The following is a 144,179-nucleotide window of genomic DNA, read 5'->3' on the forward strand; positions in this document are numbered from 1 at the left end:
TTATGGGGGTTTGGGGTGTCTGCATGACATCTGGATCCTGAGGTCTTTCCTCAATGCTGTCACAAACCACCCATGGGAAGTGGCATCAAACTGCACTGTGAGTTGCAACTTCCTATCTTACCCCTATAAAAAGTCAAGGGATGTTTTCAGCTTGCTACCATTTTTAAGGGCTAAGAACTTGAGCTTTTGCACAGAGTAGCACCTTTCCGTGTCAGTCAAACCTCTCTGCCAGCAGAGGCAATTACCTGGATTCTTGTGCTTGTGTCTAAATCAACACTTAACCCTGCCAAGATGGCATCAATTAGCAATATATATGGCCACTTCCAGGCAGCAACTGAGAAGTTGTTAGCTTTTCTTTTATGGTTTCAAGGGCCTCCTGACAATTGTCAGTCCATTGCTCTCTCCATTCTCTCCCTGTTTCCTGTTTCCTGACTATTAGGAATGATGTTAAACGTCTAGCAATAGCTGAATTTTTATCCTCACCAGAACCTTGGGAGGTAGGTTAGGCTGAGACACTATGACTTGCCCAAGGTCACCCAGTGAGCTTCATGGCTTTGTGGGGATTTGAACCCTAGTCTCTCTGATCCTAGTCTGACACTCTAACCATTACACAACACTGGCTCATGCTGCGCTAGTGTGTTCCATAAGCTCATTTTCTGTTGTGCAAAAAAAGTGCTTCTGCTTGTCAGCCTTAAGCCACATAGCCAGGTGGTTGTAGCATCTTTCCCTGTGGACAATAGAATTTATCCAGGGAAGGAGGGGCATGGAGAAAAGACTAGGGGCTACTACAGACACCAGGCTCCCCAGGTGGTTGCTTGCCAACTACAGTTAATTTACTCCTTAGTAAATGGTAAATGTCTGCATTTTACTCTACGTTGTGCACTTTCCTAGCTACAAAAAGGCTTCCAAACAGTGGCAAAGGCCCTCTGGGCATTTCTGCATTGCACGCTGTTCTGCGGCTATAATGATCTGATTGCACGTGCAGGCTGTTCGGTGAACGAGGACGTTGTTCATTATTTATTTTTAGCCTCCGTGTTCTGTCATTCAGTGCTCTGCCTCGTTCGTTGCAACCCATCCAACTTGCGTAATGGATTTCTATATTGAATATTATCAGGCAGCGGCCATATGTGATTTCCCTTTTCTTAATGCTAATGAATCTAATAGCGTGCTATTATCAGGATTCCTTTATAATGTACATTTTTATGGATGGACTGCTAGGCAAATCTTTGTTAACGAAAACGAGGAGATAGGTGTGATAGGTATGCCAAGCAATGATCTAGCTTAATGTAGCCTTTAATTGTTGGTCAGTAATTAATGGATTTGGATGGTTAGGTGGAATTGAACTAGATTGATAAAATGGGGTGGGGGAGAACCTCCTGTTTTGAACAGGGCCTGTAAAACATGGTGATTTTTGTGGATTCTTTTCGATGCATAACCTTTTGCAACTCTGTGCTAGATTTCAGGGGACATTTTGATCTTCAGCTCAACAGTGTTGCAGATATTCTCACTGCTACACATGCAGCTGGGGCAAAAGACCCTGTAAGGAAAGGCTGAAGCATTTGAGGTGAGTAAGAGAGGACTTGAAGGAAGTGTATAAAAGAATGGCATGGAGAAAGTGGGCAGAGAAATGTTTGTCTCCCTTTCTCATACTGCTAGAACTTGTAGACATCCCCTGAAGCTGAATGTTGGAAGAGTCAGGACAGGCAAAAGAAACTATGTCTTCACAAAGTACATTAACTATGGAACTCGCTCCCATAGCAGACAATGGTGGCCACCAACTTAGCGGACTGAAGAAGAGGAAAAGACAGTGGCTATGTTCTGTTTCTACTGTTGGAGGCAGTAATGCTTCTGAACAGGGGCATAGGAAAGGGGGGCGGGGGCAGGGGGCCCCAGGTTCCATCATGGAGGGGGTGACAAATTATCAAGGAACAATTACTGCCCTACTAGGGCGGTTCATCAAAAAACTTATTTTTGAAAATGCCTGCTCCAAAGGTTTTATTTTACTACACTAGGGATTATAAAGCTATACATGAAATTTCATGCATATCAGTTAATATATTGACCCTCCTCCACAAAAATAGCTGTTTACTTGGCCGTTTTCCTATGTCGTGAAGACTGAAATTTCAATTCAGTGAAGCACTTACTGTTCCCAACCCTAACCCTGCGGAAAGCCATCTAATTAGACTTCAATTTGATTTTGACATGTTTTTAGGAGGTAATTTAATTATTGTTTGATTTTACACCAATGTTATGTATCTGATGTTAGCTGCCCTGAGCCCGACTTTGGCCGGGGAGGGCGGGATATAAATAAAAGATGATGATGATGATGATGATGATTACTTATTATTCCTTTGTAAGAAAATATGAAATAACGCAAAACCATTTTTGCAGGCAAAAAAAAAATATATCAAAAATCAATGGGGGTGTGAAATATACTCAGAGTCGCACAGTGATTTCATGCTCTTTATTCAGCTCATAGTGGTGAGGAGGAATGAATGAATGTCCCCTCAAGGTATCTGCTTTATATACATTATTTACACAATGGGCTGCACATGATTGGCTAATTCCGGAATTCTACTGTAAGCCAATCAGGTTGTGGATTCACTTCTATCTGGAGCATGATTGGGTGGTTCCTGCCAACCAATCATACTGCTGCATTGTTCTAGGACCAATCAGACTGCTGCATTCTGAATCCTATTGTTCTAGGACCAATCAGACTGCTGCAGTTTGGATCCTATTCAACTCAGTACATAACACCCCTCCCCTCTAAGTTCCAGTCCTGCCCGGGAGGTCACATTCATAGTCCTCAAGGTACGCCGGCGGCCTACGTGTGCGTTGCAGCCTGGGGTGTTCCCTGGTCCGGGGTTCAGGTTCTGGCTCGTGTTCCAAGGATGCTGGCTGTGATGGGGCTGTATGGTCTGGCGCAACCGGCTCGCTCAGTCGTGGTTCTGGTTCCGGTGTCCTTTCGGCCTCACGGGTCCTCGCTGTATTTACTGATTCAGCCTCTCCTGCTTGCCCCTGCTGCTCTATGGGCCTCACTGCCCCACTGTTCCCTTGGGACTCCTCTGACCTGTCCTCCTCCTCCTGGTTTTCTCCCGGGAATCGTCGCCGTATCTGGTCGCAGTGGCGGCGCCAGCATTGCCCCCCATCTGTTAGCACCTCGTACGACACGGGGCCAGTGACCCTGGTGACTGTGGCGGGTACCCATGCAGGGCCTGCCCCAAAATTCTTTGCGTACACTGGGTCCTGGGCCTCGAAGGTCCGGGGGTTCCTGCCTTCCCCCACCACTACCTCATCCTGAGCTCTATCGGGGTGAAGGCGGTCCAATCTGATTGCAAGGCGCCGACCCATTAGTAGTTCAGCGGGGCTCCGGCCAGTCGTTGAGCTGGGGGTGCTGTGCTGTGCTAGAAGGAATGTGGCAAGGCGGTACTCCCAATCCCCTTGCGTCATGCGGCGAAGGGTGTCCTTGGTGGTCCGCACCATGCGTTCTGCTTGGCCATTGGTGGCAGGGTGGAATGGCGCTGAACGGATGTGGCGGATGGCATTCTGCGCTGTGAAGGTTTGGAATTCTCCTGACGTAAATGCAGTCCCGTTGTCTGAGACGAGAGTGTCAGGGAGCCCGTGGGTTGCAAACAGCCTGCGTAGTACCCGGATGGCTGCGGACGTAGAAGTGGACGGTACCAGTGCGACTTCCAGCCATTTGGTGTAAGAGTCCACCACTATGAAGAATGTTTTCCCCTGAAAGGGGCCAGCGAAGTCCACATGCAGGCGTGACCATGGTGCTCGGGCGGACTCCCAGGACTGGACTGGGGCCCTTGGGGGATCTGGGCGGGATTCTTGGCAGGCCTGGCAGTGTTTGACCCAGGCCTCTATCTCTCCGTCGATCCCCGGCCACCACACATAACTCCTGGCAAGGGCCTTCATTCTTACTACCCCTGGGTGTGTCTCGTGTAGGGCTGTGAGGACCCTTTTGCAGAGGGGCTGGGGAACAACGACCCTGCTTCCCCATAACAGGCACCCCTTGTGGGCCGACAGTTCATGTTTGCGGGTTGTGTAGCCGGCGAATTCTGGCCCGGGGCTGCTGCTGGGCCATCCCCTCCACACCCAGTCCAGGACCCGGGAGATGACCCTATCTTTCTTGGAATGGTGTGCAACTTCTTGTGCCTGAATGGGGCGCTCGGGAAGCAGCTCCAGGCTCATAACCTCTTGTGCAGGTGCTGGGTCGGGGCCTGTTTCCGGTAGTGGTAGCCTGCTGAGGGCGTCCGCATGGCCCATCGCCTTCCCAGGGCGGTGAATCAGTGCATACTGGTAGCTGGCAAGGAAAATTGACCACCTGAGGACGCGAGGAGACAGCACTTGGGGGGTCTGCTTTTTGGGGGCAAACAAGCCAAGCAACGGCTTGTGGTCAGTCACCACGGTGAAGGGCCGCCCGTACAAGAAATCATGGAATTTTTTTACTCCCTTCACGATTGCCAGACCCTCCTTGTCGATTTGCGAGTAGTTCCGCTCGGTTGCGTTGAGTGTCTGGGAAAAGTATGCCACCGGTACCTCTCTTCCATCCGGGAGTTGGTGTCCCAGGACAGCGCCAATGCCATAGGGTGAGGCGTCGCATGCTAGCACCACCAGCAGCCTCTCGTCGAAGTGTGCCAAGACCGAGTTTGAGACAAGCAAGTCCTTGACTGCCTGGAATGCGGCCTCCTGGCGCTGGCCCCACACCCAAGGGGCCCGCTTGTCCAGGAGTCTGTGTAGGGGCTCCGCTACCGCCGCCTTGTGGGGAAGGAAGGAATGGTAAAAGTTCAATAGTCCCAAGAAGGCCTGAAGTTCAGTCTTGTTCTTGGGCGCTGGGGCATCACAAATGGCCCGTACCTTGTCCCCAGTCGGGTGGACCCCCTCTGCATCCACCATAAATCCCAGAAAGTCCACCTGAGGCACTCCTAGTAGACATTTTTCCCGCTTCACCTTGAGACCCGCCGTCTGGAAACGGTGCAGAACAGTGCGGAGGCGGTCCTCAAACTCCTCGGGTGTGGGCCCGGCAATCAACACATCATCGAAGAAGGGGGTGACACCAGGAATCCCTTTAAGGAGAGAGTCCATTAGATTCTGGAATATGCCTGGTGCCACGCTGACACCGAATTGCAGCCGCTTTACCCTGAACGCTCCTCTGTGTGTCACAATCGTCTGTGCCTCTGCTGTGGCCTCATCTACTGGCAGCTGTTGATATGCTTGAGCCAGGTCCAGCTTGCCAAAAATTTTCGACCCAGCCAGGGTAGCAAGGACATGGCTGACCACTGGCACTGGGTATGCATGGGCCGTGAGGGCCTTGTTTATGGTACATTTGTAGTCTGCGCAGATGCGGACCGAACCATTAGGTTTGACGGGTGTGACGATTGGGGTTTCCCAGGGGGCATTAGGCACCGGCTCCAGCACTCCTTGCTCCACGAGTCGGTCCAATTCCTCGTCTATACGGGGTTTCAGGGCGAACGGGACCCGGCGGGCCTTGAGCCTGACCGGTCGTACTGCGGGGTCAAGCTGTAGAGCAATGGGGGGGCCCGTATACTGTCCCAATTTCCCATCGAAAACCCCTGGAAATTCCTTGCATATGGCATCCACGTCCCCTTGTAAGGTAGTGTGGTTCACCCCGGTGACGGCTAGCCCCAGTGGTCCAAACCATGCCAATCCCAGTAAGCTAATGTAGGGGCCCTTGACCACAAGCAAGTCCAGTTGCCGCGTCCGCCCTCGGTACTGCACCCTGAAGGTCCCCACCCCCATTGTGGGGACCTTACGTTTCTGGAAGTCCCGGAGGGTGAATGGGGCCGGCCTGAGTTTGGGACCCCCAGTAGGACACAGTTTCCTTAAGGTCCTTGCCGAGATTATGGATAGAGTTGAACCCGTGTCAAGCTCCATGCGGCATGGGGCCCCCTCTATCTGTACCTCTACATAAATTTTCTCTACGTTGGGGTGGGGCAACTGGTATACCTGGAAGTCCGTGAGCTCCGTCGAGTTGCCTTGGTGCGTTGGGCCCCGGGACCTGGGGCTCTTGGATTGGTCATCTGATGCCTGGCGTCGGGTGGGCCGAGCCCGACACACCCGGGCGATGTGTCCCAATTTTCTGCACTGCCTGCACTCTGCGTTGCGGAAACGGCAGGTCCTCCTCTCGTGACTTTCTCCACAGCTTGCGCAGTTCCCTCCTTCTCGTCGAGGCTGCTGTGGTATGTGGGCTGCTTGAGTGCGCTGCTGTACTCGGTGCACCTCCTCCCGGTTGGATCCTGAGTCGTCGGTGAGGTCTTCGTGGTGGACCCTCGGTTGGGACGGCTGGCTCGGCCGTGCCTCTTGCGTCGACCTCTCGGCAGCTTCCGTTGCCAGGGCCTCCTCCAGAGCGACCTGGAACGTTAGGTTCTTCTTAGCGTAGAGGCGTCGTTGCAGCTTCTCATCCTTCAGGCCACCGACGAGGCGGTCACGAAGCATGTTCTCCAGCTCTGAGAAGTTGCAGAACCGGGCAGCTTGGCGGAGAGAGGTCACAAACCCAGTTATGGTTTCCCCAGGGGCTTGCCGCTTTGCGTAGAAGGCATTTCGACGAGCCACCACTGAGGGCTGTGGCGAAAAGTGCCCCTTCAGCTGTTCCATTATTGTTTTGTATGGAACAGTAGCAACGTCTTCAGGCGCAAGGAGAGCCCGGGCGATTTCAAACGTCTCCTCTCCGCAGACGCTGAAGAATATTGCCCTCTTCTTGGCGTCTTCTTCCTCAGTGACCCCTTTGGCTTCTAGGAGGAAGGTGAAACGGGAGGCGTACGCTTCCCAGTCTCCAGATGCTGGGTTGAACGGCGAGAAGCTGCTGTCGGTTGCCATTCTGAGTTCCTTGTGTCCCGGAGCTGAAGCCTGGATACACGGTGCGAGGCAGCGGTGCGGCAGGTGGCGGTGCTGCGGTGCTGTGTGTGGCAGTCAGCTCAGCGGGATCCCACCTTCGTCGCCAGTGAAATATACTCAGAGTCGCACAGTGATTTCATGCTCTTTATTCAGCTCATAGTGGTGAGGAGGAATGAATGAATGTCCCCTCAAGGTATCTGCTTTATATACATTATTTACACAATGGGCTGCACATGATTGGCTAATTCCGGAATTCTACTGTAAGCCAATCAGGTTGTGGATTCACTTCTATCTGGAGCATGATTGGGTGGTTCCTGCCAACCAATCATACTGCTGCATTGTTCTAGGACCAATCAGACTGCTGCATTCTGAATCCTATTGTTCTAGGACCAATCAGACTGCTGCAGTTTGGATCCTATTCAACTCAGTACATAACAGGGTGACAAGAAATTTTTCGCACCGGGTACCACCTGACCTTCCTACACCTCTGCTTCTGAATGCCAGTTGCTGGAGACTGCAGGAGATGAAAGATGCTCTTGTGGTCAGGTTCTGTTTGAGGACCTGTAAGCATCTGGTTGACCGCTGTGAGAACAAGATGCTGGACTAGATGGGTCCTTAGCCTAATCCAGCAAACTGTTCTTATGTTCTTATGTCTTGGATCTTTCCAGTGCTGTGTATGCATCATTTTGTTACTAAAAGATGCAGGACATCTTTAAAAAGCTATCAGTGACTACTTAAAGCAAAACTGCATCATGAGGAGGCTGCAAGACATTCAAAGGTGCAGGAAAATGGCGCGGATGTATATTGTAGCATTCTGACCAGACAGTGCCTTAAAATCTTGATCTTGTTTGTCCTCACAACAACAGTCCTTTGTGGCACATCAATATAATTCCTGTTTTACAGCTGGAGAAACTGAGAGGGAGGGACTTGTGGCAGCCACCCAATGCATCACTTGAGACACAATTCTTCCAGTTCACATTCCAATACTCTGTTCCCTGAAAGCCCCCAAGTATTGCTTTTTCTGGAGACCTGCTGTGTGAAACATCTAGAGCTTTGCTGAATGTTCTACTGAGCATTATTATCCCACATACAGAGCTTGTGGGGAGTTCAGACTCTGAATGAAAGCATCCCCTAATAGCAGTTAGGAGGCCTTGTTCATCTGTAGCATTCTATTTGCCATCCTCTGGATTCCAGCCCCTGTTTCTGATAACCTTATCAAAGCTTTTTGGGTGTTTTGCACCTGCTTCAGGTTGCAATCTAATGCACGCTGACCTGGGAATAGAGTTCCAAATAAACATGCATAGGATTGCAATGGACACATTTCTTTGCATTTGTGTTCTCTTTCCATTCATTGCTGGCTTTGCTCATTATTCAGGGAAATGTAGTGGATCCAGCTGATATTAATCAGCATGAGGATAGAAGTCTGCTCTGGAATCCAAAACCTCTCACTGGTTTGTGAGGCCCTGAGCTGCCAACCAGTTTCCTCTGTCTCAGCAGCAGAGGAGCTGCACTGTTCAGTCCTGCCTCCCTTTGTTCCACAGCATCCACAATAAACAGTGCATTTTGCTTCCACGCCAAGTGCGTATGTGTTCAAAGGTTGAAATTGCTGGAACGAGACACTCTGTTGCCCCCTATAAATGAGCAGTCACTGCCCTCCTCCCTCCCTCTCTCTCTCTCGCTTGCTGTTTTCAGAAACTCAACAGCAGTCTTGGATTTGAGAGGTAAAAAAAAAAAAAACTAAGTGTAAAAAAGAACCCTTTCCCCAAATTTAATCAGTAAGGGTCACTTAAGTGACATGCCAAAGATAACAATGACAGCCATCCAGACCGTAGCAGCTTCTAATGGAGCAATGCTGCCATCTACGGACAAACAGAAATAAAGACAGTTTCCTCACTCCCATCAAGGCCAAAGACCTACCACAGATACTATGCAGAGCTTGAAACATAATTCCTAAATGAATTTTAGCATTTTAATACCTATTACTGGGTCCTAATGCTTACGTTTCTACTGCCTTGATTCCACTTAATTTAAGCAGTTATAATATTATTCCCTATTGACCTATAACTGTTCAAGTCGCACCATTGCTCTATTGAGATAAGTATGGTCTACTCTACACTGACTGGATTCATCTCTCCAATTGGGTATGTTTAGCCTGGTAAAGAGGAGACAGAGAGGAGATACGATAGCCATCTTCAAATATCTGAAGGGCTGCCTATCTCATGGAAGATGGAGCAAGCTTGGTTTCTCCTTCTCCAGAGGGTAGGACCCAAACCAACGGATTCAAATTATAAGAAAGGAGATTCTGACTGAACATCAGGAAGAACTTTATGACAGTAAGAGCTGTTCAACAGTGAACAAACTATCTCAGAAGGTGGTGGACTCTCCTTCCTTGGAGGCTTTTAAGCAGAGGTTGGATGGCCATCTGTCATGGATGCTTTGGCTGAGATTCCTGCATTGCAGGGGGTTGGACAAGATGACCCTCAAGGTCCCTTCCAACTTTTCAGTTCTATGATTCTATGTACAAATGCAAATTTAGACATAATTACTGTGATTTAAATAGAAGTATAATACATCTCACCATAGCGGGGAAGACCCTGACCAGGTGCTAACTCCTTATGGGCAACTTCAAGGTCCCTGCTGCTCTCCCTACTTAAGGTCGTTTATCTTAAGAACGTAAAATGAAGCTGCTGTATCAGGCCAGTGGCCCATCCTGGCAAGCATCCTGTTTTCACAGTGCCTGTGGAGAACCCTCAAGCAGGACCCAGGCACAAGAGCACTCTCGCCAGTGTGGTGTAGTGGTTAAGAGCGGTAGTCTCGTAATCTGGGGAACCGGGTTCGTGTCTCCGCTCTTCCACACACAGCTGCTGGATGACCTTGGGCTAGTCACACTTCTTTGAAGTCTCTCAGCCCCACCCACCTCACAGAGTGTTTGTTGTGGGGGAGGAAGGGAAAGGAGAATGTTAGCCGCTTTGAGACTCCTTCGGGTAGTGATAAAGTGGGATATCAAATCCAAACTCCCCTTCTTCTTCTTCTTCTTCTTCTTCTTCTTCTTCTTCTTCTTCTTCTTCTTCCTGTGGCTTCCAGCAACTGGTATTCAGAAGCATTTCTGCCACAGATTCTGTTGGCAGAGCACAGTCACCAGCTTCACTGGGTGTCCATGATATCTAGTGTTATGGGGGGGGGGGACCTTTTCTTTATATGCTTCCTCTATGCCATGCATAATTTTATAAATTTCTATCATGTTACCTCTTAACTCACCTTTTCTTCTAAACTAAAAAGTCCCGAATGCTCAATTTTTTCCTGGTAGGGCAATTGCTCCATCCCTTTGACCATTTTGGTTGCCCTTTCCTGAACCAATTGGCTTTTCATATTTTGATGGAGAGTCCTCTCTTAAGCATAGCACATGGTGATCCTAATGTTCAGGTGAGTTAGACTGAAAATACTGACTTATCAAACATTACTACTCACTGAGTCGCACATGTGTTTGGGGGACAGCATGATCCCACAAGAACAGGGTTCCAGACCCTCATCCCGCTCCGCCCCCTTCTTTCTCCCTTTAGCTACTAACTAGTTCTGAAATTGATTAAAATTCAGATTTTAGAATATGCCTTTGCAATCAAATTAAAGCTGGGGGTTTGGCAGTAAAAAGGTCATTTTCATTATGAAGCTTAATCCAAAATCTGCGTTCGGATGTGGGTGGGATAGCTTGAACCCTTAGGCCTTTGCATTTAAACTTCAGCTCCTGCAGCAGTTTTCAATATTTTGACACCCAGGCATTTTCATTTCAGAAGCATCCAAGTGTGCCCTCTGCATACTAATTAAACGAATCTGAAGCAGCAAAGTACTTGATTCTTCCCTCCAGCTGACTGCATACTTGCCCTTGGCTCCGGACAGTTTCCTAAAATGGGAATTGAAACTGGTTAAGCTGGCCAAGGATAGTTGGGTGCACTTCAAACTGAGAGTCCCTCCCCCCTCCCCCCCCCCCCGTCCAGGCTCCAGCATCTTTCCTCCTGCACCACCAGAGTACATTTCTTTCACAATCTACATAGATGGAACCAGGGACAAAATCCAGGAAGGGGCAGGATGCCAACATACCGGAGTATTCTAGAAGGTGGATCCAGTCTACCTTGCTGTTTGTGGTGTTATTACTTTAGTTTATTAACTGCCCTACACACTGAGGTCCCAGGGCAGGTTACAACAATTAAAACACAATACTGAAAATAGATGAAAACAATGTGCAATCATAAAAATCGGTTGTGTCCCTAAAATATACATTTCGGATGCTAAAAGCCAGGGCTGAGAGGTGTCTCTCCAGCATTTCCTGAATGCTGCATAATGAAGATGCCAGGCACAGCTCTGTGGGGAAGGTGTTCCACAACTTAGGGGCTGCCACAGAGCATGCCTTCCCCATTAGCCACAACCCCCTCAGCTTCTGAGGGCAGTGGAACAACCAAGAGGGGTGCCAGGCTTTGGGGAATTGACTTCTTCCCCCGTGGCAGTAAATAAGATCAAACAAAAGGCACGTCTTACCAGTTTGATTATTTAATAATCAGTGAGAGGGAAAAGAATACGTCTCCCTAGAAATGGCAGTGCTCCCAATTAAGGTTTACTTCCCCCCGTCCCTATTAATCTACATCACTCCTACCTCTTATAATCTGAGCTTGTACCCTCTGCGCTTACTGTTCTGAGACTTTATGAGCTCTTCGAGACTTTGGGGAGATCAGAGGAATGCTGTCCAACAATTGTGAATCTGTTAACCCTCTCTCTTCCAGTGCTTCTTCTCCTAGCTGTACCCCATCCAGTATTTCCCAGCTTCTGTCTTCTGAACTATGCCCCTCTGCAAACCATTATTCCAAATCTATACTGTCCTCCTGATTCAGGATCAGGATCACAATCAAGGGGAGGGGTGGTTCCCACCATTCTTCCTTAGTGCAGCCCTCCTCATGGCAGTCCCTGGCAAGGGGCACTCTCTTAACCATACCACACAACTGTCCTGTTTTAAGCAGGACATCCCAGAAATCTGCTCCACTTCCCAGTGGGGAGGAGTTACGGTAGACCACGTGGCCACCCAATCCCCTCCGGGGGTGGGGGACAAAGTCCTGCATCCCCCAGAGGTTCCCAGCCATGTCATTCTCCTGCCAGCCAATCCGATGGCTGGGGGGCGTGGCCGGCCCCATTTAAACTGAGGCGCAAGCCGGAGAGCTTCCTCTTGGCTCATTTCCTCAATCTGCTTGGTTCTGCGCTGCGCACCCAGCTGTCTCTTTGCTCCAGCTGCCTGCCTTTTCAGGAGAGCACTAGGCTTTGGGGGGCGTTGCCGCTCCAACCCCCATGCTAATGGCTTGCCTCACGCTTCGGGAGAGCAGCTATCTACCGCTCTACAGCTGGCCCATGGCTCCCAGAAGGCAGCACACAGAGGGTATTCCCCCTATAATACGCAGGTTTTCTTTTAGTGTGAAAGTGCTTGTGTGGGTGGTCTGTTGGGTGAGCTAGGAGGTGGCGCCATAGAGTGTAGTCTCAACAATACTCAGGTTTCTTTGCTGTGAGTGTTGGTGTTCTGCGAAGTGGTGTGTGTATGTGCTGGGAGTTGAATGGACCGTGTTCCCTTTCTCAGGCTTTCCCGGATGTAGCATTTTGGGGGGCTATTACTGAGGCTTTACAAAAAAGTTAAATGCAGCCAGTGGCAGGTGGCAGACAGGTGGGTGGCGGCAGCAGGTGAAGGTGTGTGAGGGCCCATCAGCAGGGTGGTGCAGGCGAGGAGTGGTAAGAGCCCGGAGAGGGAGCAGGAGCAGGAGCAGGAGCAGGAAGGAGCCAAGAGAGATGGGCTGTGTCCCAATTTGCCTCACCCCTAGTATTTACAATGGTCCAAGCTACTATGCAAATTTGATTTTCAATAGGTTACCACGCTGCCTTTCTCTTTGCAATGACAGAATGCATAAATGATTAACCAGTCCAGTGCTGATTCCAGTAATGTCAGCCTTCCTTTTCTGTCATTTTCACCCACAACTGTACCAATAATTTGAGCACCAGAAAGTCCCAGTGCTCAACCCAAAGCAAACTGACAGTGGCTGATAAATTGGCTGTGTAACTAAATCCAGCCCAAACTGGTATGTGCTGCCCAAATTCTTCTCTGACTGTGGCAAATTAGTGTTTATTTTCTAGTTTATTTATGGTCCCCTACATTTCGATCATCCATCTCAAAAGCTTCTCCTTGTGGTGAAATTTGCACTGTTAAATTATTAAAATGTTATCAAGGCCAAGCAGACATGCTCAGTATTTTTCTTCCTACTGCTGAATAAACTGTTGTATAATTCAATTTTTGTTCCACTTTCTTCCCTTACTCTAAGAAATGCCCAACAAGTCCTTCTTTGCTTATATGGGAATGCTTTTTTTTTTTTTTTGCTACATCTTCTTCAGTATTTAGCATAACAAATTAGGTTTCTAAAATAAGAAATCATAATAAATAAAAGGACTCTTCTTTTATGAACATTTCCTCTTAGCTAATTGTAATATCAATGAAATAACATGGAATTCAAATTACTGGTTCTCTGTGTCTTAGGTCCTGCACCACAGATAGATACTTGATATTGTTGCTCTAAAACACTTGGGCTCGCTTCAGACATAACAGAAAATTATGATTTCCTATCACAAGAAGGTGTTGTAATAAGCCTCAGGTCCATGCATCCTCCTCCTCCATTCTACCTTTTTATTGTGTCGGGGGGGGGGGAGTTTAAAGTTCCTGCTTGTGATTTGTTCCAAACCATGGTTTCCCGTTACATTGAATTGTGGGAAACTATGGTTTGCTCACATAGATGTGGTTTCAGGTCTACAGCATCTCATATTTGGGTGTAAAAGGAAATGGTAGTTTGTTCTGACCCAAAAATAGAAGCTTTTTACTTCTTCCCTTGTGTGAAGGGGAGAGAAAGCACACAGTTCCATGGACTGCTACAGCAGATTCTCCTAAAAGGAAGTTGTGTTCTTTGGTTATATCTGAACAAGGCCTTTGAGTCTGCACCTAGGAATAAGGTCATTATATTCTGGTACAGGTGCTTGTGAAACTTGGTGGGGGGGAGTGAATTCGATGCAACAGCAATAACCAATATGTATTGCAGGATGTGTAAAAACATAAAACAGTTGCATACATAAAAACAGAACTATTGGATGGATGGATGGATGGATGGATGGGATAGATAGATGACAGACAGACAGACAGACAGACAGTGATAGATGATAGATAGATGATATAGATAGATAGATAGATAGATAGATAGATAGATAGATAGATAGATGATAGATAGATGATAGATAGATAGATGATAGATAGATAGATAGATAGATGATAGATAGATAGATATAGATAGATAGATATAGATGATAGAGAGAGAGAGAGAGAGAGAGAGAGAGAGAGAGAGAAACAAAAGCACATACATAAAAGCAATGCAAATCCAAGACCGATGCCAACTGGTATAAAGTTGTCCATTTAGAAGGGTTGTTGAAAGAGGAACATCTTTTACAGGCAATTGAATAGAGCTGGGTATCATTGGTGCACTTATTACATCTCAGCCTGTCTGTCTTTCTTTGACACACACAAACACACACACTAGGAAGCAGATAGATTGGGGAAATATTTATTGATTTCTTTATTCTGTCCAAAATATTTATAGCCCTATTGTTCATGGCAGCTTATGAAAACAATAAAACACTAAATATATCAGAGCATACCCAATTCCCCGGGGTCTGTGTGGCCTACCGCAACCCTGTAGTCAATGACACTGTGGTTTTGCAGATTGCCTCTCTCCACCTAGGGGACATATGTACATAAAAGGAAGCTTTTCTGTGTGTATCCTGTTTTGATGAAAAACCCCGAGTGCAAACCAATGATGTTAACAGTGGCTCTTTCTTGGATCCAGCTGTTGCAAAATTGCTTTAAAACTACTTGAACTTCACAGTACTGGCATGAAGTGCTCTTCCACCAAGTGCCGCTGCTGAAAAATGCAGTAAGATGCAACACTTTTGTATAATCATATTTCCAGCTCAGCCCAATAGGTGACATACATGCCCAGAGCAGACTGTTGCTTGCCTATCCCTACCAGGATGAGAACCCACACACTCTACATACAAAAAATCAGACCCAAACTGGTACTGCAGGTGCCATTTCTTCCCAGATCCAGCTGGTATGTCTGCATATGTGTGTAGTTCTGTTAGAAAAACAAGCAAAGTATCCAATACATTTGTGAAGAGGGGTGTTGCTGTCCCTACAGCTGCGCAGTCAGTTGCAACATAGGACGATGGCTTATTACCAAGTCAGTCTGTTGGTGCATCCAGTTCAGTATTGTCAACACTGGCCAGCAGTGGCTCTCCAGGGTCTCAGGCAAGGAAGAGGTCTTTCCTAGGCCTATTTGCAGACGCCAGGGACTTTGCATGCAAAGCAGATGCTCTCCTGCTGAGCTATGGCCTATTCCTAGTGCAGCACATTGAGCAATTTTCTGACATAGCCACGTGTGAGTGATCTCAGCCATGTGTAGACTGCCGGAATGGAACTTTTAAGTGCAAATTAAAGAACTAATATTGGGAATATACCAAATTCTAGCATGATCCAATTTTGAGCAGGACCCAGAGGAGGAGGCAGCTGTCCCAAGTCAAAGGGTCCAACCCAGATCCCAGTGCCACAGCTGAGCAAAAGCAAATTCAGACTGGGATAAATTTTCGAAAGTTCCACTTATTTCAGAATTTTATAAAATGAAGTTTGGAAGTCTCTGTAAAGAGCAGGCTACATAGACCTTTTTTCTAACCCAACAATGTAGATCATTCACCCAGAGGTAGGATCAGAAAGAGACACCTAGTACTGCTTCAATGGCCACAGGAGCTTTTCTCTGTTTCTCTGAACTGCCCCTCTGTTCGGAACAAAGTTGTTACATTGAGACCTGCCATTCTGTTTGCTGACCATCTGTCATGTATGATTTGGCAGAGATTCCTGCATTGCAGGGGGTTGGACTAGATGACCCTCAGGGTCCCTTCCAACTCTACAATTCTATGATTTTTATGATTCTATGGCCAGACAAATTCTGAATAATTGCACTGGACTCCCTTGCCTGTATGTTGTCTTTTAATTTACTCTGATAGCTGCTTTCCAGATAAATGGACAAATTGGATAAATGGGGGTTCTTCTGTGTGCTAAGATGTTGTTAGTAAACAGACATTAATGCTGTGATTAACTTTAGAAATCATATGCATTTTTCATGGTTCTTTACTCCTACAGATCCCACAATTCTCTCCTCAAAGCTCATCTTTTAAAACTGCACTTGTGAGGTTTTATGATCAATAGTGTTTGGCTGCTGTTGACTGTTGAGGGCATTGCATCCATGAAGCCTTGTATTGTAATGCAAGGATGCTTTAAAAAAAATTGAGAAGACTCAAAAACAGCACTTCCTGTTGTGGCTTTTCTGGTCTCCCAAGTTCCCTCTGTCTTTGTCTTAACCCGTTGCCCAAAATGCATCACTATTCATTCATCAACTGCATATTGTGAGAATAGTATTGTGCTTTGAGCCAGGACTGGGAAGAAAGGGGGAAACTTGTTGATGCTAAAATCCAAACAGAAAGGATCACAAGAAACTCTGAAAGAGATAGGCTTCCTTTCCCACCAGAGATGTTCAATATAGCAAGCACAGTAGGAAGAAAGAATTTACAAAATGAAGCTCCATTTCAAAGATATCTCAAATCATCAGCCATTGCTCTTGGGAATTCTATTTTATTTTCAGTTTCAGGTGTTCCTGTGGTCTTGTCTGTCCATTAGGAGGGGATCTCTGAATTCTGTGTGGAGATTAGTTGTTTGAATTTCACCTGAACTGATGCTAGAGAAATTGGATTGTATTTGTGCTTTGAAGTCTCTTTTTTCTGGGGATGTTGTCATCATGACAGCAGCTTGTGGTACAGTATCTGATCCATTTCCCTTCTGGCTGAAAACATATAAGCCCATTTTGCCTTTGCCTCTGAACAAGGCATAGTTGGGAGAAAACTTTAATTTAAGGGGCCCCCCCACACCCTCTTTTTTACAAGCTAAGCTTCTGACGTCCAGACCCTGCAAAGATGATGCAGGGATCAAGCTATATAAGACACATTCTCTCTTTCTCTCTCTCTCTGGCTAGGAAATGCTTCAGACTGCTTATTGTAATTTAAATTTGATCACTGAGCTGCATTCCTTGTGCTGGAGGGTGAGGGTTATTGCTGCAATTCACAACTTCTGATGCATATGGATGGGGGGGGGGGAGTCTGTTTGAACTTGCAAAAGAGGCAAGAATTAATCTAATGTGACTGGATTTGTGATGAATACTCCCTTTGCCACCCTTATACTGGGATTCATAACAATGTGGTGTTTAAACAAATGTAACTAAATGCCCATGTAGATAACACTTTTTGGCAAATAAAATCTACATTTTGCAAGACAAGAATTTACTTGGAATTATACAAACTTTGAAAAAAAAGAAAAGCAAGCATGGGAGTCAAGAAGATCTTACATGTGAGTTAGAGACACCACATAATGTTGGCTAATAATCTGCTTATTTTTTGCCCTTTTTAGACCATGATTGCAAATATCAATCTTTTCTCCATGTGTTTATTCATTAGTTATTATTTTATTTCAGGTGACTTCATGCATGTGCTACTTTTAATTTAATCATATATTCTCTTACCCAACTATCCCTTCGTTCTTTTCATATTAAGCCGTTTTTGAGAGTTGCACATGTATATTCCTTCCTGAGAACAACCTTGCTTTGAAATAAGCTTCCCTTTTTGTCTTACTAGCTTTCTTTGTGCAATGACATTTAAAGGGCTGCTTGCACTTTGTAAATCTGCCTGGACCTTATGATCAGCATCAAAGCCCTGCTGATGGGCCTGTCAGCAAGATCAATTAGATTAGCTGGCCCTAGAGACAAGGCCTTTTCACTGGTGGCTCCGTATATGTGGAGCGCTGCCCCTGGAGATACACATCCTGCCATGACTTTTTAAAGGACCTTTAACAGCCCAGGTGTCAGTCAGCTGACCAATTTTTTTCAGACTACAATTCACCTAGGTCCTCTTCGCCAGCTCGTTTTACTCTCACTACTTAGTTTGAAAGGTTCACACATTTGAGCTGGTTATTATTTGTAGTCAGCCAAAATCCTGCCACTCTTGCAGATGCAGACTCCTCAAGGGACTGAGAAGTTAGCTTCTCTCACTCCAAAGTCAGGTTTTGAGGACACTTGGAAGCAGCAAGAATCCCCCTTGAAATTTTGAGTGTTTTCAAAGCATGTTGTGAATAGAGAGAGTGATGAGGCCCTCTTCCTCCCCCAAGTCCTCTGTATTCCGAAGGAGAGGAGGGAGAGAGAGAGAGAGAGAGACTGATTCTTTTGAACAGCATGGTCTGATTATGAATATATAAAATTAATGTGAACAAAACCTGTTGTCTTCCAGCAGGTTTCTAGTCATTGTGGCTAGGGATTGGGGAAAGAAAGTAGGTTTTGTACCTAATAGTAAATGGGGGTGGGATTATTCCATTCACATTTAAAGATGGATCTATCAAATTCACAATTTCCAAAAATAATATGTGAACTGAAAAACAGCTAGCCTTTAAAATTCACACTTGTCCATATTTTGTGATGCAGCCCTCCAACCACCCAGTGTTTACAAAAATGTATATATTAGGGGAAAGTATGCACAAAAATAGGGGTGTGGGTGGCGCTGTGGGTTAAACCACAGAGCCAAGGACTTGCCGATCAGAAGGTTGGTGGTTCGAATCCCTGGGATGGGGTGAGCTCCCGTTGCTCGGTCCCTGCTCCTGCCAACCTAACAGTTCGAAAGCACATCAAAGTGCAAGTAGATAAATAGGTACCGCTCCGGCGGGAAGGTAAATGGCGTTTCTGTGCGCTGCTATGGTTCGCCAGAAGCAGCTTTGTCATGCTAGCCACATGACCCGGAAGCTGTACGCCTATCCTCTAGTTTTATAAAAATACAGAGATCGAATCACTGTGCACAGGTAGCCCCTTTCGAACAGAGACTATGCTTTGCTAGAACAATACAAATAAATTTTGTATTTTTTGTCACCTGCTGATCCTTGACAACTTGGTCCACAGAGACCAGATACATCAGAGAACCAGGCAGGTAGGACAGGTTGACCATCTAAGGACAATTTGAAGGTGTTTATGTGTTTTCCCAAGAGTTCCACATACAGTATCTTTCTGGGAAGTATGAATGCATCTTCTCGCTGTACAGAACCCTTTGCACTTGCTTTGCTCGTTCAATTTGCATCCCCCTCCTTGGCTTTGATCACAACAAAGGCTCTCCCCTGTGGCCTCAGCACTGTACTTGCTATAATTGCAACTGAATCCATAGAGATTGGATAATGGGCTATTGATGTTCATTATGTTCTAATTCTCTCCCTGCACCACCTTTACATTTCCTGTCACCCATTGGCAGGTAATCCTCAAGTGACCTTTTGGAGAAGTGCATCCATAGAAACTACTTGGTATTCAGAAGCTCCAGAAGTGCATCTAGAATTAGCAACTACTCCAGGTTGCTCTCTGATCATTTTGCAATGTGCCACTTCACATCCCTTAAAGAGTCTGATTCGGGAAGTAAACGGGGTTTGGAGCAGGTGAAACATTAAGTAATTACAAATTATTGGGACACTTCATGGTGTAAGGACTCTTCAAATAATTTTAAATTGCTCTGCACTAATTGTGATCAGTGCTGCGTACACTTTCAGCACCTCTTCAGATTGACAGCAGTGTTGTATTTTAGTGCCTGACGTACAGAGCCAAGGCTTTTTAAAAAAAGATCAGATCTTGTTTTCGTGTTTTTTTTAAAAAAGTTAAATACTTCTCTGCAAAAGAATTGAAGATCATTTCAAAGTCCTAGCAAACTGACTTTTATTTTTCTAGCGGAATGGTATGCTAACTGAAAGGTCAGAGTGGGTGAATTCATAATGCTGCTTACCATGACTTCGCAACTTATAAAGTAGCACTATATGCGTTGGCAGCTAAGAAGATCAGGAGAAAAGAACTAGATAAAATAGTGGTCAATTGCAAAGGTGATTTGGACATTTAAGCTGGCACATTCTATCTGAGACCCCCCCCCCCCCTGCTATTCTATCGTATGCAACAAATAATTTCTAGGAGACGTGACCATGGTTTATTGTATTTGCAGTGTCTGATGTTTTTATGGTTTTTATGGTTATTGTTGTTTTTCTTTTTGTTTCCTTTGTGAATGATGCCATGGCCTTTGGCTAGTGCAGTAAAGTTTATGATGATGACAGAATGCTGCTTACCAAGTGATAATGCATGCAAGTATACAGAGGAGTTGATCATTGGCAGTATCTTTCCATGTGGGGATGAGTCGATGAGACTTTTGTCATGGCTCCATCACAGTTTGGAACTGCAAGGAGAAAGGGGCATGGTTACACTCCCTTTGTTTCTCTCTGTCAGCAGAACCCACAGAAATCTGGTTCCACACATGGCTTCAGGCACAAGGCAGGAATTTCCCAGTTTGTTAACTATACATTGCCACTCACCTATTCGCCTGCTGGTCAATGTGCAATTATTTAAAATTGTGTTGGAAAATGGCCCTTAAGACTGCAGTTCAGAATACACTGGCTGGGAACACAGTGGGACTTAAGTTCTTGCCTTCGTGTTGATTAATGTGTCTGGAGGGATACATTGGGGAATGTCCCTGATGAATGCTCATTTCTTTGGGGGACCCTGTGTGTGATCTGGAGCCCAACAAAGTTTGACTTTTCTTACTTGTTTGGTTACTTGTCCATCTAGTAATTATTTGAGTCTGTCGTGATGATATCCAAACATAGCTACTGTATCTGTTAAATAAAGATCCCTTTATTTGTTTGTTTATTTATTTAATGACTTTGAAGGGTGGTAGATCACTGCGAGTTTTGGATACTTGCTGGTAGATCACAGCCAACTTGAGGTTGGACGTGCCTGGACTAGATGAACATTTGGCTCCCTCCCAACTCTACAATTCTATGATTCTGTGAAATACTGTCCCTTTTTAGCAATGAACCTTTCAGAATGCCCCTGGAAACCTTTTGCTAATCTAAAACTTGTGGGTCATCTTGAATTTTTATTATTATTATTATTATTATTATTATTATTATTATTATTATTATTTAAAGGGGTTTTTAAAAGAGTAAAATAACTGTAAAATGTGAACACATTGAATATAAACTATTATGGGGTTTTCCCAATAATATGAAGTATAGATTTTCCCAGCCTGTGTTCATAGGCTCAGCCACCATATCTACATGATTGTAATATTTCATCATGGATTAGTATAATTTCCATTGATTATACTTCAAAAGAAAGTAAAGGGGATAGCATGAAGTGCAGTTTTCTAGCTTCATTCACAGCAGGACTCAATTCAGCACCAGTGTTTCCTTCTCTCTCACTCTAGATTAATATTGCTCATCTTCATTTCTCCATCACTGTCATTCATGAAAATATAAAATTGCATGTGTGATCCCTGTTGAGTCCATATGTTTGACTTCGAGATACTGACAGCCCATAAGGTCAATAGACAGATGGCCAACATGCTGAAAAATTGACAGAGCAGAAATTCAGCCGCGATATCCATCATTCAAAGTGACAGGCAAGATAATTATTAACCTTAAACATCTAAGCAATACCATGCTGCTTTTTATGCAGGCTGCGCTATTCTCTCCAAAGTTGGGAGCACACTTAGAAACAAAAAGACAAATGACGCCGACAATTGTAGTGATTTTTAAATGCTGATTGTAAGAAGCCACATACGTCTAGAGTTTCTCAGAACCCTAGTAAAGAATACTTGCTCTTTATACCAGAGGAAGCCCACCACAGAGAAGCATGATTTGACTTGAAATGTTTAATAGTAATAATTAACCTTCTGCCAGGAGCTATGCCTTTTGCCTGCCTAGCTGGTCCTTTCCTCGGCCTTTAACCATTTCCATGACCCCATTTACTCCCAGCTCTTTTGCTGTTAGCTTTATGTTCAAAAACACACTCAGAGTGCCTGGCAAGAGATTGCTTCCTACTTGAGGGACGTGTATGCACAAGTGTCTATTTTTCTGGTTGCCTTGCCACCAGATGCCTAAAGTAAGCTGTGAGCTTGCCATTTGTTCTTCAAGGTGGTGTGTGCCTTGTGTTTCCGTAATTTCATTTACTGACATTCAAATATACACTGAAGAGAGTATTCAGCTCATCAAGAAAGTTTATCCACCGGGGCCTTGCAGTTGTCTTGACATGTAAGGGATTGCTGAAGCCTTGAGTCACAGCCTTAGAAAGGGGCACCAAGAGGTAGAGAGAAGAGATGACCTCTGAAGGTGATAGGATAGTTGTTAGGAAGGGCAGTAGCTCAGCAGCAGAGCACATGTTTGCATGCAGAAATTCACTGACATCTCCAAGTAAAATCCTGTCTGAAAACCTGTCTGTAATCCTGGAGACTCACAGCCAGTCAATGTAGATTATACTGAGCTAGATGGAGCAGTGGTCTCTGTCTCAGTATAAGCAGCCTCCTCTGTTCCTATTGGCTTGGGCTAGGCAGAGTGGGAGGAGGTTAGAGGGGAGTCTTAAAAGAGTAGCATAGGTAAGGGAAGTGGAAATGGGTTAGTGCCTGAAAAACATGAATAAACCTCATGCTGTTCTCTGTACAGTGGTACCCCGGGTTACCGACGCTTCATGTTACAGATGCTTCAGGTTACAGACTCTGCTAACTCAGAAATAGTACCTCGGGTTAAGAACTTTGTTTCAGGATCAGAACAGAAATCGTGTGGCGGCGGCACAGTGGCAGCGGGAGGCCCCATTAGCTAAAGTGGTGCTTCATGTTAAGAACAGTTTCAGGTTAAGAACGGACCTCCAGAATGAATTAAGTTCTTAACCCAAGGTACTACTGTATTTGCTTGGGTCCTCCCCCCCCCCAAAAAAAATCATAGAATATCAGGGCATACCACATAATGGGTGCAATTGTTTTAATAAGAACCACATATGTTGTATACAAGGGGTTCCCTGTATTCTTATTACTGGGCAGATCCAGCTCTGCTTAGCTTCAGAAATGAAACTCCTGAGGCATCATTCTCTGAGCTTTTGTGACCCTCTACTTGCCTGCTCTCCCCTAACTTAGAGCCACTTGCCATGATGATTGACTTCCAAAGGGCACTCTAATAACAAATCATTAATGGAGCTCCATGACTGAGTGAAGATTTGACTCCAGATCTCCCAGTCCTAGTCAGTCTGACCACTATGCTTGTCTGATTCTTCTCATGAAGTGAGAAAGCTATTGTCAAGGCTGCTTCCCAGCCAAAGGAATGCACGTGGCAGATAGTTAAGTCTTTATTGTGAAAGGTAACACTTACAGTCACTTCTACAGCTCTGGATAGCTACACACACCAATCTAGCATCTAGGCAATGATGTTCAGGTCTGCGTTCTATGGAGTAGTTGTAGCAACAGGGTGCCATTCCCCTCCACAAGTTAATGTACCTTCCCCTGATGGGCTGCGCACATGCACCCAGAGACTAAGCCTGGCTGAAAGCTTCCTCTGCTTATCCCATTTCAATCCCCTCCTTGTTCTGGGACACAGTCGGGCAGGACAGAATGGAGAAGCACCAGGCCCTTCTCTTGCCTGACCTGCCTCTTCCTCCTCTTCTTCTGTCCCACCCTGTGCTCCACCCTCCAGCTCCGAAGCTTCGCTAAACCCGACTCTTGACTCCTGGCTGGAACAGTTCCCCACAAATCACTGCCCCCCTCTCCCAAGTCAGACGCCAGCCCCTCTTCCCCCAATGCACACTCTCTAGCATCCTGCCATACCCTGCCAGCTATACACACCTGTAGTTCTCTAAAGGTTGTTGGACTCCAACTCCCATCAGCCCCAGCCAGCATAGTCAATTGTCAGGGATTATGGGAGTTGTAGTCCAGCAACAGTAGTTCTGAATCCCTGATTTGTGCCTTTTGTCTTCTTATAGGAAGTGTTGAATTCCTCAGCCAATCTACATCTTACTTTCAAGTAGATCCAGGCATCAATCCTTGCGATGTTATGAATTTTGTCACTCGGGCAACTTAAGGGAGCCCTCTCCCAGTGAACATTTTACTGTAGGAAATGCCCCTCAACCGTCTGGAATGTAAGAGTAGTCCCATTGACTTAAATGAACAAGTCCCATGGTTAACATTAAATATAAAGTGCTTTGCTGGATTGAGATTAGGAGGAGCATGTGCACCACATCAGATTCACATTGAGTTTATAATTAAAGCCTCCTGCCACCCGTTATTCTTTCAAGAGCAATTTAATAAGGTACCCATACAACGCAATGCCCTTGTGGTTTGCAAAGCAATATGAAAATCATGCATGCGCATATTCAATGTACACTCGAAGCTGATAAATATGTTCATTCATATGCATGCAGAGTGGTCCTACAAATCAGTCATTTTATATCCTTTACTTACTAGGAAAATTGGAGATGCAAGGGGCTTCTCAAGCTACAACAACAATTATTATCCACAATATAAAAACATCCAAAATTATGTAAGTATCAAAATTAAGAATAAATTGTGAATCCAGCAATTCTGGTATCAGTATTGGCATTGTAGGGTTGTTTATTCTGAAAACATTTATTTTAAAAGCTTATTATAAATTTTCCTCCTTCAACTGTGCACGTTGGCCTGGTCAGCCACCCAGCCATTGACATTCAGGTCTATAAAAAGAAAAGAAGCAGAGTCTCAGCGCTCTCAAAGCTAGAGAACCAGTTCCCTTACTGGCTAATCCGTTTTCTTTTCTCCCCACCCCCTATTTTTCCCAGCATCCCTACAGCACCCTCTTCTAGTAGTAGCCCACACCTCCTTCTGCTAAATTTGGATTTTCCTGATCCACACATAATCTGATATTTTAATTTTGTCTCATAATGAAGGGAAGGTTTTTGTTATTTTTGTTGTTTTGTCATTAACTGGGATGTTGCCTCAGGTTTATAGTTCTGTTTTGTAATCTTGAGAATTTGTGTATAATTTACAGCACACTTAAGCACAAGAACAATTTATGCAAGAAAATATATATATATCATCCAGTTAATAACAGAACCCAACACCGGCATAATGAAACATCAATAATTGTACCAAAGAAAGTTTATTTTATTGCAGTCCTATGGTCTAGCCTGTTGGGATGCATGACTTTCAGCATGCTTATTATAAGACTGTGATGAAGAACTGAAAATTGTGGCTTATATTCCATTTAAAGCATTGACATATACGCTTTTGGTTTGGAGTTGCCACCAGTTTTGCCCATCGGATCACTCGCTTCTTGCTACACCCAGAAACTTGGTGGGCAAAACTGGATTAAATTGAATGCCTCTCCTCCCTTAGTTATCCATCCGCCAAACCAAGTTGACATATTTATCCAGGATCAAGTCTTGGATTGCAAACTCCCACTTACTGGCCTGGCATTAAGAACATGAGAAAACCCCAAGGGATCAGCTCACTGGCCAATCTTATGTCTTATGTAGATCTTTCACTTTCATTGCTCTGTATGGGACAATGACAATAAAGATATCGTATCGTATCATATCGTATCATAAAATCTGGTCCATCATTTTGTTTCCATAGTCCCCAACCTGATGCCTACACAATCAGGCTGTGAGCATAAAAGCAACTGGTTATTCTGGAGCATACGGTTTCTGGTACTGGGAGTGATTAGTCATCATGGCCAGTAGCCATTGCTAGACTTATCCTCCATGAATCGATGAACTGTGGACTAGTTCATTTTGTCAGTCCAGAATCCACCTTCAGCTTGGAGGATTCTGGGTTCTAGTATTATGACAGAGGGAGAAAAACCTTCCCTAACTGCTTTCTTCATGCCTCTTATGATATCCCCATGTAATCACCTTTTCCCCCCAAACCTAAAAGCCCCAAGACGTGACAAACAGAATTGTATACATTATTCCAAGTGGAATAGCACCACAGATTTTTAAAATAAAGGTATTGTGTTAGTGGCAATTTCTTTTTTAAAACATCTCTTTCCTGATGATCACCAAGATGGAATCTGTCTTTTTCATATTACCTGCAGGATCTACATTTTCATCAGTCTATGCACCACAACCCCAAGATCCATTACCTGATCAGTCACTGACAGCTCAGACCCCATCAATGTATATGTGAAATCTGGCCGTTGATAACCCATATTTCACTTGATTTTATTGAACTGCATTGGCCATTTAAATGTCCATTCCCCCTCTCAGGACAAATCCTTTGGAGTTCTTTGCTATCCTTATTTGTTTTGTTTTGTTGAACTACATTCACTATTTTATTGCCCCTTCAACCAGTTTGAAGAGATCTTTTGTGAAGCTCCACACAATCCTTTTCTGTTTTTGCCACCCTAAATAATTTGGTGCCGTCAGCAAACTTGGCTACCTCTCAGGTCTCTCTGAGCTCCAGATCATTTATGAACAAGTTAGAAGGCATTGATCCAAGACAGTACAGATCCTTTGTACACCCTGCTCATTACATCCCTCTAGTGTGAGCATTGTCTATTCATTCCTTCTCTCTGCTTCCTGTTACCATTTTGCAAGAGGACCTCTCCTCATCCCACAACTACCAAATTTGCTCAGGGGTCTTTTAGTGTGGGGCTTTGTGAAAGGCATTTGTTCCATAATTCATTATTTTTGTGACCCCTCTGGGCTGCTTTGTTTTTCATTACACAGAGTACCACCAATTAGAATGTTATTTATTTAGATTCTGGCATTTTTCCTCTGACCCCAAAGGGTCAAGGTTGGTCCACATTATTTACAGTTAGGGCAAAATAGGGTGGGATATTCTTTTGCTGCAAGCACACAGAGAAAAGCCACTGGCTCATTTTGTGGTTGGTTTTGGTAACAGTTTGTATTAGCAGCAGTGTTGAAAAGAAATCTGGCATGACTCAGTTTACCAGCATAGGGGATGGCACTTAACCTTTCATTACTCTTCCTAGAGCTAGTTGTTGACACATGCTCAGTACATAGCATTTCATGGTGCCATGATCATAGAATCCTAGAGTTGGAAGGGATCCAAGGGTCATCTAGTCCAACTCCCTCCAATGCAGAATGACTGCTCTCAGTTGATTCTGGCAGTTCAGCCTGACCTAAGTAGAGAAAACCTGCTCCAGTATGGTTGAGAAGACCATGGGTGGCAGTCCCTCTGTCAACATAGACTCATCCTACCCATTCCTCTTGCAGATCAGAGATTTATAGGCTAAACAAACAAGGGCAGCTTGAACAGTGCAAACATTTAATGGGGGAAAGTCTGGATTCAGTTTCTTCTGCCTCCAATAAGACGGCTGGAGCTGACAACATTAGTCATTGTGCTCAAGCCCTGCTTGCATCTTTCCCATAGGCAGCAGATTGGCCACTATAAGAACAGGATGATAGACCTCTACCCTGATCTAGCAGGGCTCAACTTGCCAAGAAGGGGATGGGTGGAAGTGCTGCTTAGCAACTAGTCAGAGTGGCATGGTCTTCAATGAGCTAGCATATGCTCTGTCTTGCGGTGTAGTTATGAGGGAGTTTTTCCTCTCTACATTTGGTTGCATATTTCCATGCTGTGTACAAGGCCTGAACTGAGAAAGACAAAAAAACCCTTCATTTCTCCTCAAATTATATCCTGTTTTCATTCAGTTTGCTCAGTAAAGGGCTTATCCACACTTAAGTTTCCTCTGCATTTTCCAGGTATGGTCCACACTTTAAAGCTGAATCAGACTGAATGTCAATCTGTGGAAAACCTCAATAGCCATTTGATCCAATTCAGCTTTAAAGAGCAGGCTTTTGTAGGGAAAGTTCCGGGGGGGGGGGGAGAGACGCTCAGACACAGAACTTTAAAGTGTTGTTGACCTGTACCTAGAAAGAGTAGGGCAAAAGGTAGCTGTGGATAAGCTGGAAGTGTTATCAAGACTTTTCTCTCTGGATCCCCCCTGTGTTATTTAAGTGATTTTGCTAACATTCTCATGTTTTTATCTATTTGGTGCCACATCAGGTGGAAATGGGGGTCTGTTCTTCCCTCCTCCAGCACCTTATTGTTTAAAGAAGGGCTATCCATGCACACTTACCACTTTCTGTCCTTTCTCCTGAATCAGGGTGATGTTAACAGCACCGATAGGAGAATCATGGCAGCTGTTTGGCTGCAGTGTTTTCCTCAAAAGGTTGGCAGTGTGATCTACGTTGTATTCATCTCCATCTTTCCCATTTTTAAGGTTAATGAAATTTCAAAGAATGTGCTGAGGACCGAGTCCTGACTAACAATAGGAACCCACAGTATATAATGAACATTCTACCGCCGTATGGCAAACAGAGCTCATTAGTATTGAAATTGTCTCATACATAGTTCACTTGCAATTTAGGGTCCAATAAGCTTTCTATTTAGAGCCAGCAATGCTATGAATTTATGTCTTGACTGAAAGCCGGTGTAAGACTATTGCATAGACATGCAATTTCATACAGAGATAAGATACTGATCTGCTGTACTCTGATGATTCAGAACATAATTTGATATGCTTTTACCATCTCTCCAGGATAAAGGAAACACCCTTTAATTCAAAGAAGAAAAACACATTTTCGCTCCTCTGCTCTGTAATGGCACAAATAGGAAAATGGACAGATTATACCCAAAGAATGGGAGGAAAGAACTATAGGAAGGATGCTCAAGGCTGAATTCATTTCTGGAGATCTTTCATATGACTTGGGTATAGTGGTTCACCCTAAAGTTATTTTGTCTTCCAAAATGTCAGGCTAATAGTTTTAATGTGATATTGATTCACACGGCCCAACTGGCTCAGTACTGTCTACACAGAGGCGGCTAGCCTGTTGCCCTCCTGATGTTGTGGAACTACAGCTCCATCCATCACCACCAGCATGGCCAGTAGAAAGGGATGATGGGTACTGTAGTTCAATAACATTTCCCAGCCTATCTGAAGATGCCAGGGACTGAACCAGAGACGTTTTCCATTCAAAGCAAAACATGCTCTACCCATTGAGTTACAGTTCTTCTTCAACACATATAGGTATATCACTGAGGAGCAAGAAAGCAGTACAACCCAGGCAAATTATGCTAAAAGGCATTAGGCCTAAGATGATTTAGTACCATCAACTTTGGGGCAGAGAGAGATGTATCGAATGAAAGCGCTTGCACTTGGCAATGTGGCTGATCAGCTGTAAAAACTGGATTCCTTTCTGAAATGTTTGTACACTGGTACCTCAGGTTACAGATGACACTTCAGGTTACAGACTCCACTAACCCAGAAATAGTACCTCAGATTAAGAACTTTGCTTCAGGATGAGAACAGAAATTGGGCAGCGGCGGTAGGCCCCGTTAGCTAAAGTGGTGCCTCAGGTTAAGAACAGTTTCAGGTTAAGAACAGACCTCCAGAACAAATTAAGTTCTTAACCCGAGGTACCACTGTATAGGATTGGGATTGAGATGAATGCCTTCTCATGTTACCTTCCAGCCCTGTGACTGTGTAGCTGTAAGAAATGGCCAGACAAAAAGAAAAATGGCCAGACAAAAAAAATAATAATAAATGGCCAAACCAGTTTCTTTGTTAAGTCAGTAACCTTGCCAGGATCTCTTAAGTTTCTGCTTTGCTATGTGAGCTTGGGCCAAAGTGTTGCCATAGAAACTAAAAAGGAGGAGACACTTATGGAAGGTGAGCTGAAGGGGGCATGCCTTCCCCCGCCCACTCCTGCCTGGAGATGACATGTTATTTCTATTGTAAATCACTTTGGGACTTTTTAGTATGAAGTGCAAGTTTAATAAGTGCATATGAGAGAAAGAAGAACAGTCAGGCAGCTTTGGGAATGGAGTTGGAAAAGAGACACTGAGGCCTGACTTGCTCTCTATGCTGAATTCAAAGCTATGCCCATCTCCAAGAAGTAGAAACATAAGGGGGAGGATCTGTTGGAGTGCTGATACTTTGAGCCTTCCATTTTATGCTCACCTTGTGTGTATGTGTGTGCATAAACAAACCTTATATTATACAAGCACAGTAAGTCTCCAGTAACCTTCATTCCAGGGAAATTAAACCCAAGACATGTGCTAGGACTCCTGAAACTTCTCCCTATTTAGAGAGTGCTGTGTGTGTGTGTGTGTGTGTCAATAGGGGCTGTGATTTTCAGATAGATAGATAGATAGATAGATAGATAGATAGATAGATAGACAGACAGACACTGAGGCTCTCATAATAGATGCTTTAGATATTGGAGTTTCCCATAATGAACACTGAAAACATTTCCCCTAAATATTGGGGAGAGGGAATACTATGCTGTTTGTTGCTTAACATTTCATGTTGTAAAGTTTTAAGAAATATACCTTACAACTGGGACTGGCAACAAAATGTTGCAGCATGGATTCTCTTCTTCCGTATCCCAACTAGCTAGCTATGCCACACACACACACAAACACACACAAACACAAACACACATTATTCAAGTTGTGTTTTCTACAGATCAGTTTCATTTGTTGTGAGACATTAGTGTTGCATGCAATATTATGTTAGGAAGAAAAGAGGGGCCTTTTCTAAGACACTCAACCATTCTCACTCCCCCTGGTTTTCTGTCTCTCCTCCCCCCTCCCCCTCCCCCATGCTAGCCCTCTCAGGGCTTCTAGAAGTTAAATCTCTGAGTGAGAAGCAGGTCCGTAGTGACTCTGCTTTCGCTGCATATCAAAGCACACTGACATACAATTCTGGCACGTCGCTTCCCTTCCATCCCTGCCTATGCAGAGAATAAATGCTGCCGAACGGGTCTTGGCTGCAGCTATTCTGTAATAACTACAAGAAGATCACTGTGAGATTAAAATTCTATTAAAGTTTTCTTTTCTTTTTTAAAAAGGTAAAAGTGTTATCACCGGTTTGCCAAGACACCCTGCTTCAAAATTCAGTGCAGGACAGGCTATGTCATTGCAAGTGAATACAACACATATCAGGTGGAGGAGAGCCTTCAGCTGTCTAATGGGGAGGAGGGATTAAGCTGTGATCTGTGGGGTGAGAACAGCAATGCTAAAGAAGCATACAGGGAGGCTCACCTGGCTCCGTTGTGTATCTTTAGGCACCAGGCAAAAACATTCCTCATTTCCCAGGCCTTTGGCTAATTAATCTATGGCCTTTTATACTGAGCAGTGGAGGGAGACGTTTATTATGGTACTATTGTTTGTTACCAGTGCTATTTTTCTAGAAACAGAGGTGCCAGAATTCACCATGAACGCATCCCTTGTTCCCTTATACAGTGGTACCTTGGAAGTCGAACGGAATCCATTCCGGAAGTCTGTTCAACTTCCAAAACGTTTGGAAGCCGTGGAAGCCCAAACGGACGTTTGGCTTCCAAAGAAGGTTCACAAATCAGAATACTCACTTCTGGGTTTGTGGCATTTGGGAGCCAAAATGGACGCGTACCAAGGCGTTCGACAACCAAGGTACGACTGTAATCGTAATGGCGCCCACTTGAGAGGTGGCAGAACTTGGTTCCTGTGAGTTCCGCCTGAAGAATGCCCTATTTGTTGTGTATTTTTGTGTTTTTATATTGCACACTGCCCTGTAATCAGAGGTGGTAATGCTTCTGAATACCCATTGCTGGAAACTGCAGGAGGGGAGAGCATACCCTCCAACATTTGTCTGATGAAAATAGGGACATCCCATTCCATAATGATAATTTTACTATTTATACCCCACACATCTTACTGGGTTGCCCCAACTGCTCTGGACAGCTTCCAACAGATAATAAAACATTAAACATTTTTTTAAAAAACCTTCCCTATACAGGATTGCCTTCAGACGGCTCAGGGGTTGGATAACTCCATACCCGTCAACATTTCGCCAATGAAAATAGGGACATCCTAAGGAAAAGTGGGATATTCTGGGATCAAATCAGAAACTGGGACGGCTTCTCTAAATCATGGACATCCCTGGGAAATAGGGACACTTGGAGGGTCTGGGAGAGGGCTCTTTTGCTCAGGCCCTGCTTCTGGGTTTTCCACAGACATCTGGTTGGCCACTGTGAGAATAGGATGCTGGACCAGATGGGCCATTTGCCTGATTGAACAGGCTCTTCTCATGTACCCTTTTAACTTCTAGAAACTCAGTTAAAACGATCAATGTGAAAAACGTGGGTAACTTTCACAGACAAAAAAAAAAGAATTGATTGTTAGAAAAATACAGTATTGACCAAGCAAATGCCAAACGGTGCTGCTGATACAGAACACAAATCACAATCAGGGAGAACATTCAATTGCTGTTAAAAGCCGATGCAAACTCTCAGGTTGGCAAAAGAGAAAAGCAAAGGCACTTCAGATTGCTGTGCGCTGTGCAGACTCCTGCGGTGCACACTTACGAGCTAGCCTAAACAAAGAAGTTTCGGACTCTGCAGAAGCTCAAATGCATGCAAATATGCCAGAATGCCCTTCCAGGCAGTAAAGTAATTCCCCCGGTTAGAGAAATTGAAACTCCATTCATTGTTATATAAAACATCATCTTGGGCTGTGATCGACCGAGTGACTATGTTTACCTCAGGCACCTTCGGAAGCAGCACACACTGAAGGGAGTTGGAGAGGTATCTTTGTTGCGGCAAAACAGGAGGAATGTTTTCTCTCTGGCTGCATTGTTGATAAGACAGCCCTTTCATTGTGATGATGGCGCAGTTATTCCTTAAAGGAGAATGTGGCCGAGAATTGTGAAACTGCCTTTTCCCACCATGCTGACCCATGTTATATGTGTACCATTATGCAGCAATGCAGTTTAGATCATGTTATACTCTGGGCTTCAGAGAAGACTTGCCTGGTGAGGCAGAGCTGCCTGGCCTAGGACTCGGGCTGGGATTCAGAACCAGAGGAGTCTCAGTCTGCACCGGAACCTTTGCCTCAGGACTCGGGCTGGGATTCAGAACCAGAGGAGTCTCAGTCTGCACCGGAACCTTTGTCTCAGGCATCATCTGAACCAAGTTTGGGGCCTGACCCTGAAGAGTTCCAGTCTGCACAGGTTCTCCTGCAACAAACACCAGCTGGGCTGAGTCAGGGGCCTGAGCCTGCCCTGGCTCCAGATGCAGGGATTACCTCGTTGCCTTCAGCTGGGCCATCACTTACAGCTGCTCTACTTGGGTCAGGGGAGGCTGAGGCAGCCTCTGGGTCTAGTAACCCACCAATGCCTCCCGAGCTGCAGAGACTAAGGTCTGAGAGAAGGAGAGACCTGAGTACTCGCAGGAGGAGTGCTCGCCTTCGGGCAAAACAGGGAGGTGAGTCGCCGGGGGAACAGGACTGGCTGTTACCCCGACAAAGATAAAAGGCTGTCGGACCCCGCCCCAGGTTGTGGGAGTAACATTGCTGTATGCCAGATCTTGCACCTGTCCTTGCCTGGTTTCCTGCCTCGGCCCTGTCAGACTGACTCCTAGTGGAACCTTTGGATTCTGGACCAGTCCTAGACCGCGTTTCACGGGTTACCTCCAGGCCCAGCACACAGTGCTAACTTCCTGGCAGCAATATCAATGACAGTTACTGGGAGGGCTGGCAGCCGTAGTCCAGAAACATCTCTAGGGGAGCAAAACATTGACTACCCTTGTGTATTGTTCCACTTACTTCAAAAGCCGGTAAGCCAACTCTGCTGCACTTGGGGACTCTCTTGCTCATTGTGCTGAGTTGGATGCTAGACTTTTGCTCCAAAGTCTTCCCCCGACTACATCCCTCTTTCTGTGTTGAATTTGTAAGTACTCTTCAACCCATTGAATTTCACCAGCATCTTCCACCACTGGGCACACTCAGAGGCAAACTGCTGAACTAAATGGACCTTTGGTCCAGCGCAGAGTGTTCAGTGAACCACTCACTGACTGGGTGGCTTATAGCCCTAAAGTGGCTTGAATCCAAGTACCAAGATTTAACTGGATTGTGCTCTGGGCTGCAGCTCTCTTTATGTGAAGATTAGCTTGGATTCATCTGTTTGACACAGCTCTACAGATTTAATCCGATCTATTGCATTTGACACCCATGAGCGTGAGGCCTTGTATCATTAATCCAACTGAAAAATGAAGATGTGTTTCTCTTTGCTTTCTGCCCCTATCAAAATAGCATGCAATTTTGTTCCCATATTTCATCTGAACAAGCCACCCTTTGTACAACCAGATAGAGCGGAGATATCAAATGGCTCCTTTTAGGAGTGCATTTACGGTTTCAAAGTCTTTAAGAGAGCAAGAGGCAGCTCATTCAGTTATTCATTTGGACTCAGTACTGTTAGACACGGATCTTAATGGATAATATTGATTGAGAGAAGCAAAGCACATTCGCGTGCGGCCCCCCTCCTCTTTTCACTTCAAAAAGAGGACTTTGCAGAGAAGGATGGTTGGTGTTTCACTCTCATGACAGCAAAGTGCTGTACTACAAAATCCACAAGAAGCCCTCAGGATAGAATCCCAGCAAAGGAATGTGCTAAGCATTAAGAGAGTGGGAAGTAGAAATCAAAGACAATGAAGGGAATGCTTCAAGCAGCCATTGGCATTCTTGTTCCCATTGCAGGGAAACAGCCTAGGTCAGGAGGAGCCAATGCAGGGTCCTCTGGTTGGACTCCAACTCCCATCAGCACCAGCCAGCATGGCCAGCTGGTCAGAGGTTATGTCAGTTACAATCCAACAACATTTGGATGGCATTGGGCTGGCTAGTCTTGGTCCAGGCTTTTGAATTAATTCTGACCTGGAAATTCTGGCTGGCACAGAAGGGTCAGTGGCATCATCTTTATGATCCAAGAGTGGCTTCAGCTCTACTAAGACATACCCTCCAACATGGCCCAGGAGAAATCTGGGACATGCGTCTTTCTGGGCTGAACTGCCCCACAAGTCATGTGACCCGCACAACAGCAGGGCCCCCCAAAATGGGATGTCCTGCTTAAATTAGGACAGTTGAGACATATGCTAAGGGCCAGTTTCAGCTGACCCTTGCTTAAGTTTGGAGATTCTTTCCCTCCCCTTATAGCTGAAAAACAGCTATCATTTTTATATATATTGCTCAGTAACATATAGCTTAATTTCATCATCATTAGTTTTTCATTCCTCTTTCCCCCTCAGTTCCTATCTTTCCACATTGTTTGGAGATTCTTGAGGTGGTCTGCTTCCTTCTTGCAGAAGTAGGGCTTCCTCAAGTACACAAATCTACCTCTGCATATACATGAATTCCCAACACAGGAAACCAAGTTTTTTCAGGAGTGCACATGCAGCAATCCCACCTTCTGCTTGTGAATTGTTGTTGTTGTTGTACCACCCCACCCATCTGGCTGGGTTTCCCCAGCCACACTGGGCAGCTTATAGTCATTAGCCCTATTCATACAGCATATAAGGGGATGTGAATGTGTGGGTGGGAGAAATAGGATTTCACCCCCACTCTAGTTAATGCTTTCACCTGAACCTGAGATCAGAGCCTGTGTGCATACCATACAACTTGTGCATGCCTAGGCTCTGTACATACAAACAGGAGATAGCCGAAGGGCTTTGAAAGCACAGATTAGTGTTGCAAGATCCTCTCTCCAAGAAGGGGTGGAGCTTCTGCAACAAATGGAGCAGAAAGCACTTTTGGCCACTGTAACAATCTCCTATAGCAGGGACGGCCAACTTCCAAGAGACTTAGATCTACTCACACAATTAAAAACTGGCAGTGATCTACCCCGTTTTTCTGAAACAGTCAGCCTCACAGCGAGAGCTCTGTCTTTTGTTCTACCGATCTAGAGAGTGGGGCGAGGGGGCAGGGCCAGATGGAGAAGCCAACGATCGACTGCAATCTACCAAAACCTCCCAGGGATCAACCAGTAGATCGTGATCAACCTGTTGGACATCCCTGTCCTATAGTGTCTGGATCAAAAGCCACTCAGAACCTGTTCCAATGCTGAATATGCATTGCATCTCAAAAAAACCAGCCTCTCCACTTCCTACTAGTGTCACCTCTGACTTCCCTCAAGCCATCTCCAGTCTGTTAACCCTCTTTCAAATGCTGATTTAATTACGTAACCCAAATCTCATTCCTGGAATACTAGGAACCTTTGGGTCTTCGGCCTCTTTTAATTATTAGCTGGACAGTATGTTTAAGCGATGATGTAGCGATCATTTGCAAACATGGACCCAAGCCAGATTTTGCCTAGTAATCTGTTGATTGATTGGCGGTATGTTCAGGACAGACAAAAGCAAGGCCTTCTTCACTCGATGAATAATTGACATCATGTCCAGCCTCCCTACCAACATTAGCTACAGATATCAAATTATAATCCAATGATTCCTCCCATTTTACAAATTAGCCTTCCTCCTGAGGCATCTGTGATTATTTCCAATATGAAATAAAACAGTCAGGCAACTCAAGAAAATTGGTTATCTCCATAGGAGGGGGAGAAGGTGTGGTGCTCTGTGTTCGTGACAAGGCTGCAATGCTGTGCACCTATCCTGCACGTCCTCAGCTGTACAGCTGTATCTCACTAGCAGCCTGTGCATGCATTTATCTCACTGATTGCCTGGCAGTCCCTGAGCCAAGAGTAAATGCGCCTCCCAACTCGACTGCCACTGGCAGAGAAACACCTTCTGTTGATAATCTACAGTGCTCTCGATTTGAAAGCATCGGTTAAACTCCTGCCCAAACTAGTTGGACTTAGTACTTTCTCTCTGCAGACACGGCCCATAATTCATAGGTGTGCTCCAGCAATTTTGTACTGCTCCTTCGGTATGAAACAACCATTAGCCAGGTTTAATAAGCCAGCAAGGAGGAGTTAATAAAGTGTGCTTTCCTCTGTATGTTATACACCCGGAAAGAAGCTTCACATACTGTCAGCTAAAGAACGCAGTGTGAATTAACAATGCCTGCCCTTCCTGCAGCAAGGACTGGGCATCATAGCCAAATGCTTCAACCTGCTTCAGGGTGGTACTGTTGATGCAGGAGAACAGCTCTTAGTTTTTAGTATTTTGGGCTCTTCTGTGCTAGGGCCCAACCTGAGTACCACCCCTTGTGTGCTACAACACCTTCCAGTACTTCTGCACTGAGGAGTGCTCCTTGTTATTGCCATGATACAATGTACTATTTGCAGGAAGAATCAAACATTTGGAGATCTGAAGAAGGAAAAGCAAGTGGAAAGGGCTCTCTTTTGGTGTCTCGTGCAAAATACCAGGATCAGGCAGGTGCTCTAGAATACTGTAGTGTGAAGGCTAAGCTAGACATAGTATCAGTGGCATTCATACAATTTACCGTATTTTTCCCTCTATAACACGCAGATTTTTTCTCCTAAAAAGTAAAGGGAAATGTCTGTGCGTGTTACTGAGCGAATGTGTGGTCCCTGGAGCCGACTGGTGCGAGTGAAGGCAAAAATCAGGCAAATATCAAATCGTCCGGAGAAGGGAAGCCTTGAAAAGAGGAAGCTGCTGCTTTCCTGCATTCTGCCTCAGGGTCTTACTGCCCACCCTTTTCTGTTTCGTTACTGTGTTTGCTCAAACGGAACAAAGAGCAGAGAAAACCCCTCCCCTCCAAGCAAGCAGAGGGGAAAGCAGAGCGTCCTTCCTTCTAATTCCTAGGGACTCGCAGGCAACATGCAGGTGGGGGAGAGAGAGAGAGAGAGAGAGAGAGAGAGAGAGAGAGAGAGAGAGAGAGAGAGAGAGAGCTGGCTTCGGTGGGTGGGTGGGTGGGGACTTTTGCCTTCCTTTCCTCCCTCCGGTAAAACCCCTTCCCTGCATTCTTAGCCAGCTGCTTCTCCGCACACCCCTCTCGTGCTCCTTGTCCCTTCTATGTTTTTCCTTCCCTCCCCACTTAAAACGTGGTTACAAAGCACGGATCCACATGGATCCTCAGGACCTTTGCATTGGGTCACCCCAAATTCACCATCAGATCACATAGCAATGATCTGATGCAAAAACAGGGCTGCAATGGTGCAAAAACGTGGTTACAAAGAATGGATCCTCAGGATCTTTGCATTGGGTCACCCCAAATTCAACATTAGATCACATAGCATATCCATGGCTACAGCCTGCACCAAAAAAATCATGCACCCACTGTTGCCTGGGGCTGCAATGGTGCAAAAACGTGGTTACAAAGCACAGATCCACATGGATTCTCAGGATTTTTGCATTGGGCTACCCCAAACTCACCGTCAAATCACATGTCTGTGGCCACAGCATGAAGCACAAAAATGATACATCCACTGTTTCATTCAGAATTTTTTTTTCTTGTTTTCCTCCTCTAAAAACTATGTGCGTATTATGGTCAGGTGCGTGTTATCGAGTGAAAAATACGGTACATGCCTGCTTTTTGATCTGTAAATAGCAGCCACAGGGCAATCTAAGCAGCTTCAGGGCTGTGTATGACAGGGGTCAGCAAACTTTTTCAGCAGGGGGCTGGTCCACTGTCCCTCAGACCTTGTGGGGGGCCGAACTATATTTTTTTGGGGGATGAATGTATTCCTATGCCCCACAAATAACCCAGAGATGCATTTTAAATAAAAGCACACATTCTACTCATGTAAAAACACCAGGCAGGCCCCACAAATAACCCAGAGATACATTTTAAATAAAAGGACACATTCTATACATGTAAAAGCATGCTGATTCCCGGACCGTCCGCAGCAAGGATTTAGAAGGTGATTGGGCCAGATCCTGCCCCAGGGCTTTAGTTTGCCTACGCATGGTGTATGGGTTGGTCAGGAAGTTTAACCCTTTCTCTTCCTGCAACAGCCCTCACAAAAACTGCCTCTCTGAAGCTGCCATTTGTACTTCAGGGGAAGCTCCCATTTCCCTTGAAGTGAAAACAGTAGCTTTGGAGAGGTGCTTTATTGGCATGGAGAGAAAGGGTTGAACTCCCTCTCCTCACCCACCCATTTCACAGTCTTCAGACTATTCAGATTCCCCCATGGCTATTATTTAAATAACTCACCCATGCAAGTTAAGTGCACTCATGCAATTAATGTCAGCTTAGTTTGGAATTTATTTATTTATTACATTTAGCTTTTCTCTGGGGAGTTCTGCTATCCATCCATGACCAGACCTAGATCTGCTTGACTTCAGCAATATTGCTGCATCAAGTGCCTTTAGAACAAAGAATCTTTCAAAACGTAAAAGGAGCTCAGACCAGGGTGCACATCATTCACCCCGTCATAATTTTTTGCCATCATAACCCTGAAGCTACAAACCATCTCTAGCCATCATGGAAGCATAACCATGTTGGAAGGTGCAGGGTCATGTGTGCCACTGCAAACTCCTCTATCCATGACTGTGTTGGGATTCACAGAATGCTGTGTGAGATAGTAAGTCTGCAGGCTTGAGTTTGCTAGCTGATGCAACCGGCTGATGCAACCAGCCTGCAATACTTTCTCTGGAAGTGCTGGGTCAGAATGACTCAGCAGTAATGTGCTGTCAGTTGATTGGCTGTCATCGGTTTAAAAGGGAAACCTGTCCAGCAGTAAGGGTGGTGGTGTAGAGGAGTGTGGTCAGAGAGTTAGAGGTCTTCATATTTGCCTTAAGGTGCAGCCAGGTAGTCTGTTTGACTGTATGAACTGCTCATGTATTGTAGCCTGTAGATATTTGTATATATAGATCACAATAAATATACTGCACTGAAGAACCTGGAACTCTGAGCATTTCTGCTAAAGCGCCACGAAGAATTAGCAACAGACTGTGCCACATTGACCAGCAGGGTCTGAGAGGGGCTTGCAAGCAGGTTCACTTTGACAGGCTTACAAGACTCCTCTGTGATCAGAAACCCCATGTGACCTGATCTCCCTGTCCTTTGTCCTTGATACTTGCTTCCCAATGCAGAGGGACTATTTTGTATTAAGGAGCATTCAGTGTAGGGCTGGGCCAAAGCCCACCTCCACCTTTGCCAGACCTCTCCACCCACCACTAAGAAGGATGGGAGGAGAATCCTGGAGACTGTCAGATGGGGTGTTAACTAATACCTATAGTTTACAAGCTGGCTGAGGATTGATTTTTCCCCCCTGTCCTCTTAGCAGTCCCCCTATTGCAAAGGCATTATTTGAAAATGGGAACTGGACATGTCTTGGTAGCATCTTTCCCAGGGACATTGCTGGGCCAAATTTCCAAAGCATGTCTCAGTGGCAGTGAGGCTACCAGGTGCACTTTATAATTACTTGAGACAGCACACACAATGGGGTTTTTTAAGGAAAGGGGAGAAGAAAAACCCAACCCTTGGATATGTTGTAAACTGTGAAGTCAGAAGTAAGCAGCCCTTTTTCTGGTGAGGTCCATATTCCCTCAGGTTAATTTCTCAGAGGCTCCATATGAATGATGCAGTGGGGACCACAGTCAAAAGTGAGCAGTGCATCTCTCTCTCTCTCTCTCTCTCTCTCTCTCTCTCTCTCTCTCTCTCTCTCCTATTCCCATTTTCCCCATCCTTGCCATCCACAAGAAATTAGGCCAAGAGCTATAAGTATGTAGGACACGCTGTTTCCCACACCTGCTACAAATATTAGGCAATACCCTTACTCAAATGTTCCACCACACCACTTTAATAGTCACCTTCGCTCTCCAAACTCCAAAGTTCATCTTGGTCAGACAATCAGCACAGCCCCAATTCAATTAAATGAGCCTCCATCTTCAAACTGAAGTGCTACGAGCATTATCTGAACTGGGCTATACTGTGTTCAAAATAACTGTTACATTATTTATTCCTAAAATACTGTACACCGCAGATTTTCTTAGCTATTGTGATTTCCCCTCTACCCCACCTCAGTTTCTCCAGAAATTCTAGAGGCCAGACATCCAGAATGTTTCTAATGCAACAATGAACCTGAGGAAAAAAACAATTTTCTGGAAATTCCGCTGTATTGGAGCAAAGAGAAAAATGAAGCTCTTTAATGCAAAATTAAGAATGTATTTATACAAACTGAAGTGGAACTGTGTTGCCATCTAGTGGTTTAAAAAGCCACAATGGGACCATCTGAAATGTATTTCCACCTTGTGAATTGGCTGGGGCCAGGACCTGAGAGAGCTCCTGTACTTTCAAAAATTGTAAACACTGCAGCATTTAACCTCGTGCAGTTTTGACCATCAAAGCACAGCAAAAAAAAAAGGAGGAGAAGCTGTACTTGGACAGTTTCCCCTTTTGTATGGTTTTGAAACTATTCGATATGTGAATCCATATTATCAGTTACTTCTCAGAGCAATCCTATGAAATAATCCATTGCATATCGATTGACCCTGAAGCTAAGAAAAAGTCATTTGTCCAGTGAGACTGCAACATAGCTAGGATGTGAACATAAATTTTAATTCACCAAACAATTCCTTGCATGTAAGTCTGCATCCAGCACAGAGTGCTTTCTCTTAGGAGACTGCTAAGCCCTTTGTGACATCAGAGGCTGCAGGGACACTACCCAGAGAGAGTCACACAGACACACAGAGCACACAACACAGATAGGCTATGCATGGACTCGGCTAGGCTACAGGGCAAATCAAATTAGACATATCTGAATATATTTCTTGGCAGAGAATGACATGAGTGAAGCAAAGGTAATGTTGATGCTAATGAGCAAGGGTGGGTCTCTGCATGGCTGCTTATAGTTCTGAAGCTCCATAATAACTGTAGTTGTGATGGAGCATGGCACTGTGTGTAACCCACAGGTATTGTTGAAAGTGAGCCCTTTGGGGGAAGTGTCGCAGCTCAGTGGTGGACTTCTGATTTGCATGCAGAAGGTTCTACGTTGGTGGATTGTGAGAGAGGAAACTCTGCTTTCCTTTCTCAAAGTAGGCTAAGCAGGACCCCTCCAAGAACTGGGTGGTGGTGATGGTTGTTGTGATCAGGGAAGTTTCTGCTTCTTCTACTGCTGCCGTGTGCCACTCCTTGTGTAAAGTGACAGGAAAACCCACCTGGCTGAGAAATGAGACATGCATCCTCCTTAAAGCTTATGTTGAAGCTATGATAGCAGTCCCTGTAGGTAGACCTCTAAGCTAAGTAAGCACCATTTAGGGCCTCAGATTAAGAGGAGCCTCTAAATGAAAACAACTGAATTTCAGATTTACATAACTGGTTACAAAATACAGTGGTACCTCGTGTTACGTACTTAATCCGTTCCAGAGGTCCGTTCGTAACAGGAAACCACTCGTAACATGAGGCGTGCTTTCTCTAATGGCGCCTCCCACTGCTGTCATGCCGCCGGAGAGTGATTTCGGTTCGCATCCTGAGGCAAAGGTCACAGCAAGGGGCATCTACTTCCAGGTTAGCGGAGCGCGTAACCTGCAGCATTCGTAAGGGGGACTATACATAACACGAGGTACCACTGTAAAGGAAACGAGAAAAACAAGACTCTGTAACTGACATTATCATTCTGTTAATGACAAAAATAATGTGCAAGGCATATTGTGGCTCTTTTGGGGGCTCATGGTAACAAACTACTGAGGTCATCTGAAAAAAAGACTGAGCTGAAAAATATCAACAGTGGACTCTGGACAACAATGCTACAAGAAAATCTGTCTGCCCTAAGCATTATGTGCAAATATTTTGCTTCTGGAAGTTAAACAAAAATTCTAAAAGAATGTCATTTCTGCCAGCAGATTTCTGAAGCCTTTACAGCTGTCAACATAGGAACCAAAAATGCCAGGTAAGTGTTCTTAAGTTAAGGGAAGTGGGGTCAACCAGGAGGGGAGCAAGAAACAGGGTAGCAACTTACACATCACCCAAAAAAGAGGATTATTTGCATACATCTGCATGTGTTAATGGTCAAAATTCAACATCTGGAGATTCTCCAGACATGCTGACCCATGCTGAGCCAATTTCAAGGGTGTGCACAAATGGAAATCCTTCTGCAGGTCTTCCACTTTAACTCGAACACATTTTCTTCTTGGATCCCAAGTTTGCAATAAGTAAGGTATTGTATATTATCTTTTAATATCCCAACTAGGGACAGTTGGATAGCAGCAAAAGGAGCCTCCATCTTCCAGTCCAGGCATACGAATATATGGTTGAGAGAACAAATTAACTGCCTCATTACGGAAGGGAACAACATCAAGGCAAATATTTTGGATTTACAAGGAGCTATGAAGAACATGAAAGCTGAGCTCAAAAGGTATGTGTCAATAATCAATGGGGTGTTGAGTGAATGGCTGATTCCAGTTTGGGAACAATTATTTTTCAGAAGGTTTGAACCTTACCAATTTTTCCCTGGAAACTTCACAAAAATCAGTTGCATGTTATAAAACCACAGTGATGTGATGAGGGCAATTCTGATGGTTGGAGGTGTTTACTCCTGGTTAACCAGGTGGTGGACCCTCCTTTGGAAAAGTCAGGTCCTGTCACACACATCTGGATTGCATCCAGTGGTGGCCTCTGTGGTGGGAAAGAGCTGCCCTCCCAACACTGATATCGTAGTGTAGTTATATGGGTCCCAGTGATGGTGAGAGAGCCCAATGGTCCACTCCAGTAGGAAATGACACACTTGAGCATCTTGCCCCATCATCCCCATTGGGAAAAAATGCTCTTGCATCATTTCTTGATGCAGGTTGCAGGAGCAACCCTCCTCTGGTGGCCTCTATGTACTTCCCCTTTCCCTGTATGAGGCTTTTATTTTCCTTGGAGGAGGGGAATGAGATAGCAGGCACCAAACACTCAAGGGGGACACATGCTTTGGGGGGCAAGCATTTTGGTTCTCTCCCAACACTGCCTTCCTTTGAAAAGTGTCTGGAAGCTTCATTTAGTCCAAATACAGCTGCAGGAGCTAGAATGTTCACACGATTCCAGTTCTCAGTTCATGCTGATGGTTGGAGGTAGTTAGGCTTCTGAATACCAATTGCTGGAAACTGTGGGAGGGGAAAGGGCTCCTGTGCCCATGTCCTACTTGCAGGTTTCCCACAGGCATCTAGTTGGCCACTGGATGCTGGATTAGATGGGTCATTGGCCTGATATTATGTACTTATTTGCCCTATACCACTTCATTGGCTCTGGGTTTGTTTCCAGGGACAATTCAAAAGGTTGGCTTTGACCATAAAAGCCCTAAATGTTCTTGTTGTTCTTGCTATTTATTTGATGCCTTACCTACCTTTCACTGTAAGGTCCTACGGTGGATTATATTAATTTTAAAATACAATATGGAAATCCATTTCAAACAAATTACAGTCAAAAGAATGTGAGGTGGGCTTTTGCACTAGTATTATCTGAAGGATAATACTTTCCCCCCATGGCTTTCCCCCATGTGACCCAACCCTCATGTTCAGACTGTCTAGTGAAGAGCTGCTCTATGCCCTACCCTGAGCTGATGGCAATATGGCAGGTGAGAGAGGGCCTTCTCAGTGGTGGCACCTGGGCTTTGGAGCCCCCTGCCCTGGGAGAGTTGGATGATGTCCCTCCCCATTTCTGCCTTTCATGGAGAAGCAAAACTGCTGTTGTTGCTCAGATGAGCAATTGATTAAAGCACTCTCTAGAATAAGCTTAACTCTTAGTTTCCCCTGTACTTAAATTTTTTTGGATGGTGTAACATTGTTGCTATTTTAAATGTTATTCTTAGTTAAGTAATTTGTATACTTCTTTATTCATCAGTGGTTTACTGTGATAGTTAGCTGTCTTGATGGTCTTGTTTGGGGCAGAATAGGGGTACAAGTCTTTGAATTATTATTATTATTATTATTATTATTATTATTATTATCAACACTATTATCATCATTGCCTCAACCATATACAGGATAAAGCAAGCTGAAGAGAAAATAACCTATTTAGAAACTGAGATTGAAGCCACAAAGAAAAATCAGGAAGAAGAGACTGTAACAGCATCTTTAGAGGAGCAGTATCTTAAAAAGCTGGTAGGCAAAAGAAATCTTCCTGATCAGAGTTTAAAGAGCGTGCGCATGCGCGCGCGCGCACACACACACACACACACACACTGCATGTCATCATTAAAACAACAAGACCCGAAGATTTGTTGGCTAAGTGAACACTGTCTGGTGATATTATTCCATAATCATTTTAAAAAAAGAAAAACTGTATTGGTTTTGGACATTTACTAGTATGGTATTTTCCGTGGAGTCAATAGCCTCCATCAACAGCCTTCACCAAGCTGATGACTTTCAGATGTTATAGACTACAACTCATACTTCCGTGTGGCTTCGGGGTGTTGTAGTCCAAAACATCTGTAAGGCACCATCTTGGTCAAGGCTGTCCTACCATGTAGGTGGCAAACCAAAAGCTTGTGTATTTCTATAGCATGAATACTTCAGTTAATATAGATTCCATTCTATAGGCCTCACCAGGTATAGACCTATTTGTATTCATCATGTTTCATCTGCTGTGCAAAGAATAACTTACACAAATCTGAGGGAGAGCCTTGTGAATGGGAGGCTCATTCCGTACAAATAAGGAGATTGCAAAAGCAATCGCCTGGAGGCTTTCCATATTGCCATCTGTGAACAGCTATTTATCATGTGGATCCTCTGGTGTTTCCCCACACCACTACAAAACAGGAAAGAGGGAGGACTGCAGCAGACGACACTTGCTGTTGTTATGGCATCTGCCTGGGCTAGCACAGCACAGGAAACTCATTTTGCATCAGCCCAATCAAATTCAGCAGCACTGGAACTTAGAATTGGAGAGTTAGGACTTTGAGTTGTGTGTGACACTTTCCTGAGGGTATTCTTTAATTTGTAATGAATTGTTGCATCGCTTCAGCTGCAGCCCAAAGAGTCGGGTATATATCAGTCTTTGCAACTAACTGTGGCAATTTCTTACCCTCACAGGAGAAGGATAATGAAAATTTACACTTGAGGATCTTCATGCTTTCTGAGAAGGTACACCAATAATCAGATAGGTTTCCTCTGAATTCCATATGTGCACCATGTCCCACCTTTCCCCATGTTTGTGAATGTGCTGCAAGTGTATAATTCACAATCACCTCATCAACGTCAAGCCACTGAAAGTGAGTCAAGAGATGGAAAAAATAAACGCGGGTTGAGTAGTGGGCTGGATTTCTGATGACGTATTCTCACCTGTAGCGGTTGGGTGGGGGCAGTGATGCTCACCTGATCTGTCTCTAGCATTGCTGAGCTTCCTGGGAGGGAGATGGGCAAGGCAGTGCAGAGGCTGGCATGGTGCAAATGCACCAGAAGGAACATTGGGTGTATTTGTGCCATGCTGGTGTATTTACACCATGCTGCCTTTCTGCCCCACGCCAGCCCGGTAAGCACAGTGAAATTGGTGACAGGAGGTCAGCTAAATGATGCTGCTTCTCTCTACTGACCACTACTGATATGCACAATTGCTATTATCAGCTCTGCATGGGCCCACCCAACCCACATGCTCAACATGCCAGTTTGGGTGCATGAACCAGTCTTCGTGTTATGATGGTCCTGAATAACTGCATCAGATTTCCACTCTGAAATGAAATGGAAATGAAAATGAAAATTGACACTGTTGCATTAGTGTTCGTTCAGTCATGTCGAAAGAATCCCTTTAAAAAAATAAAATAAAATGTAATACATCTATTATCTCCCTGGTGCTCATCTTTCTTTGTTGTATGCCTGTGTTGGCAGCACCAAAGCCTTTTTAGAGTAGGCATGAAACAGCATGCATATCTGAATATCTCCATTGTATGCTCACTTGTTGTAGAAGTCAATGTTATGCTTGAAGCTCTAGGCTTTGACAGACCGCAGTCCTTTTCACTGCATAGCTTTGCAGTTACTCTTTAATTTCTACTGGAATAAATATTAATGTTATTTGATAGACATTGTTCCACTCAGTCCTTCTGAAACGGATGTCTAAAGCAAAGCAAAAAATGACAAAGCAGATCCATGATAGTAATTTCCCATTGCTTTTGTTTTGCTTACAAGCACCCCCACTGGGACTTAGGGACACAGGACACTCCCTTGCACCAAATCAGATCTTTGGCCATCCTAACTCAGTATTGCCTTCACTGATGTCCACAGCTCTCCAGGGTTCCAGGCAGAGGTCTCTGCCAGCCCTACCTGGTGATACCAGGGATTGAACATGGGCCATTCTGCATGCAAACCACACTCCTCCATTGAGCAACTGCCCTTACCTGACTTCCTGGAAGTTGATGGATGTGGCCTAAGTGAGGGGGTTTTACCTGTTCCTCCCATGACTTTGCCCCATTGAAATTCCTTCCTCCCCACCTTGAAGCTCCTATTAACTCAACTGAGAGAAAATACCGCTAATTAGTGAAAGGAAGGTAGGAAGGAAGGTCCTTTATTAGGATCACCAGGGTCATCTCTGATTTGTCTTCTAAACACTGAGGTTGTAACAGAATAGCAAAGAAGGTTCGGGCTGGTCAGTGCATATTGGGGAGACTGAATCTGAATATTTGTGTGTTTTGTGCCCCAAACCAGAGCTCAGCGTTGACTGCATCGATGAAGATCAACCAGCAGAGTTACCTGCAGCTCTGCTGCCATGTCAACAAGCTAAAAGTGAGTAAGATTATAGAACCACAATAGTAAAGTTTGGAGAAGGAAGGTTAAAAGAAGTGCCCACTGGAATTAATACAAAATACATGGGGGACAATACATGGGCAATTGAGAAAAGGAGATAGCAGTATTTGTGAAGGTGGCATATATACGGGGGAAACAAGAAGATTTCACACATCCCTGTTTTGGTCACCTCCGCATTTCCTGTTTATGTGGAACTCCAAACAGATGAAGTTCTTTTGCTGCACTATGATAAAGTCTTCTGACTCTGCACGCTAGCACCTGGAGGGCCAGTTGAAAAAGATGGCAGTCCAAAATATCGTCAGGTCATTTTCATTTTGTGCCATTGGGGATTTGGAAGATTTTGAGGATGCAATCCAAACCTCTCCCCTCGACCACAGGGCTGTGAGACCACAGCCACATATGCACCTCTGTGGTTCATGGTGGCCAAGTTGGAAGGTGGTGTGTATGTGTAGAAGATCACTGGGCCAGCCTAGAGCTGTCACAAAAATGAGGCCCAGATTGGGTCCGATGCCATTGTGTGATGGTAGAAAGACTGGCTTCGAATCCAAAAGATCCCATGCCTGCACAGCCCCTCTCCATCCCACTTTGGGGCTTTTGCTGGTTACTACTAATGATAATTCCACTGACTTCACTGCTATCTAGCAGGTGGAAGTGCTGCACCAGTGGAGTGACTCTTGTGTCATTCCATCGTCATCGGCTGGTGGAAGTCCAGCTTAGCCTGCAGAGCTGGGCATAGAGACATCTCTACCCAACCCAACCCAACCTCAGTAGGACATAAAGAGGGTTTGGATTGCTCTGTTAGTGTCCATCAGCTTTTTAGTTCAACGTGAATACTTTAAAATGACTTCATCTAAAGTAAAGATATATAAATGTGTATAAGGTAAAGGTAAAGGTACCCCTGACCATTAGGTCCAGTCGTGACCGACTCTGGGGTTGTGGCGCTCATCTCGCTTTATTGGCCGTGGGAGCCAGTGTACAGCTTCCGGGTCATGTGACCAGCATGACAAAGCCGCTTCTGGTGAACCAGAGCAGTGCACAGAAACACCGTTTACCTTCCCACCAGAGCGGTACCTATTTATCTACTTGCACTTTGAGGTGCTTTCGAATTGCTAGGTTGGCAGGAGCTGGGACCAAGCAACGGGAGCTCACCCCGTCGTGGGGATTCGAACCGCCAACCTTCTGATCGGCAAGTCCTATACTCTGTGGTTTAACCCACAGCGCCACCCACGTCCCAGTATAAATGTGTATACTTTGCTATATATTGGCACTCACATGGATTTCCGATGAGAGGCACAATCTGTTGAGAAGGCCTCCAGTACAAGCGGTGTTGACGCGTTCTCTTGGAAAGCGACCATTTTCTTTCACTGAGGATTGAATCTCTTGGCCAGAGTGAAAATAAAAGTCTTACATGTGTTTGCTTCAGAAATGTTGCCAACTGAAAATTTATATATTTATTTTTAATTAGAGAGAGCTCCAGGAATGCAAACTGACCTGCGGTGAGGAGGATGAAGTTTTTACAAAGGTAAACTTAATTATCATATACATAGGAGACAGCTGAGCCAAAGTTAAGGAGTTCTGGGTTCCGTTGCTTTGGGCTAACCCTCCCGTTGAAATCAATTAGGCTGTAACATACACAATTTTGCCCGTGGGTTTATTTATTATTTATTTTCCTGCATTCCACCTCTCCTCCAAGGAGTCCAAGGTGGGTTTCCCCCTCCCCATATTATCTACATAACTGTTACAGTTGCTACAAATAGAATCCCTGACCTGAACCCATGTGCAAAGTAGAAAAATGTTTCAAAGCTTCACTGGAAACAGTTTTAAAATGGTTACAGATAAACAATAAAAGATACAAAATAATACCTCAAGGACCGCTTTTCCCCATATGAACTGACCTGAACCCTGTGATTATCATCTGATTAACATTCTATGTCCTTTTAAATGTGTTTATGGGAGGGGAGTTATTTGGTGTGTGTTTTTGTTTTTATTATGTATTTTGTGCTCTCATTTTGTATTTTTGTGTTGTGAACCACCCTGAGATCTTTGGATGAGGGGCGGTAAACAAATTAAATAAGTAAATAATAAAATAAGTAAAATGTTGCTGTTTAATGCAATCCCGTCTTCTTTTTAGTCCTTAATACTGTTTGATATACTTTCCTCTATCTGGTCCCAGAGGGAGATCCAAAGCAACTTGCTTCTTCATCCCTGCAGAGCTTAGCCACTGCTGTGGCTGCTGTCTCCATCAATGGACTAAGACACTGAGTTTTCATGTTTCATCTTCCTGCTGTGAGAGCTCTCTGCTTGGCTTTCCAGTGATGAGTCATCAGTTAGCATAAAGGCTGAATGGAAAACATCCAACCTTTTCTGGCACATTTGCCAGAGTGAAACCTTCTCCCTAATGCAGACTTCTCTACTTTGCAAATGCAAATTTTAAATTAGTTTTTCAAACATCAGTGCATACCAACATTACTTTTTATGCAAATTAAACTTATCTTTAGTGATAACAATCCTGTGATGTAGGTTAGGTTGAGAGACAGCGAGTGTCCCAATTATACCCAGTAAGCTTAATGGCTGGATTGGGATTTGACCCCTCATCTCTCAGGTCCTAGTCCAGCACTCTCTAACCACTGCACTAAACTGGCTGAAGCCGCATCATCCCAAAGAAGAAATACCCATCACTTCCTTCTCCTATCTTCAGCTGATAAAAAACTATTTGACTTTTAGAAGACATCTGAAGGCAGCCTTGTTTAGGGAAGTTTTCAACGTTTGATGTTTTATTTTGCTTTCAATATTCTGTTGGGAGCTTCCTGGAGCGGGGGTGGGGGGAGCGTAGTAGGCAATGGAAGGTTGACATTAATCAGGCCCTCTTTCTTGTTCAATGCTCAATCCCAAATCCCAAGGCTTTCAAACTAAAAGATAAGAGGGCCAGATTGATTTTCAAGGTGAGCACCAGGCTGCTTGGCCATGCCTAGTGGTGTCTGATCTATCCCTTGAATATTGATGAAACACCTGGAATTGGTATGATCATACTAGGCAAAAATTGTAAGTGTTCTGACTAAAAACCCAAGGCAAGAAGGATTACAAGGATGGGGCAAAAGAAAAAAGGCATGTTCTTCTTTTCCAGATGAAACACCAAATCTGGGAACTGGAAGAGTATATACAAGAATACAAAGTGAAAATACAGGTATCTGTGTGAAATGCTTAACCATTGATGAAGTGAATAAGGAAAGCAACAGCTGCCTAATTTAGGTTGCAGCACTAAACACACTTACCAGGGAGTAACCACAACTGAGCATGGTGGGACTTACTTTTGAGTAGGAATGCAGGAAAAAAATTGATTCAGTGTGTATTTAAAGCTGAATCTATCACACTCACACTTTCCAAAACAACACGCAAACCAAAACACAATTATCTTTTGAAATTTACACTTATTCAAATTTTGCAATGCAATTCTCCAGCCAATGCTTACAAAAATGCATATATTTAGGGGAAGTGTGAATAAAATATATTAGTGAAAATAGCATACAAAAATGCATCATATTCAGGAATATTGCTCGCAATAATGTGTACACTACTGAAAGCTACATGCAATAATGTGTTGTTAGGAGAAATTCACACTAAAATGCTGATAATTTTTAATGAGAATGTTCTTTTCTTTAAAAAATTACAATTACTATAAATTGTGGAGAACTGAATTTTATAGTTGAAAAATGAGCAACTGAGAGAACTGAAATGGACACATCCACCCCTACTTATGAGTAAACATGCATCGGAAAGTACTGCTTTTTTTGGTAATTCTGAATATTTGGATTTAGTATTTCCCCATTGGTTGTTGGGGAGAAGAGGCCATAAAATGTCAAAGCAAGGAGTGCATAACAAAGCAGATGCATAACATCTGGAGGGCAGCACACCAGCTACCCGTGGAATGTATACAAAATTGCTCTAGGTCTTGATCTGTGGGGATTATTGGAGATCTCTGGGGGGAGGAAGAAGAAACAGAAACTTGAAGGGGACTTGCTGATTATTTTGTTTTCAGGTTCTTCAGGACAGAGAGAAAAGCCTGCAGGATGAGCTGTCAGCTGTTGCGAAAGACAAGGTTCGGTAAGACTCCTCTATGAGTCCAATCCTTTCTGCAACCAGTGTCAGTCCTTGAAGCATGTCAGATGAATCAAAGTCATGGTAATTCTTCTAGTGAAGAGCACAGCTTTCAGCTGTAACATATGTAATACTACTGAGCCAAAGAGACAGCAAGGAATAGCTGAGGTTATTTTATGACTGCAAGCGGTCAAGGAAACAGCAGATTCATATCATTTTCCTGAGCTATATTTGATGAGGCTGTGCCAGGGGTTGACCCAGAAGGTGCAATCCAAGGTATATATGCTGATGGAAGTGAACCTTTGCAAAATGCAAAACCAATTTACTGGACCAAAGGCCAGTAAACTCATCACTCTGTTTTTATCTGGATCCATAGTTCATTCTTCACCAGATATGTTTCAAACCCAACCTTTCAAGTTTTAATCACTCTGGTTGGCCTGCTCATTCATGAATTGCTTATGCCACCTATGTAATTTCACACATACACATCACATGGTCTGGACTTAAAGTGCATTGGGCTAGGCCATGACCTCAATGTAATTATCTCTGGCCAGGCACTCTGTTTTTCTGTAACCCTGCTTTTCCCTGGCTATGGACTCGTTTATTTTATGTATCTCTAATGTCCCTCAAAAGACAACAGAATTACCACAAGCACTCCTCAAGACTGTCCCTCTATCACACTAATTTTTCCACTTGCAATGGTGTACAGTGGTACCTCTAGTTACAAACTTAATTTGTTCCGAAGGTCCGTTCTTAACCTGAAACTGTTCTTCACTAGAGGAGTGCTTTCACTAATGGGGCCTCTTGCTGCCGCTGTGCCCCCGGCACACGATTTCTGTTCTCATCCTGGGGCAAAGTTCTCAACTTGAGGTAACTCTTCCAGGTTAGCGAAGTTTGTAACCTGAAGCGTTTGTAACCTGAGGCGTTTGTAACTCGAGGTACCGCTATACGTCTCAGGAAAATGCCAGCAGTTTGCTTTGTGCTGATGAAACAGAATGACATCATAGAACTAATTAGAAGAGACTGCTCCTCCTTTTGTAAAAGGAAACTATATGGCTCCACAGACAGACTGCTTATGGGCCATCTTTGTGGTAATACAAGTGCTCTCAAAGTTATTCCCAATTTCCTCTTTCTTATTCTCCAGACATCCTGGCTACCTTTTAGCCATCTGGCTCTTCAGAGTTCAGTTCAGTTCAGAGCAGTCAGTAATTGATTTTATGTTTGATGAAATGGCTGCTTGAAAGTTTGATTCACTGTCAACCATGATCTGGGAAATAAATTCATAAATTAAAGGGATTCCTCATTTTCAGAAGCATTTATTATGCACTTCCACAATGGTCCTCATAGTCAAAGGGAACTGCTTCATAAAGAACCCACAGAGAATCTACATTGTATCTGAAAGAACATTAAATTAGGAGTTAAATTGAAAGTGTTTTACTTTGCATCCTAAACTATTATGCATGCACTTAGCCACTAGCATTGCAAGAGAAACCTTTTTAATCTTCTTTTTCCTTCAGTGATTTGATGTTGGGCCAGATATTGAGCTTGAACTCCAATGCCACAAACACCATATATTTGTCTGCCTTGTTAAATAATTGGGAGGAGGGGAACAATCTTTTAGTTCTAATTCATAGGCCTTAAAGGGAGTTTTATCATCATGTACATATGTACTGAAAAAGGTGGGGCAATCTATCCTTTGCCACATTTTAACCATTATAACCAAACCATCCTGTTAATGTGGATGTGTTATGCTTACAATGTGATCTTCAGTCATTCTTGGATTTTGGTACATCCTGGCTCTGCATGTATCATGTGTAGTATGCTATGTCAAAATAACTTCAGGATCAATCCATTTCTAGTCAGTTTCACACGTGTTTATTCATAAACCCATTCCATCAATGTTTCCACATTAATCTCCTAATTCCTTTCAAAATAAAAGCCATACTGAATACAAATACAGAAGTGTACATAAATTCATATTTTATCACAAAACAATATTCAAGCACGTACAGTATTTTATTTCAATGTAAAATATGTATTTCCAAACCTATTTTATCCTAAAATATACATATTGGTACGTTATTGGAGTGAATAACTGTATAGTAAAATTTGGTGAAATCTGAAATATAATTATGTTCTGATCTCTGCATTAGTCCCCAAGGAGCAAAGGAGGTCACTTCATTTAAAATTGTGGATGAATTGAAAATCTCCTACATCCATATGTCATATATTACATGGTCCTATCGTGAAATGTTGGTTAGAAGGCTGCCAGCTCCCTCAGGGAGAGCCAGAATCTGGCTTATCCACGTGCCTTACAACATTTTCTTCTTCAAGGAACCAGAGGAATTTGTGCATTGCCCTGTTTGGGACTGCAAAGAGGACATTCCTGTAATTCAGAAAGACAGAATAGCTGCTACAAAATCTGCTAATGATCCAACCTTTTTTCAATTATTTCAGACATCAGAGCAAGTTGCCAGGCAAGTTTTTGAACCTTCACCCAAAGAGCTTGATGTATGAATTGGCCAGGGCTGAACTGGTCAGTAATCTTGATTTACCCAATAAAGAGAAAGCTATCTGGTCAGTCTTGTGAGCATGAATTTTAGTTCATCGATCAATAAACAGGAAGGTTTTGATTTTATGCTATACATAAAGTTGGCACGGTTATTGCAGCTGAACCCCACAGGGTCAGGCCAGCAACATTGGCGGCTTGGTTGCCCCTTGTGTTTGGATGAGAAGGTAGAGGGAATTGCTATTTAACAGCTTCTGAAAGGAAGGAGATGTGTGTTGCCTGCTATGTGGCCAATGAATGCATCATAAGCTCACATTCTACATCATTGATGCTTTGTAGTAGTTCACTTCTTAGAAAGCCAAGAAGAATGCACTGTCCTACAAGTTCTGGCTTATCAGCCTGATCTTACGATCTCCTCTGCAGTGGCAGCAAAGCGCTGAATCTGGTACAAGAGCTTAGCACTACTTCGAGGGAATGTTTTGTCATTTTGCTGTTGGTTTGTGACCCAGTTTCAGCCTCTGTGCTGTGTTTCAATAACGCCCCCCTCCCAAGCATAGGTGTAGCACTTTTGCTGTTTTACTAGACATAGTGGCTATATGCTAGCTTCAGCATTTGAGGCAGCATGCCTCTGAATGCTAGTGGCCAAGAAATAACAGTGGCAAGGAATCTCACTGGCCACTTTAGGAAACACAGTGCTGGACTAAATAGGGCTTTAGGTTGATTCAGAAAGGGCTATTCTTATTATATATTGCTCATCACAAGCAGTTAAAATAGCCATAGGTGCTGTTCTAACTGCTGTAGTGCAAACTTGGGCTTGCCTCACAACAGCTGGCATGGTGGGAGAAGTTTGTGGTTTTAATTTGGCAGCATGGCTATTCTGGCGACAGAGAAATTGCATGGCTAGCCAGTTCCATTTTCCTCACTTCACTTTGGAGAGTCACACAATTTAGAACTTGAAAACTCCCAGTAATGAACTGCTTTGAGTTCCTTGTTCATTTACTACTACAAGTGTATGTGTGATGGAGGGGTAACTTTTTCCAACTTTCTTTTTAACCACAGGAAGAAAAAATGCGAAGAGAAGAGAAATTTGTGAAGAAACAGCTTTGTGGTGGTAGGTTAGTGAAGAAAATGTTTACTATTTGTCACCACCTTCTCACTTTTTAAAAACACACACCCATAAATGTATAACAATGCAGACATTTGCAGAAATAACCTCTGGCTTATATTTCATATAGTAATATTACTTTGGGAAGTGGGAGTTGGTCCCCATTATTTATGGTGAGACTGTGTGAGACTTCTGCTTGGATTTTCATAACTCTGTGATTAACTGGTTATGGTACCAAATTTCATAAAATAACCAGAATCCAGAGGTGGGTTTCACCTTTCATCCATGGCAGTATTGCCTGTTTCAAACAATGCTTGGACTTAGCAAACCCAGCAAGATTCTGTTACAGGTTTGGAAACCTTCATTAACCACAAAACTGTGAAAGTACCACTGGCAAAAGGGAATAAGAGAAGAAGAAACTCCAGATGCTAAACAGAGGGCAAAGTACATATGAATGCAGACAATGCAAATAAATAACAATGACTTCCTTCCACCCATCAAGATATGTGGAAGAAGTACTGATGTGTGTTTTCTCCAATGGTTGTCTAATATTGAAACTGTCCATTTTCTGATGTGGAGTAATTAATGTTAGAATTCCTGCTCCATGATTGCAATCATGGGATTGTTGTCTATCACATGACGGTGTATGTTTTGACTCCACAGAGTGGGAAGTGACGGAGACAGGATGTGTTACTGTGTTCCGTGAAGTGGGAGTATTGTCCTTTGTTCTTTCTCTTTGCTGTCTGATGCTAGCGAGAAAGGGAGCCATGTTCCAGTGCTCCATGTGTGTTTATATGTAAATAAAGTAGATTACCCAAATGCTGAGTTGCTGAGGTCTGTTACGCAAGCTGCAGAGACTCCTAGGATCCCTAAGTGTCCTGGTGTTTGTTGCCATCGGTCGCTGTGATGTTCGGGTTGAAGAAAGCTTTGGAAGCTCCCAAACGAAAGACCAGGAGGGAGAGAACATGCCAGTCGGGCATGTGTCTCTACGAGGGTCCTACTCAAGTGTAGGATGAGCTCCTGACAATTAATAGGTACAACAAATGAGCAAGGTACATGGAAGGTATTATTAGGTGTGACCAGCCCTGTCCACCTGGTTTTCCCAGGCATGCTATTTAGCATCTTCTATAAATCAGGCCCATTCAAGGTAAAAAGGAAGACACTGTCAAACTGAAAGGAGATGTGTACAAGCAGGCATGTAACTGGGCATGGAGGGTACAGGGATGGGTGAAGCAGCAAAGCATATTGTTCATAATCTCTGAAGCATGTTCTGAAGTACTTAACAATTATCATCTCCAACTTCCAGTGAAGAAGGCTAGGGTACGAAATACTGACTTGGTCTAAACCCTTTCAAAGAGCTTTATTGTTGCAGGGATTTGAACATGATTCTGTCACATTCAAGTCAAACATACTAGCCATGGAACCATATAGATAGGAAGGAATCGAATGGTCCATTGCCTTGTTCATCTTAGGCTATTGTGGTATTAGATGTTTAAATAATGGCGTTTGTGTTGCATTTTCCTCATCTGTAATTGGAATGCAATGTCAACCTTGATTGGCTTGAATGTATCTTCATTTTCAGCCAAAATGGATTTCTTCCAGTTAAACGCATTACAAAACCAGCAATCATAATGTGCTCAGATAATACGAAAGGGCCCCACAGTGATGCTTTTAGTGTCACTTCCTAAAAACCCTTGGAGTCAATTCTCCTTCATTAAAAGCCCAAAGTTCTCTCTGATCTGAGTGACAACCTTTCGGAACCTGCTTATGTGCTCATTTTGCCCCATCAACAGATTTTCACTTGGGACCAAGAGAGGACAATGACACCCTGCCTTGTCTTTATAAACTGCAGGCCTCTCTTTTCTTATTTCACAGGACAAAGATCACCTGGGTCTTGATAGGCTTGTGGCACTTTGCTGGTGTCCTGCTGGTGATTGTCTTGACCGTCCTGCTAGTCACTGTCTTCATCCTCACTGCCTGCCTTTCCAATCACACAGTGACAGAGGCATATCAGCGGCCTGTGTGGCAGTTCCTGGACTATTACATCCAACCATATATGCAACTCTACAGCACCGGCATCTTACCAAAGTGATCTCAGGATTGGAAGAAGCTGCCAACTAGAGAGAGCCTGTCATTATAATGTATCTCAGAGTGTGGATAAAGCTCATAACCTATCAAGGTTTTCTGGTGTGTAATGATTTGGGAGTGTAATTTTCCATACACACACACTATACATTACCCATCACTGGAGGCCTGCTCAGTTTGTGATATGCCAAGCCAAATACAGCACAATACCCATGTATGGGCAGGCTGTCCTGGGCACTATAAACATCCTGGTTTTACTTCCTGTGGAGTATAAAAACAAAGGGACAGATTAAGCACAGCACATACAATGTTATAAATTGTATAGGTATGCATTAGCAAACTACATACGATCTTCACTAGAGATCTTAGCATGCATTGTGCCAATGTGCTGTCCCATGTTTCCTCCTGCCCTTCTATTTATCTCTGTGTATAGGACAATAATGTGCTTGGTGTCAATTTATCCTTCTGTCTTTTTCTTAGCCAGAGTTGGGGAGCATCAATCTGCTTCTTTTCTTGATTATGTAGAGAGGTTCACATTACAAACATGTTATGGGGAATAATGATGCCCCAGCTATGCCGCACCTCTTAATACAATATTTGTAACATATAATATTAACTGAACTATTGTTGCATAATCCCTGTGCCATTATTATTTATCCATTAGGCGTAAAACTTCTAGATATCATATCATAGTATATGTTTGCCCTATTATGCTTGGCTGCATTAAGAAGTCCTACATCCTTTAGGTGTTTTTTTGCAACAGGATCTGTCTCATGTTGAAAGCAAACATGGAAATATTCTACAACACATGATGTTTCAGCCAGCTCTCTTCCAGAAAACACCCACTACCTACCTATACAGTGGCCAACATCTGAATAAAACCAGATTTATTTAGCTTCAGTCAGGTCCCGATATTGGAGCATCCTGGATAGTGCAAGGTTGCCAACTTTTCTAGTCTGGCCAGTAAACTGTTCTGTCAGATAAACAGCATTGGGTTCTGAGAAGCCAGTAAACTTCAGATTCTGACATGATCCAGCAACTTCTATCAGATTTCACCCATAAGTCATGTCACCAAGATTTGCTCTGGCTCTAGCCCCGATCCACCCCATTCATCTTGGCTCTGCTCCTCAGTGGTGTGCAGTGATATTTTTAAATAGAGGAACAGTTAGGGCCAGAGGCACCAACTTGTGAAGGCAATCGGGGCAGTCTGTCGACGTTGCATGTATGAGCATTGCACCTCCCTCCCTAAGCTGGACAGAAGCTTCCTTGGCTTTGGGAAGGAGGTGCCCCATACTTTAATACTCTAATTTACCAGGAACATTTTGGGAACTAGCCTAGTCCCCCTAGGCCACTGACCACACGCCACTGGTACCTTCTCACTACTGTGAAATTTTTACCAAAATATGCTTTAAAATAGAGCTTTGTGGGTATCAGGGTGGAAGAATGTGGGGTATACAGGCTGAATTATCAGGATGTGAGAGCCTGCTCATGCCTAGAAAACCACCACTACCTGTTATAGCACAGGGTTGCCTCGTACCTCCTTTCCTTCTTACCACCAGTTCAGGGAATGGCACTACAGGTCACCTTCCTCCTCTTCAGCCTCAGTTTTGCTCTTGCAGAAGAAGAGGAACAAGTAAGATGGAGACAAAACTAGAGTGTGTTGACTCTGTCTCTCATGAGGAGATTTCACCCCTCCCATATCCAAGAATCTGCTGATTCTCCAGAGAGGAGGGGGGGTTCTGCTCTCTACTTATTCCGCTCCAGCACCACATCAAAGTGTCATTGTGTCGGGGAGAGAGACTGAGTGTTAGAGAGAGATCGTGTGTATAGATAAGGTTGCTGCTAAGAGCAGCTGCAGACACTCAGTGCAGTTCAGCATTCATTTTATGTTTAGACCTCATTTAGCTCTGTATATAGTTGTGTATTATAGTTGTAGATAGAATAAAGAAGATATTCTACGGAGCTGCTCTCCGAGTCGTTTATGCTCTGCTATACTCTGCTGTGCGACGACTGTCTTCTTGTGGAAGTGAATCCGGTGCTCACAACTCTAAGCTGTGAGTCCACAGCACTTTGACCTGTTCCTGTGCAGAAGGTGGTCTCTGGAAGTGCTACCCAGCTCGCCTAGCCCAGTCGGGGCTGAAGTGTATGAGTCCAGTCCATGGCACTGGCTCAAGGGTGATGCTGACATCTCATTGGCTCTGGCTTCACCTACTATTGGTCTACCTGCCTTCTGCCCTGTGAGTCCTAAAGAGCAATAACTACCACTATGTACAAATAACTCATTCTCCAAGTGCCAATTCTTATGTAGCCAAAATGACATCATCTGTGCACAAGACAGAGGTATCAGAAAGCTCAGGGGAATCAAAACAACTCAGTGAGGACAGAGAGAAAATGATGATGAAGGCAGCATTGGGATGTGGGAGCTGCCTGGCTCCTGAACATGCACAGTCCGTAAGGCAAAATTGGGTTATGGGTCTCACTTCTTAGAAGGCTAGGCACCATTTCTTACTGTTATGTTTGCCATCTAATGCTTGTAACTAACATAACCATTACACATTAAGTGCACTTGCTTGGTTATTTAATTGGTTATCAAAGCAAAGATAAGATTTAATGGAAAGAGCTTTGTTGCAATATGAATGGATTAACTGTGAATGGAAGAAATCTTATCACATGGCAAGCTTGTGGGCTGGTAATGATGTCTCAACAGGCCATGTAAATTGGTATCTGAGCCTCTCTTATACACAGGAAGATGAGGGTTGTATTATGCTGCATTTGGCTTGCTTGGCACCACAACAAGCTTGCCATTATTTGATATAATTAGTTCTGTGTAAAAAAAAAATATCCTCCCACCTTTTTGTAAAGTGTTCTCCAACAATTAATGAGGAAAGAAATTGCTTTTGAAAATTATCAAAGCAATTAAGGCAGTGACTTGCCCAACATCACCCAAGGAGTTCATGCCTGACGAGGGATTTGAAACTAGGCCTCTATTTCCAGCAATCTAACTAGGGCAGGGGTCAGCAACCCATGGCTCCGGAGCCGCATGTGGCTCTTTTACACCTTTGCCGTGGCTCCGGGGCGGATACTAGCGAGAGGAGGAGGCGCATTGTGCACCCTGACACTCCCCACTGTGGCAGGTGCTGTACTGGCTGTGACGTCGCATGGGGGTGGTGCGTGCGTTAGTCACGCACCGTCCCAATGTCACCTTCCCGCCCGCTGTCAGATCGGAGGGCAGCGGCGCGCATGCAATGGTTTTGCGGCTCCCAGGTTTTTTTTCTTCGGAAACGGGTCCAAGTGGCTCTTTTTGTCTTAAAGGTTGCAGACCCCTGAACTAGGGAAACCCACAAGATCATTGATGCACTCTAGCCCCCTTCATAAGTTATGCCTCCAATACCCATGTGTGCTGCACATAGACGTCCACAGTGAATATGTTTCAGAAGAATGAGTCGTCCACTCCATGAATCTTGCTAGTAGATCATCCCTGTGACCAGCAACTATCCAGCAGTTTAACTTTAGTTCAAAAAATGGTCTATAAGAAAGCTGTATATATATATCATTGTGAGACCTCTTGACATGGAGGCACCTGGTGGAATCATTCCAAGACATGCCACAGATACCTATTGTTTCTAGTGCAGTTGGGTTATGTCCTGCCCCCCCCCCATGAAACATTTTCCTCTTGTCCGTCCGTCCCCTCATTGACAGCATCCAGTGAAAGAAATGGCAAGTTCAGTATATAATATACAGTGGTACCTTGGGTTACAGACGCTTCAGGTTGCAGTCGCTTCAGGTTACAGACTCCACTAACCCAGAAATAGTGCTTCAGGTTAAGAACTTTGCTTCAGGATGAGAACAGAAATCGTGCTCCGGCGGCGCGGCAGTAGCAGGAGGCCCCATTAGCTAAAGTGGTGCTTCAGGTTAAGAACAGTTTCAGGTTAAGAACGGACCTCCGGAATGAATTAAGTACTTAACCAGAGGTACCACTGTATCCTTTTCTGAGCACCGCAGCATCATCCTCCAAGGAGGCTGAGAAAGGAGTTACATTAAAGAATCTCTCCTTCACAATGCGTTCGGCAGAGGATTGGTGATGAGGAGATAACATGTGTATATTGGGTTGGATCCACACTGAGGCTGCAATCCTAACCCCACTTACCTGGAAATTAGTCCCATTGGATTCAATAGGACCTGAGCAAATATTGTTAGATTGCACTGTAAAGTGCACAAGTTCCATTGCAATCAATATAAAGAGTTATTCATGAATAACTTAAGTCCCATTGATTTTAGTGGTAACAAAACAGCACTTGCTTGGTCTGGATTCAACCTACTGTATCTAAGCACCCACTCCAGAACACTGAAGAAAATGAGCTATCTGTTATATGTTAATCTTGCAGATTGTGTTGTTCCACCTGAGCCTTTATGCTTTTCCCAGTACATTCCTACTTTATTATGTTCTTATTATCATTCCAAAGTGTTTGTCTGCTGCTTTCTGCTGGCAAGCTCTTATTACTACACTGTACATGTCTTGGCGGTTTTATTTCTTCCCTACCTGTACGATTTTTTTCTTCTTTAAAAAAGCATTTGTTTCCTCTGCCTATCTCAGGGCAAGTAATGTGCAAATATCACCTCTAGGGTTGCTGCATTAGAAGTCAGAAACAGTGGTGCATGTCCTGGATATGAAAGGTTCTCCTGCAACTTCTTCACCATATATGTGCACTCAAGTCTAACCATTGCTTGCTGAAGATCCTTCTGCTTTTCCATGTTTTGCTGGTAAGTTCTCGTTTATTTTGAAATGCATCATACGGGAATTAAACAAAAAGAACAGTGAGAAATATAGATGGGAGATTAATTACTTTGGTTTATATTTATTAATATGGAAAAAGATGGATTTTGATTACCCATCACATATTTTTTTAATTTTTTAGAGAGAGAAATATGGTCTTTCTGTTGAGTGGTTTGAGTCAGGGCAGTGCATTATTCTCTGACAATGAATGTGGCCATTTCAAGAGGGTGCATAAAGGTCTGAGCATGCTGTGACAAAAGCAGGAATGTTTTCATTTCTTTCAACAGAAAATGGAAGGAAGGAACCATTTTATTTTTAAAAAATAATACTTGTAGGAATAAACAAATATATAAATAGCAACATCCTATTTATGCTTACAGAGAAGTCCCACTGAGTTCATTGAGACTCACTCCCAATGAGAAAGTGTGCATCAGATTGCAGCTTTAGTGTAATACATTGATGTTGCATAAAAAGACAGTATAATCAAAGACATGAAATATGCCTACCACAAAGGGGTGTTAAGCACTACCAGCTCTATAGTTAATATGTGCCATGTTCCAAGAAGAAGGTGTTCAGATTTTGGAGCTGTAAGCTAGTCTATGCTTCCAGGTGTCATAAGAAAGCTGCAGAGATAGTGCAGGATAGCACGCACCCCGGAAATGATCTCTTTCAGCTTCTGCCTTCTGGAAGAAGGTACAGGGTTATAAAGACTAGAACTAGCCGCCTGAGAAACAGTTTTTATCCAAATGCGATTTTGGTTTTAAACGCAGTATAAGGTAGTCTCTGTAGGAGTATATTGTATTTAATTATGGAGTATCAGAGTTTTTAGGGGGTTAACCAGGCTGGGATAGCTGGGATAGCAGGCTTGTTGGCTTTTGAATGTCTGACATAGATTTTTTCAATTTCATTGTTCTGTACGGGACAGTACACATTTGGATACGCACATGCAATTACCTAAACCTTGGGACTGGTGATCAGCTTCCCAATAACATTAAATTAGTGTTGTGCAGAAAATTTATTGCATCTTTTCAACCATTCTTCATTAATGAGAAGAGAAATTGCATTCAAAAATGATCAAAGAGGATGGGGTGGGGAATCAGTTACATTCTCATGGTTTCTTCCATGCTGACTTCACTTCCAAGGTGGTCAGAGGTTGTTTGTGTGTGTCCTTTCTTTCATTCTATAATCTCATCAGTGTTCTGCACTCTGTAGGCTTCCCATGCTTCAGTTAAGCCCTGGGGGAAGACATCCTGTGCAGTGGTATAGTGGTCCAGTGTCGCAGGGGGTTGAAGACCTGTTGCTGTTTCTGCAATAGGGTCCCTATTCTAGATCCTAGATTTGCCCAATCAACACCAAAGAGAAGCTTTTCAGCCACGGTATGCTCCAAAGCTAAGCATTCAGAAGCACTGAAAACACAATGTGCCTCAGTTTTGTTTTCTCTTTTTATTAGATTTTATAAACAAGGATCATAGAAATAACAAATGGTATAATTAAAAAGACCAAGTCTTCTAATGTCATCTGTACATTGCAAAAACAGCAATATAAATTTGCAATAATATCTACAACATAGGATTCATTATTACTGGTCAATGTGCAAGTCTTTGGTTTAAATAAACCAAGTGGATTGGATGGATTAAATAAAAGCAGCAAATAGAAACAGGATAGAACTACTCAGCTCTGTTCTGTTTAAAGCTTCCTATCTTTATTATTATTATTATTTGGTTAGGAAGAAAAGAGGGGGAAATGTTCAGTAGGGTGGGGCTGGGTGGTTATGCTTCTACAATGTGCTTCAGTTTCAAGAGAATGATGTGCAAGTTCAGTTATGTACAATGGAACATCGTGGAAAACACAAGTCAGCTCAAAAGAAGGTAGTTGAGTACTCCAAATCATGTGTCCATGCATGTTCTCAGAAATTATCTAGTTCAAAGGCAACACATGGAGGTCTGCATAAATTGTTGCAATGCAGTCCTAATTATTATTATTATTGTAAAATGGTAAGATCATTGTATAATCTTAGAAGGCTGCATGTGAGTGTGAGGAGGCATGGCTTTGAGTATGATGAAAGAACCCTGCAGGCTGCAGAGTGTTTTGTTGTTGTTGTTTAGTCGTGTCCGACTCTTTGTGACCCAATGGACCAGAGTTTTCCACTGCCTCCCGCAGTTTGGTCAGACTCATGTTTGTAGCTTCGAGAACACTGTCCAACCATCTCGTCCTCTGTCGTCCCCTTCTCCTTGTGCCCTCCATCTTTCCCAACATCAGGGTCTTTTCCAGGGAGTCTTCTCTTCTCGTGAGGTGGCCAAAGTATTGGAGCCTCAGCTTCAGGATCTGTCCTTCCAGTGAGCACTCAGGGCTGATTTCCTTAAGAATGGATAGGTTTGATCTTCTTGCAGTCCATGGGACTCTCAAGAGTCTCCTCCAGCGCCATAATTCAAAAGCATCAATTCTTTGGCGATCAGCCTTCTTTATGGTCCCGCTCTCACTTCCATACATCACTACTGGGAAAACCATAGTTTTAACTATACAGACCTTTGTTGGCAAGGTGATGTCTCTGCTTTTTAAGATGCAGTCTAGGTTTGTCATTGCTTTTCTCCCAAGAAGCAGGCATCTTTTAATTTCGTGGCTGCTGTCACCATTGTTAGAGCCATGCTTATAAGAAAGAGAACCCTTGGCCACCTAGCAGTGATAAGAGAAGATCAAGACCTAGCAGTGATAAGAGAAGATCAAGACCCCACCCCCACTAAAGAAATTCTGAAATGCCCCGAAAATGAGGCAGAAAAATGGAAATCCTTTTTCACAGAACATGTTGGAGAAATTTGAGAGTTTGGCAGGATGTTGCAACATGTACTTCCATATCTGGCTTTCATAAAGCAAATTGAAGAAAAAAGTAATTGGCTTCAATTACACACACACACACATTGATTTTCAAGATAAGAATACAAATATAAAGAAAAAAGTAAACATATAACCAAGCTTATCGACTGAAACATTGGTGTAGGTGAGCACGTAATGCAGTATTATTATAAATGTCCTCTTAATTATTATTTTTTATTATTTTAAGAATGGTATGGTTATGACTCGACTGCACCGATAACAAAAAGGAAGTTGGACAATCACCATGTGTGCATGATTATGAAGTCCATATAGATTTGGCTGTTTCTGACAGAGAGATGCACATATTTTGGTCTATGATAAAGGGATACTGAAATGGTTTTGCTTTACCCTGTTGCAGCTTTAAGTTGAATGTTATTTCAATAAACAAGACGTCCTTATACGAAGATTGTATAGACAGATTTTCTAATTCCTTCCAATTAGAAAAGGACTAGTGGCAATTAATAAAAATGTTAACAGATAGAATATCCTTGTTTAATCCTTGATTCCCCCCCCCCCAAAAAAAAAGTTCTGGAGTACAATGAATTGATTTTTGCAGTATTCTTCCCCCATTTCTGTATATCTCACTATCCAAAATGCTTATAAGTGTGAGCACTCCCACCATAAATGGAAATAAGTTCCTTTTCTGTCAGATCCATGCCAGCACTTGATGTTTATAGTCAATGTAAATGTCTGAGTCCAGCAACATCTGGAAAACCATAGGTTTCACATCCCTGATATTACATTTCTGCATCACATTCCACAAGAAAATGTCTCAAAGTGATTTACGAATCCATAAAATACCACAGAGTTTGGCAATCATTTAAAAACCATACCTACAGAAGAAATACAACAGAACAAGATTTCAAAATGTTCTCCATCAACAATAACTATAATAATAATGAACTCCATGAAACAGGTCAAAAGTCTTACGACACTACATTCCAAGTGAATAAACCAAAAGTCTGGGCAAAAACCCAGGCACCTAAAAGCTGGCAATGATGGTTCCAAGCATGTTTTCCTGAAGACAACATTCCACACTCCCTAAAAGTGAGCAAAAGAAGCACATGCAAATATGCACTGGAAGAAAATGATAATTTATCTCACTTCTCTTTAGCATCCTGATTTTGAGTATCACAGAGTAGTGAATATTCACTGAAAAGGGATTAATCTGCAAAATTACCCTGACACACCTTTTGAACAGGCCTTTCCTCCCCCAAAATGATGCTTTAATGACAATCAGATGCTTCCGAGAATATTAAATTATTCATGCTGTTTAGAGTCTGCAGTCTTCTTCCGACAGCTCATCGCTTGAAACGACTCCAGTGCTGTTGGCTGAAGCATTGCAGCCGAAAGTTTCTACTGTGATAGGCAAAGCCGAGAAGGAGTAGATAACATTTATTAAGCAGCCAGCACTGAGATCAGCATCTTGGCTGAGGAGAGCTTTGCAAACTCCACTCAGCCACTTGTCTTGCAATGATAAATAGATCTTCTCCACAGAAGGAGCAGTGCTTAATCAGTTCCAACCCCTTTGACGGCAAAAATGATCTTCTGGATGGAAAAGATGGATGTTGTGGGAAAGAGAGAACAGTCATTCCTTGTCCTTTGCAAACTAGAGGGTGTTCCAAGGTACCAACATAGAGAGGGTGCTACCTTTTGAATTTTTTTTTTTTTAATCAGTCAGACATGTTTGGAGAGATTGCAACTGAATTCAATAAAGTCTCCATTTTCTGAGGAGCTGAGGCTGAAGACATGGAGCAACACCCAAGATGCTAACCTACGGTATATGAATTCCAGCTGCTGCCTCTCCTGAAGTCTCCTGCAGACACAGCTGGCCTAAAGTACTACAGGGCATCTGTGAAGACATTGGGCTTATGATGATCTATGGCTCGTGCAGGACATTCTCAAAATAGCCGCACAAGCAAGCTGGCTGACACAATCTCAGCACGTCAGAGTTTGGGAAGAAGGGACGTTCATTTTCTCCTGAAAACTGTATTACCCTCCCAAAATTGGAGGGCAGCATTTTGTGTTTTTTTTTCTAACTTTGAACAATTACTAAATAATTTTATTCATCTGCCATCCATCTCTGCAGCAGAGACCTGACATGGGCTTCCTATTCACCTCCTTTCTGCTTCCATATTATGACAGAGACACTAATCACCGATAGAGAAGAAAGAGCTCCCGTAAATAATTTTATCCCATCAGCATCCTGTCTGCAACAGAAGAGAAAGCCTGGTGCTCGGGAGGGGAATCAATTCAGACTTTGGTTCATTTTCTGAATGCAGCCCCACTGGGAACACAGAATTCAGCAGTAGCAATGGAGTCTACTCAGCAACATGAGGGTTCTTTAAGTGGCCCAGGAAAATAATCCCCTTAGGCGGGCAAAGGAATCTAGGAAATGGTGGTAAGAGGACATCTATATTTATTTTTTGAATTTTACCATGAATAACGCTGCTGCATCCTGGAGTGTCTGCTAATTATCTCCCTAGAATTTGCAGATCTTTCCAGGATTTTTGCATGTATAGTGAGTAGCTTTGCACCCTTAGAAATTGGATTGGATGGGATGGGATGGGATGGGATGGGAAAGGAAAGGAAAATCCACCCAAATGCAAGCTGCAATCTTATATACACTTACTTGGGAGTAAGCTCCACTGAAAATAATGAGACATATAGGATTGTATTGTCAACCACTATCCCAGGGTTGATGAAGCTGGGGACCTTCAGATGCTGCTGGATTACAACATCCATCATTCCTGGCTATTGGCCGTGTTTGACTGAGGCTGGCAAGAGTCCAACAACATTTGGAGGGCCACAGCTTTCACACCCCTGCTTGAACCATTCTTTTTAACCATATATTTTTCCAGGATACCGAATGAATTCATTCATGCTGTAAACAAGGCTCCTCATCCCACATCTCCATTGCAACCCTACAGAATCTGTTAATAGGGCACAACCTTCTGCTAAGAAGGATGGCGATCACCTATTGTTAAGGTTTTGAAAAGCAAGAGTGCAACAAGTGTGTGTGTGTGAAGAAGAATAAAGGTATGACTAATATATATTTTTTTTTATTAAGATCAAAAGTTGGAGAATCAGTCAACATGCTGAAGGAGAGCCAGATGTACCTATGTATCTTCTTTTTGTTGGCATTTGGGATATTGTATGAGTTCTCCCTAGAACCTGGTTGCTTCTTTTCCTGCAAACCTGTTGTTAAACAACTCGTGATGCCCCAAGATGTCCTCTCCCAGGGGAGAAGTATCATCTTTCTGGAGACAACTGACCGTCTACAGCCTCCACCACTGGTTTTATGCGCTGTGGAATCTGCTGCTAGAATCTATTCGGACAGACCCATCATGTTTTTTATGAAAGGGCTGGACAATAGCACAATGACAGATTTCAAGTTGACTTCCCCTTCGCTGTCTTTCTTATCGGCTATGAAGAATGTTTTCCTTTTCCCCCTGGAGATGGACATTTTGTTCCAGGACACACCTCTGTCCCTGTGGTACCATCAGGTGAGAGAGAAAGAGGTATCATTGAGAGTCAATATGATGATAAAGAACAAACCATCAAATACAGTGGTACCTCAGGTTAAGAACTTAATTCATTCTGGAGGTCCGTTCTTAACCTGAAACTGTTCTTAACCTGAAGCACCACTTTAGCTAATGGGGCCTCCCACTGCTGCCACGCTGCTGCTGCACGATTTCTGTTCTCATCCTGAAGCAAAGTTCTTAACCCAAGGTACTATTTCTGGGTTGGCGGAGTCTGTAACCTGAAGCGTCTGTAACCTGAAGCACCACTGTATTACACTTGCACTGGGCTTCAGAGTTTCAAATTCACAATTTCTGTTTCCCAGAAATTCTGAATAAACTGGCTACAGTGGTACCTCAGGTTACAGATGCTTCAGGTTACAGACTTCACTAACCCAGAAATAGTACCTCGGGTTAAGAACCTTGCTTCTGGATGAGAACAGAAATCGTATGACGGTGGCGCATCGGCAGCGGGAGTCCCCATTAGCTAAAGTGGTGCTTCAAGTTAAGAACAGTTTCAGGCTAAGAATGGACCTCCGGAATGAATTAAGTTTGTAACCAGAGGTACCAGTGTAGTACTATTCAGCATGTTAAAAATTGATGTTTTCCTTTTACACTAAATATATGCCAATACAGCTCAGTATTGTTTGACTGGCAGCAGTTCTCCAGGGTCTCAGGCAGAAGTTTTGCTCATCACCTACCTGATCATTTGAACTGGATATAGTGGGTATTAAACCTGGGGTGTTCAACAGGCAAAACATGATGTCTGCGGTCTACCACTGGGCTCTGCTCCCACCCACAGGTTAAGTGGCCTCTGTAGAAGCTGAGATACTGATTGATGCAGTGAACCCACTGATATGTTCAGGCCCTACACTTTCTCAGGTATGCCTGCATAGAGGTGAGGTCTTTTTTAGTGGGAAGTCACATCCAGAATTTGAACCTAGGATCACATACATGTGACACCTGAGCTGCTCCACGGGGCTAAGCATTCCTGAACTTCCAGTAGTGGGAATATTGCAGGCATTGAAAGGAAGAAGTAAGGAGTATGTCTTAGGAGCTAGGAGCTGTCCCTTGATTCTGTGTCCATTTTTAACCCTGCAGGTGAATGCAACACAGGAGAAGAACTGGGTCTATATTATCTCTGATGCAATCAGGCTTGCAATGGTGTGGAAATACGGTGGGATTTATATGGACACAGATGTCATTTCCATCCGACCCATCCCAGTGGCCAACTTCTTGGCAGCCCAGTCTTCCCAGTTCTCCAGCAACGGGATCCTTGGTTTTCAGCGTCATCACTGGTTCCTCTGGGACTGCATGGTAGATTTTGTTCAGCACTACAACGGAGCCATCTGGGGAAATCAGGGACCTCACTTAATCACAAGGGTGCTAAAGAAGCTGTGCAACCTCACAGATTTCAATAATGTGGAGGATCAGACATGTCACAACATTTCCTTCTTGCACCCCCAGCGCTTCTATCCCATCCCCTACAAACTGTGGCATAAGTATTATGAAGTGTGGGATTCAAAGCCAGACTTCAATGAGTCCTACGCTTTGCACCTGTGGAACTTCATGAACAGGAAAGAGAAGAGAAATGTGATCATTGGGAGCAATGCCCTGGTGGAAAACCTGTTCAGAACACATTGCCCTACTACTTACCAGAGTCTTATTCAAGCTGCACAAGGAAGCAAACAGATGTCTCAAAATAAAACTAGCCCACTGTGGTAAAGCGAAAGGAGGATATCTTACCATATGCAGTACTTATCCTATTAGGCGTATAATTTAGGAACCTCGGACTCCCAAGCAGATCACCTTCCACTGCAAGATGATTTTTAATATTCTCAGGGGGGATGGAAATGAGAGAATTGCAGACTTGGAAAGGGCCCTGAATGAAAAGCGTCTTAAAGAATTTCATCTAAAGCATCCCTGACAAATGGCCATCCAACCTCTGCTTAAAAACCTCCAAAGAAGTAGCGTTCACCACTCTCTGAGGCAGGGGAGTACGAAGTAGGGGCCGGGCTGCCCCGGATGCCACTCTGGAGAGGGTGACAATATGGCCCCTGCCTCCCCCCAGCTGTAGAGTGGCTGAGGGCACAAGCAGTCAGTATGGGCGCTGCTCATGCGGTGTCCGTACGGGCTGTCGCTTGCGTGCACCATCCATACGGGCTGCCATGCGTGTGCACTCCGTACAGAATGTTGCACATGTGCAGTCTGTACGGATGCCCCACATGCGCACTCAGTACAGGATGCCACTCGCGTGGCAGCCCGTACGGTTGCCATGGAAGCGGCAGTCCGTACAGCCGCCGCACACACGCGGCAGCCATATGGTCACCACGTGTGCGCACTCCATATGGGATGCAGCACATGTGCAGTCCGTACGGATGTCGCACATGCGTCACCGGATGGTTCGCCCCACCGCTCGCTGTCCTGCCCCGGGTGCCAGAGAGGGTTCCTCTACCACTACTCTCAGGGAGTCCATTCCACTGTTGAACAGTTCTTACCATCAACAAGTTCTTTCTGTAGCTGAGTCAGAATCTTCTTGTAACTTGAATCCATTGGTTTGAATCCTACCCTCCAGAGCAGGTGGGAGGGGGGACTTGCTCCATCTTCCATGTCATAGGCCTTAAGATGTTTGAAGAAGGCTATCATATTTCCTCTCAGTCTCCTCTTATCAAGCAAAGCATGCCCAACTCCTTCATCCATTCCTCATAATGGGAAAATAACTTGAGAGAGATTAGAATGCCATGGTTTGGCAGCAAGGCCACCTGGGGGAAACTCCATAATAGCTGAATAAATAATAGAATAAATGGCTATAGATGGAATAATAATTGTCATTTGCTACATAATTATATCTTTTGCTACTGCCACTGAAGTTAGGCAGATTTTTGTTAAAAACAATGTCTACAGCCCTGTTGATACACATCATGCTAAAATGCTATGTGTTTGTCGTGGTGATGGATACTATGTTGTGCATCTGTTTGCATCTGCTTTTCATTATGCTGTGGTTGATATAATAAATAAAGCTGTAACAAATAAAGAAGACTGATTTCCAGTGCAATCCTGTACATATCTGATTTAGAAGTAAGCCCCGTTGAATTCAATGGAGCTTATGTCCAAATAATACAGGATTTCAACCTTCGGTATGTGTGCAGGAATATTGGGTCTTGACATAATGAATGATGGTCTTTGTCCTGCTATTCTTATATATATTGTTCTTCATTTGACCCTCCTGCCTCCTTTTTAATAGATAAGCTACAGTCAACTGTCTGGTAATGGTGTAGCTAATTTATATACCATATTTATATGACAATTTGATTGCATGCAGAAATTAGTGTCTACTAACTTCTGAACTTAACTACATATATTATCCTCTACAACTTTCCTAGTAACTTTTTTTGTGTGGGGGGGGGGAGAGGCCTTTCCTTGCTTTGACAGGCACTCAATACACCACTTATTAAGGGGCACTGAAAGGACAAGGACAAAGACATTTCGTTTTGTCCATAAGATTCATGGAGAGTCATGAAACCCTGTGCTGGCCTCATTTAAGGACAAGGATGGGGAGGTGGATAAGCCATTGCTTGTCAGGCATATGATTCTGCTTTACCTACTGCAAAACAAGTTGCTATTTAAGCTGCTGCATCTTGAGACAATTTATAGTAATTGAGCAGACTAGAATGCCCCCAATCCATCAAGGATCAGATGCAAAGTTCTGTTCGGTTTTGCAAACTGCAGTTTGGACAAGGGTAAATGACATGGCCAGAGGAACCGAGCAAAAGAAACCCAGATAAAACGTATTATGTATGTAAGTAAGTTGGTTGATTTCATGTCACCAAAACTCTTATTGAAAGAGAACTTACAGCACAATCCAATACATATATATTCCAAGGTCAGTCCCATGACTGAGATCAATGGGGCTTACTCCCAGAGATAGAACTGTAGCTCTAGTCTTGCATTTTTATGTACATATTAGTGAAAATAACATAGAAAAATGCCTTACATTAGAGGAAACTAGCTTGCAAAAATGTATATACAGTGGTACCTCTGGTTACGTACTTAATTCGTTCCGGAGGTCCGTTCTTAACCTGAAACTGTTCTTAACCTGAGGCACCACTTTAGCTAATGGGGCCTCCCGCTGCCGCCACGCCGCCGCTGTGCGATTTCTGTTCTCACCCTCAAGCAAAGTTCTTAACCCGAGGTACTATTTCTGGGTTAGCGGAGTCTGTAACCTGAAGTGTATGTAACCTGAAGCGTATGTAACCCGAGGTACCACTGTATTAGGCAAAATCATATATGTACAAAAGTGTGTCTTATCAGGAGAAATCCATGCCCAAATGCTGATCAATTATCTTGAGGACTTTTAAAAATAATAATCATTGCAAACTGATGTGGGAAAGTGGCAAACTGAACTGAAGACTGGAAAAACGAGTAACTAAGAGAAACCCATGTTGACAGATTTGCCCGTCCTTAATTGCAACCGTGAGCCCAGCCTCTTCACCTGCAGTTACATGTTCGGGTACAATTATAGCCACGGGGAGGCAGCTTTGTTATCAAACATACAGCAGCTTAATAACCCCCTGAGCATCGATGCTCTAATGCACTTTTATTACCTGATCCTCCCTCTTTCCGCGTTAGCAAAGCCAAACAAGAAGGGAAAGGGAAATCAGGTAGGGTGTTATTAGAAGTTACTACAGCAACGGCTTGGCTTTGGGGACGGCCTCGCAGCGATTCCGCCCCCCCCCCCCCCAACCTCGAGGGAGCAGCTCTCTGCGCTCAAAGCCCTGGAGCTGCTTTCTCCCGCTTCAGCCTGATGTTGTGCATTTAGGCCGAGGCGATTCGTCGCTGTGGGGAACCAGCGCTTTGCTGGATGGTGTTGAATTTCCTGGGTGGGAGGAGAGAAGGAAGATTCCAGCTCGGAGAGAGTTGCGCCTCCAAATCCAGGCTGCTTTAGACCTCTCTCTTTCTCTCTCGCACGCGCCCAGTTCCCAACCCCACGCCACAAAACATGCGCCCTGGGGACAGGTAAGGATTTGCTTTGTTTGGTACTCTAAAGAAGTGAAACGTTGCACCGTGAAGCTCTGTGGCAAGAGAGTTGGAGGAGGGAAGGAGGGAGGGAAGAGGAGGAGGAGGAGGAATGCAGAGAGGTGGGACTAACCAGCCCTGCTTTGTTCAAGCCAGTGCTCGCCTTCTTTCCCTCTTGCATGTTCCCACCGCTCAGGAAAACATCAGCGGATGAAGTAGCTTGTTAAATTGCAAACACTCGCAGGAACCTCCAGACTGGAAACTTAAGGAGCTGAGCTGACCAAGCGAACTAAATCTACATAGTAGCTCCTCCCTCGCTGTCCACCAAGCTGCTCTTGCCTGCCGCCCGCCTAGGAAACTTTTCTCCAAAAGCCGATTCCTTGCAAACTTCACTGGAGAATCTGAAGCGGCTAAGGGGAGGACTTGGGGGCTGCGTGGCAGGAAGGGGAGTTGGTTTACTGGGAAGGGAAGCAGGGGCGCTAAGTTGGGGCATGCTCGTTATAAAGTAGCCCAGTGGCGTAGCGTGGGTTGTCAGCACCCGGGGCAAGGCAAGTAATTTGCGCCCCCTAACCCGTGGCTTTGCGCCCCCTAACCCGTGGATTTGCGCCCCCTAACCCATGGATTTGCCCTAACCCCAGATGTTGCGCCCGGTGCGGCCCGCCCCCCCTGCACCCCCCACGCTACGCCACTGAAGTAGCCTGTCACAAAAAAAAGGAGGGAAGGAAGAGAAGGAGGAGGAGAAGAAAAGGCATTGCTCCTTGTTCAGTTTTGAAACTGCCTGAGTAGAAATTGCTAGCCAAAATTTGCTGGGGGGGGGGGGGAGTTCGACATTCCGCGACCAGCAAGGCCCTGTGCATCCTTCTCTTCGGAGGCATCCGGGGTTCTTAGCTCTTGGAAATCCAGGGGCAATTTTCCAGAGAGGTTGTCGAGGGTTGTCAAGAGAGGCATGTTACTAAGTCCATTCTCTTCTATGGTGTGAGAGAAAAGGTAGGGGGAGGGCAGAAACTCAGTGTTAGGGCATCTGCACAGCATGCAGAAAACCGAAGGTTCAATCTTTGCCATCTCCAGGAAGGGCTAAAAAAGACCCTTGTCTGAAACCCACGCCAATCTGTGTAGACCAGTGTTTCCCAAACTTGGATCTCCAGCTGTTTTTGAACGACAATCACCATCATCCCTGACCACGGGTCCTGCTAGCTAGGGAAGATGGGAGTTGTAGTCCATAAACAACTGGAGACCCTCAGCCCTCTTAATCAGGGACGATGGGAGCCATAACCCAACAATTTATGGGGGACTGAAGATTGAGAAACACTCATGTGGACAATACTGAGTGAGATGGACTGATAGTCTGACAGCATAAGGCAGCTTCCTGTAATTCTGTTTAAGCAGCTTCCTGTAATTCTGTTTAATTACCACCAATGATGCTTTACAATGTGGCTCGCCGCCTTGCTTCTGACAGGGCCCCTGGGACTTCAGAAGCTGCAAGCAAATTTATTTGTCTATTAATATTTATTAGATTTATATACCACTCAAAAGATCTCAAGGTTGTTCACAACATAGAAATACAAGATAAAAGCACAAATAAATAGTTAAAACAGAAACAACAAAACAACAACCCCCTCCTCCCACATGCACATTTAAAAGGCTTTAGAGTGTTAATCATCCAAGGGCCTGGTTGAAGATTACATCAACCTGTACATTTTGCCCCTTTCATTCATAGGCAAGTTAAACAGGGCGAGGGGAGTGATAACAGCCCTGCAACATCAGTATGTCTGCCCCAACAGGAGGGGACCTGAGAAAGCGCTCTCTGTGTGCGCATGTAAACAGCAAGTGCTTGAGAGGTGCACTCCCAGCACAAAGCAGATTATAACCATTGCAGCAGAATGTGCTTCAGGTGGGCAAATAGTGTGGGACACTGGGACAGCATGGGGAGGACATTGTGTGTACAGCACCCCTAAAAGGCACTTGCATCCGGCACTGAATGCACATTATCATGCAGGTTGTACATGCCCCAGGAGTCCTATGGCACCTAAAAGACTAACAAATTTATTATGCCACTTGCTTTTTGTGAACTACAGTCCACTTCATCAGATGCATGAAGTGTTATCCTGAGGTTTTGGTATGGGGGGGGGGTGGGGCAGGTAGAGGGAACTTGTTAAAAGTGAAGTCAGAGGGAAATGAAAAGCGGAAAAGTACAGAGAGTAATAATTCCATATTTAATAGTGGGACTTCACAAATAGTTATTGAGGGCACAGGGACCATGCTTTGTAAAGCAGTTAACATCTCTAATATGCTAAAATCCTTTGTCTCGGTTCAGCCCACAAGTGATAGCATCGAACCCTTTCATTCAATTCAGTGGTTTCATATTGCAGTCTCCCTTTGAATTTCCCTTGCTGCAGGATGGCTACTTTAAGGTAATTTACAGAGTATTCTGGTAGGTTGAACTGTCCCACCACTGGTTTTTGAATATTGCCACTTCAAATGTCAGACTGGTGTCCATTTAGTCTTTCATATTTAGACTGGCCTGTTTGTCCTGTGTAGAATGCAGAGCAGCTTTGCTGGCAGATGAGAACACATGTTATCACCTAGTTGTTCATTGTGATCCTTGTTTGCTCATACTGGAGCTGCAAACAAATACATACAAAGCCAAGAATGAATATTTAACCACTTGGAGCGTGCTGCTTAGCTATGGTATATTTGTGCTACTGTGAGGGAAACTTTGGAGTCCTGTTACCATCATGCCAGGACACACCTAGTAACACACCGTTGCACAACACAACTGTCTGTTGTGAATAAGCAAGGGGTCCAGAAAGATCAGAACAGCATTTCTATACTGGAAAAAATGGTACGTATCATTTTACAGCACTTTCCCCTAGAGGCTACTATCCTATGCACACATTCCTGGAAGTAAATCCCATTGAGCATAATAGAACTTTCTTTTGAATAAGCATGTCTAGGATTACATTGTAAGCGGTTTTGTAATTGTGGCAATTAAATGTTGAAAGCAAATTGTTATAATAAGAGTACCATATCAGATGTCTTCATTTTTTCAGTCCTCAGAGCTGAAAGCTCAGTGACTCTCGTGCATTTTCTATTTGAGTAGGAATCTACAAAACTCAAATTATAGTTGTTTGAGTACATGAGTACAGGAATGTTTTTTATATGGAAGCTGGAACCCTCACCTGTATTCTTGATAAGCCTATATTGAGAGCCAACTTTGAATTTAATAGCGAATGAATCAAACATTTCAGCTATAAACAGCAGTCACCTTGATTTGCTCACCTATTCATCTTGCTATTTTCTTCACTTATTTGAAATCTTAGTGGTTGTTTCTAATCTGTGGTTGTTTAACCATCTAGTATGGTAATAAGTAAAGTGATATAGAAACATAGAATTGTAGAGTTGGAGGGCACCATGAGGGTCATCTAGTTCAACCCCCAATGCAGGAATCTTTTGTCCAACATGGAGCTTGAATCCATGACCTTGAGATTCAGGGTCTCCTGCCCCACCGACTGAGTTCTCCCATGTGCCCAAGGACTGAGTAGAATAATACAAAAGGAAATCAGTTTTGCAGGCTACGCAGAAAAGGGCAGCCAAAATGATCAAGAGGATGGAGCAACTTTCCTATCAGAAAAGGTTGCCCCATTTTGGGACTTTTTAGTCTAGACCACCGGTTCTCAACCTGTGGGTCCCCAGATGTTGTTGGACTACAACTCCCATCCCTAGGGAGTTGTAGTCCAACAACATCTTGGGACCCACAGGTTGAGAACCACTGGTCTAGATGAAGGGCAGGGAAGAGGTGACATGATAGAAATCAATGGCATGGAGAAAGTGGATAGAGAAAAGGTCGTTTCCCCTTCTATCATAACGCTAGAACTCACAAACATCTAATGAATCAGAATGTTGGATAATTCGGGATGAATAAAAGGAAGAACTTATTTATGCAGAACATAGTTAAACTATGGAAGTCCCTCCATCAGGAGGCAGTGATGGCGACCAACTAGAATGGCTTTAAAAGAGCATTAGACATAGACTACCAGTCGCTATCAGCATGATGGCTGTGCTCTGCCTCCAGGGTCAGAAGCAGTAATGCTTCTGGATAGCTATTGCTGGGAACCACAGGAGTGAAGAGGGTTCTTGTGTTCAGGTCCTGCTTGAGACATTCCCAAGGGGATCTGTTTGGCCACTGAGAATAGGATGTGAACTAGATGGGCCATTAGCCAGATTCAGCAGGCTCTTCTTACATTCGTATATGTTTTGGGTCTGCTTCAAGTACACAAGTACAGCTCCCATTTTGTTCCAGCCTTAATTCATCTTGTATCCTTTTCATTGCCCAGCCTTTCGCTGCTAATATTTACTACCCACCACAACTATCTGCACACCGTCATTATTGGACAGGTATGCCAGGCTCCACATTTCCTGTGAACTTCCCAAGCAGCAGCCATCTCTTGGGCAGCATGCTCGCCGGTCCGAGCATGGTCCCCGCCTTTAAATTCCAGTTGCGGCGAGACACGATTGACTGGAGGCGGTTCAGTGCCATCGATGTGGAGCGGGTGGCTCGCGAGCTGGACCTTGCCACTCTGCAGGAGAACATCAACAGCATCACCTTTTGCAACCTCGATGCAGAAAAGTGCCCCTACTGTCAGCAGCCAGTTGACCCTGTGCTCTTGAAGGTCTTCAAGATGGCCCAGCTGACCATCGAGTACCTGCTGCACTCTCAGGAGTACTTGAGCATGAGCTTGGCCCTTCAGGAAGAGCAACACCAAGCGACCCTGGAAGACCTCAAACGCGTCAAGCAGGACTGGGATAAGCAAGCAGAAGAGCTGAAGGGTGTCAAGGAAGAGAGCAGGAGGCGTAAAAAGATGATTGCCACACAGCAATTGCTCTTGCAAGCTGGGGCCAATAACTACCACAAGGTGAGTGATATGGCTGCATGCTTTCTGTGCAGCTTTCATAATTGTATGCAGGGCTAGCTGATATCTAGTATTCAACATTGTGGTATATCAGCAGCTAAATACCATGATATGTTGTTATATCATGATGTCTGGAATGTAACTCGGATGCTTCTTCCTCCCATCACCCAGTCCTAACAACAACAATAACAACATCAACAATTTATTTATACCCCGCCTATCTGGCTGGGTTTCCCCAGCCACTCTGGGCAGCTCCCAACAGAATATCAAAAACACACACAAAAAAAATCAAACATTAAAAACTTTCCTAAACAGGGAGGCCTTCAGATGTCTTCTAAAAGTCAGATAGTTGTTTATTTCCTGGATATCTGGTGGGAGGGTGTTCCACAGGGCGGGCACCACTACCAAGAAGGCCCTCTGCCTGGTTCCCTGTAGCTTCACTTCTGTCAGTGAGGGAACCTCCAGAAGGCCCTCAGAGCTGGACCTCAGTGTCCGGGCTGAACGATGGGAGCAAGCCCCAATACCTCTGTGGCTTGTGTGAGCCAGAAGGGCAGGGGCTTCATTAAACTGCTCAGCTGGGGGCGGGAAGCCTCCTGCCTCCAGCTAAACTAGCCCCCATACTGCTCTGGCTCATGTGAGCCGGAGAAGCAGGCTTCCTCAAAGGCACAGGCAGATGGAGGTGTAGAAAGTGCTTGCCCAGAACCCTTTTGGGCTCTGTCTGCCTGTCTGTCTGTGCCTTTGCTGTCTGCAGGCAATCTGAGCTGGGAATACATCATGGCTCCCTGGCCAGCACAATGTATCACCCGCTCAAAATGTCTGAAACCGGTATTGCAATCAGAACGCCATACCATACAAATTACCAGTATATCACCCAGCCCTAGTTGTAAATAGGGACACACATGGGTACTTAGGACAGCCTTGCTCTCACAGTAAGGATCATTGCTGGAGTATGCCTCCCCCGCCCCCGCCCCCCGCCACATCCTAACCACAATGGCATGCTGTAGGAAGTATTTGAGCATATGTGTACTATTGGGATAGACAGCTATTGGTGGGATGGAAGGGAAGCTAGTGGACTTTTCTGTGTGCCTATATATGCACATGGGCAGAACAAGCCATGTGTCACACCAGCAGTGGCTGATTATAACAGTGGCACAGCCACCACTGCATCAGCAACACTGCTGCTCATGCCAGCAAGGGTGGATGGTGGGGCAAAAATGCACTTTTGCTATACCAGCTCCCAGACTAGGGCAGCAGACAGGCCTAGATTGGGCCAATTTCCATCAGTTGACAGCAACAGGGTCGCTTCTCCCAGAATGTGCTCCTACATGAGGATGCACAGACTGCTCCCAGCAGGGATACTGCCAGTGGTAGCTTCCACCTATTTGCTGTTTGGGTGGGTGCATTGAGTGGAAAGTAGGAAAGGACCTTGAAGGTGGAGCTGAGCCCAAACTTCTCAGATGGCATTTCTCTGAGAAAAAAATGCCTGAGATCTTTCTTTTTGCCATCCCCTCAGCCTGATTTAGTTTTAATTAATTTTTTTCCCCAGCAGAATTTTCTCCAGATATTCTCCTCCGTTTTGTTCTGGCGGCCACCCTTAGCCCCACAATGCTCCAGGATGATGTTAGATCCAGGGGACTGATGAGGATGTAAAATGGTGCCCATTCTGCCAATGCTGCTGCTGTTGCTAACATTTGCAGTGGCAGCAAAAGGAGAAGGGGAAACTTTGTAGGTGGTGGGTGGAGATAAGGTACTGGAGATACTGGAGAAATTTGGTGAAATGAGCCTGCAAGTTTCTCTGCCCGCAAACACAGTGGAGGATTTGGAGAGATCGCCTGAGCACTGTTGTACCACAGGTCATCTCGTCCAACCCCTCTGTTCAGTGCAGGATTTACAATGCAGGATGCAACTACAGCTTCCCTGACAGTTTCTGCTTAAATACCTTCTGTTTTCTGAGGACTGTCCTTGGTAAATAGGGACAGCTGGAGCATACGGAGCTGCATTATGCGCTGTGGATTTTCAGTCAGCAGCCTGTCAAGGAAATGTGAATGATCTTTGTTTTTCTTCCAGCTCATCTGCCTGATTGTGGTTGCAGAAGCAAAGATAGATTAGCAAACATTGGGTGGGGGGGGGGGAGGTTACAGCTGTCTGGGTGTTAGTACTTCAGCAGCCATTCACAAACAGCCCATGATTCAGATTTAGTTTGAGCATCTGGTCCTGCATTAAGCTTGGAGTTGGCCTAGTGGAATGCTTTGCTCCTCTGGCTTTTTAGGTCTATGTCAGGGGTCAGCAACCTTTTTCAGCTGTGGGCTGGTCCACTGTCCCTCAGACCTTGTGGGGGGGGCGGACTATATTTTGAAGGAAAAAAATGAACCAATTCCTTTGCCCCAAAAATAACCCAGAGATGCATTTTAAATAAAAGGACACATTCTACTCATATAAAAACACTCTGACTCCTGGACCATCCACGGGCCGGTTTGAGAAGGCGATTGGGCCACATCTAGCCCCTGGGCCTTAGGTTGCCTAACCCTGGTCTATGTGATAGCTGTCAAGGTTGTAAAGGAGGACACTCATGGACACATAAGCCAAACTCACACCATGCTTTTAAAGCACCATGATACCACTTTAAAGAGTCATGACTTCCCCCAAAGAATTCTGGGAGCTGTCGTTTGCTAAGGTGCTGAGAGTTATTGGGGAACCCCTATTTCACCTCCATGGTTTTCTGTTTCTCAGGGTGATTTTACAGTCAATCCCTCTTCCCAAGGCTCTCTGGGAATTGTGTGGGGAATAGGGATCTCCTAACAACTCTCAGCACCCCTAGTAAACCACAGCATCTTGAATTCTTTGGGGGAAGCCGTGAATGTTTAAAGTGGTGTCATAGTGCTTTCAATGTGTGGTATGAATGTGGTCCTGGTTTGTTTGGCTTAGCATGTGGTCTAAATCCAGAATCGTGAGGAATCAATAGGAGTATAGCATCTAGATCAAGGGAAGTAATAGTGCCACTGTATTCTGCTCTGGTCAGACCTCACCTGGAGTACTGTGTCCAGTTCTGGGCACCACAGTTCAAGAAGGACACTGACAAACTGGAACGTGTCCAGAGGAGGGCAACCAAAATGGTCAAAGGCCTGGAAACGATGCCTTATGAGGAACGGCTAAGGGAGCTGGGCATGTTTAGCCTGGAGAAGAGGAGGTTAAGGGGTGATATGATAGCCATGTTCAAATATATAAAAGGATGTCACATAGAGGAGGGAGAAAGGTTGTTTTCTGCTGCTCCAGAGAAGCGGACACGGAGCAATGGTTCCAAACTACAAGAAAGAAGATTCCACCTAAACATTAGGAAGAGCTTCCTGACAGTAAGAGCTGTTCGACAGTGGAATTTGCTGCCAAGGAGTGTGGTGGAGTCTCCTTCTTTGGAGGTCTTTAAGCAGAGGCTTGACAACCATATGTCAGGAGTGCTCTGATGGTGTTTCCTGCTTGGCAGGGGGTTGGACTCGATGGCCCTTGTGGTCTCTTCCAACTCTATGATTCTATGATTCTATGTGATTCAGCTTTCTTCTCTTTGACCTATTGCCAAAGTTTGTCCTGCAGTTGCAGGTTATGGTCGTGAAGGAGGCATCTTCACCCTGATCCCTGGTCTGAGTGACAGGCTAAGCAAAACTCTGGCTTAGGTGTCCTCCCAGGCTAACTTAAAAGCCCGGGGGAGAGGGAGAGCAGTGTGAGTTCCTAGGTGGGAGCCAACACATTCATGCGGACATGATGAGCCACCTTCTGGCTTACCTTGATGTGTCAACCAGGCCAGCGTGTGACCTATCTATCCTTTTCTTTGTCTTTCTCCAGTGCCAATTCTGTGACAAGACCTTCATGAACTACTCCTTTCTTCAAGCCCACATGCTGCGCAGACATCCAGAGGTCACTGCAGCAGGTGAGCATAGAGGGTTATTTCATTATGTACTGCTTTGTATTTCAAGACTAATAATAATTGCTAATTGGTTTACAGTGTCTTAAAAATATCACAAATACAAAAAGAAACCAGCAATACCCCCCTTTTTAGCAGCACAGAAGAAAAGAATTATATATGTCTTAAAACATCAGTATAAACAAGCATTAACATATGGGGACCATAATAACTAATAGCCGATCCGAAATACAGAGGGCATTGTTATTCGGTGTGCTTGTTCCTTCAGCACAAGGACTTTCAGCTGTGCAGTAGAACTTCCCCCTCCCCCTCCCCACAGCCCTCCCCTGTGTGCCCTCTAAATCTGTTCTGGGAGTTCCCCAATGCTCCAGAGCACATTTGGGGAATGTGCAGAGCACACACATGAAGAGAATGTCATAGAAAATCTACGCAATATTGATCCAGAGCAGAATTCCAACATATAGTTAGCAGAGTGAAAACTTAAACACATTGCAGGATTCTCCAAAAATAAACCAGAGGCAATTAATAGTTCATGCAGCAGAGCTTTACTGCTACTGAAGACAAATGAGCATAACGGTTGCAAATCCAATACATTCAGGATTGGCACCGTCCATAAGAAATCCAGTTGCAGCAGACTTAACTTAAACTTACAATAACTTATACAGTCATACCTCATGTTGCGTTAGGTTCATGTTGCATCTTTTCGGCTTGCGAACACAGCAAACCCGGAAGTGTATACTTCCAGGTTTCACCGTGCATGTGTGCGCAGAAGCGTTTTGCGTGCTTCACACATGCACAGAAGCGCTCAATCATGCTCCGCGCTTGCGCAGAAGCGCCGCTCTAGTTGCTGACTTTTTGGGGTGTGAATGGCACCCCGGAACGGATCGTGTCCACAACTAGAGGTACCACTGTAATAAGTCTAAACCTTAATACTATATACAGAACACCACACCAGAAGAAAGAGAGATAGAAAGAGAAAGTGAAACCCAGGCTCCTTCTGGCCTTATTTTTATAGTCATCATGACCTTGACAGAAGAGATAACAGAACCAATTTAAGCCAGCTGTTCTCAGTTTCTCTGAAGGCAGCGCTTTTTTTCTTTAAATGTTTAGGGGTACTCTCATTTTCCTACTCATATTGAAATACTGCCCCTCAATGAGGCCAAACTTAGATTCACAAAATGTTTAAGGGTATTCGTACCCCTTCCCCCCCGAAAAAAGCACCGTCTGAAGGAATAACCGAAACATCATGAACCTTCTGCTTGTTTCTTTCACACAGAGAAGCTTCCAGAGACCACTTGAATTAATTAGAATAGGAAAGATCTCTACACATCAGATCAATAGTTTCTGTACTAAGAAATGCAAACTGACAGAGAAGGGGGGAAAGTTGTGTTGCACAAACAGAAATCTTTGCACTGATGAAACAAGTGCATTTTACTTCATATTTTTCCCCATTCTCTTTTCCTTGTCCTTGTTAAATTTAATAACTAATTAACTAACTAACACATAGAGACCCTTTGTTTTCCAGATTGCCTAGAGCAGGGGTAGTGAATGCAGTGCCCCTGCCCAAATTTATTTTGCTGGGCTCAAACACACATCAGCTCCATTTAGCATGGCCAGCAGTCAAGGGTGATGGATGTTACAGTTCATCTGCAGGACAGCACAGTTACTGCCCCTGATCTGAAGTGTTATTTGAGACCATCAGGGGCCCATTGGATCAATCAAACTGTAAAAACATTTCATTTTTGAGTGCCTCTCTCCATATACAGGTTGATACCCAGTAGTTTGTTACTAATTAAGCATTCAGGCATTTTCTTTCCCTTAACTCATTTGTGGGTAGAAAATCTGGAGAGATTTCTTTTTACATTAAAAGATCATTATAATGAAACAAACTGTTTAGCTTGCCCATTATCTACAAATAAGGGGCTTAGTAGCTATCATTTTTTTTCTGAATGGTTTCACATATAAACTGATTCTGAGCCATACTGGCAACATCAGAAATTAATGTACTTACATCCAGCATTTTGGAAAATGTTAAGATGTCATTCTGCAAATCTGGATACAGTCATGCAACCATAACTGCCCCACCTCAGAAGGGTATACTTCATACTCACATAATTATAAGGTTAGCCATAAAGCATATAGATTAAAACATGACAAATACATTTTGTTCAAACTGATTTACCTCACCAAATAATATGCATGAGATTCTCTGAGGTATAGCTTTGGATTTATGACTGGGAACAAAATTCTTCTAGGAAGCCTAAGAAAACTGCAAAATATACCACACACATACTATTGAGGTGGCAAAGGAAGTTCACAAAATGAGAGGAAAACAAAATCCACAAACCTAGAGGAAATTCAGCTCTGGGCATGGTTTTGTCCAGCAGAGGGTAGTGGTTCCGTTATAATTTATGATGACAATCCATTATAGAGCTAGCTGTCTGGTGTGCTTTGAAATCAACAGGCCTAAACACATTTACTACTGGATTGAAATGTGGTCCATGTTAATTCACTTGTGTCAAATATTATTTTCCTGACATACAAAGCAATGTTTTAAGTCAAAAATAAATGAAAAATAGAGTTTCAGACTGGGAAAACCAAGCCAGATGGGCGGAGTATTATTATTAATATTACTAATACTAATACTACTATTATTATCATTATCATTACCATCATCATAAGTGCTTTTTTCTGGGGGAATGCGGGAGTATGCATACCCCTAAACATTTTGTGAATCTAAGTTTGGCCTCATTGAGGGGCAGTATTTCAATATGGGTAGGAAAATGAGAGTACCCCTAAACATTTTTTTTAAAAAAATCCACTGATCATCATCATCATCATCTTACATTCCTGGGTACCTTCCTATACACAATTCAAAATGTTTGCAATTGCCACCATAACTGTGCCTTTTTCTGAATGAACTTTATAGAGCAGGAGAAGAAGAAACAAGTGGTACAAATGGAAAGTGAGATTGAAGAACTGAAGGTCAAACTGAAGGAGACCCATGCCCAACTGGAGGCTGAGAGCCAAAGCAGGGCTCAGGTATGAACTCACAAAAGCCAAAGCCCTCATAGCTTGCTGAATTACAACCATCTGTTTGTAGCCAAAGTGAAAGCAGTGCATGCGAAACTCTTGATAATGTACTTTTGCACCACGGCAGCTGGAAGGGAAGAGGCTTGTTGTTTATTTGTTTGTTTGTTATATTTGAGTCCCATTTTTGCATTTTGAAAGTAGTGACTCAAAGTGATTTACACAGTAAAAAGTAAAATAACAAAGACATTCAAATCAGATTAAAAACAGCAATGAACAAAAACTTTTTTTAAAAAAATACCCATCTGACAATATTTCTTCTGCTCCAGTAAAAATAAATCCAAAGGTGAGTTGCCTCCATTGCAGAAACATGCACGCTATGAAGGTGTGAGGGGACCCTGAAGGGCAAACATTTGCAGGCACATGGAAGTCCTTCAGAACAATACCAGTCATCTCAGACAATCTCTTGGCCTGGGTATCTGCTGTTCAGTGGGGTGGCCAATAAACCAGTGGAAAGGAATTCCTTGTGAGCTTCACGTATATCAGGGCATGGCTGTAGCTCAATGGCAGAGCATCTGCCTTGCATTCAGAAGACCCAAGGTCCGATCCCTAGTGTCTCCAGATAGGGGAATCTTCTACCTGAAACCATGGCCAGTCAGAGTCTATTGAGCTAGATGGACCATCTGCCTCAGTATAAGATAGCTTCCTATGTTCCTGTGTGCCACAATCATACACCTTGAACTCAGTGAGACTTAGTTTTGACTTGACATAATAAGATTGTACTTTTAATATATTTGATAGGGCAACTTGTCTGCACAGGTCATTGCCACTCCACTCATCCCCCTCCCACTGTTGCAAGCTATTGGTTGTTGCCATGTTGAATATCCAGCTTAAACTAGCTGGGCAAGAATTGGACCGTCCTGCCCTTTGCTTGGAGTATTTCCACTTCCGTTTGAATGACTGGGATTTCTGGAAACTGCTGTCAAATCATTCCATAGCCACAACTTTTTGTCTTTTCTAACCAGCTTATTTCCAGCTTTAGATCTTGTTGTTTCGTTGATAGGAAGCAGAGCACATGAGGCAAAGAGAAGAGGAAAGCAGAAGAAAATTTGAGAGATGGAAGGAGGAAGAGAGGGTAAAGTTTCAAAGGGAGATGGAAGACCTCCGGCACCTGTTCCTCACCGAATTCAAGGACATTGCCAGCAAAAATTCCGCCTTGGAGGGGGTAAGGCGAATGCACAACTTTCTCTTTTCCTTGAACATTCAGGGCAGTCACAGCCTTCAATAAACAGGCATGCTGCTTTTAAATATTACCACAAAAGAACAGCAGGGCCTTTTCTTCAAGGAATGGTAAAATTCCCTATGTTAGAGAAGGATGAATCACTTTGTTTGAGCATGGATGGAGCTTGGTAATGTGGTGCACTGTGTGTCGCCAAAATTTCCATCCTTCTCTGGAGATTATTCAGTAGAATGCGCTTTTCTGGTTATAAATAGCCTGGATAATTTTGCAAGGTCTTGTTCACTTAGCTGAATTTCCATCACCATTGACAAGTGCAGAAAGTGGAGAGCCATGTGATTGGTTATGCTCCTGTTTGTGGGGAATATCCGCACTCTAGCTAGTCGTCCTTGCCCAATCAAGATAGTAAAACACAAAGCAAGAAGCTGGTGTTCCTCCCAACGGGTATTCATACCTACATAGGGAAGTCCCAACTTACATGACAACTCTGCTTTTTATATTCCATCAGATATGGCACAGAAACCTAACCTACTGTACCTGAGAGATGCCTTAATAGCTCTGGCCGCTGCTCTTTGCCAGCAAAGTGTTTACATGTACTACTTATTCCTCCCCCAGAAGCTGCAGGAACTACAAGGCAAGAGTGCAGTGGTCTCTAATCTGGGGACATTGCAGGATGACGAGTTACCTGACCAGCAGCAATGGAAGAAGACTCAGAGGGAACTACAGGCGATGAAGGCAAAAATTGAGCAACAGGTGCATGAGCATAGATGTGGTGCTTGTGAGCTCTGCAATATATCATCTCTTGCTTGTAGAATATAACAGGGTAGGAGGAAGACACTTAAGAGTACAATCTTATTTTTGCAGTCCATTACATTCTAAGCCCCACCCCCACCCCAGGAGCCAAACCATAAAACCTAAGCTATATAACTATTGTGGGAAGTGGGAAATGATGACAGCAGATAGATTGTTGTGGAGTCACTTATGCTGATGTCCCTTGTGCTCTGACAGTAATACAACATGGTTTAACAATAGGAGGCAAAACATTTCAAAAGAAGACATTGGTAGGTGAAGTCAAATATAAAAAGCACATTTAAAACAGCATAATTAAGAAGAAAATAAAATATCATAAGCATGACACAGCTGTTTAGCAGGCACAAAAAGATGGGGCCGTTGAGCAGCCTTCACGCCCCACAGCTGGGCGATGGTCCTCCGGCCTCACGAGGAGCCTCTTTTATAGGGCTGGGTGAGTCTGGTGCCCGCCCCCTAGGCTAGGTAGAAAGGTCCTCGTGGGGAGCGGCCTTCATGCCCCACAGCCAGGTGATGTTCCTCCGGCCTCATGAGGAGCCTCTTCAGTAGGGCTAGGTGAGTACAAATAAGTTTGGCTAAGACTGAGGTTGTTGCTGTTTTTAATTTATCAGAAAACAGAATGGAAGTGGAAACTGAGGGATCTTCAGAAGGAACACCAGATGGAGAAGGAAGAGGTGAGTGTGCTGAAGAATATATGTTTCACTCTCATTAAGAGTTCAGACATTGTACTGGTGTACAGTCAGTGTCCAAACAGGAACAGAATCTGCCCACACCTGTGTAGAGCATGATACACAAACAGAGATTATGCATATACAATGCAACAAACTATTACATGCCTAGACTCTGTGTATACATTGTGCTGGATGCTGAGGGCAGAGCCTGCACACACAATAACACTACCTTCATGCAGTGGGTCCTCATGCCCAAATCTCTAATCAGTTTGTTCTTATCTCCTCAGCTGAAGGGTGAGAATGAGAGACTACGGGCCTCCTTGTCTTCTGACCAATGGAAAATGGCCGAGCACAGCAAGCAGCAAATAGCATCACTCAGTGCACAACTCAGGGAACAGGTCAAGATCATCCAGTCACAGGAGAAAACAGTAAGTTTAATATGGCCTCCTGCCTTCAGTCCTGTAAGAAGCACTCTGTTCACCTCTTGGGGCTCAGGTTCAACAAGAGTTTTGAGTCCTGTTTTGAAGCAGATTGTTGCTTCTGCTCTAAGACTCAGTCTGCACAATAAGCAGAATTACATGCTGCCGCTCTTGCCAAATAACAGGTGGCAATCTGCATGTTTGAATGTTCCCCTCATATTAAACTCCCTTGTTCGACACTGTGATTCTTCTATTCAAATTCTTTTGATGAAGAGAACCTTTCATATGATAGTAGGGCTTATACCAGAGGACCACTTTGAATGAGATCCTGGTACAGGGATGGGGAAGCTGTGCCCCTCCAAAAGCTGTTAGTCTCTAACTCCCATCCAGCCCAGCATGACCAATGGTTCCCCATGTCTGCCCTGCTTAAAGAATACAGTGCATCTTTGGGGCTCCTTTTTCTATTGTTTTGCTTTTTTCCTGATTATGTGGACATTCACAGTAAGTAAGCAGTTCCTAAATCTTGTAAATAAAACTGATCTTTTAATAACGTATTTTGTTTTGCAGATTAAGCTCTTGTCTTCTAGCAAACCTAAAGGTAATGGTCAAAATCTAGACTGAATGAATTTCTTTTTCTCTTTTGACAAACTGTATAAAACTGGGCAGGTTTAGGCAGGCAGATAAGGAAACTCTGTAATAGCCATATCTATTGATTCAAAAGCTCACAGTGAAGTTAATTATCCAGCTCTTTTTCTAAGGTCATTCTGAACATTTCACCTCTGATTTTGGTGTCCGTGGGAATTAAAATTGGAACTGAGGCCCAGAAGCAAAGGAAGCCCCAATTGATTCCATAGTTATTTGCTGTTATAGATAGTGACAACCACAGATTGCTTTCTGGAAACTAAGATTTCTTGCAGCCCCAGTACAAACTGCACATCAAGGATTAGTGATTAATAGTGGCTCTAAGGTTGCGGTCTACTTGCAGAGTTAAAAGAAGAATTTTTCTTAGAGCACATCTGTGAGGGAGAGTTACTACAGTCAATTTTTCCCCATTATGCTGCTAAGGGACCGAAGTCTTTGTCTCTAGCGATTTAGCAGACAATAAGAATTCTTGTTTTTGGAATGAGAGCAACCTCTCTTTTCTTCTGCTTGTTGGAAGAGTCCAGTATACTGTCACTGAGTGACAGATACTGCAGTCAAATTAATCACTGAATTGTAGAGCCACAAAGGAAGAGTGAACAATAATTGCAGTTACTGTTGTTGATTCAGTGTGCATGATATCTGACAGAGTACAAGAGGTCAGGTTCGTGCCCCAAGGAGCTTCCAGTCTAAACTTTGATACATAGGAGGAGAGGGGAGGGAAGGCAGTGGTTAACAGAGAAATAATGCATTTTTTTTCATTTACACATTCTTAGAACTGGTAATGTGTAGTTGCTGTAGAACTTGAGAACGTGTTAAAGTACTGTACACTTGCACCAGGTCTTTAAATCAGTTGATAGGCCTGGAGAAGGAAGGATTTAAACCTCCCCCGGTTCATAATTGAATTGGTTAAAATTAATGGGACTTAACTGAAGTATGAGAAGATTCTGGAATGATCATTAAGTTGCTTGGAACTCGGCGTTGAAGGGTTTTCCTTTGTGCTGAAATATGCAGTCCAACAGTAGCAGAAAATCTGATTTATTACTGCAAATAATAAAATTACTCTCAAAATTCTAACCCTCTAACCAAAATATGCAATCCAGTACTTTCATCAAAGCTATTCCATGCTCATCCAGCAACTTTTCAGTGATTTCATGCCTAGAGGTCTTTTGAAATGTTCAATGCGCTCCATAACAACTGAGTGGTTTTATCATCCTGAACACTATAAATACAATTTAGATCATATATGTACTCACACAAATTCACGTGTACAAAAAACCCAGTGTGTTTTGTATAGTTCAGCACTGCAAGCATACAGTACATTTAAGCACTTGTGCGATCTTGAGATGTGAAATAGGCATGCACAGTAACTAATCTGAGGGATTGTGGCTGATCCTCGAGAGCTCCAGAAGAGTGTTTTGCTCCCAAGTTCCATATGGACAAAGCTACAAATCAATTTTTTTCTGGGATAAATGAAACTGTACAGCTTAAGTTCCATGCTAATGTGTAAGGACTATGAGTTCCACCAACTGGAATTTGAATAATGTGCCTTTTCCTAAGTTACTGTTTTTAATTTCCAGAAATAACTGTTCCTAAGGCAGAAACATCAGAAGAATCTACTGAAGAAGGTATTTTTCACGCCTTTCAGTTGCTCTTCTCCGATTTTCTGCTAGATACCGTTGTTGTCCAACCTGAATAGAGAACCTTTATAGGTCTCCAGAAGCCAATGACTGGCCCATTACCTCTGTAACCCAAGACACCCCTTTGCACAGGGAACAACCTCCCCCCCCCATAGCCCACCCCACCCTGGCTAATTACACAGGACTGCACTTTACTGATGGATGGTTTCTTAGTTTGCCACCTCCAGATAAGCATCATATTACTGATTATAATTATTATTAATTGGATTCTGTCAAGCTGCCATAGGATGCAGGTGGGTTTTAGGCTTATTTTATATATTTAGAACTCTATTCCTCCCCCTTCAAATAGCAAAAGAATAAAGTATTGCAAGCTCTCATTCAGTGGCAGAATACAGTTGTACCTTGGATCCTGAACGCCTTGCGAGTCAAATGTTTTGGCTCCCGAACGCCGCAAACCCAGAAGTGAGTGTTCCGATTTGCGAACATGCTTTGGAACCCAAACATCCAGCGTGGCTTCCACAGCTTCCAATTGGCCGCAGGAGCTTCCTGCAACCAATCAGAAGTTGCGCCTTGGTTTCCGAATGTTCTGGAAGTCGAACAGACTTCCGGAACGGATTCCGTTCGACTTCTGAGGTATGACTGTAATTAGAAGTTGATAATTTAGGCAGTACTGCAAAGAATAATGCTAATCCCAATGTTATGGCTGTGCTCACAAAATTATTTCGTATTTCTGATCACCCGAAACAAAAGTTTAAGTGTCAGCATTATGCTGGGATATAAAAATAACGGCAGCATGCTATGGTGCCAGAAGCCTTTAAGCAGTTCTGATGATCACTCTGAACATAGTTTTCCTCTCTGTCAGGGTGTGTGGAGAAGTCCTCTCCATTCAGCAAAGCACTGTAATGTTGCCCACTGGTCCCCCTTCCCAAAGAAAGATTGTTTGGGGACCAGAGCTGACCCACGGGCTGGTGATTTGCCACCATTTCTTAAGATTTTTTCTGGTTCTTGCCATTGGTTTCACTACAGAACTGGAAGATACTCTGGACAGAAAGAAGAGGGTTCTAGAAGCACTGAGGAGGAATCCAAACTTGCTGAAACAGTTCCGGCCAATTCTGGAAGAGACACTTGAAGAGAAACTGGAGAGCATGGGAGTGAAGCGGGTAAGTTCCATGAGAGAAGGAAAGTAGATGCAGAGAGCTTTTCCCCTTGTAGTCAATTGCCCAACATTGAATTCCTTTTCCATATCCAACTGAGGATTGCAATGCCTAATATGTCTGAGAATTTAGAGTGAAGTCTCATTTCAAGTTCCTCCAACACAGCCTCAGCATGTGTGGACATTCATACCTGGTCAGGAAAATAGACACCCTGATGCTCTTCAACACTAGGAATCTTCATCTGAGGAAAATGGCTTGCAGAAGGGACCATATCAGGGGAAGTTAACACTGTGTTCCTTTTCATAATCAACTTATTAATGGAAATTCTGTAAATTTCCCATCTTGGGTCCAAAAAATACTTTTCCACAGTTCACCTGCAGTTACTTTTATCACAGCACCGCAATGTGTTTGCCTGTCAGGACTCACTCCAGGTTTGGGGGAGGCCTAGGCCTCTGTGTCCTCTGGTTGGCCCGTTTCTCTATTAGCAGATCTTGGCAAGCTTATCTGACAATAGGGATGGAAGGATCTATGAATTTCAGTTCTCTAAGACTGGAAAAAATGAAAATTTACAAATTGCTCTAGAAATGCGGCTAACAAAAAGAAAGAAAGAAAAACTCTCATGAAGATACTTCAGCTTTTTAGAATGCATTTCCCCCAGCAAACACGTTAATGTAGTTTTGACAAATGAACACATTTTTTGCAGGCAATTTATCCTAATATAGTGCATTATTTTCACTAATATAGTCATTTTAATGCACCCTTTAACCTAATACATGCATTTTTGTAAACATTGGCTGGAGCAACTACATTTCAAATTCAGAAAAGTGCAATTTTCAAAAGATGTTTCTCACTTGACTTTGTAAGGTGTGAATTTGATAGAGTCACCTTTAAATGCAAACTTATGGAATTTCTCCTCCATCCCTACCCAATAGCTGGTAAACCAAGGATGGAAAATCTGTGATTCTGCAGATGTTGTTGAACTCTAACCCCAACTACTGGCCAGGTTGCCTGGCAGTGCTGATGGGATTTAGAGTCCAACAACACCTGGAGGGCTCTCCACCCCTCCCTCAAAACATATTTCTTCTATGTATCAGTTATGAATGAAAAGGGCTGTGGTCTACCACCCAAGAACAGAATTATGCAGTGACACAATCTGCATTATTCCTAATTGTTTTTCTTACAGGGTTCAAAAGGTATCCCTGCTCAAACCTATAAACATTTGAGAGACGTGATAAAAATCCAACAGCAGCAGAAGGCCAAAAAATTTCCACAGCTCCTCGCCTTAAGAGACAAAATTGAGCAAGAAGTGAAAAGGAAAGTCAGAAGGGGGCAGAAGGATGAAAGCGATCTCTCGCTGCCACTCTCGGGAACCTCAGGTAAGAGGCTTTGTGACAGCCTTTGTCAACCTGAAGCCCTCCAGACTACGACTCCTATCAGCCCAAAATCATAGTCCAAAACATCTGGAAGGCAACGTTGCTTAAAGTTTCTCTATGATATTCTTATTTTAGGATAGTGATTTTCAGCGCATTGCTTTTATTTTATTTGGGGTGTGTGTTTTATTTACCTGTATCAGATACTGGCCAATTTGTTTTCCTTCAGATGTTTCCAATCATCTCTTTCAGGTAAAAGCCAAAGGAGCCCACAGTCTCCAATCCAGGTTGTGTCTTCTAAGCCCAGAATGCAACAAGTTGAATTCAAGCCTTATGCCTCAGAGATGCCCAAACCAGCCCCTCGGAGCAAAGTGAACTCCAAGGCCAGTTCAGTGGAGACCCCCAGGATGCCTTCTCCAAAGCAAGTGAGGAGCAGCACACCATCTCTTCAATACTCTGCTGCCCATCATCCCAGGTGGGTTAAAGTTCTGGGTTAAATTTCCATTTCCTTGTTTTTATGCTGAATTGTCTTGGTTATTGTGTATGAAAACTGATGATGTAATTTGAAGCGTTGTCATTATGTTTTAGGCATTTTACAAACATTTCTGCAAGCTTTTAATTTCATGAAGAAAAGTGCGGCTTAACTTTTAATCTTAATTTTGTGTGTGAGAGTGTTGCTCGTCCTAAAACAGCTATTTCCAGCAGACCTTGTTAATTGGCTAAGATTTGCAAAATACCCTGGGAATCTTTCAAAAGTGTCTCAGTTGGATGTTGCTCCAAAACTCTGTAGGCAGAGTTGGGGATTTTCATTTCTTACCCATGTCAGTTTCACATGTGTTTGTTCATAGATCTGTCCTGTCCTGTCTCGATTCTGCATTAATCTGTAGTGTAGATTTTTTTTAAAAAATAAATTTATATTTTAAATTCATGTATAAATATGTACGTCAGTATGTATTTTTATCACAAAATATACATTTTTCCTCAATGTGTGCTTTTCTAACCTTATTTCATCCTAGAATACATACATACTCTTACAACACATTTTGGTGAGGTTGTGTGTGTGTGTCCGTGCGTGCGTGCATTGAGCTGAGAAATGCATCCCAAAATTTGGAGAAGTCCAGAATTACATTCTGATAAATATATTAGCCTGGAAGTGTACTGAAGGAGATCAGTACGCTTAAAAAATGCACCAAATGAAATTCTCCTCCATCCTTTGTTTCTGTTTCCTACTCTGCTCTGTTTCCATTCTCCAGCACTTCGCCTTTCAGCTCTGAAGAAGAGTCTGAAGAGGAATCAAACTTTACATCTCCAAAGTTTACACCCCGCAAAACAGAACCAGACCCTCCCAGAGCAGTGCAGAATGAAGAGAGTGACTGGGATTCATCTGACATAGAATTGTCGAAGGGGAAAGGCAGTATGGGAAGGGTCCTTGCAACAACAGCAGAGACTCGTTCAGGTGTGTGTGCGTGCATGTTTTAATATATATTAATGCACATCTTAATATGCATTGAACTGTGTATTTTAATGCTTATTTAAATGCATATGTTCTCTGAAAATGTGCATTTAAATCCATATTTGGTGCTTTGCAACTACCAGGATTTTGTTGCAGTAATGAAAGGAGTGCAAAATGTGTTGGCTATGTCGTTTTGATATGCAGTTTGATCTGATAAGTGCAGATCAGGACATTTCATACAAGAATTTGTGAGGCTCAAATTCTTCAGGCTTCCCTAGTTATAATGCAACAGGGTAGGCTAGAAAGCTCTTACCTATGTAGTTGTTCCACATGGCTGGCATAGCATTTAAAAACGTTTTCCATGTGCTGCAGCCCTTTCAAGGGCAGTATTTGTATGCCAACAATCTGTGACCTGAGAGGATGCACAACTGCTGTGCTATCGCTGTGCACGAATGCTCTTGTTACGCAGTGGCAAGGGTTTGTGTGCTATATACTTATTACCATAGGTTTTCCTGGACCAGCTCTCCAGTCAGACATACGTCAGCTCATTTCTTAGTTTTGTCATTCTGACAGCTTTCATTAGAATTATATGGTTTCTTAGGTCAGCCATAAGCTCCTAAGAAGCCATTTATTATTATGAACAACTTTGCTGTTTAAATCTGATGTCTAGATTCGGATCCTAACTCTTAATATGTATATGAATTGTAGGTGTTTTGTTTGAATTTGTTAATGGTGTAATGTATTTGGGTGGAATCCAGCACGGCACTAAGGTAACTATTCCACCATGCCAGGGAGTTTTGCTTGCTCATCAGAACATCATCTCCTTCTCTTTCTTTGCACCCACTAAATCTGTTTTCAGGGTTTCCCCTGGAATAGATTTGGGGAAGGTGCAGGACACATGCAAGGGAAGAGAGGGGGATACTCCCATTACACAAGTGAAAATTCTTGCAGTGATGGGACATGTTAGTATAATACCACCCTTTATGTTTTAGATGTGTTGCAAGTCACTTGGAGACCTCTGAGTAATGCACAACTTGAGTAATGAATGACTAGCAAGTTTAATGAATAACAACAATTCTTTGCTTCTTGTAGAAACAGTGGTGCAGTCAATTGCTAAAAATCTGGAGAGGACACTGAGTGCATCTGGGAAAAAGCCTGCTGGTGGAGTTAAACTCTTTCCCATCCCTACCAAAGAAGCTCCTAAACCTGGCCCAACTACTAAAAAAATCCAGGTACTATACAATACACATTAGTTTAGGAAACCAGACAGGTGGTATCTCTCTTTCTCTGCCAAATTCTAACCCATAAGAAACATCATTCCAGTTTTTGCTCCGGACTATTCATCCAGCATGATGAAGAATTCTGGAGAGCTTGAAAGCTTGCTCACTCTTACGTCATTTTATGCTTGATGGCCTAATAAAAATATTGGCCTACTGTTGATTTGGGGTTTCAACCCCCCCCCCTCTTTTCGGCCAACACAGCCTTTGCTTTTCATTCATCAGTTCTTCCCCAATAACATTATACTATGCATATTTATTCAAACATAAATGCCTCGGTGTTCTATGAGGCTTGCTCATGAGCATGTTTAGGATTGCAGCTGTCAGGGATTCAACTAACAGGGTGTGATCCATCAGGTGGTTCTCCTGCACAAGACACATGGAAAGAGGTGCTCTTGAGCAGCACCCATTAACTGTGATAATGCAAAGCACCCAACCACTTGAAAACCCACCAGTTGTATACTGACTCATGGGTAGTAGGTGGCAAAACTGGTACTGGGCACAGAATGGGAAACTTGAATCTACAGCTCTGAATTCAGAATTATTTACTTATTCGTTGTATTTATATCCTACCTTTCCTTCAATGCGCTCAAGGTGATGTACGTGAAATAGGTTAGGCTGAGAGACTGTGATTGGCCCTAGGCCATCCAGGGAGTGTCATGGCTAAGCAGAGACTTGAATCCTGGTCTCCCAGCACTGTAACCACTACATGGCCTAGGACCCACGTACCTACGGGGCCGTCTCTCCTGGTATGCCCCACGGAGGACCTTAAGGTCCACAAATGACAACATTTTGGAGGTCCCAGGTTGCAAGGTGGTTAGATTGGTCTCAACTAGGGCCAGGGACTTTTCAGAACTGGCCCCAACTTGGTGGAACGCTCTGTCACAAGAGACTAGGGCCCTGCAGGACTTGACATCTTTCTGCAGGGCCTGCAAGGCAGAGCTGTTCTGCCTGGCTTTGGTTTGGACTCAGTCTGACCCTTATGTTTCCCTCCCCTTATGGTCTTGATTTATAGACTACTTTTAAAATGAGGCTGCATTTTAAATTGCATTTTAACCAGTATCTTAATTGGGGTTTTTTTCCCCATTATGTTTTTTACTGTGATTTTATTGGTGTTAGCTTTGGCCGGGGAGGGCGGGGTATAAATAACATTTATTAATGTTATTGTTATTGTTATTGTTATACAACCCTGGTGGGGTGTGCCTTCCCCGAGAAGTATCTTCTTCACTGATTTAGGGTGATTTTTAAGGAGGAGGATTTGAGCCATTGCAGAGATAAGAGAGTGTGGCCGGTCTTTGCCATCTGCTGCTTGCTCTCCTATCTGTTTTCTCTTCTCCCTTGCTGCAGTTCATTGAGGAGGAGGACAGTGACTTGGAGATTTCTTCCTTGGAGGAAGTCACCCCACACCTGGAGACCAACAGCAAGCTGAAGAAGCCACCAGCCGCAAGGAGCAGCGGGGACTCAGCTGATTCTCGGGGCACCAGCCTCTGGGGTTCTGGCAGCACAAGGGCTGGCGCCTGGTAATCTTTGCATTGAGCTGAGCTGTGTGAGACAACAGGCTCCATTTGAGATGGAACAGTTCCTGGGGCAAGTCAACGAAAAGGATGCTGAACTTTCAGAGAGAGAGAATGTGAATAACTACCATACTCAGGATCATATTTTTTGACTCAAGTGTGAAGTTGTTTTGCTTGAATGTTTTCCTCCTTAGTAAAAAAAAAAGATAATGAGATAAAGTACTCTTTCACTGCAGTGGCGTAGCGTGGGGGGTGCAGGGGGGCGGGCCGCACCGGGCGCAACATCTGGGGTTAGGGCAAATCCATGGGTTAGGGGGCGCAAATCCACGGGTTAGGGGGCGCAAATCCACGGGTTAGGGGGCGCAAATTACTTGCCTTGCCCCGGGTGCTGACAACCCACGCTACGCTACTGTTTCACTGGAAGTCTTAGGTAACAAAAGCTTTGAAACAATAACTTGTAGGACTGAGAAGAAATATCAGCCCTAACTTTGTAGCCCCAGCATTTCATGGGAGGAGTTTGAAGGGAGTGAGGTTCACCTTTTGATGAAGGGAGCACATCTCCACTTGATGCTGAACTAACAAGAGGAAGCTCCCTGCTCTTTTTTTCTATGGAGGAGCATTCAGTCATATGAGCCCCCAGCTGTAGTCTCTAAAGTGCAATAACCCCAGCACAGGAGCATCATTATTGCTTCAAGTATAGCTAGACTTAAGGCATTCAGGGCCACACGTCTACTGAATGCATAGCAACATTTCTCCTTGCTCTTTACCCCGTGTGTTTTTGCACAATATATATGAGTGTAAATAAGTTTTTTTAAAATCTATATTGAATGCTTTTCACACTAAAAACGCTTTCATAATTTTAAAGACTATTTTTCTATTTGGGGTATTTTTCTATAGAAACTTGTTCCGATTAGACTAGTTGTCGGAGATAACATGATCCAATGGAAAGACATGTTTTCCCCCCAAACAGGGGGAAAAAACCAGTTATGGATGGCGATATAGATTGGAATGACAATGTTGGAGAAAGAGTAAACCCACCTCCCATCTCATTTGCCCCCCTTTCCCAATTGCTGTTTTTAATATGAATTTAAAGAAATGTGAGGTACCTCATCTGGTGTGGCTCATAATTATAACATATTTGAGTTCTAGAAACACAGTTAAATAAAAAGTTGCTGGATAGAGCTGACCACTTGATGGCACCACAACTCAAGAAACATACGTTTTTTGCTTTGTTTTTTGAGATGCTGCAAATGGCACTTGTTACTAGAGTAGATTAAAAAAAAGAGTATTCAGGAGAACAAATGGAGAGGTAAAAATGAGGCATCCTATAAACCTGCCCAAAAAGAAATTACACAAGAGCAAAACTGGGGATGATCATAAGGGGTCCATATCCCCTTCTGCCCTTTCTTTTTATATTAAAAAACCCTTTCATTAAAAAAAATAATTTTGAAGCATTTGCTTTATAGAAGTCCCATTTGCTCATTCCCAGATTTCTCAGGATATATGTGACCATATGTGCTGCCTTTGCAAGTAACCACCCTGCGTGTATCTCAAGAAGGCAGATGCATAAAATACCTGGCAAAGGTTATTAAGCATCATGATGACATTTGCAAGCTTGAAGATAGTATTTATTGAGATCTTCCTTTTTTTCCCAGTAAGACAATACAGTTGCATAAAAATGATCACGGTCAGCAATAATCCTCAATGTAAAGTACAAAACCTACAGAAATGGTCTGTGGGATCCATCTGACCCCACACATTTTTAAAACGTAAAAATAATTTACCATTAAGATAGAGGTAGAGGGTGGTGCTGTGGGTTAAACCAGAGCCTAGGACTTGCTGATCAGAAGGTCGGCGGTTCGAATCCCCACGACGGGGTGAGCTCCCATTGCTCGGTCCCTGCTCCTGCCAACCTAGCAGTTCAAAAGCACGTCAATGTGCAAGTAGATAAATAGGTGGGAAGGTAAACGGCGTTTCCGTGTGCTGCTCTGGTTCACCAGAAGCGGCTTAGTCATGCTGGCCACATGACCCGGAAGCTGTACGCTGGCTCCCTCGGCCTATAAAGCGAGATGAGCACCGCAACCCCAGAGTCGGCCACGACTGGCCCTAATGGTCAGGGGTCCTTTACCTCTAGCTTGCAACTTACATACCATACATTTAGCTTGTGCACATTCAGCTTTTCCACGGTGGGCATCCATGGAAAAAATACTTTGGCAGTCCCACCTGCCATAGAACTCAAAGTGATTTAACTCTACATGTTTTGGGCTTTAGGCTCTATCCCTGGAATGAATCACCTGTATGTATAACTATAATATTTGCACAAGTATAACAGCACAATAATCATGATTTGTGAGTGACTCCTAAACAACAAATGTTTAGCTTCGAAGTACAGATATGAATGTTTATAAGTTCGGATGTTATTGGTTGGGTTTTCTAATTTTAAAAAAGGAGGGGCATCTCCAGAAATAAAAGTTTCTCATGCAACGTTTGTGTGTTTGTTATGTAAACTCTGGTTGCATGTTTGTGTGCTTAATATTTGAATTTGAAATAATTTTTCGTAGAGGGAAATGGCAAAGTTAAAAAAAAAAAAACAGAAGTCAACTGCATGTATGGTATGTTCTTATTCTGAACGCATCCTAAAGTAAGGTATGATCTCGACAGTTTTCATGATGAAATAGTCTCCGGATGAATATATTTATTTCTTTTCTCCTGTATTACAGAATGTATGTACAATGCTCTTTAAAAACATTCCAAATCTTTGCAAATCCACGCAAAGAGGAAGGTCAGTCCCTGAATGAATGTGTATGTGAGCAATGAAAAGTATACCCATTCATTTCAGAATGAATGGATATTGAACTGAATGGACCCCACTCAGTTAATGTTTTCATTTCTTGTAAAACAAAGGCTCACCTCTATTTTGAATTTTTCATCAAATGGTTAAACAAAGAACTGGTAAATATGCAGAAGGCGTGGGGAGGGTGTGTGTCTCATAACTGATCACCTACAATAGAGAAACCTCTGCAATTATACACTCCTTCTGAAGGTTTGGTTACTGCAAGAAGGTTTGCCCTCTTTAGTCTGATGCTAAATCTATGGGCAGGGGAAGCATGCACATAAGTATTGAACTCTTTCTTCCTTCTGGTGTACACTGAGCACAGCCACAACTGCAGAAAGAGTACTGTGCCAAAAACACAGTTAATTATGGACGTGGCATGGAAAAGACTAAGATGAATTAAATGTGAATCTGATCAAGCCCAAGGTCATGTTTAATTACCATTCTATACGGAATCATATCTGAATATAGAGCACTATTACAAATAGTATATTAATTAATATTATCTAGAAGAAAGTGCAACTGTGAGAGATATCCAACTAAGTCATACTGAAAGTGCTCCCAAAGAAATCAAAGTCTGTTCATTTTAACTGGTCTGCTCTGGAATGGCGGAAGAGTCAAAAGTGGACTCGCCTGACTTGATCTAGGCATATCATGATCTGGATCGGATCAATGGTCCACTTCAGACTCTGCAGTTCAGTAGATTCATTTATGAGACAGTCAGGACTGTGCACAGGACCATTTTTTAAAAGCTGAAAATCACATTTATGGCTGGGCATTGGAAGCTTTTTTAAAACAACAACAACAACAACCTGAGGGCCACATCCCCTTCTATATAACTTTACAGGGGCCACAGGTGGGTGGAGCCAGATTGTGTGTGTGTATTTTTACAATCAAGCGTTCTATAAATTTTATGAAGTAAATAAAAAATAAAATAAATAAAAGTGGACAAATGAAACAAATGAAAAAAAGCCATTATAAAGTAGGTTAAGGGACGTGGGTGGCGCTGTGGGTAAAACCACAGAGCCTAGGACTTGCCGATCAGAAGGTCGGCGGTTCGAATCCCCGTGACGGGGTGAGCTCCCATTGCTTGGTCCCTGCTCCTGCCAACCTAGCAGTTCAAAGTGCATGTAGATAAATAGGTACTGCTCTGGTGGGAACGTAAACCGTGTTTCCGTGTGCTGCTCTGGTTCGCCAGAAGTGACTTAGTCATGCTGGCCACATGACCCGGAAGCTGTACGCCGGCTCCCTTGGCCAATAAAGCGAGATGAGCACCGCAACCCCAGAGTCGGCTACGACTGGACCTAATGTTCAGGGGTCCCTTTACCTTTACAGTGGTGCCTCGCAAGACGAAAATAATCCGTTCCGCGAGTCTCTTCGTCTAGTGGTTTTTTCGTCTTGCGAAGCAACCCTATTAGCGGCTTAGCGGATTAGCGCTATTAGCGGCTTAGCAGCTTAGCGGCTATTAGCGGCTTAGCGGCTTAGCGGCTAAAAGGCTATTAGCGGCTTAGCGGCTTAGAAAAAGGGGGGGAGCGAAAAAAATCGCAAGACTCGCAAGACGTTTTCATCTTGCAAAGCAAGCCCATAGGGAAATTCGTCTTGCGAAGCGCATCGAAAAACGGAAAACCCTTTCGTCTAGCGGGTTTTTCGTCTTGCGAGGCATTCGTCTTGCGGGGCACCACTGTATAGTAGGTTAGTTTCGACACCCACCCCACACAGCCACTTCAAACCTCCCTCCAAGACAAGGAAGAGGCATTATCACAATTCCTCAAACCTGAAGTTCCACATCCCTGATTTGTAACATCTTTAGATCAAAACTGTGACAAAGCTTTACAGGAATACTAAAAACCCCACCATATAGAAGAACATTGGATCTATTTTATACCATCCATCTATGCAAACTGACTGGATTTTATACAGTTTTATATAGTATTAGACTATATGTATTTCTAAGGTGGCTTCATGACACTGCCACATATTATAAGGATTAAGAACAAGGCATCATTTTCAACTTTAGCCACACGGTGGTGCTTTTTAACTATTTTGATGTGCAACAGAAAATGTAATATAATGTGCCCAATGTGCCCATGTAGCTGTGTAGTTTCTATATGCAGGAAGAAACTGTAACAAGTATTTGGCCATTTCCAATATCATTCTAGCAGAAATTTCACACCAGGGATGTGTGTGAGCTTATAGCTATTTCAGTGAACAGAAAGACCCACAGTTAATAAGAGGAGCATGTTAATAAGATACATATGGCCTGAAGAGAAGCTGTGGATGAGACAAGGGAGGAAGTGCTACACAGTAAGCAATAGAAAATAATCTGGAAGGAAGGACCACATAGTTCAGTGGTATAGTATCTGCTTTCTATGAAGAAGGTCTCAGGTTCAGGTCCCTGGCATCTGCTGCCTGTCAGTGTGAACAACAATGAAGCAGATGGACAAAATGGTCTGGCTCAGTATACAGCAGCACCCTATGTTCCTAATGTAAAAATTTGTACACAAATACAGCACACAGATACATTATTTATGTGTATTGCCTCATGGGTCCATTTCACCTTCAGTATCTCCCAAACTTCCCTTTCCATATATACACACCCATTTATATTTACTCACAAACAGTGCTTTTTGTAGTGGTACTCAGTGGTGCAGAATACTGTCACCTCAAATTATTATTATTACTATTGTTATTGTTATTTTGCTGTCCATGGCAGCCATTTTGTACTGGTATCCATGGCACTTTATCAAGTAGGAGTGCTAGCACCTCATTTTTTACAAAAAAGGGGAGGGGAGCAGTACTCACAAACAGCAGTACTCAAGCATGCCATTGTCATACAGTCAGAATTGGTCTAACAATGGGATAAAGGTTAACAGTGCTGCTGATCTTTTCCCCAGCAACAGAACAGAGTCTCATCAATTACAAGGACTGATGTGTCAGCAGGTTTTTTAAACTTCCGGTTCTGAACAGGTTGAATGTTCTTTAAGCGCTGATCCACACTTCCGCTTGTCTCATGCCTAGATAACACACATCTGAGCTGATTTCCCCTTGCCCCACACCTTTCGCAGGGAAAACCTGCTCTTTCGTGCTAAATGGGAGCAAACTAAAGAGAAAACCTGAGCTGCTATGTGCTCCGAATGAGAGCTAAAGAGTGGTTCACTCCAGGGGAAAGCAGTGTGGTACAAGAGGAAGTGATAAGCCCTAATATTCCAAAACAGCTCTGTAGCTTAGCCAGTGGTTAGGAAGAATTCATGTCAATCCAGAAGTGGATGTAGGGGAGCACGACCGGTCCACCTGCGCTGAGCTGCCAGGGGACCACAGCGGGTGTTGCAACAATGACAAATGACAGAAGGGGAGAAGGGGGGGTGCACCAAATTTTGGCATTGCAAAGGGCGCTGCTGAAATTTAAAAGCCCAAAGTCTGCCACTGCTACAATCTAACCAGATCTTTCATAGCAAAATCAATTGTTAAGGTGCAGGACTGCATCCTCCCTTTACTTGAGTTGCTTCATTTCTTGGATGTACAGTGGTACCTCGGGTTACAGATGCTTCAGGTTACAGACTCCACTAACCCAGAAATAGGACCTCGGGTTAAGAACTTTGCTTCAGGATGAGAGCAGAAAACGTGCTCCGGCGGCACGGCAGCAGCAGGAGGCCCCATTAGCTAAAGTGGTGCTTCAGGTTAAGAACAGTTTCAGGTTAAGAACGGACCTCCAGAACGAATTAAGTTCTTAACCCGAGGTACCACTGTATCTGGTTTCAGAGCAAGGCTGTGTCCACACCCCTCTTTGCTCTGCATTCAGTGCTCTTCCACCACTGGTTTGGAAAGCAGTGCACATACAATGTCAAGCACAAGCCATATCCCCCCTGTAGCTATATTGTCATTTCTTATGGGATATTGCATTTTGATATGTTTTTTCCTGAAATCAGCTTCAGTCAGAATTGAGAAAAAGAATGACCTAGCTGTATTTTAAACGTGCCCACAACCTTGAATTGGCAAAGCCACTCTTTTTCTACAAATCTGTTTATGTTACGTTCTTGCTTCGATGCATCACTTATCTCTCTTCAGATAGGTTTAGTACCTTACAAGATTACCCCAAGCTGACTTGGGCTTCACAATGTAGAGGTCATAATCATCATTGTAATGTATGCATTATCAGTTAAATATCTGCCATGTTGCCCCTTTCAGAGAAACAGCTATGATGCAGTAGGCCAGCTCTTGGAAAACTGACTCAGAGATGTGGCCAGGTTGGAGGAGATAGTTTCTACTCTGTGCAGCCTCCCAGGCCTATTCAAGAATAAAGTTTAATTAGCCATTAGCTCAGCTTCTACTGTGTTCCTAGATAAACAGCAGAAGACAATAAAGTCCACATTTAAGCATAATGTGCCCATTTTCCAGGGCACGAATGGGAGAATCTGATACAACAAATAGCATGTACCTCCCAAATGTTAGTGATGCTGCCTTTACATCCAGAAGCCACTCTTTGGTGTATAGATTTCCCAAGGAATGTGGTACTGCATTAATTAAGCATCACTAAGGGTTGCAATATCCATCCCTTCAGCTCAAAACAAATAAGCGTGACACCTCTGAACACTAATTTCCAAGCCAGAAAACAATACATAACAGATGTTAAAGAGATCGTGCTACACTATGGTTGATTAGAGCAAAAAGCCAGATATTATCACTGGCTATCTCTGCTGCCAGCTGATGAACAAGATACGTTTTGACTAAGAATGCAACTCAATAAGCATCAATCTTTCTGGGTTTCATAGTTAGCTACAATACAGGCATGAATGCAAATAGTCAGACTGACACGTTTATTGAAGTGCAGCATCAAAATACGGCTGCATAATTGTATCTACTATATATATTGGAAGGTGGTTTGTCTGGCTGCTTTTCTGTTTGTTCAGATGCCTCTTGAGATATTGTCACCAAACTAGGCACAAAGATTCCTGAGGTGGGGAAGTGGGTCTATGTTGATCTGTCAACGCCAGGCGCCATTTTTAATCAATATGGCAGACCGAAGTGTCACTTTGGCATGACTTCGCACATTTTTTGACATAGATTTGGCTTGAGAGATCATCACCAAACTCAGCATGAGGGTTCCCAAGGGAGGGAGTGGCAGTCTTCAACACCAGGCAACCTATTGAATCAAAATGATGGGCTGAAACATGACTTCACCCGATTTTGGACATAATGGGTCCAAACTCACAAATTATAGTCTCAGTATAATTAACAATCTTTATTGGTTTCTAAAAAAAAATCCCAGGCAGCACCAGGCATTCCTTGCTAGGCTCCTATGCTATTTACCTGAGAAGTGCCATGTTCCTCTAAACTTTCGCTTAACTCACTTGAGTCTGTTATGTCACCCAGTCCAACTCGTATAAGAACCTAAGAGGAGCCTACTGGATCAGGCCCATCTGGTTCAACATCATGTTTTCACAGTGGCCAACCAGATGCCTGTGGGAAACCTGCAAGCTGGACATGAGCATAACAGCACTGTCACGGTCCAGTTCACGGGCGATTGAAGTCCCAGCAGGGGATGTCAGGACTGGGGGCAAGATGGCGGGGTGGTAGCAGGAACGGGGGTCCAGAAGCCAGGAGTCAGGAAGCCAAGAGTCCAAGGGTCAGAGAGCCAGGAGTCAAGAAGCCAAGGGTCAGAGGATCAGAAAGCAAGGGGTCACAAAGTCAAGGGTCCGAGGATCAAGAAGCAGGGCGTCAAGAAGCCAAGGTTCAAAGATCAGGAAGCAAGAAACCAAAGACAGGAAGCGTGTTGCTGTGGCAAAGAGCCGAAGGGAAATGCTGACCTTATATCCCTTCCCAGCTCTTGCCACCAGGTGTTGTGAGCTACCAATCGGCCTCACCTTGCCTCTTCAGAACAAACTTAGGAAGGCCCCCGTCCTGCAAAGTCCTACTGGTCACAGGGCCTGGCTCCTGCATGCACACGTGACAAGCACACTGTCCACCAGAGATTCACAGCAACTGGTATTTGAGGCACAATGCCTCTGACAGTGGAGGGAGAACATAGCCATTATAGCTCCTAGCCGTTGATGAATCTGTCAGTTTCAGTTTCTCTTGTCACCTCATTTTTCCAGTCTTAACCCACTCTGAACATTTTCACATCAGTTCATGATCTTGTTTTTTTAAAAGGGGAAATTTACAGGCCTTTTAGTACAAAGTTTCTCCTAATGCACACATTCTGGTTTGGAAATGTGTCTGATACTTACACATTTTTGCAAGCCTAATAAAATGCACTATTTTATGGTGTTTTCACTGATACAGTGGTACCTTGGGATGCGAACGGGATCTGTTCCGGAGCCCCGTTCGCATCCTGAACAGAACATAAGACACAACAGCGCGTCTGAGCGTGTGCGGGTCGCGTTTCGCCACTTCCACGCATGCGCATGACGTTATTTTGACCGTCTGTACATGCGCGAGCGGCGAAACCCGGAAGTAACGTGCTCCGTTACTTCCAGGTCACCGCAGAGCGCAACCTGAAGCATATTTATCCTGAAGCATATTTATCCCAAGGTATGACTGTATAAGCATTTTAATGCATACTTTCTTCTAATACGCGGGTTTTGAACAGATCATTTGGTTGGAGAACAGCATCTCAAAATTCAGGCAAGTGCAGATTTTGAAGAATAGCTATGTTTTGGTTTGCAGATTGTTTGGGGAAATGTGAATTAAGTAAATTTGCTTTAAATTCCAAATCAAACTGAATTCCTACCTCCCACCACCACCCCATGTGTAGTACCCAGATGGTGTCATTCTTGGACCTATCCTCAAGCAAGCCTTCTGAAGCAGGTTCCAAGAGGGATTCCCGGAATCCAAAGGATTTCCCTCTGCCAATTGCTCATGTATTTTCTGTCTGCTTCTTCCCTTTCTCACATAAAGGCAGCAACATGCCTGTCTGAGCCTTTCACCCTCCTGCAACATACATGCTGAGGGCCAAGGCAAAAAACACACACGCAGCACTGCTGAAGCAATTAAATCTCTTGCCACTGCACTATTCTGTAAAGTGCCCTGCGACCCAGTTTCGTCGCTGATGGCTGCTCTAACCCTACATTCCTTATTTCCCTTCCTACCCTTTGCCTCCGCAAAGGTCCACAAGGAGAAGCCTTTACCCCACAGTGCTTTTCAGCTTGTGACGATTGAAGTCAATTCCTCGTTACCTCATCAAATGCTGAAGAGCGCTAAGGGCTCAGGCAAGCTACCTGAAATCTCTTCACCATGTGCTTGTCTGCAAGACAAGAGTCCACTCAAGCCTAAAGATGTGTATTGTTTGTCGCTCCTCACTTCCCAGAGTTCCAAGTTCCGGGTGAAGACAGACAACATCAGTTTCTTTGTGACAGGAGAGTGCTAACTACTGACGCTTCTTTTATATCATACTCTTGATTTGCAGATGTAGAAGCAGAGCAGCTGGAAGCAGGGAGGTAGGTAGTATAGATGCTGACAGCCAGTGCTGTTTGCATCACTTCCCACCCACCCCTCCTCCAAGGAAACAGGAAACTCTTGCAGGTTCCTAAGGCTGCTTCTCATCAGCCAGCTCTCCAAACTCACAGCTCCCCAAACTCTCCCCTGCCCTCACAGGGGGCCTCTTTTAGGGGTGCTAGCAAACCTTGAGAGATGACCATGGCCATGGCTAGCAAACCTAGAGAGAAGGCTTTGCACAAGAGAAAAGAGTGGCTATAAGATCACCACATTGCAACCCAGAATACTACGTTGTACCTCAAGGTTTCCCAATGAACTGGAAAATAGGGCATCCATGGCTCCTTCCACTGATACTTTCCTCATTCCAGTTGTCTACTCTTGTTCCTTTTTGAGGTGTGGCATGCCTAGATCTCAATTTCTGTAAAAAAAATATCTTGTTGTTCTGTTTTGTTTTCTATATGGGTACTATTTCTTTTCTTTCTTTTCTTCTTTTTAGTGCCTTATCTTACTCTGTCCACTTGTAATTATGTATTTTTTATCTTTCAATAAAGAATAAAAAATTTAAGGTGAGAGAGGGAGAAGGTGACAGAAACAGGAAAGGGAAGTTCTGGGGTGAAATCTATGTTCCTTATTTCCTACTGCATCAGGGAATCCTAGGAATCTCCAGCAGCCCTAGACTATGATCCCTTTCAAATGTCCTGTTTATTAAAAAGTCATCCTGACTTGTTTGCTGATATTCTCTACTTACTGAGTATTAATTCAGATTTGTTTACACGGAAGTTAGACAATGGCCACCAAGCAAGTGTTCATTCCACACTTACCTGTGTATTATCCTGTCACTTTCCTTATCTCGAAAAGTCCAATATTTGGGGGAATCTACTTTGCACAACCTGAATTTCCCAGTATATGATTGAATCTCACCTGAAAATAACAACAGTCTGGAAGCACCCAGTAAAAAGATTACTCCTGGTATTATATATCTTCTGGTGTCCGAATCTGGTTTTTCTTATGAGTCGAATTGCCTTGTTGCAAAATTGGGATTTGAGTTCAATGCACACTACCTATGATCCACTGCTTGTATGAAAAGCTAGAATTAATACACTGAACAATTATTCCATGTTCTTCATGTACTCTGCATTTATAACACATCAGAGAAAAGGAAGGGAAGCAAAGAGATTACAGAATTCAAGAGAATAACGGAAAAAGAAATGTGTAAATCCATAGAAGACGATGTCAAAAAAGTGCACACTGAAGGGAGGGAACTTACTTTTAATCGAGTTTAAATGGAGAAACAGGTGCCCTGATAATTCCTTTACATAAAGATTTGTTTGTAATGGCATTAGAAAACAAATTTAGCTTTCCCACAAGAGAAATAGAAAGGAACAAAAGCTTAATCCAAAATGAATTTCCTTCTTTCTGCAAAGATGAGATTCCAAAACAGCCACGAGACAATGAAATCCTATTACCGGCACATGCCACTGGGACTGGGGTAGGCCAGCACTCGGTGTGAAAACGCATTTCATGCAAATTGAAGATGTTAATATGTGGTGTGACTTGTAGCATATTCTCCATTCAATAACACACCAAAACAAAAACAAGAATGCAGGAAACTGCCTTTTGAAATCTTTGGGTCTGATCCACAGCTGGTGTAATCTGGCAGAGCTCCCAAAAATCATAAATGATGAAAGTAAAACAAACACACACACCCCAAGTCCATTGTTCCTCTTTTTGACCAGAAGATGAGGGGAGCAGGGGAAGGAATGCTAAATGCAAATGGTAGATGGAAAACTCAAATATGGGGAAGTCATGTTTCTCTGAGCAACGCACTAAGATTGCCACAGGATCAACACAACTTCTGCAAAGCAAGTCCCCTCCCACTCACCTTCTAGAGCCCTGTGGACACGGGAAACCTAGTAGACATTGTTTGCTAGGATTTTCAAAAAGCTTTTGACATAGCCCCTCACGAAAGACATACATACATCATTACAATGGTACCTCTAGTTGTAAACGGGATCCGTTCCGGAGGCCCGTTTGCAACCTGAAAAGAAGGCAACCCGTGTCTGCGCATGCACGGGTCGCGATTCGCCACTTTTGCACATGCACACGACGTCATTTTGTGCGTCTGCGCATGCGTGAGCAGCAAAACCCGGAAGTAACCCTTTCCGGTACTTCTGAGTCATTGCAGGACGCAACCTGAAAACGCGCAACCTGAAGCAAACAACATGAGGTATGACTGTATATTTATATGCCACCTTTCCACAGTTTAAACCGTGCTCAAGGCAGCTTATTACAGTATGGGGAAAAACCTGTAACTCCAACATTGATTACAACTTTAACCAGGCCTTTGGCTGATTGACATCCAATACCCTTTTAAAATATGTTGTGGAAGGTGGGGATTATTGGACTGTTCTTGTTTTTATTTTATGTTTTTATATTGTGAATTTATGTTGTGAATTGCCCTGAGACCTGCGGGTATAGGGCAGCATACAAATTCAATAAATAATAATAATAACATAGATAGCATATATATATATATATATATATATATATATATATATATATATATATATGTATATATGTATATGTATATGTGTATATGTATATGTATATGTATATGTATATGTATATAACAAATCCCTGGAGGAGAAGGCCACTAAAGGCTACTAGTCATGGTGGCTATGCTATGCTTTTACAGTTGGAGGCAGTAATGCAGGCTTCCTCAACCTCAGCCCTCCAGATGTTTTGAAACTACGATTCCCATCATCCCTGACCACTGGTCCTGCTAGCTAGGGATCATGGGAGTTGTAGGCCAAAAACATCTGGAGGGCCAAGGTTGAGGAAGCCTGCAGTAAGGTTTCTGAATACCAGTTGCTGGAAACCACAAGAGAGGAGAGTGCTCTTGTGCTCAAATCCTACTTCTGGGTGTCCCAGGAATCTGGTTGGCCACTGTGAGAACAGGATGCTGGACCAGATGAGCCATTGGCCTAACCCAGCAAGTTCTTCTTATGTTCTTAGGGTCAACCTAACCATTAGCTAGAGTGAGACAGCTGCCTCAGTCAGCAGATGGTGTGGGGGCAGAGTTGAGGAGCTCGGAGGACAGAACAGTGTGTTCTGTGCAGCCTGCCATTCATCTACTAATCTTGTTTGTAATGGAGGAGGCTGTCCTATCAGCACTGTTGAAATAAGATTCAAATGCCACCCTGGTCAATTTCTGAATGTGAAATGGAGAGTACCATTTTCCCCTTTGGCAAAATATTTTGGACCGCTCCTAGCAGCAACTTATGAATCCGTTCAACGGTATGTCCCAAATGGCCGCTGCGAAATCATCACCGTATATTTAGGCAGACCCAGTTTGTAAATATTGTGAGCCCGGCTTCTCCTGGTGTGAACTGGCATTGGTTGATATTCAACACTAATTAGGCTGTGCTGATTTGCAGTCAGTGTGTGAATCAGCCTGACTGTTTAAAAATATTTGTGTGAGCATTTCGTTTTCCCACTTGGCACCTCTCTCTTTTTGAAAAGGCTGGGTCTACCAATGAAAACCTTGCAGAGAATATAAATGATAGCTGAAATTAAATAATCAAATGGCACCAGCACCTACCCTTGGAAACAGAACAAAATTCGCCAAAATAATGCACTCCATGAAAAATAAAGGAAAAGAGAAATGCTATCAAGTTTGTTCAGCTGGAATATCTCACCAAGAGAGCTCTGCTCCCATAATATTTGGGCCAGAACCATGTCATAAATCTTACGGCTATTAACCCAGTGTCTCATTCATCTCTGCTCAGCTATAGAAGAGCAATAACCTTGTCGCTACAGGAAGTGAGACAGAGGCTTTTAATTGCACTGAGATTACAGGAAAGCTCTTATCTTATAGTCCAATTTGTAACTCCAGATACAATTATTTGCTCAAAGTCAGTGCCAGTCTATAGTGCCCTGTACTTAATAAATACTTCAAAAGTTTGTGTCCCCTGCAGAAAAAACTGCTACATTAAGTTCTCTTTGTAGAACCCAGTGCTAAGAGATGCCCTGTGGTCGTGCTGCTGAAGAACTGCATCACCACAGTTCTGCCAGGGGCGCAAGATCACTTAGCTACGGCTCTGGTTAGGAGCCAGAGTCAGGAGTAGGTCAGCAATAAACTAACTTCACTAGTGTCAGAGAAGTTAACTCTCTATTCAATGAAACCAAATGAAACCAAAATAGTGCAAGACTAGTGATCCCAGCATTTCTGTGCGCTGCTCTGGTTTGCCAGAAATGACTTAGTCATGCTGGCCACATGACCCGGAAGTTGTCTGCAGACAAAAGCCGGCTACCTCGGCCTATAGAGCGAGATGAGCGTGGAACCCCAGAGTCGTCCGCGACTGGATCTAATGGTCAGGGGTACCTTTACCTGCAGTTGTGAGGACTGAAAGACCCTGCCCTCCCACTGCTCTCTAAGGCTCCTCCACCTGTTCCTTCCCCAGCAGTCAAAAGCTCCATCTATTCTCTCAATGCTTTGCCCTCCTACATGTTCTGGGAGACCAGGGGGAAGAAGAACTGGTTGCAGCAGGAGGGGGAGGAGGATCCCTGAATTCTTCAGCAACCTGCCTCATCTCTGTCTCCTCCCCACCCCCCACCCCCGCCTCTGATTCTGGACTGCTCTCTGCCACAGCCTCTCCCTGCTCACCAAACCCTGTTGCCTCTACAGCTTCTGACACGCCTCTCCTCCCAGTCCACTCCCTCTTCTCCCCCTGACCATGCATCATCATCCCACCACCAATCCCCTGGCTCTGAGCCTTCTTCCCCTGGGGGTTGCCCTGAGGGTTCCCCAACTGGTGCCTCCCACCACTCCTCTGCATCCAGCAAGTCTGTGACAGACAGACAAGCAAATGACTCCTTGGAGCCTCTTCCACCATCTATCAGCAGCTGCCCTCTGGGAAGGATTGCAGGGGAGAGACAGGCAGGCAAAGATCACCCCAGCATCTTCTTCAGCTAGATGGTTGTCCCCCACCCCCACATACACAGCCAGGAATCTATCACCAAGTGCCCTATGGGGAGATTCCCAATGCCAGGAAATTTTTATTGGTTTTACTGTCATGTTATGTGCAAACAACCTAGCAATAGTTATATGTTCAGGATATCATTCTGTGTCAAGATAGAGCAGGTGTCCTTAGATGTTCAGTCTCCACTGCTGGGAATCACAAGTGGGTAGGGTGGTGGTATGTCAGTTTGCATTTCTTAATGCAGAAAGTATTTATCTGATGTGTGGAGATCTTTCTTATTCTGATTAATACAAGAGGATTCTAGAAGCTACTAGAAGCTTCTCTGTGTGAGAGAAGCAGGCAGAAAGGTCATGATTGTTTGGGTTACACCTTCTGGGAAGCTGGCTTAAACTGGTTCTCTTATCTCTTCAAATTAAGGTCTTGCTGACTATAAATATAGGCCAGAGGGAGCCTGGGTTTTACTTTCTCTTTTTATCTCTCTTCCTTCTGGTGTGGTGTTCTGTGCATAGTATGCTTAGTGCTAAGGTTTAGTCTTATTATGAGTTAAGTTTATAAATTTTATTTTGAGTGCTGCAACTGGATTTTTCTGGACTGTGTCAATACGGAATGTTTTGGATTAGTGACCATTACACTCATTTGCCTTCAGCACAAATAAAGCTCTGCTGGATGAAGTACTATTGCCTCTGGTCTCTTTTTGGGGAACTCTGCTACATGTTTAAGGTTTTCCTCCACACGTATGACATAGTATGCTCAGGTCCTGCGTTGTGGTTTCCCATGTGCCTCTACATTCCCGTGTGTTGGTCTACATGGGCCACTGGCCTGACCCAACCGGCTCTTTCTATTTTCTTAGATGTCAATATAAGCTCAGCCCTAACATGTGCCAGCCTCTTCAAATATACTAAGGGATAACAAAGGCCTCCAAAAGTTACATTTCCGCTGGGATCATCACATTTGTCTTAGTATTGTGTAGGATCAAGGTCACTTGGTTTGTTGATTGATATTTCCAGGGGTGTTTTTTGTATAAGCAATGGGTGCCAATATTTGGAGTGCCATTCTCTGCACCTGTAAAGAACTTTCCCAAGAGGAAAATAATGTGATTTCACAAACGACGTGAAGAGCAAAACCCCATTTTCTTTCTTTTGTCCTGGAATAAAATTGAAATGACTGTGAAACTCTTACAGTGCAGTACTGCAGCAGCAGCAGCAGCAGCAGCTCAGTTGGATAATTTTAGACTCTGGACTTAATGGTCTTACAGTGGGCCTTACTTTATCAGTCAGACCATTGGTCCATCCATGTCAGTATTGTCCATACTGACTGGTGGTGGTTATCCAGAGTTTTAGGCAGGGTTCTCTCCCAGCCCTTCTTGAAGATGCCAAGGAAATGTGAGCATCTGCATGCAAAGCAGATGCTCTACTACTCAGCTATGACCCCTTCCTCTAAAAAGGTGCCCTCTCATTCTTTGATTCTACTTCAAAATGTGATAAACCAGCCCTGCATTTGGGGTGGGGGGAAGAAGCTCAGGCTCATTTTGCTGAGTACAGACCTGGACCTCTGCCCCAATGTCTTGCCTTGGTAGCACCAGTATACCGAGTCTAGAGATTACTGAAGACCCAAGTGACAAGCAAGCAACAAGAAAAAGAATGGCAACCCTTAAAGTATTTTATTTTAATGAGAAATAGATCGGTGTTATAAACAAGTGAAACAGGCATACAACCAATAGGTCAGCTTTGTGAAAAGCTAGTTAATTAAATTAAAAATACACACGTCAGGGTTTTTTTTTAAAAAAGAAAAAATACATGCAAAAAGTCTTAAGGACTATGCAACAAGCCATAAATGCCTAAAAACTAAATGTCAAATGGTACTAACATAAATCCTTCCAGTATTTATTAGCATTGCTGGGCTAAAAGAATATTAAATGATGATCAGTATACATTACATGTTTCTATGCTTAATGAGACTTCTGCTATAACATAACTTGTATTTTGGTTACCCATGAGATGTGAAAGATAGCTTCTTCCATCCAATCGAGTATTTTAACACAGATGCTGGTAGTAGCTGCCATTCTGTCATTTATGTACCACTTCTGTGGTGATCAAACTTTCTCAGTTCTTGCACCTTGACCTGCTAAATGGATGCCAAGGGGAAAACTCACCTGGCTGGCAAGTGTCACCTGCACAGTAATCCTACTGGGGTTCTGGATCACTTGTAATGACTATTCAATGGATTGAGAAACCATTATATTGGAATTAGAGCAGTGCATCTTTGGATGTTGTTAGAAATCACAATGACAGGATGAGAGTTGGGCAACAGTGTATTATATTTATTAGAATACAAAAACAAAAGTTTCTTAGGCCAATTTTCTTTTCTTTAACCCTGGCAGTAATGAATGACAGCAGGGTGCAATGTGACTCTTCAGTAAGACTCTGGACTGTGGGCCATCATCCCTGATCACTGGTCACGCTGGCTGAGGCTGATGGGAGTTGGGAGTTGAACAACAGCCGGAGGTTCCTCATCTCTGGGTGACATGACATGATTCTGCTCAAGGTCATGTGGCCTAGATTCCTCTGGTTGTTGGTTACTGTCTTAAGGCATTGCATAGCAGTGTGATCTCATGAAAAATATGGTATGGTGCCATTGTGACAAGGCAGTTTTGCCAGCACAAATTCTCAGGACTGAAATGTAAGAGTGGCAGTAAATTCTGTGCTTTGCCACAAAGTCAGAAGGATATCGCTGGTTTTCTTATGACAGATAGTGTATTCAAATATATAAAAGAAGTGTTTGCTCTAAGAAATATTTGACATATTTCTATTATATATGAGGATTTTCTGTATAAGCTCATATGGCTGTTCAAGAGAGGATGAATTTAATGAAAGGGGAAGAAAGCAAATTGTAACTTTGTTTCCTCTGGAATTCAGTAAGCAGGTGGTGGTTATTTCAGAAATTTATATTAGATCAGTTTTACGTACTATATGAAATTAAGTTTTTAACATTTTTAATTTTTTAATTGGCCTCTGTGTATTGGTGTTGTTTTAGCCTCGTATTTCATTTTGTTTCATCAAGGGCAACCAAACACTGAATGAAGTCTCAATGCATGAACTTTACATGAACTCAACACTGTACGTTGCAGTAATGTTCTGGTCTTAAACATCTACTTACATCTATTAAAAGAAACAACAAAAGGTACATTAGTAAGCCAATTCTTCAGCTGTCTTTAACTGCTATTATAACAAATGTAGCGGAAGGGAACAGTTCTTATGGAAGTCTTTATAATGTCAGGAACTATACACAGTCATATTAAAAGAACATTTATAAACAGCAAGCCAAACCAAAGAAAATAAGAAAACAGACTTGAGAAAGGCTTCAAGTTAGGAATTTGCTGTTGCTTTGGTCTAAAACCATAGGTTTGGGAAGAGATTATACATAGTCATATTTTGAAGGATAGGAACGTCTCCCGTCATCACTTTTGATAGTATTGGTTTCAACTACTGGGACCTTCTTGGCTTCATACCCAGTTCCAGACTTATATCCAGCGCTCTTGTAGGACACAGCCTTGTAACTGAAATGCAAATAAAACACAAAGTGGTGTCACTTTGTGGAACTGTCTAAGATAACTGACTACTCAGAATCATCTGTTCTATTCCTTGTTACTTAGTGAAGAATATAATACAATTAGGTAAGCTCCATAAATATCCATTTTCTATTTCACTACAGTAACATGTAGAACAGACTCAATCATTATGAAAGAAACCATTTTATGAAATGCTTGGTGGTTTTCTCATCATGCATGTAGGTAGGGATGGGTGAATCTGACAATTTTGGTTTCTCTCAGGTTCTCTCAGGAAGTATGATGGTAAGAGCTGTTCAACTGTGGAACAGACTCTCTCAGAAGATGGTCTGCTCTCCTTCATTGGAAGTTTTTAAGCAGAGGTTGAATGGCCATCTGTCTTGGATGCTTTAGTTGAAATTCCTGTATTGCTGGGGATTGGACAAGATGACCCTCGGGGTCTCTTCCAATTCTACAGTTCTATTATTCTATTATTCTCTCATTTCTCCAGTCTAATGTTCAGTTATCCACATTCGTTTGGGGGGAAAATAAAAAGTTTCATGAAAAATTACCAGCATTTTAGTACAAAGTTCTCCTGGTATACACATTTTTTAATGCAATTTTGCCAAATTAATGCATTTTTATGTTATTTATGTGCATTTTCCTAATATACACATGTTTCTTCTATACAGTACTTGGCTAGAGAACTGTGTTCCAGTTCATGCATTGCTTTGGAAAGTTCAATTTTGGTAAGTTCAACTTCAAAAGCAAACTGAGTCAATTTTCTCCTCCATCCCTGTGATTTAGTGTGGCCACTCTGCCACCTGTTAAGTTGGAGAATGAAGAAAAGGATCTGTCTTGCCCTTCCACATTACAACAGTTCCATGAATATGTATAGGTACTCACTGGGTCTCTTCGGGTACCAGTCCTCTGCAGGCGATGCACATCATAATGCCTCCAACCAAGGCCAAGCCTCCAGCAACCCATCCCACAAACAGGGCAGCACCAAATGTGTACCTGGAAAACAAAGTGAGTGATGGTACTTAGTTTACACAAGTCCATGTGTCTTACTCAAGTCAATATGTTGCTTCTTAGAAAGGATATTTAAAATGAAGTTTTGTTAAGGGATAAGCCAGGTATGGGAAACCTGTATCCCTCCAATTAAGGAATGCATCACCTCTGGTATTTAAATTGAAACAAGGGTTTTGTGCGGGGGTTGGCAAAGACATTTGTTCAAAAGGAGTTGGAAGGGCATATTATTGCAGCCATGGCCTATAGCAGAGTATGTCTCTGTCATCACCCTGCCTCTATCCCCCTTGCCTGTTTTCCTGATCTATCTGACCAATGTACTGACTTCTTTTGCACCATGTTTTGTAATCCCAACCTACTCATTCTGTGCCTTCCACCCACACGATGTGGACCTAGCTAGCTCACATTACTGGGAAGAGGAACCATCGCTCTGTGATACAGCACATGGTGGAGGTCCCTAATTCAGTGCATATTCACACCAGACTTTTTAAACACATCCAGTTCTGATTTAAAGCTCATGATGTCCTCCAGAGAATCCTGGGAAATACTGTTTGTTGATGAAGCTGTGGATTGTAGCTCTGTAAAGGGGAAACTACACTTCTCATGATTATTATTGGGGGGGTCATATGCTTTAAATGTGGATTTAGTATGCTTTGAATGTATGGCGCAGATCTGCCTTCGGTTTTTTGTATCTCCAGATTATATTTTAAAAAATTTTTAAAAGATAAGGTAACAGGTGATGAAAAACACCTCTGTCTAGCACCTCATAAAACTGTGGCCAATCAGAATGTATAATATTGGGCTATATGGACAAAACTGGGCTATAGACCCAGGATAAAGTAGTTTCCTCTGTTACTGTGTGATCCATGACATTCTTTTATACACTTGACTTGGCATGCATACATTGAATATATGGTATTACCAATGAATCTAGTTAATGCTTGGCAAAGAAGATGACACTAACTTATAAAGCCAGTCTAGACTACAGAGCACATCAGTTTTGTATCAGTTTAATAGGGTTGAGCCATAGAATCCTGAAAACTGTAGCATGGTGAAGGTGTTGAAAATAGCCCCTCCCACAGAATACAATTTCCAGGAGTGAAGAGTTCATTCCTCTTGTGTAGTTATGCCTTAAGTCTCATCATTATGGCTAGGCATGTCATGAACGAAGCACACAAGTGGCTGCACACACACACCCACACACACCCAACTGTGAATGCTGTGCATGACCCAGAATTACCTTGTCTGGAGTGTCTGCATCATTCCTGGTTGATACATATTAGCTGTTGACATCCAAAAGTTTGTAACAAGCATGTTGGCAAAAACAGATACCCCACAGATAGCACAGAGACCTGTCAGAGAGAAGGGATCATTACTTGCTGCCAGAATGGAATTGAAGGTGGTCAAGGCCAGATTTTTAAACTTAATTTTACTTACGAAACAGGAATCCATAGAATAATATCATCAATGTCCAGGTGTGTGAATGCTGCTACCTTTCACTGCAGGTGTGTATCTATACCAAGTTAAATATATTAAACTATGTTACCCAGAAATGTAGAAAGTAGGGTCAGGTGCCAGTGTCCTTGAATCAAAGTGGTAATATTAAGCTGGTGTTGCACCTAAGCAACAGAACACCCAGTTTATTGCACTACTATAGTTCAGGAGAGTCCAAGGCATAACATTTGTTTTGCTGGTTGTGATGCTAGTGCTTCTGTTCCAGTTTCTAACATTCTCATTATACTACATACTGCACCTACTGCATTGTGGAAATTGTTGGTATCCATATGTCTCAAGAGACAATGGAGTGCGCCTCCAGGGGTGAAGTCAAACCGCTGTGCTTGCAGTTCTGAAGTGACTTCCCTGGATCCACTATTGGCCTCATTGGCTCAATTGGCAGGAGCCTGTCTCCACATGCAAGGGAAATCCCTAACTCACGGAAGGTTTAGGACCCATTGGCTACCCTCATCTGGTTTAGCTGGCCAGTCAAAACCATTCCTTGGGTGTGGCTGCTGTCACATCCTGACAGCTTCTAGGAGCCACAGATAGAGCTGAGTGCAGGGTGGGACCAAAGGTGGACAAGCTACCCCAAAGGGGGCATGATATGCCCCCCCCCCACCAGAGGTACTACCCCTCCCCAACTTCCCATTTCATTATTGAAATATGGGTTTTTTAATTGATATACCACATCGGACTAAATTTTAAACAGCAGGAAAGAGCTGTATGCTGGGATACAGCCCCAGATATTGTCATGTGAAAACTGTGGAAAATTACAATGCAAAACTTGTGTGGTTTTCTGTGTTAATAGGTTTGCACATTGGTATATATTTTTTTCTGGAAACAATTAACATAGAAATGAGTGCTTAATTTCCACTAGATTCCACTAGAGTTCCAGAAGTGGCTTTTACATTGTGTGAAATATTACATAAAATGTGAAGAATTACAGGTAAGGAAATGTCTGGAAAATGGAATGAAGTGCCATCTGAATGCACTCCAATGCCTGCTTATAAACTTTATTAGTCCCTTGTTGTAAGTTTGTTAAATGCTTTCAACCCCTTTATTTCAATTGTCTCTTCCAGAAAAGATGGCACTGTGGAGCCCCAGTAAGAACCATCACTCACCAGCTACAATGCACATGATTCCAGCAGTCAGAGTCATGTTTGCTTTGGCGGAGTCCTCCATATTGCCGATCCGTAAACACTTCAGGGAAAAAATAGCCACCAGGAGGCTAAAAGCACCCAGCACGATGCCCACAATCATCAGAGCTCTCACAGCCTGGAACATCGCTGCAAAACACATGGGGGGAGGAGAGGAATCATTTAAATGAGTAGCAAAGGGATAATATTCACAATTCTTAATACAACCAAAATCAACTCTTATCAAAGGGCTGTGTGGTACAAAGGAACCAATGGCAAAATGTTCATGGTAGGGGGAAAACATGTTACTAAATGCAGAACTAAACATAACCTCTTGAGCTTGAGCTAATGTAGGCTGTTCATAAGAAAGAAGGGAAATGCCTGATGATTTGTGAAGTAAATATTGGAAGTCCCTTTCAGAAACGTCCACATCCAAAGCTGCTCTCCATGCTTAATGTCTGTTGAGCAAACATCAAGAAGCACACATGTTCTTTCTGAGCAGAACAGGACTTCAGTTTGTTCCCTGTGGATATGGCCCTTGACATTTAGATAATGTGCCTGTGACATCTACTCTCTCATGTGTTTTGTCGTTTTTTTCCCTGCCTTGTAGAAAGCTGGCCCATTCTGACTCGAGTCAACCTTTCAAACCCTTTTCCCTCCAAGAAACATATATACTGCAAGAAGGAAGGTTACAGGAAACCAGGCAGAGGGCCTTCTCGGTAGTTGAGACAGCCCTGTGGAACAACCTCCCATCAGATGTCAAGGAAATAAATAACTATCTGTCTTCTAGAAGACATCTAGGAATGCTTTTAATGTTTGATGTCTTACTGTGTTTTAATCATTAGTGGCTGAGGCAACCCAGTCAGATGGGCAGCATATGAATAATAATAATAATAATAATAATAATAATAATAATAATAATAATAATAATAATTTATTTATATCCCGCCCTCCCCAGCCAAAGCCAGGCTCAGAGCGGCTAACAACAGTAAAAATAACACAGTTTACATATAATCACAATCAATTAATTGAAATACATTCTAAAATCAATTCATTCTAAAATCAATTCAGAGTCAAATTAATGGCAACCATTGGGCTAGAGTTCTATGAGGATTACAGAAGGAGGGGGTCAGGCTGTGCCTTGCCCAAAGGCCTGGTGGAATAGCTCTGTCTTGCAGGCCCTGCGGAAAGATGTCAAGTCCCGCAGGGTCCTAGTCTCTTGTGACAGAGCGTTCCACCAGATCGGGGCCACAGCCGAAAAAGCCCTGGCTCTGGTTGAGGCCAGCCTAATCTCCCTGTGGCCCGCGATCTCCAATATGTTTTTATTTGAAGACCATAAGGTCCTCCATGGGACATACCAGGAGAGGCGGTCCCATAAGTATGAGGGTCCTAGGCCATATAGGGCTTTAAAGGTTAAAACAAGCACCTTAAACCTGATACTTACTTTGTTTTTGTTTTTTGTTTAATCTATTTTAGTAATTCCATGGCGAAAGGTTTCTGAACAGGAAGCAATTAACAAGATATTTGCCATACCATCTAAAGACCCTATTACCCTGTGTTATGAGAAGTCCGTTTTGCAAACTGTTACCGACTGCCATACTATCTGCTGCAGCTGGTAAATGAGTCATGAGGTGTGGTCTAATTAGTCAACGCATGAACACAAATATTAACAATCCAGGCATTTTCAGACCCCCATTCAGGCTCAGGCCTGATCTTCACTAGGGATCTTCACATAGGGAAACAAGAGTTCCTGGGCAAGTGCTATAAGTACCAAAGGGTGATCACTACATGTTTTGTGTACAGAACAGAAGGAGGCAAAAAGAAAGGCAATGCATGATCTGGCTATGTATTATGTTCCACTTTCAGTTCCTCAAAATTCCTTTCAGTTGCTCCTGTTTTACCAAGATCAGAAACTTAAAAGCACATCTGAACCATAGATGAAAACCAAAAACATAATGAGAATAGATTGGCATATTTTGAAAGTTTGAATGCTATTTTTAAAATAAAATGACTGGTGTTCTAACGTATTATTTTGGCCGTAACTACATTTAATTTTCCTTAAAAAAACAAAACCCCCAAAAGACCTATGCATATCTAGGACCACTTTGTATTATTAAATCACCTTATAACCCAGCCCCATGACTGCTATCTTAGGGGGAGTCCCTGTTGGTGGTCCCCTGTGTCTCAGATGTATAGCACATAACTATTAGCTGATGTGCATTCAGTGTCATGGGCCCAAGCCTATGGAACTCCCTCGCAACTGACATTAGACATGCACACTCTTTGTGGAACTTCAAGTATATGGCTAAGACTTTTTTGCTCCAGCAGGGATTTAAAGGTATTGTTTGGCTTTATGATAAAAAGAAATCCTGGGCCTTGTTTTATGTACACTGCTTTGTGATGTGAATAATTAGGTGGTAAAATAAATAAATAAATATTTTGACCACCTTCACCATAAGGTCCCAGGGCAGGTTGTAGCAATTTAAAAATATAAAATTATATCAACTTAAAATCATACTACCATAGTTTCACCCTAGACATGTAAAGCCTGCTCACTTGAAAACTTGATTTCAAAAGTTAGAAATGTGATTTTCAAAATGTGAAGTATATATAATTCATGACATACCAGATATGTTTCATTTAATATTTTTGAATGTCTGTCTATTCCAAAGTCATTTTATGGTTGTACTTACTGTATTTGCGGCCTATTTCCACTGACCCAGATGTAAAAATCACGTCCTTTCTTGATAACAGAACTTTGCCCCTATCTACTTTTCAACAGGTACACACCCTGCTAAATACACTCATTGCTTTGACCACAGAAAGTTCCACTAAGATTTCAGAAATAGAACAAGGCCAGAATGATACCTGAATGTTTATTATTATTGTGTCCGAACAGCATACTAAAACCAGAATTTCTGCATAGTTCTTCACAAAAACAAGAAACAACATTTTCTCCTCCCAACATGTTCAGGCCAAGTATCTATATTACTTACCAGTGGGCAGTGGAAGGAGGGATTAAACCTATTTACTGTCATGTGGGGAAATTGTTTCTTTCATTGGTGGGTGTGCACACCGATATCCAAGATATGATATCAAAGCAGTTCATTCAAATAAATACACAGTGCCCAAATACACACTGAGTTAGTCTTGGTTTGGCGGGTAGAAACTGCTGCTTCTCCTCCAAAAAGGAGTTTGGTTAGTTTTCACTCTGGGTTTCTGGCAACTTTCCCCATAACCATAAAATATGATCTTTTAAAATGATGTGTGCACTTTAATATCCTCTGTGTGACAGTTTTATTCACAGCAATTGATTCTACATTTATAACTACATCACTGCAGTCAATATTAGTCTCCATTTACATTAGCAAGCTGTTTAAAATATTGTTTCTTGCTAGCCTATTAAAAATCATTGGCTTTCGTCACATCTCTAGGGTAGCCTCACTTGGCTAGCCCCTGGTCCATACCTGGAAGCCCAAGGATTGTGAAATAAGGCCGGCACTCTGTAAGACCCGAACTCTGACTGACGCAGCTCCTCCAGAGGCCTTGGTACTGGAATACAGCTGTCACCGGGTTATCATATAAGTCCTGCGTACTCCATGCATCCATCGCCGTGGCCGCAATACAGCCAGCGAAGCCCAGGGTTGAGACCACAAAGCCCAACACTTGGCAAATTGTAGTGGACATGAGACCTCCTTTGCAATCAGAAGCCACTACACCACTGGCAAAGCTTAAGGAAGCAGTGAAGTCCCATTCACTGTACCAGCCAACAGTGGCTGCCCTTATCAGATGGTTTCCATTAACAGGCTTTGTTGACTCAATGTGTTTTTGCAAGATAGCGCAGTTTCAGTTCTGTTGGTTGGTGTGTGCTTTGGGGTTGGCAGGAGTGAAGACTGGTGCCTTTGTCCCTTAGAAGCCCTTGTTGGCCAAAGAGTCATTGTTGGACTAATGGAGGTCAACCCGCAAGCTGCATTGAACAATCTGTTCATAATGCACATGATCAGCCCCCCTCATTCTTACCCCTGTTATTCAGCTTTGCTTATTCCATGTACCTGACATGTTGCTGATTCCAGTGAGACGAAAGGAACTGAGGGCAACACCAGCATTACAAGCTATATTTTCAGTGCTTTCCAAAATGACCTTCTCTCATCAGCATCATCAAAGTGTACTCCATTGTAGACTTTTAGCGATTGTTATGTGAAGTGGGACTTTAAAAATATATATATTTAAAAATCACATTGCATTTTGTGACTGTTTGCTTCTTGCTTACTTGGAATTAGATCTCTCTCTTGAACCAGGAAAGGTATAAAACTCATTCCTTGCAAACACTCTAAAACTGCTCATTTTCAGAATAGGAGAAGCGATAACGCTCCCTCTTTGGGAAAGCTATTCAAAGGACCGTCTACTTTGCTTGAACATAGCAGGCTAGCTGAGAAGGTATCAGGCAAACTCAATGGCTCACACAGATCTGTCCTCTAATTCCTTGTCTCTGATCTCTTCCCCCATCATCTGCTACCTAATGGTAGGGCTGGAATAAAATGGCTCTGATGATTTATGTGTTGTTCTTGTACTCTTGCTGCTGAGTTCATCCATTACGAAACAGGGATGAAGACAGGGCTGCTGGACTAAGGTAAAACAGTTCTTTTGCTCTATTTTAGTAGATGAGAGGTTCTACTGGTGCTGATTAACGCCGAAAGTTAATTGGGGGTGGGGTGGTAAGCCCTGCACATTTCAAAAAAGCTGTTACACAACCCGATACCGTGAATCATTCTACTGAATTAACAATGAGGAAGGTGTCTCGGGCTGCACCCCTAGAATAATAAATTGCTTCCTTAACCTAATCTTTACCAATGTGCAACCCCTTTATCTGTTACATTCATCTAGTACTGTGTTGACACAAGAGGAAATGCAGTAGAGGTCTGGACGCCATGTTTGATTTTGAGTCTTTCAGGTTTAGAAGAGTTGGGAGGAGGACTGAAAGAATACCAACAAAATATGAAATATTTAAACAAATGTACAGTGTGTGAGCACCAACATGCCGATAGCAGGGATAGAACATAAATGTCTCTGAACCATAGCCTAAACGGAGTAAATAGTTTGGCTGGTGCCATTTCCATTCCAGTCTAAACCGTATCAAATGGTGAATAGCTTAGTCACTATGCCTGTCTAGTCCCAGGAATAACTATTGTATTTCAGAATGGCAGAACAATCTGAGATACTACAGTACTTAAGTAGAAACAATTTATTGTTACAAAGTGTCTGGAAAATCCAGGGTAAAACTAAGACTGGTGCAATCTAATCACAAAACATTTATCTCTCATCCCAGCTCATTTTGGGACTCATTCAGTGTGTGCCCTGATTTGCACATGATAGTAAGCCATAAACTATGCTTTACTGCAAACAAGCAATGTGCTAGTGCATGCTTCTCGATTACAACCACCCTTCTCTACCCTGTGCCAAGCCGAGAAGAAATAAACTAGCTTAGTGTTACATGCAAACCAGCACTCAAGGTTTGTTTCTCTCTAAACAACCATGAACAGAATCTTAGGTTTGTTCTGGTTATGCCAGTGCTCTGGTTTGTTTCCATGAAGGGATGGGCAGATATGATTGAGCAGCATGCACCAACAGTAACCCATGGTTTGTTTTAAACCACGGGTCACATGTGAACTGGACCTGAGTGAGTTTATTTCTGAATCACAGTGCTGCCAAAGAGCCACAAAGTTTCTTGAAATAAGTAATATGGGCATGAAGTCTCTTGCCATAAATGTACTACTACAAGTTACAACTGAAAATACAACAAACCTCTGTGCACAGGAGACACAAGGCTGGCCTGACTATACAAACAACCCAAGTGACTGTTTTGGACAGCAACATTTTTAGAAGCCATTGTGAAGCAGATGGCAATCCAAAAGCATGTCCCGGGATACCTCACAATATTTCAGTAGAACCCAGGACCTGCTCTCAGAGTATGTGGTAAAGCTGTTTGGGGTTTGAAAAATGTCTGGGGATGACCTTAACAGGCAGGGAACATATAAATACACAGAAGAGGAGACTTTAGCATCCTTATGCTCACTGAGAAAACAGCCTAAAGTGACACTTGATGGCACAACTTAATTATTGGTTCAAGTGGAACAGTGACCTACACAAAAGGTCACCCATCCATAATTCTGCTTCCATTATTTCCCAGATGACCATAACAGCAGAACCTCAGCCCTAATCAAGCGCACTGTGGCTGTGTTTGAACACTTGCCCTTGGCTCCATTTATTATTATTATTATTATTATTATTATTATTATTATTATTATTATTATTATACCACCCTATACCCAGAGGTTTCAGGGCAGTTCACAGAACAAAAAGGCATAGCTGATAACCATGGATAAGTCCTGTGGCCATGTGTTTCTTCATTGCTCCTCCCCTCTCTTCCCCCTGGTTTATTATCCTGTTTTGTTAACCAACACCAATCCAGAGTTCTCTGGTTCAGACATCACAAAGAACACTGGCATAATGTAAGCTGGAATCTCTGTGCCAAAGTCTGTGCGTATAGGGAGGAGTGAAGGAAAGAGAAGAAACAAGGAAGGAGTGAATGGCCATGACTCTTGTCTAGAGCTTTACGAATCATAGTTTATCAAGTTGTGGATGAACGTACCAATGGTGGCTTCGGTTAGAAATGCCCTCATACAAGCTAAGGGAGAACAGCCGTTTTATAGGTGGTTGTTGAGAAAGGCAGAATGGCTGTAAGAATTAGGAAATTAATTTGGTTTCTCCTCTGTGGTAAATGGCTCTGGGGAGCGATATAAATTTGCCAAGCTGCTCTGCCAGATGCACAGCAGTGAGTTACAGAGGCCTTCTGGACTCCGGGCTCATCAATTCTGATCTAATACACTCTTGCAACTGATTTACTTCAACTCTGACCTAGAAACAAATCCAGCTTTTACCCAGTCATGCTACTCTTATTTTCGACAGACACAATCAATACAATATTCTCATTGTAAATTGAATGAAAACTATCATTAGGAGGGATAATTTACAGGGAGCTTAGTATGTATAGGCTATTATATAAACATGTCGGTAATAACTGCCTAGGTGGGCTGGGCATCCCGGTAATATATAAAAATTAAGAGGCTGGATGTTTAACTATATGCACGATAAAGAACCATACCATCTAGCTGAGCAGATAAACATTGGGTTGCATCCAGTGTACTTATTGTGCTGGGGAACGTTATTTCACAAGTGAAAACACACGTACATTACCAAAGTACATTACTAAAGATTGTTGTGCAGCAGATTGCCTAAGAATCTACTGTTGTGCAACAAGAACCAGCTGTTGCTGAACTAGCTTCCACTAGTGCACTAGTCCCATAGATTGCAAGACGATCAAACCTATCCATTCTTAAGGAAATCAGCCCTGAGTGCTCACTGGAAGGACAGATCCTGAAGCTGAGACTCCAATACTTTGGCCACCTCATGAGAAGAGAAGACTCCCTGGAAAAGACCCTGATGTTGGGAAAGATGGAGGGCACAAGGAGAAGGGGACGACAGAGGATGAGATGGTTGGACAGTGTTCTCGAAGCTACCAGCATGAGTTTGACCAAACTGCAGGAGGCAGTGGAAGACAGGAGTGTCTGGCGTGCTCTGGTCCATGGGGTCATGAAGAGTCGGACACAACTAAACGACTAAACAACAAGCATTGGATTTTTGTTATTGTTGTGCAAGTTAGCAGACAGAAAATGTTGGACATGGGGGGTGGCGGATTTTGGCATTGCACAGAGTGCCACTGAAATCTGAGACGCCAAGGTCCACCACTGCTGGACTACATCTCACATCATCCCTGACCACTGACCATTCTGTCTGTGTCTGAGGGGAACTGGAGTCCAGCAACATGAAGAGGGCTGCAGGTTACTCTCATGCTAATAACAAGGTTAGCCTATTAAAATATCTGTTCAATTGTCCAGCGAGCATCAATCTACTGGTCCTATTCATCCCATGATCCAGTGAAGAGATTATTCCAGGAAGCTGGGGCAAGGAGTCCCCATTATGGACTACTCATCCCAGACATGAATTGTATTGCACTTGTTCGGCTCATTCTGTGTTATAGTACAGGCAACCAGATTCATGCAACTTGTTCTTAGCCACTGAGTCACACCCTAACTCCTAGTTTCAGCAGCACCCACCCCTTTTATCTGCCCTTTCCTCAGACAAACGTGTATTTGATCACTGCACCCACTGGAACATTTCAATGTTATCATTGCTGCTCCTACAAAACTACCCGAAACTCATGTTGACTTTCTTTTTCGGTAAATATAGCATACTCCCACAGGATGACATCCAGTTGGAAAAACTGGGGGGAAATTAAGGCAACTCCACCCTTTTCTGTACAATACTTCTTATGCTGTGGACTTGAACCCAGAATGTGAAACTTCAGTAATCGGAGTCTCTGAATGGCTTTGGAGGATGAATTAGAGTTTTCTCTCCAAACACAAAGACCCTTAGTCTGAAGGCCTTGGGGCCGCCTTTGTTCATTTACCATGTCAAGTGCCAATCCACCTTTTTCAGGGCCCACCCAGTGATTAATTTGCATATCAGATATGTTCATGTAATACATCTGATCCTCAGACTTATAAAGGCAGGGACTTCAGTCTGCATTGGTCCTCTATCTATCTTCACTGGTGTATTCAATTAAAAAAATGCAGCCAACACACTGCAGAAAAGGATCTCAAGGTGTTGGTGATCTGTTGACTCCATAAAAAACGAAATGATTCACCTTTCTTGTCCAGCACCCAATTGGCATCTTCTTACAATCAATACAAATGGCATGAACTAGGCTGGAGTTCAATATACAATGATATTTCATTTGGCTTACAAATAAAGCAGCTACCACACAATTTTCTAGCTAGCTTTCAAAGCAGCACCAGCGCTGGGAAGTACCAGACTAGGGAAGAGAACTTTTGAAAGTTGTGACTGTTATGAGCATGGATACGAGATATATTCATGGAAAATATTGTGGAAGTCATGAAAATATCACAAATCTGGAAGGAAATGGTCATATGATGGTTTTGTGGCATCTCGAATTTGATAAATTATGCTATCTGGACCAGGATGGTAAAATGGGGTAGGTGATGGAAGCCTGAATAGGACCTAGCCGGGATAATTGTTGATGGTATATCAAACCTTGATTACATTTTTGTAAGAGATCAGTTGGAACAGAAATTGAGGATATAGTTCTCCAGCCACAGATGCTACTCTGGAGTAGTGCTAGGTAAGACATTATGCCTATTCTAGTACCAATGGCTTGAAGACTGACACAATTAATTGCCATTTCACCTTCCCTTTTGCAATATCTTGTACTAGACTCTCCCATTTTAGTAAACTTCTAAGGACAGAATAACTTTAACTAAAATAAATCCCAAGGACTCTTTGTTTCTGGTGCACTTGAGAGCATTAAGGCAGGGTGGGGTTGGGGGTTGGGGAGAAACACTGAAACCAAAATGTCAGTGATACATTTGGGTAGCTTGGCTGCTCCACACCAATCTTACTGTTTTTATTCACTATGACACTATTGTTCATAATATAAATTGCTATTGTCAGAATAATAAATAGGGCTTTATAATGGAAATACTGGCAGCCCCATTAACTATGTCCAAGCGGGTGAGGTGGCTGTAATGTAAAAATGGGTGGGGTGGGCTTAGAGTAAACTCATCCCTCAATCTCGTAGTTTTCCATCCTAGAGAAAGACATATTGCTACAATTTGATTATTTATATTTACTTGTTTTCCCTGAAACATTGTTCTCCATTACTCATTGCAAATGGTGTAAAGACAGCTCTGTCACACACCCAGAACGCCCCAGTAAAACATGGACCTGCCTCACTGGCAAGGCTCTTCTTGTATGGATATCCCCAGCAATTACAATCATAAAATATACAATAAGTGAGAAAAGTGTTTCTACTTTTATTCTTCTTAACAAAAGACATGCTGCTTTAGTTTTATGTTGGGGGGTAGGTGGGTGGGTGTATGCCATTTCTTTCTTCATTAGACTATGCTGATAATGATAACCAACTACCAGCTACTTTGGAGTAAAACATATTTGTATGTACATTTATATTACATTTACTCACAGAATAAATACTGGTGGGGGGTGTCAGAATCCTCCTCCGCGGCTGAGGAATTTACATGCTAATTGATTTGGTCTGTTAGCACTTTAGGATGACAAGTTAATTAAAAACATGTACACAGTGCTGAATCACACACAAAACCACTCCACGCTTGCAGATTGATATTATTTTGGCCAAGCAGAGCTGCGATAGCTTTGTCTCCTCTGTCTCTCAGCACAAGGTCTATTCCCAAGTGGTTCTTTTTCTACTTTCAAGTGCCTGGGGAACTGAGGTAGAATATTTCATATTTTGCCTTGCAGCCGGCTTTGTTTTTCACATGAGGTGAAAATGGACTTCTCTCGCCGTGTGACAAGTGATCAATTGTGCCCAGAGCCATTAAAATAATAATAATAATCACACCACCTCCACTGAACAGCTACCAAAATAACAAAACAAACCCCCCCCACATTCAAGGACAATGGCTCATGGCTGTGGAAGGTGGTGTACAAGAGCTATTTCATTTTGTTCACAGCAGCACTTATCCTATATGCGTCTTACCTTACAGAGGACATGGTCTCTGTTTGAAGGCTGTTCCTGGCCAAGCTTCTTTAAAGATGAATAACCCTAAGAAGGAAGTGGAGGGGCCTTGCAGTTGCCCCTTGACCATGTGGGGAGGCAGACTGAGCAGACATGTGGGCCACTTGACCACAGTTTCCCCCCTAAGGTGAGATGTACTATATTACATTCCTATTTCTATTTCAGCATTTATTTCTAAATTCCCATATATACTTATATATTAGCACATGCAAAGCTTATACAAACCTATGTCTTTTTTTTGGGGGGGTGACTCATAAGCTGCCATCTTAACGACCCATAGTTTTTCTTTGCTTATAAAGTGGAATGGCCGAGGCTGAGATGTGTGACTTGCCCAACTCTGCCCCATCAGATATGATGCACTTCCTACATTTCCAGCCATGTTTTTCATTATTAAGCAATGAAGGGTAGTTTCTAGCGGTACCACATGCAGAATACTACACACCCATTTGCATCACCCACCACAATGCGCCCCTGCTTTTGCACACTGGAGTCATGCTACCAGGAGTCATGCTTTGTCAAACATTAATCCTTATTATAAGGGGTGGCAACTGAAATAAAATATTTGGGGGGCAGGAGAACCCCACCCCACATAATTGATCATATGGCATGGTACACACACACCGTTTGAAAGGCAATGTCCATCATATTTGGGGGGGGGCCTCAAATATTTTTGGGGGGTGACAAAGAACCCTCAGTCCTAGTAGTTGGCTCCAATGCCTTGTGTTGGCCAGAGATGAAGTTACTGAGTTCATGATTGCTTTAAAAATATGTGTGTAAAACAAATCTTAGCATTTTTGATCTGCTTTTGGCTTGTTTAGCTCCAGGCTAATTTTGATTTATTGTAAATGTTTTTAACTTAACACTTTGTAATCTGCTGTGGAGTTTTTTTCTGAGCGGTGAAGGGCTGTCTAGACATATATTAAAAAATAAATCAAATAAGTCATTTGTTGGCATTTTCTGTTCAAAAAGTCCTCAACTATAGGGCACCACATGGCACAGAAAGATCTGTGGAGACCAAGATAAACCAAAAGCTTTAAGGTACAATGGGGGGGGCGGATTCTTACTTCCATATGTCTCAAAACCTGGGAGCCTGTGAGATTAATTTTTCCTGGGCTAATTCTCTGGATTCCTCTTCCTTGTTGATCCCAGTATCGAGAAAGAGAGAAAGAGACTGAAGGAAAGGGTACCTTGGATAAGTTTTTGGCCAAGACAGGAAGCAAGCTTTATAAGGTTTGGAAGCTCCCTCATTCCTACTGCTAACAGCTAGTCTTACATTTACTTTGCCGATATTTATTTTATCAATGCATCACATTACCTACTTTGCCTCGTAGGATGAAAACATGCAGTTTTTAACACGGTGAAAGCAAGAGCAAACTTTACTCTTTAGCCAGATCTAACTATACTGTACAATGAATACAATGTAGTGTTACTGTTTTAAAATAGCAATGTGAGCACACCACTACCCGCAAAACAAATTGTAGAAAGCACTGTCGGCAATGGTTTTCAAAGAAATCGTTTGGGCCACTTCAGGCATTGCTGTTTTCCTCCATGGATATAATTGCTGTAGAGGAAAACATGAGCTGACCATGATGTGTAAGTGTATCATAGGTGCCTTTGACACCCCAAGCACACAGATTAGGTTGCCGCCACACAGCACACTTTTGGCAGAAAACTCATTGCCGCTGCTCTTTGCACACACTGATAAATGCATCCCTTCCTAAACTCAATACAGGGAAATTGGAATGTCAGGTTTGCTTGTCACTTTTTACTGTTCGGCTCTCCCCATTGAATATCGATATGTTTACTTGCTTGTGCAAAAAGACATATGTTGGAATTACAAATATTGTAATAAAAATAACAGTAAAGCATAAACGCAGAGCTGCCAGTCTTCCGCTTCTGGATCTTCCCCACCACTAATATCTAAGGCAGATGCCAGAAAGGCTCTGTCCAACATTCTCTTTCCTATACCTACATGCTAGGAAGTAAGACTCCTAGGGTAAGGCCATAGCTCTGTGGAAGAGCACGCAGGTTCAATCCCTGCCATCTTTAGGCACTGCTAGGAAAGGATCTGAAACCCTGAAGATCCACTGCCAATCACTATAGACAATATTGAGCTAGACTGACCATAGGTCTGTCTCAATATAAGGCTGCTTCCTATGTTCCTATGAGGTGGTCACCCAAGTCCAGAGATCTACAAAGAGCAGCAAAAGAGGAGTATACTAGGTACTGACTTGACAGATGCTTGTATTCAGTATGGACACCCCATCCCTCATTATATAGGTAAGTTCAGAAGAGTCTTAACTAAACATTTTACCCCTGGAGGAACCAAACCACAATATAAAACAAATAGAACTAAGTCATTAAGCACAGATAAATCTTAAAAACCCATTATAAATATGCTGGAATTGTTTACCAGTTTTGTACTTCTAGCAGAATACTAGAAGAGTCACCATACTGATGTTACAGGAGATGTATGCTATTATTATTAAGAATCTGCTTCTGGCATTAAAGATTTAGAACAACAGGGCTTAAGTTGTAGGCTGCTCTTCAGCAGTTGATAAGGAGGGCATGAGGATGATAAATGTGGAGGGTTTTCTGCATCGCCTGAGAAGCAAGAACAAAGAGGATACCTTTGCAATGTCTTCAGTCAAGAAAAGAAAACACACACAAAAGACTTTTCATAATGTCACTTTGGGACAGGTGTCAAGCGCTTTATTTCAACCCCAATGAGGTTTGATTTCCCCTTTTCTCTGGACAAATAGAAAGCAAAGATTATATTTCCAAAAAGAAAAAATATTTCTAATCTGATGTTAAATCATCTGAAGACTAAACGTTACACTATTTAATAAGAAAGTGGTGGGGGTAAGAAAAACCTAAAGGCCTGGCACAACATGTGGTAAAGATCTAGTCTCCTGAAAGCAGCTTTTATTTAATTGATCGTATATGACTTCTATCTTATATATTTTATTCTTAACTTTTAAGATCCTACCTTTAGAGATATCTTTAGAAAGGAGGACAATACCTCCTTTCCAAAATCAACATGACATTGGTCATGTGGATTTGGGATGGTGAGGAAAAGTTTGAACAAAAGCAATAGTATACTTTTGAATTCTCAATTTCAAACACACACACACATGTATATAATGCACCATCCTCTTCCCACATCATTAGAAATAATACTGAGGTCATATGGGGGTTTTGTCATTTGCCTTCTACCTCCTGATCCCTTTGGATAGTTCTGCATCCATCTTTCTGCACTTCTGCCCCCACATTAGCCAGTCTGGCAAATGTTGGTGATGATATGGGCATCAGTGTGAGGGGGGAAATATGACTCTCTCCAGCAGAACATTTCACTATATAAAATGCTGACCTCTAGGTAGGGAATAGACGGATCTGTCAATTTTGGCTTCTCTCCATTTCTCATTTTCCCCAATCTTTAAGTTCAGTGCTCCACAGTTCCACATCGGTTTGCAACTTTTTTAAACAAAAAAGTCCTCACAGCAATTTGTCAGTGTATTTATGCAAATTTCTCCTAATATGCACATTTTTGTATGCATTTCCTCCAACATACGCAAGCAGTTATCCCCAATACAAGGCAATTTTGTACATTACTTTCACTAAAATATGAATTTCAATACACACATACATATCAACATTATTTCATCACAAAACTAAGAGAAGGGCACATTTTGAAGGATAGGTATGTGCCAGTTCATATTGCTTTGGGCAGCACAAATTAAGTAGGCTTGCATTAAAAGGCCCACCAAACCAAATTTCTTCCCCCATCCCTTTCTCAAAGTCTATAGAAATGAAAATAATATGAGGAAGGGAGCAAGAGCAAATGAGAGGATCCGGTTCTCTCAGAGGCCTACAGCAGTCTTGAGTCGCTTCATCCCACCAGCTCTTTTGAATTGCACTATTGAGCATATTCCCTACCTGGTAGTCTATTGAGCATATTCCCTACCTGGTAGTCCAAGGATGGTGAAATAGGAGCGGCACTCGGTGAAACCAGAGCTCTCCCTGACACAAGTGCGCCATAGACCCTGGTAATTAAAGACGGCTGTCACCGGATTGTTGTAAAGGTCTTGGGTGCTCCATTGGTCCATGACAGTAGAGGCAATAACTCCACCGACCCCCAACATTGACACCACAAAGCCCACGGACTGGCACATTGTCACAGACATGATGGCGACTTGCTTTGAAAAGGACTCTGCAAGGTGTACCGATGGTTCTGTGATCGCATCTGAGTACCTGTCAAGCAAAATGGGGCTTTTACTGACAGGAGGCGGCACACGTCACTAACAGGAAGGGAAATTTGGCCTCTGCCATACAGACTTGCCCTGCTCCTGTTATCTGTTTCAGTTAGATTATTTGCCTCAGTCGGTACCAGGAGCCATTTGTTATCCATATTGCAAATGCCTCACTCTCTATTTACCTTTCGAGAATAGTTTTCATGACTAATTCAAAAGGGTTGGCATTAGTTAAGCCTTGCAGGCACCTTTCTGTTACAGAAATGTTGGGCTTACAAACCAAGGAGCGAAGTTGGCCGTGTCATTAAAATGTTGTTATTTAGCATAAAAACATTGACATGTCCTCCCCTTTAGGTTTCGAATATAATTTACTACTCTCGCTACCTATTAGAAATCAGGGAAATGTACCAATACATATGGGGTTTGACCCATTATTCCAGCAATTACCTTCTTTTTTCTGCAAGTAATGTTGCATCTGTCTATCTGTGTGTGGATTCTGGGTGTACATTTATTTATTAAAAGCAAATTGATTTATATCCTTCTTTTATTAAGATATTCATATCAAGGCAGTCAACTGCAGAACTATAAAACAAAACAATAATCCTAAACATCGTTAAAATTTAAACTAAAGCAGACCAAATAAATGGGAAAAAATTAATATTCTGTTGGGAGCCACCCAGAGTGGCTGGGGAAATATAATTGATGATGATGATGATGATGAAGGTCACACAATAGCAGTGGCCTTGACATGGGAGCAAGAAGTGAGAGACACTGAGAGTGGTAAAGTGGTAATTTAAAACAACAGCGGAAGGTTGGGGAAAGTAGGGATGGAGGGGACAGAAGGGGAAATAGTGGTCTTAAACAACAGCAGAGGTTTGAGTATTCTGAGTCCTAATGGAGGGCTCCATGTCTTTTATCTCTCTCAAATGAGGCAGCTGAGGAATGAAAGAGAATTTTGAGTATAGCAAGAAGGGAGAAACACTGAAAGGAAAGTAGCTGTTTTAAACAACAGCAAAAGCTTCAGTAAAGCCGGGGTGGAGAGGAAAGAGGCAGTTTTAAGCAATGGCAGAAGTTTGAGTAGAGCAAGCAGGAGATAAAACTGAAAGGATAAAGTGGCAGCTTAAAATAAGGTTTGAGAACAGTGAGAAGGGATTTAAGAAAGGTTCTGTTGTGTTAGCTTTTTAGAGTTAGCGTCTGTGCTGCACCCATTTTTACTATTTCTCCTTGCTAAAATTTGTTTAATAATTTAAAAACCCTCAGTGTCCCTCCCTCCCTGCTCTGCCGTTGTTTAAAATCACAATTTTCATCTTGTGCTCGGTGTTCCTCCAACCCATTTCTATCATTGTTTGATTTTTAAACAACCTGGGGCTTCTCTTTCTCCTTGTCCTTCAATGTTCTGCTTCATCCTTCTCCAACAGCCATGCTAGTAACACCAGTCCTGAAAGACCTACATTAGCTCCCAGAACATTTCCGAGCACAATTCAAAGTGTTGGTGCTAACCTTTAAAGCCCTAAACAGCCTTGGCCCAGTGTACCTGAAGGAGCATCTCCACCCCCATCGTTCAGCCCAGACACTGAGGTCCAGTGCCAAGGACCTTCTGGCGGTTCCCTCACTGTGAGAGGTGAGGTTACAGGGAATCAGGCAGAGGGCCTTCTCGGTGGTGGCACCCACCCTGTGGAACGCCCTCCCATCAGATGTCAAATGAACAACTACCTTACTTTTACAAGACATCTGAAGGCAGCCCTGTTTAGGGAAGTTTTTAATGTTTGAAGTTTTATTCTGTTTTATATTCTGTTGGGAGCCACCCAGAGTGGCTGGGGAAACCCAGCCAGATGGGTGGGCTATAAATAATAAATAATAATAATAATAATTATTATTATTATTATTATTATTATTATTATTATCCAAAATATCTGGAAGGCAGTTCATTGGTGGAGGAGAGGTTGTCCTACCTTCTTGTGCCACTGCTTGAAGGAATATGAAAGAAGTGTGTCTCTACAGCTCTCCATACCACTCTCCATCTTTCATCCCAGCAAGCAAGAGGCCTTACCACAGTTCATCCCAGTCCATCCCAGCTGGGTAAAATCACTAGAGGAGGGTGCAGAGCAGGACCAATGATGTGTGTGTGTGACAGAGTCCTAGAGAGGCTTGGAGGACTGCATTTGACAACAGAGCCTGACCTTCCCCACCCCTGGGATATATGGACGGAAACCTGCTAGACAGTAGTGGCAAGAAAGCTTCTCTGTATTATTACTAACGTAAAAAGAGCAATTAAACTTTGAGTGTTGAAACTTTGAGGATTTTCAGGTAATGCAATATTGTGTGTCTCTGTTGTGTATTCTTACAAGAGGCCTTGTCATCCAAGTGTCATATTTATGTATTGATAATATAATATAAATGTGCACATTTGTTTTAATTGCCTCTGAATTTACTTACATATCAGTCGGGCTGGCTGGAATCTTAGGGATTTTTTGGGGGGGGAATAACAGGAAATTGCTGGCGGAAAAATTCAGTAATGTTAATAGGCAGCTCAATGTTGACTTGGCTAGGTCTGAAATCAGAACTACATTACATGGTGCAACTCAGCCTAAAGTCAGCAGCTGTAGCATCATGTGTATTCTAGATGAAGTCACTCTTGGTATAGGTCAACACAGGACAAAGTTCTTTCTGAATAGTTTTCTGGTATTGCCTTAATCATAGCTACAAACATGATAGAGAAATAAAGGTCAATGCTGTCTGACTCTGCCGATTGGTTCTGTGAACACACAACTCTTGAAGGCATCCCTTTTCAGTCTGTGATAACTGCACCTTGGGTTTGATGTACCAGCTTGGGTTGAGTCATGACTAACATAAGTTCCATTGACTTCAGTAGGCCAACTCTTCAGCATGATTTAGGCTGCAACCCTAACTCCATTTACCTGGAAACCTCACTGAAGTCAGTAGGACTGAGGAGATGGTTAAGATTGTGCTGCAAGTCTAGATCTAATTCACTGTCTTCGAACATTAAGGCACAAACTTTGTGTTCCACTTTGCTAAAGCAAATGACACAAATGTTATACTTTGTTGGAACTAGGTTTGGGTTTGATCCAGACAAAGTTAGCTGAACTTAAGTTCACATTGAAATCAAAAGGAAAAGTTAGCCATAATGCAAGGCCCATTGATTTCAAGTGGGGAAAGCTGAATTAATTGAATCTGGATCCTGTTCAATAGCCATATTTTTGTTTCATTTTGTTGCGCTACTTGATCTTGCTTTTCTTTCTTCATCACAGTTTTCATGACCTCTCCTTCTTCTTCCCCGACAATGGGGGCAGGAGGAATCTCCTGTGTTGAGGGTTTGTCTCTGTTGCCAACGATACCTTTCAACGATTTGCTATACAGTATTGTTATAGAAATAGGGGGGATCCCGCTAAACCCTAGAAATTAATAAATGCTAGGATTTGGGGTTATTTGCGATAGGAAGGGAGAATATAAGCTGCAAGGGGATTCCTAGGCTGCCTTATGCAAACCAGCCTGGCTGGCTGAGGGAAGAGCAGGGCTGTTAGCATTACAATAGAGCTCCTTCAGGGTCCTCAACAACTCCTTGTCCCAGGTGTGACCAGAGCCTAGAGATTTGGAAGGTTGCCAGGGTAACTGCTATGGGGGAGGGCAAGTGGCTTCTGGGAAGAAGAAAGGGGAAGAAAGGGGATATCCATCTTGGTGAGGGTGAAGGAAGGACTGCCTGCAATGCTCTGGGCCATGCTATAAGATTTGGACTACCTACGTGCAGATGGAAGGTATAAATAGACGAATAAACCCTATTTCTTAAAGCACAGCAGCCTCCGCCGTGCCTTCTGTTCTCTGAAGGGACACAGACCCTTTATGTGTGCCTGTGACCCCATGCGTTCTGGCCACTGCTTGGCAGAGAGAAGGGGCAGGCGCCAGGCTTTTGTAACAATATTATTCACAAACCAACTGTAACTTCAAAGACATCTTGGTGACCTATCTAAAGCTGGGCAAATTGCTTAGCCTAGAGAAACTGCCTTCTTCCTGATCCCTCCTGGGATCAAGTGTGGCTGGGTGGCACAGGGGAGCTTCTGGAGGAGTAATATCCAACTGGACAATGGAGAACACTTTGACAGAGTGTTCACATTATTGGCTGATAGGGCTGCATCAGTCACTCATTCACAGACACAAGGTCTAAATTGCAGAACCAATTAACGGCACTAATAGCCCTTGCCTGAATTAATCTTTGAGACAAAAGGAAAGAGAAGTGGAAGTGCTATTAGCAAATCAAGCTGTACCATCCCTGCTTTATTGCGGGAATCTAAGTGTCTGTATTTGGCTATTATGAACTGACTGCAATTACAGCCCTCATTTAAAATGATTAAGTGGTTATAATTATTTTTCAATTAAAACTTAGATATTCTATTTTGCAACATCGCAGGCTTCAATTAAACTTCTTTCTTTTCTTTCTTTCTCCTTTTTAAAAAAGGGCCACTCTGCCAAAAGAGTCCTGGATTCCCCTCTAACCATTAAGAGCCAAATAGGATGCTAATAGTACTTCTGTTTATATTCCTCAGCTTCACTTGAAATGGTAGGCAGTGATAGGAATTAACTAGCAGCTCCAGTACTTGCAGTGCAGCAGAACTTCAGAGACACAAATATCAGAGATGTCAATTGAACGACCTGACAGCAGTTCCACATAGCTCCACAATTCCCTTCTGCATGTTGCTCTGCGATGGCTCGTTCACCACCTGCTTTGAAGCAGAGCAAATAAATCAAGCAACCATATGTAGACTGAGATACTAATTTTCAAAAAAGTACGAGCTGTGGACAATGGTGCATCCATTCACTGCGTCAGTGCGCAAAACAAGTAGTGACATCACAGGGGTTATTTGTCCATCTAGCCCAGTATTATCTACAACTCTAGGCACACTCTTCCATTGTTGCCAGAGACAGACGAAAGCCAACCACAACTCTGGGAGGTACCCATTTTCTGGGATCTCTTTCCCATCATCTGCTACCATTTAGCCCTTTTAACTGGAGATTGTCAAGGACTGAATATGGGACCTACAGCAGGAAGAGCACGTGCTCTGCCACTGGTCCCATCTCTCTAGTAATTATTAAATATGAGAGTTCTAAAGTAGATCAGGAGCACTTCTTGGACATTGGAGCCCCTTATTATCTGATACCTATACAGAATGGGTATAATGGACAAAGCAATAATATATTTCCCTCCACTGGGGTGGAAAGGGTTGCTCTAGATTGCATTACTGACAATAAAGAATTGAGGCAGACTTGCAGAGCAAATGGCAGGGCATCATGAAAGAATGGGATAGGAGTAGGAGCTTGAGCCCCATTCTGAATTGATAACTACATCAAGGGTGAGGAACCTGTAGATCTCCAGATGTTCCTGGGTGGTAACTCCTATCCCCCATCGCCACTGGCCATGCTGGTTGCATGTGATAGAAGCTGGAGTACAACAAGGTTTGAAAGGCCACAGTTTCCCTAGCACTGAACTGCATCTATTCCCAAGATCATAAGAAACCAGAGGTTCTGTTGTACCAGCTGGAGATCATGACCAAGACAGACATGGACAGCTTGACAAAGAGTGCCTGCTAGGCTTGTCCCCTTTCTTCACCCCCTCCCCAGTACACAGTGCATGGTACAACAGAGCCATATAGGAAAGGCAAAGATCCGCTATGCTTGGCTTGGAGTTGGGTCCCATCACTAGTCCAAGGTTTGTCTTGTCATCCCATCACTCCATTGATTCATTCAATGAGCCACAGCCTCACAGAATGGATTTGGCCTTGTGATTCACTGCTCTCCAACTAATCCACCTGTAAGAACATCATGTTTAATCTCCCACTGTTCGCTTTCCCCTTTTCCATTATCAGGTCATTATTTATTCTTGTACCACTTTATATAATTCCTTGATAACTTTGGGACTATTTCCTTTCAAAGGTTTCCATACAGGATAATATTCTATATGACTCTTTTATTATCTATTCTCTGAGGCTGGATGCGACAAGATCTCTTAATCTCTCTTTCTGAGTCATGCCCCCTAATCCCTTTATCATATTTGTTGCCTTTCGTTGGATTCCCTCCCATGTCTTAAATAAATAATTAGATGCAAGCAATATGCTAATAAAGCATTGCAGAGGAACACTTCCCATGACTCAAAATTCAGGAAATTGATGTAGGGCTCACTGCCCAATTGGAGCTTAAGGCTTGCCTTGTTGAGAAACATCATGTTGAAACACAGTTGGGGCAGTTTTCTAAGCAATACAGGCTTGTTGTTTTGCTTTCACTGAAACTGGAATATGTGTTCTGTCCTGTGACCTGTGCCACCCTCTATGTTCATAGGACTGTGTTAGAACCTTGCCTCTCTGTGTCTTCTCCATACTCTTGAGAGAGTTTCCATTATGTTGGGCTAAATAAAGGAGCAAAGCTGAGTTCTGGGACTTCGGTAGTTTGAGAGGTGCAGCCCAGTGCTCAAAATACAGAAGGAGGCCTATCAGAAGTAGCCAGGGATCACATAAACTTGCAGTCTTCCTTTGTTCCCTGCCAGTTTTTGACAGATTTGTGAGGCTAGCAGAGGTCACAGGAGCTTCTATCCACGTGAAGCTACAATTTATATCTGAGCACAGTGAGGGCTTTGAAAACTCCATGCAAATGCTGTCTACAATCAAGGGAAGTCTTGGCAGACAGTGGTCATTTGGGGTTAGGGGTGCAAGTGAGTGGTTAAGCCAGAAGTTCTTCTCCAGCTCAGTTTTTAAACTGAACCAAAGAAGAATCAAGGGGCCTTGTAATGCTTGCCTCTTAATTGGAGGCAAGCATTTGGAAAGCTTGTATCCATTCCAGCCTGGAGAGCTTTGCTGGCTTCTCCATGCCACAAAGCTTCCAGAGATTGTGTCCTGAGGCTGCTGGTGGGGCATATGAGCATAGGATACTGTCATGTGCAGAGACAGATCATTGGTCCATCTTGGACCTGACAGCAGTTGTCCAAGGTTTCAGACAGGGAGAATTCCCAGCCCTGCCTTGAGATGCTGGGGATTGAAACTGGGATCTTCTGCATGTGAGGCACATGCTCTGCCACTAAGCTGCAGCCCTTTCCCATAGCTTCTCCCACTCCCATAACTGCTTCAGTCAAAGCACATTCATTGCCACCATAAGACAGCAGTGCCGCTCTGGTTAGTGTTAACTTGGATTATTTTTCATTTCCACTGTTTAACCAGAAAGGACATTGTCTATTTAAGGATTTCTCAAAAACTTGTCTAAAATGTCAAGGCAGTTGCCACAAACATAATTTTACTTAAGACTCTCAACCCCCACCAAACTTTTGTTTCCACTCATTGCTTTGGCACCAAGGAACTGGGTTTGCAAATAACAAAGCTTTCCTGAGATCTTACAATAGTTGCCTTTGTACTGAACAATTACTTTGGTCCCTCTGCTGTTCTGAAAAAGAAAGTGTGTCTTGGTATTGCCTTTGAACTGGTGGCCATCAACTGTCCAGCACTCCCTTATCTCTTAAAATTCCCTTTTGATATTGATATCAGTTATTTGCAAGGCGTGTCAGAAACACCTGATCAAAGCAATCCATCAGTTTCTGCCAATGATTCAAACTTTGGAGAATTGTGGTTGAAAGACTGCAGGTTGAACAAGTAAAGGGACATTTTTTGAGCTGCTACTTTTGAAAGAAAAAAAAGCCCAAACCATCTAGCCTACATTCTGCTTCCCACTGTGGCCACCCAAACCCTTTCGAGATGCTCACAAGCTGGGCAGGAACGCCACAAGCCTCCCTAGCTGTTGACTTCCATTTTGAAAAGAAAAAAGCTTGACTGTGCAGAAATGCAATGAGTTGAGGAGATAAAATTATACTATTCTATGACTGAGCAAACCTTGCCAACAAAGGTCTGTATAGTTAAAGCTATAGTTTTCCCAGTAGTGATGTATGGAAGTGAGAGCAGGACCATAAAGAAGGCTGATCGCCAAAGAATTGATGCTTTTGAATCATGGTGCTGGAGGAGACTCTTGAGAGTCCCATGGACTGCAAGAAGATCAAACCTCTCCATTCTGAAGGAAATCAGCCCTGAGTGCTCACTGGAAGGACAGATCCTGAAGCTGAGGCTCCAATACTGTGGCCACCTCATGGGAAGAGAAGACTCCCTGGAAAAGACCCTGATGTTGGGAAAGATTGAGGGCACAAGGAGAAGGGGACGACAGAGGACGAGATGGCTGGACAGTGTTCTCGAAGCTACGAACGTGAGTTTGACCAAGCTGCGGGAGGCAGTGGAAGACAGGAGTGCCTGGCGTGCTCTGGTCCATGGGGTCACGAAGAGTTGGACACGACTAAATGATCAAACAACAACATGACTGAGCAAGGTACCATTGCTCAGTGACTGGGCATGTGGTTTGTAAGAGTACGATGACCATCATCCCTGACCATACTAGCGATACTAGCTGGAGCTGTTGGGAGCTGAAGTTCAACAACAACTAGAGGACCACAGGTTCTCCATCCCCGGTCAATACGATAAGTGGTGGTGATGAGAAGCACATGGTCAGAAGTGCCTTCACAATATATGTTGCAGGGCTGTGACCTGGCCATGAAAACAAGTTCTGGGCACAGATTAAGCACAGAGGTGGGGTATAGTGCAGGTAAGTGGCAACAAAGGAATTTGATGTGCATATTAACATTACCATCAAGGTTCTATGGAAATGATAGTACTTATTGTTTTACTTTAAACTAAATTCGTGTGTGTGTGTGTTGTGAAGGGATTCCCCCCCCCCCAGCATCTTTTGCTTGATTAAAGAACTGTAACTTATACTGAACCCACTAGATGGCACCAACAACTTAAGTATATCACCATGTTTGCCTCCATCCTTCCTTTCTCCTTTTTTCCAGCAGCTTCTGCTAGGGAGGACTTTCTCTATTATAGTCATCAAATTGAGCTATTTCATTGTCTGGAAGTATTTTCTGCAGCTCTCTGTGCAGAGGCCTTACGATAACAGTCATCTCTTACATTTCAAGGAGAGAAAGCCCAGATAAAGGAGTGTAATAGTACCATCCTGCCCTGTGCCCAGTGGTGTGCCGCTCTCCTATCATTTGGAAGCAGTATGCGCTGGGATTCTGTGTGAAAGGGCGGAGGGTTAATTGATGGAAGGTGTTGAATACCCTCAGCTGAGACTGAAATGTCCCAGCAGCAGCACTGAAACAGAAGGCAAAGGCAGAACTGCTGGGTCACCTTGTTCATTGGGTTGCTGCATATTATATGAATCTAGCTTGCTCTATTCAGAATTGTTCACAGCAGCACAAGGCAGGAGACCACTGTGGCTCCGCTAGCCTACAGTTCCTCTCACAAAGGATGAATTGTGTTTTGCCAGTGGTGCCATCAGGGCAGGACTTTGGGGGCAGAAGTCCAGGGTCCCACTTAGCAAAATGAGTGGGGGGGTTCAAATGCAGCAGGCCACATTCACAGAGTTGGAAGGGACCTCGAATGGTCATCCATCTCATCCAACCCTGCCAATAGCAGGTGTTACACATTATCATCC

General features: G+C 43.3%; 4 protein-coding genes across 9 annotated transcripts; 3 read left to right on the forward strand and 1 right to left on the reverse strand.

Moving 5' to 3' along the window:
• Positions 1-41,187: 41,187 nt before the first annotated feature.
• Positions 41,188-57,133, forward strand: LOC310763211 (uncharacterized protein). 3 transcript variants are annotated; one of them, XM_083615040.1, is made up of 12 exons: positions 41,188-41,333; positions 42,375-42,421; positions 42,722-42,886; positions 44,495-44,612; positions 45,543-45,593; positions 47,148-47,225; positions 48,712-48,768; positions 50,371-50,430; positions 51,283-51,347; positions 53,799-53,877; positions 54,910-54,965; positions 56,831-57,133. In XM_083615040.1, exons 1-12 carry the CDS (start codon positions 41,319-41,321, stop codon positions 57,045-57,047), a joined length of 1,008 nt encoding a protein of 335 aa, XP_083471166.1. In that variant the 5' UTR covers positions 41,188-41,318; the 3' UTR covers positions 57,048-57,133. The 3 variants fall into 3 exon arrangements, with proteins under 3 accessions (XP_083471166.1, XP_083471168.1, XP_083471167.1); XM_083615042.1 differs by having other exon boundaries at positions 54,910-54,961; XM_083615041.1 differs by having other exon boundaries at positions 53,799-53,822; positions 54,914-54,961.
• Positions 57,134-61,670: 4,537 nt separating this feature from the next.
• On the forward strand, positions 61,671-69,938 carry A4GNT (alpha-1,4-N-acetylglucosaminyltransferase). Of its 2 annotated transcripts, none has more exons than XM_083616315.1 (3): positions 61,671-61,801; positions 67,756-68,191; positions 69,308-69,938. In XM_083616315.1, exons 2-3 carry the CDS (start codon positions 67,781-67,783, stop codon positions 69,929-69,931), a joined length of 1,035 nt encoding a protein of 344 aa, XP_083472441.1. In that variant the 5' UTR covers positions 61,671-61,801; positions 67,756-67,780; the 3' UTR covers positions 69,932-69,938. The 2 variants fall into 2 exon arrangements, with proteins under 2 accessions (XP_083472441.1, XP_083472442.1); XM_083616316.1 differs by lacking the exon at positions 61,671-61,801 and adding an exon at positions 67,030-67,086.
• A 3,017-nt stretch (positions 69,939-72,955) lies between these two features.
• On the forward strand, positions 72,956-98,544 carry DZIP1L (DAZ interacting zinc finger protein 1 like). Of its 2 annotated transcripts, none has more exons than XM_083614998.1 (17): positions 72,956-73,222; positions 77,557-78,135; positions 81,967-82,051; positions 84,975-85,087; positions 86,139-86,300; positions 86,928-87,065; positions 87,731-87,793; positions 88,078-88,218; positions 88,777-88,807; positions 90,429-90,476; positions 91,515-91,648; positions 92,826-93,018; positions 93,265-93,487; positions 94,266-94,468; positions 95,558-95,697; positions 97,090-97,491; positions 97,770-98,544. In XM_083614998.1, the coding sequence occupies exons 2-16, from the start codon at positions 77,620-77,622 to the stop codon at positions 97,264-97,266; spliced, it is 2,367 nt and encodes a 788-aa protein (XP_083471124.1). In that variant the 5' UTR covers positions 72,956-73,222; positions 77,557-77,619; the 3' UTR covers positions 97,267-97,491; positions 97,770-98,544. The 2 variants fall into 2 exon arrangements, with proteins under 2 accessions (XP_083471124.1, XP_083471125.1); XM_083614999.1 differs by lacking the exon at positions 72,956-73,222 and adding an exon at positions 75,918-76,064.
• Positions 98,545-114,147: 15,603 nt separating this feature from the next.
• On the reverse strand, positions 114,148-134,659 carry CLDN18 (claudin 18). 2 transcript variants are annotated; one of them, XM_083614974.1, is made up of 5 exons: positions 134,363-134,659; positions 119,694-119,858; positions 118,316-118,427; positions 116,953-117,063; positions 114,148-116,058 (listed from the first exon to the last, which is right to left on the reverse strand). In XM_083614974.1, exons 1-5 carry the CDS (start codon positions 134,580-134,582, stop codon positions 115,917-115,919), a joined length of 750 nt encoding a protein of 249 aa, XP_083471100.1. In that variant the 5' UTR covers positions 134,583-134,659; the 3' UTR covers positions 114,148-115,916. The 2 variants fall into 2 exon arrangements, with proteins under 2 accessions (XP_083471100.1, XP_083471101.1); XM_083614975.1 differs by lacking the exon at positions 134,363-134,659 and adding an exon at positions 123,176-123,476.
• Between the last annotated feature and the right edge of the window lie 9,520 nt (positions 134,660-144,179).

The sequence above is a fragment of the Podarcis filfolensis genome (genome assembly GCF_964270895.1).
Source record: "Podarcis filfolensis genome assembly, chromosome: 5".
NCBI classification, from domain to species: Eukaryota; Metazoa; Chordata; class Lepidosauria; order Squamata; family Lacertidae; genus Podarcis; species Podarcis filfolensis.

Coding starts and splice junctions, on each gene's coding strand:
- LOC310763211 (XM_083615040.1), top strand. Junction 44,613..45,542: donor AGCAGTATCTTAAAAAGCTG/GTAGGCAAAAGA, acceptor TTACCCTCACAG/GAGAAGGATAATGAAAATTT. Junction 54,966..56,830: donor AAACAGCTTTGTGGTGGTAG/GTTAGTGAAGAA, acceptor CTTATTTCACAG/GACAAAGATCACCTGGGTCT.
- CLDN18 (XM_083614974.1), bottom strand. CDS start 134,582: ATGTCTGTGACAATGTGCCAGTCCGTGGGCTTTGTGGTGTCAATGTTG. Junction 119,859..134,362: donor CACCATCCTTGGACTACCAG/GTAGGGAATATG, acceptor TGTGTTTTGCAG/CGATGTTCCAGGCTGTGAGA. Junction 116,059..116,952: donor CTGGTACCCGAAGAGACCCA/GTGAGTACCTAT, acceptor TTTGCATTTCAG/TTACAAGGCTGTGTCCTACA.
- A4GNT (XM_083616315.1), top strand. CDS start 67,781: ATGCTGAAGGAGAGCCAGATGTACCTATGTATCTTCTTTTTGTTGGCA. Junction 68,192..69,307: donor TGTCCCTGTGGTACCATCAG/GTGAGAGAGAAA, acceptor TTAACCCTGCAG/GTGAATGCAACACAGGAGAA.
- DZIP1L (XM_083614999.1), top strand. Junction 78,136..81,966: donor GGGCCAATAACTACCACAAG/GTGAGTGATATG, acceptor GTCTTTCTCCAG/TGCCAATTCTGTGACAAGAC. Junction 88,219..88,776: donor TCCAGTCACAGGAGAAAACA/GTAAGTTTAATA, acceptor TTTGTTTTGCAG/ATTAAGCTCTTGTCTTCTAG.